This window comes from Hemiscyllium ocellatum, chromosome 42 (assembly GCF_020745735.1).
Source record: "Hemiscyllium ocellatum isolate sHemOce1 chromosome 42, sHemOce1.pat.X.cur, whole genome shotgun sequence".
In the NCBI taxonomy this organism is placed as follows: Eukaryota; Metazoa; Chordata; class Chondrichthyes; order Orectolobiformes; family Hemiscylliidae; genus Hemiscyllium; species Hemiscyllium ocellatum.
The window spans coordinates 16,062,343-16,206,521 of NC_083442.1; the positions used below are offsets into that span (position 1 = coordinate 16,062,343).

Below are 144,179 nucleotides of genomic sequence, written 5' to 3' on the forward strand. Positions count from 1 at the left end.
AGTGTGGACTCGATGGGCCAAATGGCCTGCTTCCACACTGTATAGATCCTATGATTCTCTAACTGAATAATTTAGGCATAAAGCAGACGAACAGAAGGTGAGGGAGATGGGGTGGGGCCAGAGACCAGCATTTAAATGTGTGCTTCATGACTGTTACCTGCACTGTATTTAGACAGGACATTGCCCAGTGGTATTATAAGTGGATCCAGGATAATATTCCAGAAACCATGCTACATGGTGGAATTTGGATTCAATAAAAATCTGGAGTTTGGAAAAACCCATCTGATGCCATGTAGGAAAGGAAATCTGCCATCCTTACCTGGTCTGGTCTATCTGTGACTCCAAACCCACAGCAATGGGGTTGAATCTTAATTGCCCTCTGGGGTGGGGCAATAAATGTTAGCGACTCCCTCATCCCGTGATTGAATAAAACAAAAGTCCCTTGAGCAAGTCCTCTGTGGAAAAGCATTTGCAATGTTGCTGAAGGGCAGTGGTAGTGTCCCTACCTCTGAGCCACCTGCTCCAGACACATGTCATAGAATCTCTGAACAGGGTGCTGAGGGAGATATACAATGTTGTCCAGCAGCAGATGATCTCTGGGTTTGGGGCCTTAGTTACTGAATAACACCTTGGATGGGAAACCTTTCCCATTTCCCATCTCCTTGAGCCATTTGGAACTGATACTGCCAAATCGCAGGCCCAACTGAAACCGAGTGGAGACTGGCCAATCATATATCAGCCCGAACCCCGTGAGCTATCAGAATGGGGAATCCGGTCAGTCTAAACTCTTTCTGAATGAAGTGAAGAGAGAGGATGAGAGTTTGTGCTGCACTGTTATTTCTCAGTTCCAGTATTCCTGCTGATCATCAACTGGATGAAAACTCTCTCCACTCAATTCCTCAAAACACAACTTTAACCCTTTATTAACATGTAAGGCTGACTAGAACGATTTATGACTTCAGATATTACTGAACAAACCAATATAATCTAGTGAAAGCAGAAGTACTTGTGGTGTGGACCAAGAAATATTAAAGCAGGGATCAAATATACCACGTAGAAGATTCAATAGGAATTTATTTTTGGGGACATATATTGAAAAAATTAAGTATGAGTAAATAATAGAGGAAAAAGTTACTATATGATGGAAATATGTTTTACAACTATTCTGCAATTTAAATAATTAGTTAGTCCACCCAGAATACTTTTAAACATTCTTTCCTGATACGTGGGTGTCACTGTCAAGGTGATTATTTGTTCCCCGTCCCTAATTGCTCTTGATCTGAGTGGCTTGTGTGACCATTTCAGGGGACAGTTAAGAGTTCACAACATTGTTGTGGGTCTAGAGTCACGTGTAGTTCACACCAGGTAGGAACACAAGATTGCTATCACTGCTTCCTCACAGCACCAGGGTCCCAGGTTGGATTCCTGCCTTGGGTGACTGTCTGTGTGGAGTTTGCTCATTCTCCCCGTGTCTGCGTGGGTTCCCTTCAGGTGCTCCAGTTTCCTCCCACGATCCAAAGATGTGCAGGTTAGGTGAATGGCCATGCTAAATTGGTCGTAGTGTTCAGGGATGTGTGGGTTAGGGGGCATTAGTCAGAGGTAAATGTGGAGTAGTAGGTTAGGGGAAGGGATTTGGGTGCAGTGGTAGTGATTCTCTTCGGAGGGTTGGTGCGGACTTAAATTAGATTACTTACAGTGTGGAAACAGGCCCAACAAGTTCACACCGACCTGCAACCCACCCAAACCCATTCCCCTACATTTACTCCTTCACCTAACACTACGGGCAATTTCGCATGGCCAGTTCACCTAACCTGCACATTTTTGGACTGTGGGAGGAAACCGGAGCACCCGGAGGAAACCCACACAGACAGTCGTCTGAGGTGGGAATTGAACCCAGGCCTCTGGTGCTGTGAGGCAGCAGTGCTAACCACTGAGCCACCATGCTGCCAATGTTGGGCCTAATGGCCTGTGTCCACACTGTAAGGATTCTCATCCATTTATCAGCTGCAGTTAACTATTTTCACAGATAAGGCCTGTTTGGGTTTGGAAACCATTTTGTTCCACAGCAGAGGGATTGTGACCTTTTCTTTATTAAAATTAAACTAGTTTTTTTTCCTTCATGAAACATCTTTGTGATATTACTTACTGTTGCCAAAGGAGTCTGCTTAAATAAGTGCAAAGCTTTGGTTCAGTATTTGAATTTTGATATAATTCTGTCATCATTTCCTTCCTTCCTGCTCTTTGTCCCTGAGTTCTCGGCCAGCGTTAACCGGTCTGGCCTACATGTGACTCCAAACCCTCACCAATGAGGCTGACTCTTAACTGCCCCATGGGCTGGCCAATAAATGTCAGTAACTCTTAAGTCAAACAAATACCGAGTAATACAATCTTCTTAATGTAGCGAGGTACACCCAGGTACTTAGAAGAAGGAAAGCAGACCAAAGATGATACAGTGCCAAAGAGTACATTTCAGGGCAAATAAATCAAAGTTGACCAATGAGGCAGGCTGTCAGCAGCTTCTAAATGGAGGACAGAAAGGTGATGTTGCTGAGGTATTTGAGAAGAAGCCACAGGGCTGGAGGAACATAGAACATTCCAGCGCAGTACAGGCCCTGTGGCCCTCGATATTGCGCTGACCTGTGGAACCAATCTGAAGCCCATCCATCCTATGCTATTCCATTTTCGTCCCCATGTCTTGTCCGGACTTGCCCAACCTGCCTATCTCCTTTTCCATCTATCCACCTCCACCCTCTCCCCCCTGACCTATCACCTTCATCCCCTCCCCCACTCACTCATTGTACTCTATGCTACTTTCTTCCCATCCCCCACCCTCCTCTAGCTTATCTCTCCACGCTTCAGGCTCACTGCCTTTATTCCTGATGAAGGGCTTTTGCCCGAAACGTCAATTTCACTGCACTTTGGATGCTGCCTGAACTGCTGTGCTCTTCCAGCACCACTAATCCAGAATTTTCATCCATATGTCTATCCAATGACCATTTGAACGCCCTTAAAGTTGGCGAGTCTACTACTGTTTCAGGCAGTGTGTTCCACACTCCTACTACTCACTGAGTAAAGAAACTACCTCGCACATCTGTCCTATATCTATCAGCCCTCAATTTAAAGCTATGTCCCCTCGTGCTAGCCATTACCATCTGAGGAAAAAGGCTCTCACTGTCCACCCTCTCTAACCCTCTGATTATCTTATATGTATCAATTAAGTCACCTCTCAACCTTCTCCTGTAATGAAAACAGCCTCAAGTCCCTCAGCCTTTCCTCATTAGGCCTTCCCTCCATACCAAGCAACATCCTGGTAAATTTCCTCTGAACCCTTTCAGGACTGTTAAGGTGTCCCTACGATGGAGAAAGGCAGTGTTGCAGAGGGTTGTGGGCTTGGGAGAGGTCTTGGTAGAATATGAATAGGTGAATGAGGAGTTTGAATCAAGTGTTTGGGGAGCTAGGAATCAGTGTGTCTATCTATAGATATTTGATGTTGCCAGTGTTGGACTGAAGTGTACAAAGTTAAAAATCACACAACACCAGGTTATAGTCCAGCAGGTTTAATTGGAAGCACTAGCTTTCGGAGCGACGCTGCTTCATCAGGTGGTTGTGGAGTATAGGACCATAGAACACAGATTTTATAGCAAAAGGGTTACGGTGTCATGCAGCTCTAATGATGTATTAAGCAACTTTAGATTAAGCCTTTCACCTTTTAGAATGGGGTTTGCTAGTTTCAGTTATTTAATATGTAAATCCCAGAACGTCTTTTAAGTTACATTCTCAGGATAGCTTCAGCTTTTCTAACAATAGGCGCCATCTCAGCTCAGACAATGCATTCAAGGTGTGAGGTTAAGACAGACAGACGTGGTCTGTCATGGTTATTCTAAGTTAAAAATCACACAACACCAGGTTATAGTCCAACAGGTTTAATTGGAAGCACTAGCTTTCGGAGCGACGCTCCTTCATCAGGTGGTAGTTCCTTCTGATGAAGGAGCAGAGCTTCCAGTTAAACCTGTTGGACTATAACCTGGTGTTGTGTGATTTTTAACTTTGTACATCCCAGTCCAACACCGGTATCTCCAAATCTTGGTTATTCTAAAAATTGTCATTCTAAAAGATGAAAGACTTAACAAACAATCCAGGTCATTTTCAGTTTCATCAAACTGTAAACTTTTGCTATAAATTCTGTGTTTTACGATCTTATACTCCACAACCACCTGATGAAGGAGGAGTGCTCTGAAAGCTAGTGCTTCCAAATAAACCCGTTGGACTATAACCTGGTGTTGTGTGATTTTTCCATACACAGAGAACTTTGATTTACGAGGAGCAACCTTCAGTACTCGCTAAGTAAACAACCTACTGAACAGACAGTAATTACTTATATTGCTTTTCCTATCCAAGTTACCTCACCTCATTTTAGGTAAAGTTCAAAGTTCATGATTTCCATTATTTCAGCCTGTTTTGTAAAGATAGATTCCTGATAATGTTAAACCACCACCTCGTTGCTACCTATCTCTCAGTGTTGACAGCCAGTGTGCTTTGCTCTGACTGCGAATGGCTCATCTCAAAGAATTCCGGAATTTCTCAGTGAATTGTCTGCAGGACATTCACACTCATGTATTAGTGACGATTAATTGAATTGAATTGAGTTCAATTAGCTTTATTGTCCCGTGTACTCAAATGAGTTCAGTGAAAAGTTTGTAAGTGGTCGTTTACAGTTGCTTGCAAAAATGGCATTCACACCAGTAAACAAAAAGGGGGCAGAGGTCACGGGGATCAATTCAGAGCTGTAATTGATTTAATCACCTTTTTGGGGCAAATTCACTGTTTATATGAGCCATGATTACTGTTCCTTGTTACTCCTCCAACAAAAGTGACAGCTAAAGGACTTGTGGCACAGTGGTGGTGTCCCTACCTCTGGGTCAGGAGAGCTGGGTTTGGATCCCATCTCCTCTGTATGAACAAGCTCTGAACAGGCTGATTGGAAATGGGAAAGCTTTGTGGGAACTACAAGTGCTGGATCTCTCAGAGAGAGCCAGTCCTCTGGCATTATCCAATGTGTTAGAAACTGTACCTCAGTGCTCTGTTCACCAATCATATTGACTGGAAGGGTATTTGGGTCTCGTTAATTGATTGCCCTGTTATTACTGACTTCCAGCTGACCCTGTCTTCACCGGAGTGAATCAGCTGAAAATGTGTTGCTGGTTAAAGCACAGCAGATTAGGCAGCATCCAAGGAACAGGAAATTCGACGTTTCGGGCATAAGCCCTTCATCAGGAATGAAGGAAATCAGGAATTTTTCACCGGAGTGAATGGCAGGTTTCGATCCTGTTGATTTATGATGGTGTCATTGTTTTGTGACTCTCGCTTTCCTGAGTGCAAGTGGATCAATGGGCTGAGGAGTGGCAGATGAAGTTTACTTTGGATAAATGCCAGGGCAGGACCTATTCAATTAAAAGTAGGGTAGTGCTGTAGAACAAAGAGACCTAGGTGGTCCATCTTTGAAGTTTGCGTTGCATGTAGACAGGATGGGTAAGAAGGCGTTTAGCCTCCTTGCCTGGACCTTTTTGAGCATGGGAGTTGGGATGTCATGTTGAGGTTGTACAGGATGTTGGTAAGACTACTTCTGGAGTATCATAGAATCTTTACGGAATGGAAACAGCCCTTTTGGCCCAACAAGTCCACACCGACCCTCCAAAGAGTAGCCCACTCAGACCTATTCCCCTACATTTGCCCCGACTAAGGCACCTAACCTACACATCCATGAACAATAAGGGCAATTTAGCATGGACAATTCACCCTAACCTGCACATCTTTGGACTGTGGGAGGAAACTGTAACACCTGGAGGAAACCCACACAGACACAGGGAGAACGTACAAACTGCACACAGACAGTTGCCTGAAGCTGGAATCGAACCTGGATCCCTGGCGCTGTGAAACAGCACTGCTAATCACTGAGCCACCCAACACTGAGCCACTATGCTGTCCAGTACTGTGTCCAATTATAGGAAGGACATTATTAAACTGGAGACGGTTCAGAAAAGGTTCACCAGGATGTTGCCAGGGCTGGAGGGTTAGAGTAATAAGGAGAGACTGGATAGACTGGGGTAGATTACACTAGAGCACAGGAGGTTGAAGGGGTGACCTTATTGAGGATTATAGAATCACAAGGGCTATGGATCAGGTGAATGGCGGGTGTCTTTTCCCGAGAGTTGGAGATTTCAAGACTCAGTGCATATTTTTAAGGTGAGAGGACAAAGATTTTGAAAAGACATGAGAGGCAACTTTTTTATAGGTAGTGGTTTGTATGTGGACGATGTGGGTACACTTACAATGTTTAAAAGACATTTGGGTTAGTTCATGAACAACAAATGTTTGGAAGGATATGGGCCAAGTGCATGCAGGTGGGACTAGTTTAGTTTGGGATTATGTTCGGCGTGGACTGGTTAGACCAAGGCATCTGTTTCTGTGCTGTATGACTCAATGACTATGCCTCTACGAGTGACACAAAGGTGTACAGTCACCTGTAGAGTGTGTCCATTGAGGTATGACACCTGATCCAAGACAGGCTAGTGTCTTTCTCACATACCCAGAGGATCAGTTGTCCTCCTCAGCTTTCCTGTTTATTCATGGGAAGTGGGTGTCACTGGCTAGTCCAGTATTTGACACCCATTCCCTCATTTCATTGGACAAGTTGATTGTGAGCTGCCATTTTGAACCATGACTGTCCTTGGGGTCTAAGGACATCCTGAACACTGTTTGGAAGAGAATTCCAGGATTTTGACCCAGTGACAGTGAAGGGACAATGATATATTTCCAAGTCAGGATGGTGTGGGGATTTGGAGGGGAGCTTGTAGTTGGGTGGTGTCCCTGAGCTGAAAATATGTTGCTGGTTAAAGCACAGCAGGTTAGGCAGCGTCCAAGGAACAGGAAATTCGACGTTTCGGGCCAGAGCCCTTCATCAGATGCACCTGAGTCTCCTTCAAGGTGTTGGAGCCCATACATTAGAATCAGAATTAGCTTCATTGTCACATGAGTCCAGGCACACAATCCTTTATCTGAAATCCGAAAAGCTCTGAACTCCGAATATGTATCGTGGAGTGTCATTTTAACGTGCGAACAGGTGACTCGACTCCACACCCACGTCACTCAGATGTGACGTGGCAGTGTGGCTCAGCACTAGCAGGCATCAATTCTGCCTCAGCGTGTGTACTATTCCCACATAGGTCTGCTGTTAGGTTATGTTTTAAATTTCACTGTGAAAATATCATTTGATTCCAAAATCTGAAAAATTCCAAATTACAAAAAAAAAACTGGCCCCCAAGGATTTCGGATAAGGATTGTGTACCTATACAGCGAAAAGTTAACAGGTTTCCACCTTATGGTGCCATCTTAGGTACCAAGGTAACCAGGTACGGATTCTTAAATACAATTTCTTCGGGGGAAAGAAATTAGAAAAATGTAGAGATAAAAAGCTCAGGAATAAATTAGAAAAATAGAAATAGCAGCCCTTCCAACCCAGACCACGCTGGGTTTCACCTCAAGGTCAGGTATACCAGGAGTCTGAGACCACGCTGAGGCCTGGTGTACATGTTGTGTCCTGGGTGTCTGCCCTGTCTTTTGATTAGATTACTTACAGTGTGGAAACAGGCCCTTCGGCCTAACAAGTCCACACCGACCCGCCGAAGCGCAACCCACCCAGACCCATTCCCCTACATTTACCCCTTATCTAACACTACGGGCAATTCACCTGACCTGCACATCTTTGGACTGTGGGAGGAAACCGGAGCACCCGGAGGAAACCCACGCAGACCCGGGGAGAATGTGCAAACTCCACGCAGTCAGTCGCCTGAGTCGGGAATTGAACCCGGGTCTCTGGCGCAGTGCTAACCACTATGCCACTGTGCCGCCCCAAATTGTGGGTCCATCTCTCTTCTGCGTTTCGCTTCTCCACTCTGTCTGTTCCTCTGTCTCTCTTTTCTCAGTAACCCGCCTCAGTCTACTTACAGTTCCCCTTGTGTTTTGTTTCAATGGACGCGGTGGTATGGCAGAGAATGTGCCATTTTTTTTTCACATTGTATAAAACCAGCTGCTGCCCGTAAGACTGTGAAATGGGAATGTGAAATGGGGTTTCTGAAGGCTGAGATCAAACATCTTCGGGGAAGGAGGGAGAAAGTTAAGATTGGAATTAATCGAAGCTCAGCATGGAAGCTGGGAGGGGAAGACTGACAACTGGAGAATGAGAAGATTCAGAAGAAGAGTCATGTTAAACTCGAAACATTAACTCTGTTTCTCTCTTCACAGACGCTGACGGACCTACTGAGTTTCTCCAGCACTCTCTGTTTCTGTTTTATGGAGGAGGGGACACAGCTTTAGAGCAGCAGATCAGTGCTTGTATTTTGTGCTCAGAAACAGCAAAGGTGATGGTCTAGTGGCATTATCATTGGACTATTAATTCATAGACCCAGGTAACGTTCTGGGGACCCGGGTTCAAATGCCGCCATGGCAGATGGTGAACTCTGAATTCAATACAGAAGTCTGGAATTAAGGGTACATTGATGACCGTGAACCCGTTGTCGGGACAAAAACCCATCTGGTTCACTAATGCCTTTATAGAGAGAGAAGCTGCCATCCTCAGCTGGTGCTGGCCTATGTGACTCCAGACCCACAGCAATGTGGATGATTCTTAACTACTCTCTGGGCATTTAACAGCAGGTCACAAATGATGATCTCACTAGTGCTGCCCTCATCCTGTGAGTGAATAAAAAAATCTCATTCATAATTACTGAGAGTACAAGCCAGTGAGAGGCTTATCTGGAGGTCGGACATTTTGGAAGGGACAAGGTGGGTAACGGGGGCTGCTGGGATGAGTTGAGTCAGATCGCACTCCTATGAGACTTAGAGTCATAGAGACATACAGCACGGAAACAGACCCTTCGGTCCAACTTGTCCATGCTGACCGGATATCCCAACATCTGCCAGCACTTGACCTATATCTCTCTAAACCCTTCCTATTCATATACCCACCCAGATGCCTCCACCACATCCTCTGGCAGCTCATTCCATACATGCACCACCCTCTGTGTGAAAAAGTTGCCCCTTAGGTCCCTTTTATATCTTTCCCCTCTCCCCATAAACCTATACCCTCTAGTTCTGGACTCCCCCACCCCAGGGAGAAGACCCTGTCTATTTATCTTATCCATGCCTCTCAGGATTTTATAAAACTTCTATAAAGGTCATCCCTCAGCCTCCGATGCTCCAGGGAAAACAGCCCCAGCCTATTCCGTCTCTCCCCATAGCTCAAACCCTCCAAACTTGGCAAAATCCTTGTAAATCTTTTCTGAAACCTTTCAGGTTTCATAACATCCTTCTGGGGGGTGGGGGAGGGGGGGGGAGGAGTGGGGGTGAGGGAAACAGGAAAGATGTCGCCAGGCGAAAGGCTGAGTGATGGGAGGGAGAGAGGGGAGAGTGAGACCACGTCGTTGTATTCTCAGTCACAGACCTAGGGGGCACCACACTGTTACCTTTTGTTCTAATTCAAAAGAGGAATCTCTGGTGGACAGGACACATCAGGCATTGCCTTCCCAACCCCCAGCTGCCTCCCAAAATCTACCCCAGCCTTGCTCCTCACTCCCCATCACCTCATCCCCCTTCCACCTCCCCTTCCATGTTGGAGGAACCCAGACACAAAATCACATTACATGCAGCTTTTCCTCCATCTTGTGGGAAATGGTTCACTCCAGTATAAGTACGCTCAGAAAACCCTGCTTTCGGTCCCACCATGAACTCATGGACACTTTCGGCCCGATTTTCCTCGAACTTTCATTGCAGAGGGGGTCATGGGGAGACCCAATGGAGTTACTCGTAACCACAAAATAGCCAGAGCAGGAATGTCTTCACACAGAGGATCACTAAAACTTGGAAAATGCGACCTGGAAGGTCGTTGGGTTCAGATTCCATTGGAATTCCCTCAAGGAGTGAGTTTGAGAGAACAAATTTGCCAGGTTAGGGGCTAAAAGTCAGGCTAACTTGGACATCTCTTGCAAAACAGCTGGCACAGCCGTGATGGGCTGAATGGCCTCCTCCTGTAAAATCCTGTGTTTCCCGTCACTCTGAAATTGTTTGAGAACGTTTAAAAATCAGGAACTAGAGAAAACAGTTCATATTAGGCTGATTACAGGTAGACTGCTGTCTGAATAAGACAACTGGATGGTGCATTAATGCTGTTTCAACACTTCCTGCTCAACTGCAAGTATAATATACCCGGAACTCCCTTTATATATCGCAATTACTGTAACACTGACTTATTAGAAGCACTTTCTCATGAAATTAATGAAATGACTAATCCATTTCACTGGGACTTCTGAAATATTTCTCTCTTTGGGAGCTTAATTATCTGATGCTACAAATGAAATTTTATTCTAACGAGAGTTTTACTGTAAAGTTCTAAAGAAAGATTCATTATAAAGGGTGTTTCGCTGTAACCATTTCATTCTGACAAGTTTGATTTTCATTGCATTGACTGTGTTAATAATTATGGTACTGAGTTTAATGTGCCCATCCCTGAAACTCAAGTCTTTAAATTCACATCACTTGTATTAAACTGTAAGAGCAAAGAAATAAAATATTGTCCAACTGAATTTGCAATCGACTGGATTTTTCCTTTACAATCAGTGTTGGTCCAAATTGCTGTTCTCTAATGTACTGGGAGTAGGAAGATGTTTGCTAGCACTGTGCTTTACAACAAACCAGACCAGATCCCCCTCTTAAATTACTTTAAGAACACCCAACAATGTGGAAGCAGGCCATTCAGCCCATTGAGTCCACAGCAACCCTCCAAAGAGCACATCCCGGGATGCTCGGGCCAATTCCACAAGGCTAAGCCACCCTAACCTGCACATCTTTGGACTAGAGGGTGGCGTGGTTAGCACTGCTGCCTCACAGCATCAGGGACTCGGGTTCAATTCCACCCTCGGGCGACCATGTGGCATTTGCACATTCTCCCCGTGTCTGCATGAGTTTCCTCCCTCAGTCCGAAGATGTGCGGGTTGGGTGGACTAGCCATGCCTTGGTAAATGTGGGGTTAGGGTGAGACGCTCTCCAGAGAGTTGGAGCAGACTCAAAATGTGACAGGCAACTTCTATGGGTGCTCTAGCAGTGGGAACTGCTCATGTTGATAGAGAGACCAGAACACTGGGGAGAACCCTGCTCTTCAAAATGAGGTGGCATGGTGGCTCAGTGGTTAGCACTGTTGCCTCAAAGCGTGGGGGGCCTGGGTTCGATTCCTATCTGTATGGAGTTTGTGCATTCTCCCTGTGTCTGTGTGGGTTTCCTCCCACAATCCAAAGATGTGCAGGTTAGGGTGAATTAGCCATGCTTAAGTGTCCAGGGGAATGGAACTGGGTGGATTACTCTTCGGAGGGTTGTTTTGGGCTGAAGGGCCTGTTTCAATACTCTAGGGAATCTAATCTAAAAACAGTGCTGTGGGATTTTATTTTCCTCTCCACCTGCGAGAGTAAGGAGGTTGGTGTCTCCAACAGAGCAGCTCTCCTTCCAGTACCCACACTGGAAGGTCAGCCTCGGACTTTGTGCTCAGGAGTGGGCTGTAAATTGGAAATTGTGGCTCAGGTGAGATCCGCCATGATTGTATTCAACCAGCAGGGCAGGTTCGAAGGGCTGAGTGGCCTACTGTTGTTCCAGGTTGTGAAACAGAATATCCACACTCAGTCGCGAGAGTGCCACCAACTGTGTAATAATTACTGTATTAATGTTCAGCTATTCTAATTGAGATGTTCGCAATTTTCTCATGAATGGAGTCTCAGGATTTTTCTGACTCAGAGCCCTAAGGTTCGGGATTTGTGTGGGTTCTGTCTGGTTTGATAGGTCACTTTGAACTTTAGACTGAGGTAAATCATGTCAAGCAGCCAGCGCTGGGGACATGTATCCTGAGTCAGTCAGACACAAACCTGACCACACAGCAGTGGTGAGTCATGTGATCCCAGTGAGATGGAGGGATGTTTGGACGGTGGCTGTGGTTGACAGACCAAGGGTGGGTAGGGGAGGGACAACTGGCTAAAGCACAGCCAAGTGACCACCTCAAAGCTTTCACAAACAACTTGGCGCCATAGGATTGCACACACCTTACTGACCACACTGACCCAGTTGCTAATTTCCCCATTGACCATCAGGTGTAGAAACAGAATGATGCCATTCAGCCCATCGAGTCTGCCCTGTCATTTGATCATGGCCAATGTGTTTCTCAACCCCATTCTCTTACCTTCTCCCCGTAACCCTTGATCCCCTCTCCAACCAAGAACCTATTTATCACTCTCAATGACACTCAATGATGTGGCCTCCATAGCCCTCTGTGGCAATGATCCACAGGGTAACCACTGTCTGAAAAAATTCATTATCATCTCAGTTCATTGCTGACATGTCTTTAATAAAGAAAAGCAAAATATGACGGGCGCTGAAGGTCTGAAAGAACATGGGTTCTGAAGGAGGGTAACACCTGAAATATCGACTTCTCCATCTCCTGATGCTACCTGTGTTCTTCCAGCCTCCTGCCTGTCTACTCAAGGTGAGTCATACCAGACTGGAGACATCTCTACAGAGACTGCCAGACGTACTCAGTCTCTCCGGCACTCTCTGTTTGAATGTCTGTCTCATTTTTCTGGCTGGTTGCTCACCATTGATAGATCACTTTGAACTTTAGACTGCTTAATGGCTGCTGAGATTTTTTCCAAGAATTGTCTACCCAGATAAGAAAAAGTAAAATGGGATATTGTTCCTGCACCAGCCAATATCAAATCTGCAGCGATTAGCTGGAGGGGACAGATCAGCAGAGATGTTCCGTTTATAATGGGGCTACTGTTTCCAATTACCTGTGTGTCAGGCTTTCAGAAGTCCAGAATATCCTCTTATCTCACTTCTGAAGCAGTCAGGTTCTTTGTTAGCTGACTGAGGGCGACCTCTCCTCTGCGCTCTTGTCCCTCCTCCAATATTTTCCACCATTTTCATCAAGGGAAGAATATGACAAGTTAGGCGTCTTTTCAATGCAGTTCTGCACCGGGACATTGCACTGTCAGAGCAGTTGGCTCTCACCATCTCTAGAGAGTCAGAGACCGCTAACTGTAGGCCTTGGTCAGGGTAAAATTTGACCTTTACTCTCAGGAATCCCTAATGTTCCCACCCACACAGCAAGTGTTTATGACACGTATGTTTTAAATCAGAAAACATCTGGACCTAAATTTATGATAATCTTGAAAGTCACAAACTATGAATGATTCAATTGGAATAGCTAAGAATCAATTACTGTCTCAATATAATTAACATGCCTGTATTAATTAATTAACATACAGTTCCCTCTTTGCTCAATAGCATACAACTTCAGCACCTCTGAAAATAAAGGAGGCATCCTTTTCATCTTGTGCTCATCAGGACACAATTGTGAGAATACCAAATCCCAAAGGGAACAATCATTTATACTGCATGAGAAATGCAAGTGGTAGCTGCAGCTGTAGTTACAACATTTAAGACATTTGGATAAGTCCATGAATAGGAACAGTTTGGAGGGATATGGACCAAGTGCAGGCAGGTGGGACTAGTTTAATTCAGGATCATGGTCAGTATGGACTGGTTGGACCAAAGGGTCTGTTTCAGTGCTATGTTACTCTATAAGAAGATGCTGATTGATTGACAATCGGTCTCTGATTGGTGGAAGTGTTGCCATGGAGAATACAGCAGAGTCAAGGTTAGAGTGGTGCTGGAAAAGCACAGCGGGTCAGGCAGCATCCGAGGAGCAGGAAAATCGACATTTCAGGCAAAAGCCCTTCAACAGGAATGAGGCTGGGAGCCTTGGAGGTGGAGAGATAAATGGGAGGGGGTGGGGCTGGGGTGGGGGAAGGTAGCTGAGAGTGCAATAGGTGGATGGAGGTAGGGGTAAAGGTGATAGGTTGGAGAGGAGGGTGGAGCGGATGGGTGGGAAGGAATATTGACAGGTGGGACATGGAGGATAGTGCTGAGCTGAAAGGTTGGAACTGAGGTAAGATGGGCTGGAAGGTTAGAAGCAGAGTACAGCCAGGGTTTTGTTTAAATTTGAAGCAGGGACGTCACCTCTGATTGGTCAAGGAATGGCCATGAGGAATGCACCTGGAAGTACCAGCTTGCGGTTTCAAATAGACCAGCTGGACTCTAACCTAGTGTTGTGTGATTTTTGACTCGATAGTGTGGGCCTTTTTCAGCAAAATACTGTTAATCTATCAATCCAGGAATGCGCATCATTGCTAATGACTGAGGTGGGTTTTTTGTGTACTGTGTAACTATCCCACACTTGCTGGGGATTTAATTCGTTTTTATTGGTGGAATTTGCACTGCTTTCACCCAGGAGTCGTGTTTGCTGCAGCCACTCCTCACACAGACTTTGTAAACTGTTTGCTGTAGCTCACTGTTTAAACAGGTCACATTTTTCAGAGCGAGGGGGGAGGTGCTGAGCAGTAGGCCTCACCTGCAGCCTGTCGTGATGCTGGTCTCCCCTCTGGCGCAGTCACTATGGAAGCTGCCTCATTCTTTGTTAGATAGCTCTGGACCACAGTCACCCTCGGTAAATGAAGGCAGGTTTGATGCACGCACTGAAGCATTTTTTATTGAATATTATTTTATTGAATTAACAAAGCCAACATGTAGTGACAGTTTCAGAACTGCTTCAGTGACTATGCTTATAAATAAAGGTTTTTATGAATAAAGTTAAAAATCATACAACACCAGGTTATAGTCCAACAGGTTTATTTGGAAACACTAGCCTTTGGAGCACTGCTCCTTCATCGGGTGGTTGTGGAAAGCTAGTGTGCTTCCAATTAAACCTGTTGGACTGTAACCTGGTGTTGTATGATTTTTAACTCTGTACACCCCAGTCCAACACTGGCATCTCCAAATCATGAATAAAGTATTTATTTTAAATAAGAACAAAGACAATGTTTTAGTCTGTCCATCGTGAAGCAGGTTAGAACCTAAATAGCTGCTTTGACATGGGTTGGAGTGGTAGTGGATGGGGGGGTAAAGTGGGGGAGGGGAAGGTGTGGAGTTAGATTTATTGTTGGATTGGTTTGAACGATAGGGGCTCCCAGCTCAGTGTGTCTGCACGTCGTGTACCAACGCTGCCCTCGCGGGCACAGTGAAGCGTGGCTGAGTGGGACGAACCCCTGCCTCCTCAGACTCACTCCTGACCCTCACGTAATGCAGTCTGCCCAGGGCAGGTGCTGAAGGAGTGCTGCAATGTCAGAGGTGCTCTCTTTGGGGTGAGATGCTAAGCAGAGGCTCCCTCTGCCTTCCCGCAGCGCTTGAAGATTGAAAGCGCTCCTCAGGGACCTGGGCCAATCGTTATTGTGGATCCAGAAATTCCCGCGGAACGCCGGCCCAGATCCCAAACTCTTGTCCTGGGCCTTGTGAGGATACAGCAGGCAATGCCAGATTGTCACGCTGCTCAGACATTTCATCAGCTCAGTGTCTGCTGGGCCCTTTCCTTGTCTGGCTTTACCAGGAATATAGAGCGCAGTGTCCCTCAGACAGCTACATCATAGCACTGCAACCCCAGCGCCCCCTCCCCCGTGACAGCATTGAATCCTAGTGAGGGGGAGGTGAACTGGCAAGTTCCATGGGCAGCATGGAAGGTGGGTAGAGTGGCAGAGACAGCGAGGTAGTCATAGATGAGTTGGACTGAAGGGTCTGTTTCCATGCTGTGTGACCCTCTGGTCTGAGAGGTAGTCCGTGTGTGTGTGTGTTGGGGGGATGGGGTATGGGGGGATCAGCAGGGATTCAGATGGGGCAGCAGCAGGGAATTTAATCATTGGATGCTGAAACTTCTGGAAGCTTTCATTGCCCCAGTCACTCCATAGGATCCCAACGCGTATCTGAGTCATAAATCCAACTCTTGGAACACCTGGCGTTTTGGGGCTGTCACCCGATCATAAAATCGCAGCTGCTTGTGGGATCTTGCTGTGTCTTGTAGCCTATGTTACCATAGCATGTGGACTTCAATTGGCAGTCCAGTTGCTCCTGGGGACATCCTGAGATTGTGAACGGCGCCATGTAAATGCAAGTCTCCCTTCAGGTAAAAGAGAGAATCATTCTGGCCCTGAATGTGGACCAAGAGGTTTTGAGGCTGTTGGCCGCTTCCAATCGTTTTTGGGATGCGAGTGACAGAAGAATCTGCTCCATCAACTGGACTGAGAGCTCCTAGTGAGACTGTGCCTGAAGGACTGGGCCTTGTTCTTCACTGACAAAACTTCTTGTTCTTCACTCTTGTAGGCCTTGTTCTTCACTGACAAAACAGGAGGGGCTTGACCTGGCTAGTCTAACGTGTAAGGCACATGAACATCAACTGTCTCTGCCCATCTTTGCAATGGTTCCAGGTCCAGCTCCTGCCTGGGAAGACAGCTGGGTTTTGGTGCTGGGGGTGAGAAAGAATGTGTTGCTAGGTGTGTGGTGGATGGGAGGAGTGTGGGATAGCTCCTGTTTGTTGTGGGCCTTGCATAAGCCCCGACAATGCAGCCCAGCTTCAGTAGAGCCCTGAGAGAGTCGTGCCCAAGATCACTGCATTCGGCTTAATCCAATAGGAAATGGGGGGAAGACGACTTTAGTACAGAAAGCACCAGAGAAGAATATCCCAGCAGGCAACTCTGTGGTCTACCATACCCTGCACAGGACCTCGTAGGAGCAGAGTGACATCGGCAGTTACCCTTCCTACTGCCCACAATCCCTTCCTCCACCACACACACAAATAACGGCTGTGACCATCTCCACTTCAGAGTGTGAATGAGAGGACAGCAGAGACCTGTCACTGTTTCAGCGGTTCCTGACCCAGTCATATCATCTCTAACTAACCTGTTCAGCAAAGCTAATGATGGGCCTCTGGAGCAGGTGACAATTTGGCTCAGGTCTCCTGGCATAGAGGTAGGGTCACTATCACTCTGCAGCTAGAACATTCTAGAGGGCAGTGTGTGTGTGCGTGTGTGTCTGTGTGCGGATGCGTGTGCATGCGTGTGTGTAAGTGTGCATGTATGTGTGTGTGTGTGTGTGCACGTGTGCATGGGTGTGGGTGTGTATGTGTGTGCACGCGCACACATATGTGTGAGAGGGTGTGTGTGATAGGTATATGTGTGTGCATGTGGGTGTGTGTATGCATGTGTGTGTGTATGTGAGTGTGTGTGTCTGTGTGTATGTGAGTGTGTATGCATGTGTGTGTGTAATGTGAGTGTGTGTGCATGTGTGTCTGTATGTGTGTGTATGTGAGTGTGTGTGTGTCTGTGCAGGTGTCTGTGTGTGTATGTGAGTGTGTGTGTGCCTCTGCGTGTGTGTGTTCTGTATGTGAGTGTGTGTGTGTATGTGAGTGTGTGTGTGCATGTGTGTGTGTGCGTATGTGAGTAGGTCTGTGCATGTGTGTGTGTGCATGTGAGTGTGTGTGTGTGTCTGTATGTGCATGTGTGTGTGTGTATGTGAGTGTGTGTGCATGTGAGTGCGTGTCTATATGTGAGTGTATGTGTGCATGTGTGTGTGTATGTGAGTGTGTGCGTGTGTCTGTGTGTGTGTATGTGAGTGTGTGTGTGTGTGTGTGTGTGTGTTAGCTCCTCCTGCATTTCTCCAGCACACAGTGAAGCATGGGGCCTCAATAGCGGTGAGAGACAGGAGGGTTCCTTTTTAGATAGGGACACTGCCTATGGCGCAGGGTGTGATTTATACATTTACTGAAGAGTTTTGATTCAGAGTCAGTGGGAGTCTTGAGCTGCACTATCCAGTGCTCAAAGAGACACCCGTTGTAGTGAGTGTAACAGGGTCAGCCAGCTGGACCTCATAGAATAGGAGCTCCCTGACTGGGTCTACTAATCTGGCCCAATTAGGGAGCTCAGGCTGACAGAAACAGCTTCACTCTGAGAGCTGGCTCTGAGGGAGCTGGGTCAGTGTGAGGGACTCTCCACGTGTAAATACAGGGTGAGTTGGTGACGGGAAACTGCTCAATGGAGTTATTTCGAGCCTCCCTGAGTATTCATTGCCAATCTGCCAGCGTTGCCAGGACTGTATAAATGACGGTGAAACGTCCAATTATGAGTATCTCCCACTTTTCAAATGCTCGCTTTACATCATTTTGCTTTTCCGAAAGACCTACATTGGTACTATTTTCTCTAATCAAAAAAAAATCCGAACAGGCTTTTAACTTTTACAAAGAAAGATGAGATTTTTCCCATTTAAATTAATGCTTCTTCACTTTACGCCATTTCGGCTTATGAAAGGTTTCATGGGAATGCTCTACTCTCGGATGGCGGGAAAAGTCTGTATTTGACCTTCTGATCCCTCTCTCCTCTCGCTTCTGAGGAGAAGCTGCATAAAGTCCTCACAACAGGTAAGGAAATGATATTTTAGTACTGTGACTCATTCCTCTTCACAGAGAGGCCGTAAGGTGCCTTATGGAAAGTGCTGAAAAATGGAACGATTGGTCTTGAGTTACATACACATTTTCAGCAGCTTCAAATAACACATAAGTTGCCAAGAGAGCGTTGACAAGAACGTAGATGATGCTTCACTTCATGAGTAAGTCTACAACTGGGGGGGGTGGATGCTCTCAAACTAACGGGTTTTCCCTGTTTGAACCTGAGATGTCGTTCGCCCAGAGCTTTGTCCATCGTTGCCAAGTAGTTCAGGCTGGGTCCCCGAATGTATTCAAGGCTGGGCTTTTGACAAGATGGGCTGAGGTTCAGGGAAATGGGGGTTGGGGAGCAGACAGAACAGTGTGGGTAAGGCCACAGTCAGATTAGCCATGATCTCGCTAAATGCAGGAGCAGGCTCAAGGGGCTGAATGGCCTGGGCCTGCTACTATTTCTTCCCTTCTTATGACAAGGGGAACCCTAGTCATGGTGACAAGAAGGAGGAATACGATTGAAGCGATTCAAGAAGGCAGCTGGATCTCTGAAGGCAAAATTTGTGGAGCCCTGGAGGAATGGGGTTCATCCAGAATCAGGTAAATAGATGGGTAGAAATGTAGGGACCAGGATTGGAGAAGGGGAAGAGCATAACAAGAACATAAATTCTGACATTGTGAAGTCACAGATATGATCAGACCTGGAGTGGGGTGGGTCCTTCATTCCATAGTCCAACCCTACTTGCTCACCAGTGGACATAGTGAATGTCATCGGCAATTGGTAATCTCACTGAACTAGTAACCAGTTAATGAGCTGGAGATGTAGATTTGAATCCCACCACAGCAAATGGTGGAACTTGAATCCAATAAAATCTGAACGAAAAGCTAGTCTAATGGTAACCATTGTCAATCATAGAGTCATACAGCACGGAAACAGACCCCTTGGTCCAACCAATCCATGCCAAACATAATCCCAAACTAAACTAATCCCACTTGCCTGCTCCTAGCCCATATCCCTCCAAATCTTTTCCTACTCATGAACTTTTTTAAATTATGTAACTGTCCGCACATTCACCACTTCCTTTGGCAGTTCATTCCACACACGAACCACTCACTGTGCAAAATGGTTAAACCTCATGTCTTATTTAAATCTTTCTCCTCTCACCTTGAAAATACGCTCCCTAGTTTTGAATGCCCCAGTCTTAGGGCAAAGACATCTGCCTTTCACCTTATCTATTCCCCTCATGATTTTATAAATCTTTGTAAGGTCACCCCATCCACCTCCTAGACCTTCCAGTAAAAAGAAGTCCCAGTCTCTCCTTATAGCCTCATTCCCAGCAACATCCTGGTAAATCCTTTCTGAACCCTCTCCAGTTTAATAATATCCTTCCTATAGCAGAGTGACCAAATTTGGACACAGTACTCTAGAAGAGGCTTCACCAATGGCCTGAACAACCTCAACATGACGTCCCAACCCCTATACTCAAAGGTCTGAGCAATGAAGGCAAGTGTGCTAAACACCTTCTTAACCAAGGTTAAAGTGGTGCTGGAAAAGCACAGCAGGTCAGGCAGCATCCAAGGAGCAGGAAAATCAATGTTTCAGGCAAAAGCCTTTCATCAGGCCCTTCTTAACCACGTTATCGACCTCTGATACAAATTTCAAAGACTTATGAAACTAAACACCTAGGATTCTCCGTTGTACAACACAAAATCCATCTGGTTCACTAATGTCCTTGCCTGGTCTGGCTGTCATGTGACTCCAGACCCACACCAATGTGGGTTACTCTGAACCTGCTCTCTGGGCAATTGAGGATGGGCAAAAAATGCTGGCCTAGCCAGAGATACCCACATCCTGTGAGTGCATTTTGAAAAGTAACAGAGGATTATTCCACTGTCCGCTCAATGGAAATTGGATAAAAACTAGGAAAGGGGGAAACGATAGCTGGAAAACAGGGAATTTCACTGTGTGTCATGCTTTCTCTTCCCCCTTCCATGACCCGGATCAATCCAGCCACATCGCCGTCTCTCTTACCCTTCCCCCTATAAGTGCTGCTGAGTGCAGTAGAAATGGAGGCAATCAATAGTTTTAAAAGGAAATTGGAGGCACTTAAAGGAAGTAGACATGCAGCAAGGAAACCCCCCAACCCAGCCCTCAAGGAGTGGGCAGCTTTACCACTTCCATGGTTCCCTCAAGCCAGAGTGTGCCATATTGATTTGTGCTGTGAGTTGGCAAGGGGATAGAGTGAAGGGATAGGACAGACCGGATTGCTCTACATACAGAAAGCCAACATGGACGTCGAGGGCTGAATGGCCTCCTCTGCTGTATGAGGTCAGATGATGACATCATAGAGGGTGTGTGTATATGTGTGTGTATGTGTGGGTGGGGTGAGGTGTGTGTCTGTGTGTGTGTATGTGTGAGTGTATGTGTGAGTGTGTGTATATGTGTGTATGTGTGTGTGTGTCTGTGTGAGCGTGTGTATATGTGTGTGTGAGTGTGTATGTGTGTGTGTCTGGGTGAGTGTGTGTACGTGTGTGTGTGTATGTGTGTGTGTGTGAGTGTCAGTGTGAGTGTGTGTATATGTATGTGTGTCTATGTGAGTGTGTGTATATGGGTGTATGTGTGTGTGTCTGTGTGAGTGTGTGTATGTGTGTATGTGTGTGTGTGTGTGAGAGAGTGTGTGTATGTGTGTGTGTCTGGGTGAGTGTGTGTATATGTGTGTGTGTCTGTGTGTGTGTGTATGTGTGTGTGTGTCTGTGTGAGTGTGTATATGTGTGTATGTGTGTGTGTCAGTGTGAGTGTGCGTATATGTATGTGTGTCTATGTGAATGTGTGTATATGGGTGTATGTGTGTGTCTGTGTGAGTGTGTGTATATGTGCGTGTGTGTGTCTGTGTGAGTGTGTATATGTGTGTATGTGTGTGTGTCAGTGTGAGTGTGCGTATATGTATGTGTGTCTATGTGAATGTGTGTATATGGGTGTATGTGTGTGTCTGTGTGAGTGTGTGTATATGTGCGTGTGTGTGTCTGTGTGAGTGTGTGTATATGTGTGTATGTTTGTGTGTGTGTGTGTGTGAGACACACACTCCATCTTCCCTCAGTCCCTCAGCCCAATATCAGAGGCATACTTCACGAACCAGCAACCTGCAGAGCTATTAAATCACAACGGAAAGGGGAATATCGATCAATCGGTTCTGGATGAATGGTCATTGCTGCGCCTATATGTAAATGTGACAGCCCTCACATCTCCAGTCCTTGGTCTTCGGAGAATTAATTGGCATCATTTCCACACTTCTGGACAGTATGATTTGTTACATGGATAAGCGTAGGTTTGTTCTGCATGTAGATTGGGAAAAGGTATCATTCACACTGTACAGACACTGCTGTTATACAAACCACAACAGTTATGTAAAAATGTTAGACTCTGGTTGACACTTGACCATTCTCCAGTAAATGTAATCGTTCCAGTCACATTGGGTACCACGCTGTGGAAACAAAGGGAGGGGTTAGTCTGACGGACAATGACATAGCAACAACATTAACAACTCAGGACAAAGTCCAAGCTCTTTACACAACAGGCAAGATCTTATCCTTCAGGCAGTGATCAGGCTCAGGGGGATAGAGTGATACTATTGATTGCCCCCATTTCTACTGCACTCAGGGCTACTTTCTGTTGTACGATGCTTTGAGGTTTACACCAGCTTCCTCTGGCACAGTTTGTCAGCATTACAGGAAAGCTGCTGTGAAACTTGTAAAAGGTTCAGAAAAGGTTTTGCAAAGATGTTGCCAGGGTTGCAGGGCTTGAACTGCAGGGAGAGACTGATTAGGCTGGGGCCATTTTCCCTGGAGCGTCGGAAGCTGAGGGGTGACCCTCACATAGAATCATGAGGGGCTCGGATGGGGTGATCAGCCATGTTGGGGGAGTCCAGAACTAGAGGGGCATAGGTTTAGGGTGAGAGGGGAAAGATATAAGAGAGACCTAAGGGGCAACCTTTTCACGCAGAGGGTGGTATGGGTATGGAATGAGCTGCCAGAGAAAGTGGTGGAGTCTGGTACAATTGAACACTTAAAAGGCATCTGAGTAGGAATGGTTTAGAGGGATATGGGCCAAGTGCTGGCACATGGTCAGATTGGGATGTCTGGTTAACATGAATGAGTGGGACCAAAGAGTCTGTTTCTGTCCAACACAGAACATCATGACTCCGTTCCTTGAGGCAGAGATCCACCAGATTTGCTGTATTTTAAAACTGGTCTCCCAGGGGCTGTGACAAGCTGTGGATCCTTGCAATCGTCTGTGATGATTGCAGAGCAGATGGGAGCATGGGAAAGGCAAGGGAGGTTGCCAGGTCCCACAGACAGGCAAAAGCGAGGATTGCAGATGCTGGAAATCAGAGTCTCGATTAGAATGGTGCTGGAAAAGCATAGCAGGCCAGGCAGCATCTGAGGAGCAGGACAATTGACTTTTCGGGCAAAAGCCCTTCATCAGGAATGAAGGCTGGGAGCCTCCAGGGTGGAGAGATAAATGGGAGGGGGGTGGGGGGAGGGAGAAGGTAGCAAAGAGTACAATAGGTGAATGGGGGTGGGAATGACAGTGATAGGTCAGAGAGGAGGGTGGAGTGGATAGGTGGGAAGGAAGATTGGCAGGACAGGAGTTGCAAAACCTGCGCCCACACCTCCTCCCTCACCTCTATCCAAGGCCCTAAAGAAGCCTTCCACGTCCAAAGTTTCACCTGCACATCCACCAATGTCATTTATTGTATCCGTTGCTCCCGATGCGGTCTCCTCCACATTGGGGAGACAGGACGCCTTCTCGCAGAGCACTTGAGGGAACATCTCCGGGACACCCGCACCAATCAACCACACCGCCCCGTGGCTCAACATTTCAACTCCCCCTTCCACTCTGCCGAGGACATGCAGGTCCTGGGCCTCCTTCACCGCCGCTCCCTCACCACCCGACGCCTGGAGGAAGAACGCCTCATCTTCCGCCTTGGAACACTTCAACCCCAGGGCATCAATGTGGACTTCACCAGTTTCCTCATTTCCCCTCCCCCCACCTTACCCCAGTTCCAACCTTCCAGCTCAGCACTGTCCTCATGACCTGTCCTACCTGCCAATCTCCCTTCCCACCTATCCACTCCACCCTCCTCTCTGACCTACCATCTTCATCCCCACCCCCATCCGCCCATTGTACTCTTTGCTACCTTCCCCCACCCTCCTCTCTGACCTATCTCCTTCATCCCCACCCCCATTCACCTGTTGTACTCTTGGCTACCTTCTCCCCAGCCCCGTCCCCTCCCATTTATCTCTCCACCCTGGAGGCTCCCTGCCTTCATTCCTGATGAAGGGCTTTTGCCCGAAACGTCGATTTTCCTGCTCCTCGGGTGCTGCCTGACCTGCTGTGCTTTTTCAGCACTACCTAATCTAGACCCCACACAGACAGAGCCCACTCTGCAAATCACCGGGTGGTGTTGGGCAGTCACTCCCCAGTTGAGGCTGTTGTCGTGTCATGAACTGGCAGAGATGGATGCCAGGTGAAAGTGAGGACTGCAGATGCTGGAGATCAGAGTCGAGAGTGTGGTGCTGGAAAAGCACAGCAGGTCAGGCAGCATCTGAGGAGCAGGAGAATCGACATTCCAGGCAAAAGCCCTTCATTAGGAATAAGGTTGGGAGCTCGGGGGTGGAGAGATAGATGCTCCCCGGTTGCTTGGATGAGTGCAGATCCAACAAGAAGCCCAACATTAGCCAGCATCCCACCCATTAACATCCACTCCCTCCACCATCGACGCTCAGTCACAACGGTGTGTCCCATCTACACAAGCACTGACTCACCAACCCCTTCCAAATTTGTGACCCATCTTGAAGGACAAGGGACAGCAGATACACGGGAAAATCCACCACCCCCCCCCCCCCCCCCCCCCGCAAGTTCCCCTCCAAGCCACTCACCACCCTGAATTGGAAATATATCGCTGTACCTTCACTGTTGCTGGGTCAAAGCCCTCACTAATGGCATTGTGGGTCAACCCACAGCAGATGGACCGCAGTGGTTCAAGGAGGCTGCTCACTCCCACCTTCTCTAGGGACGGGCGTGAAATGCTGGTGATGCCTCCCCCCCACACACCCCCCCCACCCCAGGGATAACTAAAAAACCATAATTGCACTGACAAAGCAATCAGTCAGGTGGCAAAAAGTCAATTTGCAACCTGCAAGTTTGAGGGAGTTGGGTCAGAAAGGGGGCGAACTTGGATTCTTCCCCTGGTGTGAGAAAGCTGGGTGGACTGGACAGTGGAACGCGTGTGTGTCAGTAACGGGCTGTATTTGCTGCAGCACCAGGCTCCAGGTTGGATGCTGATCTCAGGATGAACTCACCTGCTGTAGAGGTCTCTGCAACAGGTGAATAGATTCTCACTGCTGACATTGAAAGTGCTGGTGTTGAGGTAGCTCACACAATGTATGGATTCCATGGGCACAATGAGGATTCCTAATGCACAGAAAGTAATTCACACAATCACATAAGGAGGCGATTCGGTCCATAAAACGTACTTTGGTTCTATCCCCTCCTGCCTTCCCCCCATATTCCATTTCTATCCAGATAACCATCCTCTTGATGCTTCAGTTGAACCTGCCTCCTCCACGTCTCCAGGCAGTGCATTCTGCACCCTAACTATTCGCTGTGTGTGCATCATAAACTCCCAATGGTGTGGAAGCAGGCCATTCGGCCCATTGAGTGCACACCCACCCTCCGAAGGGCATCCCACCCAGACCCAACCCATTGCTGTAACCATGCATTTGGTACGGCTGATGCACCTGACCTGCACATCTTTGGGCTGTGGGAGGAAACTGGAGCACCCGGAGGAAACCCACGCAGACACGGGGAGAATGTGCAAACTCCACACAGACAGTTGCCCGAGGCAGGAATTGAACCTGGATTCCTGGCACTGGGAGGCAGCAGTGCTAACCACTGAGCCACTGTGTCACTGTGTTTTCTCATGTTTTCTTGCTTTGTTTTGCAGATCACTTTAAATCTATGCACCTCTCTTCCTTTTCTCTTTTATGAGCGGGAACAACTTCTCCCTGTCTCGACTATGCAGCCCTCTCATGATTTTGAATACATCTGTCAAATCCTTCTTTCTCTGGGAAGAACAGCCCAAACTTTCTCAAGTTCTGAAGAAGGGTCACTGGACCCGAAATGTTAGCTCTGCTTTTCTCTCCACAGATGCTGCCGGACCTGCTGAGTTTCTCCAGCGATTTCTGATTTTGTTTCTGTTCCCAACTTCTCTTCAATCTATCCTCATCCTCATCGCTGAGGTTCCTCATCTGTGCTCTCCCTCCAAGGCACCCGTGTGCTTTGTGTGATGTAGTACCCACCCAATCACTGGGAGAGGCCCAACAGGGGGAAAGGGACCTTCAGGGATCAATCTTTTTTTAACTGTGGGCGTAAGACATGACCTCCCATCCACTGACTCCACTTACACCTCTCATCGCTGGGAAAAAGCTGCCAACATCATCATAGACCCCTCCCAGCCCGGGAATGCTCTCCTACAACCTCTTCTGTTAGGCAGAAGATTCCAGAACAGCTCCTTCCCTGCTGTTGTTAAATTGCTGAATTCTCTCTAATTTCAAATAATTTTGATCTTGCTTTGTGTGTCTCCTTTGCAGTTGTAACCTTATATTTCTCGCTCTGTCTAAGCAATCTATGATCTGTATGTCCTTGTTTGAGTCATAAAATCCCTATGATATAGGAATAGGACATTCGGCCCATCCAGTCCATGCCGACCCTCCGAACAGTGTCCCATCCAGACCCATTCCCCTACATTTACCCCTCTCTAATGTACCTAACCTACACATCCCTGGACAATTTAGCATGGCCAATTCACCTGACCTGCACATCTTTGGATTGTGGGAGGAAACTGGAGCACCCAGAGGAAACCCACGCAGACACGGGGAGAATGTGCAAATTCCACACAGACAGTCACCCAAGGCTGGGATCAAACCCGGGTCCCTGGCGCTGTGAGGCAGCGGTGCTAACCACTGAGCCACTGGGGTCTAGATTACAGTGGTGCTGGAAAAGCACAGCAGTTCAGGCAGCATCCGAGGAGCAGGAAAATCGACGTTTCGTCCTGAACTGCTGTGCTTTTCCAGCACCACTCTAATCTAGACTCTGGTTTCCAGCATCTGTAGTCATTGTTTTTACTGAGGCACTGGGCTTTTTGGTATAATCTGCCTGTACTGCTTGCAAAATAAAGCTTTTCACTGTACCTAGGTACACGTGACTATAATAAATCAAATCAATATTGAAGCCAGGTTAAGTGGGGGGCACTGGAGGGCAAGGGATGTGTTCCAGAGAGAATAGATCCCCATCGCTCACCTGCGACACACGCATTCACCAGCGACGTAACAAATCCCGTAAACAGGGCGTGCATGACAATGGACGCTATCTCGCTCTTACGCATTGGAGCCATGGAAGCTGCAGAGAGAAAGAGGGAGGCAGAAGGGAGCTGACTCTCAGTGGTAAACAGGTTTGCATTTATATATCGCCTTTCAAAGCAGCCACCTTTCCTTTCTCATGTGTCGTGACCAATAATGATGTTGACTGAAGGATACGCATTGGTCAAGACCCCTGGCAGAAGTGCCCAGCTGCTGTCAGGAGGCAGTGGTGCCATGCTAACATTACCAGGCTAGTAATATGAGAGTCTACATGACTACATCATAGCTGATGTGAAGTGTGAAGGGCGCAGCACACAGACAGATAGACTCAGTGTACAAACACACTGAAATAGATCCAGTGTACAAACACACTGAGATAGACCCAGTGTACGAACACACTGAGATAGACCCAGTGAACAAACACACTGAGAGATAGTCCCAGTATTCAAACACACTGAGATAGACCCAGTGTACAAACACACTGTGATAGACCCAACATACAAACTCACAGAGATAGACCTAGTGTACAAACACACTGAGATAGACCCAGTGTACAAACACACTGAGATAGACCCAACTTACAAACTCACAGAGATAGACCCAGTGTACAAACACACTGTGATAGACCCAACTTACAAACTCACAGAGATAGACCCAGTGTACAAACACACTGTGATAGACCCAGTGTACAAACATACACTGAGATAGACCCAGTGTACAAACACACTGAGATAGACCCAGTGTACAAACACACTGTGATAGACCCAACGTACAAACTCACAGAGACAGACCCAGTGTACAAACACACTGTGATAGACCCAACTTACAAACTCACAGAGATAGACCCAGTGTACAAACACACAGAGATAGACCCAGTGTACAAACACACCGTGATAAACCCAGCGTACAAACACACAGAGATAGACCCAGTGTACAAACACACCGTGATAGACCCAGCGTACAAACACACACTAAGATAGACCCAGTGTACAAACACACAGAGATAGACCCAGTGTACAAACACAGACGCAGATAGACCGAGTGTACAAACACAGACAGAGATGGACCCAGTGTACAAACCGCTACAGAAAAGACCCAGAGGTGACAATCTCCCACCCCCCACACCCCCCCAACAGACGGGACCCACATAAAAACCAAGTGGGACAGAACAACAGTGCCTGATGGAATTTGCCCTGATGGTGACCCACATAAACACGGTTGATTCATTTTTGTTTAGTCATTAGAAATATTTATCAGTTATTTAAAGTGGGATCCTGATGTGGATCTCTTAAACCAGGAGGTCTGGGATCATTTAAAAACATCGAGGGTATTTGGAAAAAAAGCAGGAACATTGCCATAATGATAGGGGATCAGCCATGATCCATACTGAATGGTCAAGCAGACTTGAAGGGCCAAATGGCCTGCTCCTATTCGACAGGACCAAGGCATGACCGAGAGAGAAGTCAGGGTCTCAGATCAACATCTTCCCTGAACAGCAGCATCACTGGGAGTGTAGCACTTTAGATTACTTACAGTGTGGAAACAGGTCCTTTGGTTCAACAAGTCTACACCGACCCTCTGAAGCATAACCCACACAGACCCATTACGCTAGATTTACCCTTTCACCGAACACAACTGGCAATTTAGCATGGCCAATTCACCTAACCTGCATGTTTTTGGCCTATGGGAGGGAACCGGAGCACCTGGAGGAAACCCACGCAAACACAGGGAGAATGTGCAAACTCTACACAGACAGTTGCCCGAGGTGGGAATTGAACCCTGGTCTCTGGCGCTGGGAGGCAGCAGTGCTAACCATTGTGCCACCATGCCGCCCACTCCTGAGTCTCCTGTTTATGAAGTGGGGCTTGAACCTTCTGAATTAGAGGGAGGAGACCTCCAGCACATACGGATGGTTGGGGCTAAGGTAGGGTGGTTTTTGTTCAGCTTTAAGGTGATAGAGTCAGAGGAGGCACGTGATGTAGTCTGCTCAGAGCACCGCCCGCGATGTTCAGTATTGAGCATGTCGGCCTCACCTCTATGCGTGTCAGGAGATCTCAACTCAAACCCAACTCTAGGGGGCAAGAGTGTGTGGCCTCAGCTGATGCCTTCCATGCAGTGCTGAGGCTCTTCTACCCTGCCATAGATACTGTCCTTTGATTGGGATGTTCAACTGAGATTCCTTTGGCCTAAGGGAGTCCAATGACATTGCACATAGAGGAGCAGAGAGCCCCCCCAGCCGCACCACACCACTCCCCCAATGCCTCATGTTTTGGCCAGCCCTTATCATTCAATCCATCTCCCCAACAGCCAATCCCAATTTGGGATCTTGCCGTACGCAAACTGACCATTGCAATCGTCCACAGGATGTCAGTGGGTACACTCAAAAGAAGTGCTTCGTCAATTGTGATGCATTTCATGGATGTGAAAGAGACTATATAAATGCACGTTGTTTATGTTCAGTGCTGGTGCGACTTGCATTTTATGATATAAGTTCATCAGGTGTGATGAACATCGACATTAAACAGCTGCATGTTCTTATACCCCAAATGGCTTGACAAATAGTGACTGATGTCACTTCACCGTTATGAAGGAAGTTTCACCATGACACCTGAAACCACTACACCTCCCCCCCCCCCCAATGCTCCCCACACAGAGAGGGTGCCCAATGTCCTGGGTTGGGCCTGGCTTGGTGTGTAGGACTCTCCCAGCTAAAGGAGCAAACGCGACCTGAGAAAAGGGCCCTCTCTCACAGGGAGTGGTTCAGGTCTGGGACATACTGCACGAGAGCGTGTCCGAGATACATTCAGCGGGGCCTTCGGGAGACACATTATCGGAAAGACATGAACGTGCAGGGCAACGGGGAGAAAGCAGGAGAACGGCACTGAGTCCACTCCTCCTTTGGAGAGCTAGCACAGAAGGATGGGTCAAATGGCCTCTCTCTGCACTCCAACAACTGTGTGACTTTGAAGGAAGGTGCTCTCAGCTGGCACAGTGCTCTGAAGCTGTCCCCAAGGGAGGACCGTGTGGACAGATCCAGCAGAGTCCCCTCTGAACCTTATGCAGTGAAACCGAGCAGGGATTGTCTCTGTGCGATGTGGATCGCGAGATGAACAAAGGTCTAACTCTATCCTCGCAAATACACAGCAAGACAGAAGGTTAGGAGACTGAACTTATAAGGATTGTTCACAACCTGCACACATCCCAAACTGTGTTACTCTGATCAAGTGCGTTCACCTTCATTGGGTTAATGCAATCTGCAGACAGTCTCAAAGAAGATGGCATTGGGTGAAAAGTGGAGACGAATAGACCCCACAATGGCCAATAGAAACCCAAACACAGCGGGTAACTGATATGGTTTGAAAAGACTTGAAGACTGTAGGAGATTAAAAGGCCTCACTGAAAGGCTTCTTCGACATTGACTGTAAATGTCTGATGCTGTTTGTGTTACTCACAGAGTCCTCCCAACATTATCCCGATTGATGAAAAGTTTGCAAATCCACAAAGTGCGTACGTAGATAACGTCTCTGCTCTGACCTGCAGGGACAAAACCAAAAACGTAAACCTTTTCCACACTCTTCTCGTGAAGACTCTAATTTACAAACAGATGAAGTTTAATTTAGATAAATGTGAGGTGTTGCATTTTGGAAAGACAAATCAGGGCAGGATTTATACAGTTAATGGTAAAGGTCCTGGGGAGTGTTGCTGGACAAAGAGACCTTGGAGTGTAGGTTCATAGCTTGGAAGTGGAGTTGCAGGTAGATAGGACGGTTAGATGGTATTTGCTACTGTTGCCTTTTTTGGTTGGTGCATTGGGTATAGGAATTGGGAGGTTATGTTGTGGCTGTACAAGGCATTGGTTTGGCCTCTTTAGATGGTTAGTCATGATTTGGAGATGCCGGTGTTGGACTGGAGTGTACAAAGTTAAAAATCACACAACACCAGGTTATAGTCCAACAGGTTTAATTGGAAGCACAATTTCAGAGCGGCGCTCCTTCAGGTGATGAAGGTCCAACCATCTGGTGAAGGAGCGCCATTCCGAAAGCTAGTGTGCTTCCAATAAACCTGTTGGACTATAACCTGGTGTTGTGTGATTTTTAACTTAGATAGTTAGGCCACTTTAGAATTTTTGATGAAGGGCTTTTGCCTGAAACGTCGATTTTCCTGCTCCTCGGATGCTGCCTGACCTGCAGTGCTTTCCAGCACCGCACTAATCTTGAATCTAATCTCCAGCATCTGCAGTACCCACTTCTGCCCACTTTAGAATACTGTGTACAATTGTGATCTCCCTTCTGTGAAACTTGAGAGGGTTTAGAAAAGATTTACAAGGATGTTGCCAGGGCTGGAAGATTTGAGTAAGAGGGAGAGGCTGAATAGGCTGGGGCTGTTTTTCCCTGGAGCATCAGAGGCTGAGGGGTGACCTTATGGGAGTTTATAAAATCATGAGGGGCATGGATAGGCTGAGTAGACAAAGTCTTTTCCCTGGGGTGGGGGAGTCCAAAAGTAGAAGGCGTAGGTTTAGGGTGAGAGGGGAAAGATATAAAAGGGACCCAAGGAGCAATTTGTTCAAGCAGAGGGTGGTGCGTGTATGGAATGAGCTGCCAGAGGAAGTGGTGGAGGCTGGTACAATTGCAACATTTAAAAAGCATCTGGATGGGTATAGAATAGGAAGGGTTTAGAAGGATATGGACCAAATGCTGGCAAATGGGAATAGGTCAAATTGGGATGTCTGGTCGGCATGGATGAGTTGGATGAAAGGGTCTGTTCCGTGCTGTATAAATCTAAATAAAGCTGGAACTAAACCATTCGACCCCTCAAGCCTGCTCCACCATTCAATATGATCGTGGCTGAGCTGATTGTGTTTGGAATTGTGCATTGACAGTTATTTGCTGAAAAGATTCCCTACAGTGTGGAAACAGGCCCTTCGGCCCGACTAGTCCACGCCGACCCTCCGAAGAGTAACCCACCCACACCCATTCCCCCTAACTAATGCACCTAACTCTACGGGCAATTTAGCATGGCCAATTCACCTGACCTGCACATCTTTGGGCTGTGGGAGGAAATCAGAGCACCCGCAGGAAACCCACACAGACACGGGGAGAACGTGCAAACTCCACACAGTGAGTTGCCCAAGGCTGGAATCGAACCCGGGTCCCTGGTGCTGTGAGGCAGCAGTGCCAACCACTGAGCCACCCAATAGGAATCTATTCACATCCTTCTTAAAAATATTTCATCACCAGACTCCAATGCTGTCTGAGGCAGAGCATCAAAATTGCAAAGCCCTCTGAGAGAACGAAACTCTCCTCCCAGATTCAGAAGGACGAGCCGAACTTTAATCCTTTGGTTTTGGAGATACTGGACTCATCCACAGGGGGAAACATCCTTTTCTTTGTCAAGACCATTTCGGATCATCTGTCCTTTAATCAGGTCACCCCTCACACGTGTAAACTCCAATGGAAACAAGGCCAATCCATCAATTTGTGACCTGTGAGATTGTTTCTTGGCCTGACTGGATGTGAAATCAGCAGAGCCTGAGGCTGGCTGATGTTAGGGAGATAGGCCACAGTATCCCAGGCAGCCATGTACAAATCCCCCATGTATAATTCCCCATGTACAAATCCCCCATGTACAAATCCCCCATGTATAATTCCCCATGTACAAATCCCCCATGTACAAATCCCCCATGTATAATTCCCCATGTACAAATCCCCCATGTACAAGTCCCCCATGTACAAGTCCCCCATGTATAATTCCCCCATGTATAAATCCCCCATGTACAAGTCCCCCATGTACAAATCCCCCATGTACAAATCCCCCATGTATAATTCCCCATGTACAAGTCCCCCATGTACAAATCCCCCATGTACAAATCCCCCATGTACAAGTCCCCCATGTACAAATCCCCCATGTACAAATCCCCCATGTACAAGTCCCCCATGTACAAGTACCCCATGTACAAGTCCCCCATGTATAAATCCCCCATGTACAAATCCCCCATGTACAAGTCCCCCATGTACAAGTCCCCCATGTACAAATCCCCCATGTATAAATTCCCCACGTACAAGTCCCCCATGTACAAATCCCCCATGTACAAATCCCCCATGTACAAGTCCCCCATGTATAAATCCCCCATGTACAAATCCGCCATGTATAAATCCCCCATGTACAAATCCCCCATGTACAAATCCCCCATGTATAAATCCCCCATGTACAAATCCAGCCAAACTTATTGATTTGCTCTGAGCTGATTCACCAGATGGATTGAACTTAGCTGTGAACTGGGCTGAATTATCCCATTGGTTTTGGGGGGGTGGGGTGGGAAGGGGCAACTTTGCTAATACACTGGGGGAGGGGTGACAGGGGGTGGTCTCACCAGAGAGGACCTAGCTCTGTGCTTACTGAGAGATGACAGGCAGCAGACAATGGAGAGAGGTCAGGGGGCTTCACTGAGGGAGGCACGCAGGAGAATATGAGGAAGTGAAAGGGATGGAAACTGAAATGAGGCCGTGCCCCTCCTGCCAAAAGGCTCTGGGCCAGAGTTGTGTACCTTCCAGACAGCGGGCCCCTCGTTCGGACACTCTGGGATCCAACAGCACGCCTAATCCAATCCACCCATCCTTCTGGCCCCACACCCATACTGTACCTGGCCAGCTCTATGCACAGGACACCAGATCCACGTTGAGCTTGTCCTGCTGTTGGAATGCACTGGGGAGTTATTCCTGTGCAGTTAATCCCTTTCTGCCATTCCACCTAGGATCCAGAAACTCAGATCCTCCTCAAACCTGTCGTGGTGAGCTGCTAGTCGGTTTCTAAACCAAGACAAATTGGAATTGGATGGAACATTGAATTGGCACCACCTTTGGATTTGAACCAATGAGGGGAAGGGTGAGCTTTTTGGGGCTGCCCCAGTCATAGAGTCATACAGCACAGAAACAGACCCTTCGATCCAACACGTCTGTGCTGACCAGGTTCTCAAAATAAACTAGTCCCATTTGCCAGCACTCAGCCCATATCCCTCTAAACCCTTCCTATTCATATACCCACCCAGGTGCCTTTTAAATGCTGTAATGGTATCAGCCTCTACCACTTCCTCTGGCAGCTAATTCCATACACGCACTACCCTCTGTGTGAAAACATTGCCCCTTAGGTCTCTTTTACATCTTTCTCCTCTCATCTTAAACCAATGCCCTCTAATTCTAAACTCTCCCACCCCAGGCAAGAGACTTGTCTATTTATTCTAAACCTTTATAAAGTCACCCCTCAGCATCCGACAATCCAGGGAAAGAAAGCTCCAGCCTATCGAGTCTCTCCTTTGAGATTAAACCTTTAGCTCTTGCTGATCCTGCACATACTCACGGAAATCCACTGCTTCTTGCCGTTGATGAACTCTTCGACACCATTCAAGCGGTTTTTCTGGTACTCAGAAAGTTTCTGGTAGGCCACAAACTCGTTGAGGAACAGCTTGATCCCAATCAGTTCAGCAACGAGGAAGGAATCGTTCCAGTCCACTCCCATCATGAAGGCGATGGGCATGAAGACAAAGGAACAGATAACCTGTAAATACAACATCGATCAGAGCATTTGCCAATGGCAGTCAGCTTTCAACAGTACCACAGTCTCTGCAGGGTACAATGAGGTCATCACCCTCCACAGTGTTGGAATCCAAATTGTCTGCTATGGACTAGACCAAGTCCACTCATAACATATATATCAACGTTTATATAACTCTATATCAAGGAGATAGCCCAGACCCAACCTTTTATCTTATCAAGGCAAGCGCCAAAGTGCTGTGTTCCTGTTAGATTAGATTCCCTACAGTATGGAAACAGGCCCTTCGGCCCAACTAGTCCACGCTGACCATCTCCCACCCAGACCCATTTCCCTCGGACTAATGCTTCGAACACGATGGATAATTTAGCATGGCTACTTCACCTAACCTATGCACCTTTGGACTTTAGGAGGAACCCCACGCAGACACGGGGAGAATGTACAAACTCCACACAGACAGTCGCCCAAGATTGGGATTGAACCTGAGGCCCTGGTGCTGTGAGGCAGCAATGCTAACCACTGAGCCACCTGTTGGTCAAGCAACTTGGCTTTAAACAAAACACACTTTATTCTAACACTACAGTTAATAAACAAGCAACAAAAAAAGAAAAATTGGCATAATTTTAACTCTATCAAAATACTTAACAAAATAATATATTATTTAACTCTTACTCATCAACTGTTTCATTAAAGCAGCACCCCATAAACACAGCTGAAAATGTGTTGCTGGTTAAAGCACAGCAGGTCAGGCAGCATCCAAGGAACAGGAGATTCGACGTTTCGGGCCAGAGCCCTTCATCCTGATATTTGGGCTCTGGCCCGAAACGTCGAATCTCCTGTTCCTTGGATGCTGCCTAACTTGCTGCGCTTTAACCAGCCACACATTTTCAGCTCTGATCTCCAGCATCTGCAGTCCTCACTTTTTACCCCATAAACACACCCTCAGCAAAGGCAAATTCAGCAAAACACATCTCCCTCACTTCTTATCTCCAGGAGTAGGAACATGGACAGAATGAATCAAGCAGCAGAGAGAAAGAGAGGGAGAGAGAGCTGTATCTAGCAGCTTCAACTTCAATAACCCAATTTCAACAACTGAAAGCAAAATGAAACTAAAACCCTGTTCTGTGGGAGCCTGACTCCACCCACTCAGGCTTCATTTGTTTAACTTTTTTTTTAAAAACTCACAGCTATTTACTCTGCTTTCCATGGAGCAGGCACCTTGGCACCAGGTTTACAACACCAATCTATTAGTAATGAAATAGATTTTAACAAGGCTTTTGATAAGCTTCCTCCTAGTAGGCTCATTCAGAAAGTAAGGAGGCATGGGATACAGGGAAACCTGGTTGTCTCGATACAGAATTGGCTGAACGATAGAAGACAGAGGGTGATGGTAGATGGAAAGTATTCAGCCTGGAGCTCGGTGACTAGTGGTATTCCGCAGGGATCTGTTCTGGAACCTCTGCTCTTTGACTAGGACTAGGAAGTGGAAGAGTGCGTTAGTAAGTTTGTTGATGACATAAGGTTGGTGGAGTTGTGGATAGTGTGGAGGGCTGTTGCAGGTTGCAGCGGGACATTGACAGGATGCAGAGCTGGGCTGAGAAGTGGCAGGTGGTGTGTTGGCTTTCATTAGCAGGGGAATTGAGTTTCAGAGCTGCGAGGTTAGGCTGCAGCTTTACTAAGCCATGGTTAGGCCACACTTGGAATATTGTGTCCAGATCTGGTTGCCTCATTATACAAAAGATGTGGAAGCTTTCGGGAGGGTGCAGAGGAGATTTACCAGGGTACTGCCTGGAATGGAGCCATGTTTTATGAAGATAGGCTGAGGGAACTCGGACTTTTCGGATTGGAGCGAAGAGGATGAGAGGTTATTTGATGGAGGTGTACAAGATGATGAGGGGCAGAGATAGAGTGGATAACCAGAGACTTTTTCTCAGGTGGAAATGGTTATCACATGGGGGCATAATTTTAAGGTGATTGGAGGAGGGTTTTGGGGAGATGTCAGAGGTCGGTTCTTAACACAGAGAGTGGTTGGTGTGTGGAATGCACTGCCAGCAGTGGCAGTAGAGTCAGAGACATTAGGGACATGTGAGTGACTTTTGGATAGGCACATGGAGAATAGTACAATGAAGGGTATGTAGGTTAGTTTGACCTTAGAGTAAGATCAAAGGTCAGCACAGCATCAAAGGCCGAAGGGCCTGTACTGTGCTATACCGTCCTCTGTTCTAAATAAGAAAACTTTTGGAACATCTTAAGGGACTGAAGGGTTTAAGTTATAAGGAGAGGCTGGGACTGTTTTCACTGGAGCGTAGGAGGTTGAGGGGTGATCTTATAGAGGTTTATGAAATCATGAGGGACATTAATAGGGTGAATAGTCAAGGTCATTTCCCCAGGGTAGGGGAATCCAAAACTAGAGGGCACAGGTTAAGGTGAGAAGGGAGAAATTCAAAAGAGACCTAAGGGCTAACTTCCACCCAGAGGGTGGTTTGTATATGGAATGAGTTGCTAGAGAAAGCAGCAGATACAAGTACAGTTACAACACTTAAAAGACATTTGGACAGGTACATGAATAGAAAGGTTTAGAGGGAAATAGGCCGAATGCAGGCAAATGGGACTAATTTATTTTGGGAGACCTGGTCAGCATAGACTGGTTGGACTGAAGGGTCTGTTGCCATGCTGTATGACTCTATGAACTCTCTTCAACAGAAACAGGGCAGGAAAATCCCTCTTAAAAGTACATTTTGCCACATAAGTTCTCATTAACTCTGTTCCCCTCTCATCTCCCAGACCAGCTCATCTTTGCGTGATTACTTCTGATCTCCAGCATCTGCAGAACTTTAAAGAAGGAATGATGAGCCAGGTGAAACAGGTCCAATCTCCACCACAATGGGTGAATCCAGCCCTATGATCAAACCTCACCCTTCCCAGCAACAACCCAGCTCTCCTTCCAATCAACCCCATAGGTTGCTATGGCAACGTACACTTGTATGCGCATGTTGTAGCCTAAAGCTATTGATAGTGAGAACTGCCCTTGACGTGTTAACCTGATTGGCAGAGAAACCTGAAGTGGGCATTGTACCTGGAGGCATTCTGAAGAAGGGTCACTAAGATCCAAAACGTTAACTCTGATTTCTCTCCAGAGATGCTGCCAGACCTGCTGAGCCTTTCCAGCAACTTCTGATCTTGGTTTTGAACATGGAGGGTCAGGCTCAGAGACAAGGACATAACCCGCTGAGTCATGAGACCTCCTGAGGAGTCACTGCTCTCTTGGAAAGCATTCATTTCTCAAGAGAAGAGAAACCTGAAGAGGTGTTGAAGATCATGAAAGACTTTCATTCAATGTTCGTTCATGGGACATGGGCATCGCTGGCTTAGCCAGTATTTATTGCCCGTCTCTAGTTGCCATTGAGGAGGGGATGAGCTGTCTTCTTGTACCGCTGGAGTCTATGTGCTGTAGACCCACAATGATGTTAGCTAGGGAATTCCAGGATTTTGACCCAGCAGCAGTTAAGGAATGACAATATTTTCCCAAATCAGGATGGCAAGTGGCATTGAGGTGGTGGTATTTGATAAGATTGGCATTGAGGTGGTCTCACTGTGAGGGAGATAAATCTGGGAACCATAATGCCAAGAGTCAACAATAAGTCGGATTGGGAAGTCAGGAGAGATCTCTCCATCCTGAGAGTGACTAGAGTGTGGAAATTGGAACCAAAGGGAGTAAAATTATTAGTAGAGGTTGCTGGAGAAGCTCAGCAGGTCTGGCAGCATCTGTGGAGAGAAATCGAGTTAACGTTTTAAGTCAAATGATCCTTCCTCATAACAAAAGGAGGAGTTGAGTTGAATAACATTGAAGACAGATCAACATGTGAGGATGAAAAGAGTAGTTTGTTGATACAGTTGAATGAAGTGAGTGGGCAAGAAGGTGGGAAAATGTGAAGCTGTTTGCTTTGACAGGAAAACTAATAAAAAAAAGCAGACTGTTATTCAAATGAAGAATTCTGAGGTGAGTCCATAAGACTTGGAAGCAGAATTAAGCCAGTTGGCCCACTGCATCTGCTCCATCATTCAATGAGATCATGGCTGATCTAGTAATCCTCAGCTCAACTTTCCTGCCTTTTCCCTACAGCCCTTGATGCCCTAATTGATTAAAACACTGATTATCTCAGCCTTGAATATACTTAATGACCAATCCTTTACTGCCCTCTGGGTAAAGTGATTCATTATGGTCTGGGAGAGGAAATTGCTCCTCACTCCAATCTTCAATGGGTAGCCCCTTGTTCTGCGATTATGCACTCTGGTCTTCGGCACTCCCCCCAGGACTTTCCACAAGAACCTTGACAAACACCCTAAAAATCCTTTATGTTTCAGTAACATTTTCTCTGATCCTTCTGGACTTCAACAATTAGAGGTACAACATACTCACTCTCTCCTCAAAAGGCAGTCCACCAGTATCTGCCTAATGAACCTTCTCTGGACTGCCTCCAATGACAGTCTAACTTTCCTTAGATAAGAGGACCAAAACTCTTCACAGTATTCTCGGTGTTGTCTAACTAGTGCCTTGTATAGTCTTAGCAAAACCTCCATATTTTAATATTCTATTCCTTTCGAAGTAAAAGTCAACATTTTGTTTGCCTTCCCTGAACTTGGATGATTTTTCTGATTCATGCTTATTCTTTCTCTAAATAATATTTGGCTCTTCTGCTCTTGCTGATAAAATGCAAATACCTCACATTTTCCCACATTATATTCCATCTGTAAGTTTTAGCCCGCACACTTAACCTGCATTGTCCTCAACACCAGCCCTCCCATCTATTTTTGTGTCAACTGCAAATTCAACTATAGCACATTCCCTTTGCTCATCCATGTCATTAATACAGATTGTAAATAATCGTGGACCCAGCACTGATCCCCATGGCATTCCACTAGATACAAGGTGCTATTCAGAAAATGCCCCTTTAACTCACACTCTTGACTCTCCTTGAGTCAGCCAATCATTGCGACTACACTTGCCTCAACACCATAAGTTCTTATTAAGAAGCCTTATGTGCAATACTTGACCAACATCTTTTCCAAATATTTCACACCTGTTGGTTCCCCTTTCCCTTTCCTGCTTGTCACCTCCTTAAAGAGCTGGAATTAATTTGTCAGGCAGAATGCACCCCCCTTTGAGAAACTATGCCAACTCTGCTTTCTTACTGTACGAGTTTCTAAATGCTCTGCTATCACAGCCTTTATTAAAACTCTAACACCTTCCCAAAGACAGACGTACATGAGGATCCTCCTACGCTCCAGAGGGAAAAACCTATCCAGCCTCTCCTTAAAACTCAAACCCTCCATACCTGGCAACATCCTGGTCGGTCTCTCCTGAACCCTCTCCAGTTTAATAATCTCCTTCCTCTAACAGTTACAGGAAATGTATTTGCCAAGTTATTAACAGCAAGTTCTCACAACTGGCAATGACTGAGTAATCTATTTCGTGCAACGTTGGTTGAGGGATAAAGGGTTGAACAGCACACCGATGGAGATCTCCTTCATGATGGTGGGGTAGCATAGTTCACCCCCCACTTGACACAGCACTTAATGTCTCATGGGTAACACACAGATATTATTCCAGTTTTTAGACTGGATTATTCAAGCAATGATCTCAACCACAAACCCCATCATCATGAGGCAGTGAGCACTATTGGAAGAACTTGGCCTGAACTTGACACAGCCCTCAAAGTTAGCGCTGATCAGAGTTACCACAATCTGAGTGAAATCTCAGTGACACCGCGATTCCCGGTCGACACGGTCAAAGATTACACTGTTACAATCAGGAAGATGATGACAGAGCTTTGCTGAACAAATCGCTGAGGGGGTAATGAGGTCACTATCTCCGATTGAGGTTAGCACAGAGTGGTGAGGGTGTGGAACCCACTGTCACAGGAAGTGGTGGAAGCCGGGGTGAGGATAGAAATTCCAGCCTCCAACACCCCCCGCTACTCCCAGCCTGACCCACACACAGCGAGGGAACTGTGGATGCTGGAAATCAGTAACACAAGCAGAGATTGCTGGAGAAACTCAGCGGGTCTGGCAGCATCTGTGAAGAGAGAAACAGAATTAAGGTTTCAAGTCCAGTGTCTCCTATGTGGAGGTTTATAAATAATGAGGGGCATGGATAAGGTGATTGGGAGATATCTTTTCCCAAGGGTGGGGGATTTCCAGATGAGGGGGCACATTTCTCAGAGAGAGTGGTACGTGTCTGGAATGAGCTGCCAGAGGATGTGGTGGAGGCTGGTACAATTGCAACATTTAAGGGGCATTTGGATGGGTATATGAATAGGAAGGGTTTGGAGGGATATGGGCCGGGTGCTGGCAGGTGGGACTAGATTGGGTTGGGATATCTGGTCGAGTTGGACGAGTTGGACCAAAGGATCTGTTTCCATGCTGTACATCTCTATTACGCTATGACATGAAGGGCAATTCTTTTTACATAGGGAGTGGTCTTTACATGGAATGAACTGCCAGAGGAAGTGGTGGATGTGGATACAGTTACAATATTTAAATGACATTTGGATAAGTACATGAATAGGAAAGGTTTGGAGGCCAGGAGCAGGCAGGTGGGACTAGTTTGGTTTGGGATTATGTTCCGGTTAGACTGAAGGGTTGGTTTCCGTGCTGTAGGATTTTGTGACTATAGTTCCATAATCCTTTTGGAATGTGATGAGAAGTCTATGTATGACCTCAGTAAGAGTGCAGTTGGCGTCGTGCGTGAACTTGCTGACTTGTTGGAGGAATGCTGAGGCAATTAACAGAGAAGGGTTTCAGGATACTGCCTGGTAAGATGGACAGGGGAGACTCTGCTGTTCGCTTCGTAGCAATTTTTCAATTATGATGGGATGGGACTTAGTGATCAGACAAAACTGTTTCCAACAGCTGAGAGGTCCAGGATGAAAAGTTACAGATATCGTATGGAAGATTGGTGACTGAGGACCAGGGCAGGAAAGCTTTTTCCCTGGGAGCACTGTGAAAAGCTCAAGCAGATGGACTGCCTGAAATAGAAAGCACATCATGAATAAAGTCCGACAGGTAACAAACACAGAAGGTGTTTGAGAAATGTGGCACGGTGTCTCAGTGGTTACCAGCAGTAAAGACCTAGTTCGGTCGCCATCAGGCGACTGTGTGGAGTTTGCACATTTTCCCCATGTCTGCGTGGGTTTCCTCCAGGTGCTCCAGTTTCCTCCCACAGTCCAAAGATGTGCAAGGCAGATGAATTGGCAGTGCTAAATTACCTGTAGTGTTCAGGGATGTGTAGGTTAGGTGTACAAGTCAGAGGTTAATATAGGGATAGGGGAATGGGTTTGGGTGGGTGATTCTTTGGAGGGTCGGTGTGGACTTGTTGGGCTGAAGGGCCTCTTTTCAAAACTGTAGGGATTCTATGCTTCTAAACTCAGCAACATCTGTACAGAGCTGAAAATGTGTTGCTGGAAAAGCGCAGCAGGTCAGACAGCATCCAAGGAGCAGGAGAGTCGACGTTTCGGGCATGAGCCCTTCTTCAGGAAACATCTGTACAGAGACAGACAAACCGAGTTAATGTTTTGCATCCAGAGTCTCTTCCGAACTCAAATCATTTGCCGGTTTCCAGCAGTTTCCAGTTACCATGGCAATCCGTAAGCTGAAATAAATGGGAAATCACCAAGGAATGTCTTGAAATGGAATCAATTGTGAAAGCAATGACTTACATCAGCCAAATGAATGAATATCCCTCCATTCCTTGCATGCGCTTATGTAAAAGCCCCTTAAACACCCCTATCATATCTGCCTCCACCTCCCACCTCCCACTCTCTGTGGAAAAAGACTTGTCTCTCACATCTCTTTAAAACTTTCCCCCTCTCATCTCATTCCAATTATGAGAAGAAAACTCTGACCATCAACCCCTCTCATAGTTAAAAAGTTAAAAATCACACAACACCAGGTTATAGAGTTGAAAAATGTGGTGCTGGAAAAACACAGCAGGCCAGGCAGCATCTGAAGAGCAGGAGAATCACCAGGTTATAGTCCAACAGGAGCACTAGCTTGGCGTATACCCCACAACCACCTGATGAAGGAGCAGCGCTCCAAAAGCTAGTGCTTCCAAACAAACCTGTTGGACTATAACCCGGTGTTGTGTGATTTTTAACTTTAGAGTCAAGATTAGAGTGGTGCTGGAAAAGCACAGCAGGTCAGGCAGCTTCCAAGGAGCAGGAAAATCTACCTTTCGGGCAAAAGCCCTTCATCAGGAATGGTTGATTTTTAACTTTGTCCACCCCAGTCCAACACTGGCTCCTCCACATCAGGAGTCTCATAATTTCTATCAGTTCTCCCCTCAGCCTCCACTGCTCCAGAGAAAACCACCCTAGCTTGCCCAGCCTCTCCTTATAGCTCATTCTTTTGTTTGAACAAAAGATTCCATTTTATTGCGTTCCTCGGGTGATTTCACACTTATTTCGGCTTACTGCATTGCCATGATCCCTCTCTCTGTAGCTGCAACCTGGTAAATGACCAGAGACTGTCTCTGTGAGAATAGTCTTGGTTAGGTGATGCGGTGTTCGGGCCTGTACATCAGGCAGAGGTTCTGATTGGTTCAGCTGCAGATGGTGAAATAGTTATACCGTACCTGGAAGCTAAGCTCTGGGTAGTCCACCATCCCTCCGAACCAGGACAGAGCCGCGTTTAAAAAGTCTAGAATTGCCAGAAATGCCAGGAGGTTCACAGCAATATTCGCAACCAGACCAATGGAGGCTGAGGCACCATTACTTGCAGCTTCTAGAATATTCTGTTCTCCTCTGGAAGTGGGGGTCAAAGGAAAGAGAAACATTACACTCACTCCAGTGTGGAACTGGAGTGACAGACAATCCACTTTTCTCCTGATTGAGGAATGCAACAGAGGGGATGCAGCGACCTTGTGGCATTAGCGCACGACTATTGATTCAGAGTTGAGAGTATGTTGCTGGAAAAGCACAGCAGGTCAGGCAGCATCCGAGGAGTAGGAGAATCGATGTTTTGGGCTGGAGCCCTTCATCAGGAATGAGACTGGGAGCCTCGGGGGATGGAGAGATAAATGGGAGGGGGTGGGGCTGGGGGGAAGGTAGCTGAGAGTACAATAGGTGGATGGAGGTGGCGGTAAAGGTGATAGGTCAGAGAGGAGGGTGGAACGGATAAGTGGGAAGGAAGATTGGCAGGAAGGACAGGTCATGAGGATGGTGCTGAGCTGGAAGCTTGGAATTAGGGTAAGGTGGGGGGAGGGGAAATGAGGAAAGTGGTAAAATCTACATTGATGCTCTGGGGTTGGAGGGTCGAGGCGGAAGATGAGGCATTCTTACTCCAGGTGTCAGGTGATGAGGGAGCGGCGGTGGGGAGGCCCAGGACCTCCATGTCCTTGGCAGAGTGGGAGGGGGGAGTTGAAATGTTGGGCCACGGGGCGGTGTGGTTGATTGGTGCGGGTGTCCCAGAGATGTTCCCTGAAGCGCTCTGCTCGGAGGCATCCAGTCTCCCCAATGTAGAGGAGACCGCATCGGGAGCAACGGATACAATAAATGATATTGGTGGATGTGCAGGTGAAACGGCGATGGATGTGAAAAGCTCCTTTGGGGCCTTGGATGGAGGTGAGGGAGGAGGTGTGGACGCAGGTTTTGCAATTTCTGTGGTGGCAGGGGAAGGTGCCAGGCGGGGAGGGTGGGTTGTTGGGGGTGGGGGGACACATGGGTAATATACTGCGAACTCAGTGGAATATGAATTCAATTTTAAAAAACGTCTGAAATTAAGACCTTAATGATGACCATGAAACTATTGTCAGTTGTTGGAAAAACCCATCTGGTTCACTAATGTACTTCAAGGGGACAAGATAGGAGGAAGGCACCAGGTGAATTGTTCATTTGGGGAGCTGGTATAGACACAGTGGGCTGAAGGGTATCCTACCATGCTGTAAGGGGTCTGTTTAAGTTACTGATTCCCCAGTCCCAGTCCATTAAAGCACTTTCCCTGTGGCAAGGATAGTTACAGGAGTAAAATCTGTGTACGTATGTGATCAATCCCGGCTACTGATGGCAATGAGGTCTCCAGGAGTGGCTGACTGGGAGATTAACTTTAGGTTTAGGGTTACAGTTAGGGTTACAGTTAGGGTTAGGGTTACAGTTAGGGCTAGGGTTAAGTTTAAGGTTAGGGTTAGGGTTACAGTTAGGGCTAGGGTTAGGGTTGCAGTTAGGGTTAGGGTTAAGGTTAGGGTTACGGTTAGGATAGGATTAGAGTTACAGTTAGGGTTAGGGTTAGAGTTTGGGTTATGGTTAGGATTAGGGTTTGTGTTATAGTTAGGTTTAGGGTTAGGATTAGGATTAGGTTTACAGTTAGGATTAGGGTGAGGATTATAGTTAGCATTTGGGTTAGGTTTAGGGTTAGGATTAGGATTAGGTTTACAGTTAGAGTTAGGGTGAGGGTTACAGTTAGGATTAGGGTTAGGAATAGAATTAGAGTTGGTGTTAGGCTTAGAGTTAGAGTTAGGTTTAGGGTTAGGGTTAGGATTTAGGTTTGGGTTAGGTTTATGGTTAGGTTTACAGTTAGGGTTAGGGTTAGGGTTAGGTTTAGGGTTATCTTGATTTCACGTGGGACTTGCAGTGTCACAATATAATTGCTTCCCTCTGTTGGTTTTTGATGTTGTGAATTGAAGGAGACCAATCTGCCTTTTGAACTTAATCCAGCATTCAATTACATCACCAATGACCAGATGACTCTACATTCCCATGATAACCGTTCACCACACCTCACATCCCCAAACACCCCCTTACACACACACACACACACACACACACACACACACACACACACACACACACACACACACACACACACACACACACACACACCAAGATTCTGTCCAACACTTGTGAGAAATGCTCTAACGTCTTGACTTGAACCACCTTTTGAGGTTGAAACTACTAAAGTCTCTCAGCCCTTTGCCTGATAGAAATTTTCATCTCAACTTTAAGTGGCAAGTTTCTTTTTAGAAAAAAGATTCCAGTTTCATTGATGGCATCTATATCAATGGAAATAGGCTATTATGCCCAACAAGTCTACACCGACCCTCTGAAGAGTATCCCACCCAGACCCGCTCCCCTTCCCTATTATTCTACATTTACCAGTGAATAGTGCACCTCACCTACACAACCCTGAACAATATAACCTGCATCTTTGGATTGTGGGATGACCTGGAGGAAACCCACACAGACACAGGGAGAGAGTGCAAACTCCACACAGACAGTCGCCTGAGGCTGGAATTGAACCCGGGTCTCTTACATTGTGAGGCAGCCGTGCTAACCACTGTGCCACTGTAGAATCTTCACATGAAGAACACATCCTCTCCACATGCACTGTGCCATAATCCCTCAGATTCCTGTATGTTATAATCAAGTTGTCTCTTAATCTTCTAAACTCCAACATATACAAGTGTAACCTGCCCAGTCTTTCCTCATCGGATAACTCCACACAGTCAATTGCCTGAGGCTGGAATTGAACGCGGGCCCCTGATGCTGTGAGGCATCAGTGCTAACCACAGTGCCACCCTAAATGGGTAGGACAGAGAGCAGGAGATACACCCAAGGAAATTGGACTCTGAGATCCTCTTGGCTGGCAAATTATCAAATTTTCACTCCAATCGGTCTGAGTTGAAATCTTTGTGCCATTTCTTTGAAATCAGAGCCTTGAGCTGACATAATGAAGACAGCCTAAAGTCTTTTACCCAATAACATAATGTGGTGATCACTATTAAATTGGAGTCTAATGTCACACACCCACAGTCTAGCTTCACTCCTTCTTGACTCATGAACTTGGATTCTTCGAGTTCTGGGTAGCTGAGCTTTGACAGAGCCAGTGCACAAGGGGCTGCCATCACTGATGCTGCAATCAGACTGGAGGCACTAATCTGTAAAAGGAGATCAGAACATGACCAGATTGAAACAATGGATTGAAAAGTATTTGAATAACCTGTCGCTTTTCTGATAACCCAGGGATTATTTCAAAAAATAAGATTGGAGTCGTATTCTGCATTTGGAAGTGGAGCTACATTAACCCAGGAGAAGGTGAGGACTGCAGATACTGGAGATCAGAGTCAAAACGTGTGGTGCTGGAAAAGCACAGCCGGTCAGGCAGCATCTGAGCAGCAGGAGAATCAACGTTTCGAGCATTTGTCCTTCATTCCTGATGAAGAGCTTATGCTCAAAATGTTGACTCTCCTGCCGCTCGGATGCTGCCTGACCGGCTGTGCTTTTCCAGCACCACACTTTTTGACGCTACATAAACCCAGCCGATTAAACTACCAGGCCTCTATTTTGAAGAGCATTCAATATTTGCAAATGCTTTACACTGAGGTTAGTGGCAGTATCCTACTCTGTTGGATGCCAGTCACATCCTGAGTGGTGTCAGGGTAAAGAGCAGTATTATACAAGTCCAGTATGCCATTATATAGATTCCAGATCGGATAGGCCTGTAACTATAATACAGTTCCATGATCTCACAATGTCCAATGTTTTAGCAAAAAGGGACCTGCCTCACTCTCTCTGTGTAATGGAGTCAGTTGGTTATCTGTGCATAATGTACAGTAACATTAACAAGTCCAGAACACAGACTGAGTGTCATCCTGTGGTCTTGCAGCCTTATATAAATATCAAGTGCTGCAAATAAACTTCAAGATATCTGATTCAACAGAGCCCAACTTTAAATGGTATATGTAACCTGGGCTGACATATAGAAAACCAGAAATGGCATCACTCAGCTCGGTAACTCTTCTGAAAGGGAGTGGGGTGAAACAGGATTTCTCCCTACTCCACAAAAAAATGTATGCAAATTGAGAAACATTTTGGGCTTCTTTAGAGGGGCCAGGGCAAGTACACATGTTTGGCTTTGTTCAAGAATTTAACTATGACTGAATTGGGATGGCAAAAATATACATATTGCTCAAGAACAATATATCATAGATTCTCAAAGTCACTTGGATTGTGTACAAATATACTTTGAATAAAGTGCTTTAAAACCTTGAGTGACTTTTTCAGCTTTGCTTGCTTTGTAAATAATCACCAAGTTTTAAAAATTCTGCTGTCTTTAGCTTCAGTGTAATTCTAATTCATACAAATAAATCTGACTTGTGCCTTTAGCCTGTTTGGCATGCTGTTTAGTGTTTGGTTTGACATTACAGAATGTGAGGCAATCCACATGGTGCACATCTGATTGGTAAAAAGGTCATTGATAGCTCAATTCACAGGAGTAGGCCATTCGGCCTCTGGAGCCTGTTCTGTCATTCTGGTGAATCATGAATGATTCTGATCTTCATTCGAATATGCTATGTAAGCCTGTAATACACTTGCATATTGAAAAGGATCCGCCTGAGATCTGACATTTCTTTAGTAATTACTAAGTACACAGCTTTTTGGGAGATAAAGTCCCAGCTTCCTATTACCCTTTGTGCGGAGGGTACAGGTGGAGGGGGTGTTGTGAGCGATAAACAGGGCACGAGTAACATGTGGAGGAAGATCCTGAGCAGCGAGAGCACACTTACCCCAAAGGAGATGTAAGCCCCAAGGACACTGCCAGCAATTGTGGCGAACCCTCCAGTCATTACAGCGTGCATCTCAGACTTGGTCATCTCAGGCAAGTATGGCCGGATGAGGAGTGGCGACTCTGTCTGAAATAAAACCAATGACCCTTCACGGTTGTGTTACAAGCGCCTCATCTGGAAGAAGACCCAATCCGTCACAACCACAACAAGTGCAGAAGGTAAAGCTCGAACTTTTAACACCGTCCCACATCATCGAACAGTTCTCAGAATTGTTACAGTGCAGAGATTCAGGCTATTCAGCCCATCCTGTCTGCACTAGCTCTCCAAACAAGCAATTGCCATTCTCCCCGCACCCTGCGTTGTCTTTTTTTCTCAAAATTCTCTTTTGAAGTGCCCTTACTTTTCTCCCTGGAGGGTAGGAGACTGAGAGGTGACCTTATATAGGTTTATGAATCATGACAGGCATAGATAAGTTAGATAGGCAACAATCTTTCCACAGGGTAGGGGTGTCTAAAACTAGAGGGTGTGGGTTTAAGCTGAGAAAGGAGAGATACGGAGATACGAAAGAGTCCAGAGGGGCAATGTTTTCACACAGAGGGTGGTGAGTGTCTTAACAGGCTGCCAGAGGTAGTGGCGGAGGCAAGTACAATCTTTTTCATTTAAGAATTTTTTAGAGGTTTTTTAAAATTCATTCATGGGATGTGGGTGTCACTGCCTAGGTCAGCATTTATTGCCCATCCCTAATTGCCCAGGGGCAGTTAAGAGTCAACCTCATCGCTGTGGGTTTGGAGTCACATGTAGGCCAAACCTGTTAAGGATGGCAGAGTTCCTTCCCTAAAGGCACTTAGTGAACAAGAATTGACAATGGATTCATGGTCATGATTAGACTCTTATTCCAGATTTTTATTGAAATCAAATTCCACTATAGGCCATGGCAGGATTTGGACCTGGCTTCCAGAACATTACCTGGGTCTCTGGATTAATAGTCCAGGAAATCACCTCTCCTGCGGTACCTGGATGGAATAGGTATGGAGGGATATGGACCAAATGCAGGCAAATGGGATTAGATTAAAATTGGGCAGCATTGGCAAGTTGGGCCGAAAGGCCTGTTTCCGTGCTGTAGACCTCCCTGACTCTATGAAAGCTCTGACTGAACTTGCCTCAACTATAGTCTCAGGCAGTGCATTCCATATCCTAACCAATCGCTGTCTGAGGCAAGTCATTACTTCTGAAATATCCGTTTTGTTCACCAATAATGTCAAAATGGTTAGGGTTAGATTTAGAGTTAGGGTTGGGTTGGGGTTGGGGTTAGGCTTGGGGTTAAAGTTAGGGTTGGGGTTAGAGTTAGGGTTGGGGTTAGGGTCAGGGTTAGGGTTGGGGTTAGGGTTAAGGATGGGTTAGAGTTACAGCTGGCATTAGGGTTAGGGATGGATTTAGAATGGGTTAGGGTTACAATTGGGGTTAGGGGTTAAGGTTTGGGTTAGGATGGGTTAGGGTTAAAGTTGGGGTTAATATTAGGTTTGGGATTAGGATAGGTTAGGGTTACAGTTTGGCTTAGAATTAGGGTTGAGTTAGGGTTAGGGTTAGAATAGGTTAGGGTTACAGTTGGGGTTAGGTTTAGGGTTGGGGTTAGGATGGATTAGGGTTAGGTTTAGGGTTGGGGTTCGAATTTCCTGTTCCTTGGATGCTGCCTGACCTGCTGTGCTTTAACCAGCAACACATTTTCAGTTAGGATGGGTTAGGGTTAGGATTAGTGTTGGGGTTGGGGTGGGAGTTCAGATTGTGGTTCAGATTGTGTTTAGGGTTAGGGATAAGGTTATAGTTAGATTAAGGGTTAGGTTTAGCGTTGGGGTGTGAAGTATGTGTTTTACATGTGGGAATGGTCCCTCCCTATCTACACTGACCACACCCTCTTGATTTTGACTTTAACCTCAATAAGCACATCGACGTGGACCCAATATATCGACCACTGCAGCGGACAGCTGGAACTGACAACTGGAAGCGGCAGATTCAAACCACTACAAGTGCCAGAGGAAAGATCACAGAAGCGCTTCACAGGAGGCTCCCAAGCACTGAGGATGTCACCTAGACAGGGGACGAAACGTCTGCAACACAAATTCCCAGCTCGGCGAACAGAACCACAACAATGAGCACCCGAGCTACAAATCTTCTCACAAACATTAAACCTCAAATTCTCTCTCAGGCCTTGGTCACTGTGATGACAAACAAGGGGCAGGCCTAGTGACAATGGAAAAGCCTGTCCCATAACCAGAAAAGAATTTTCACCTTTGCTCATACCTGCCCCACAAAGATATTGCCAGCGACGCTCAGAGTCTCTGTAGCTGATGTTCCCATGGTAACCTGCATCAACCACGCAATCTGACTCGAGAAAAAAATAAAAACAGAAATACAATTAAAGGTATCGCACAAGTGGAATGGAATTGTATACAGCAGTGACTTGTTGTTTAATACATTGGAAGGTCAAAGGTTCAGGGTCGAGTGGCAGGTTAGTGTGCAGGGAGGGACAGCGGCCTCTGTCCACTGGGTAGTGCACTTTACTTCATTTCGCTATCAGCTGCTGACTCCTCATTCACACCCGCCCTGTCATAACGAAACGTCAAGCAACAACCTTTGTACTCCCAGATTGGGAATGCCCTTATCAACCGATCATCGTGCCACGGAGCCTGGGTGTGGGCAACCATGTTCCACACTCAGCAATGGTGGTGCAGTTCAGCCACAACTTGGCCAGTGGGACAGTATCAGCGCCATGTGCAAATGGCCTTCACTGTACCCTGTCAGGCCCTGGCTTCTCTCAGCTCACTGGTACTGTCCCAAGGTTGATGTAGGTAGCCTCTTGGGAATCGGTTTAGCTCAGTTGGCTGGATTACAAAGCAGCATGTTGCCAACGGCATGGGTTCAATTCCTATCACTGGTTTGAGGCTATCATGAAGGACTCTCCTTCTCAACCTCTCCCCTCGCCTGAGGTCTGGTGGTCCTCAGGTTAAATCACCAGCAGTTGCTTCCCTCTCTAATGAGAGAGCAGCCCCTATGGTCTAGTAAGACAATGGCGACACAACAACAACAGGTAGGTTCTTGCTTGACGAGAGAGTGAAAGGTCACAGGGACAGATGGGAATGCGAGGGTCGCTAACTGCATTAGCCATGTCCTTCTTCCAAAATAGGACTCAAGGGCCTGGTGTTGCTCCAAGTCCTGTTTGACTCAAGTATGATGAAAGCATAAACAAACAGAGAGTTACAACGAGCTGGAGACACTCAGCAGGTCTGGCAGCTCCTGTGGAGAGAGAAACAAAGTTAACGCCTCGGGTCCAGTCTGACTCTCCTTAGACAGCATGGCGGCTCAGCGATTAGCCCTGCTGCCTCACAGCACGAGGGACCCAGATCCAATTCTCACCTCGGGCAATAGTCTGTGTGGAGTTTGCACCTTCTCCCTGTGTTGGCGAGGGTTTGCTCCGGTTTCTTCCCACAATCCAAAGGTGTGCAGGTGAGGTGAACTGACCAAGCTAAATTGCCCGTAGTGTTCAGGGATGTGCAGGCTAGGTGCATTAGTCAGGGATAACAGGGTGGGGGGAATGGGTCTGGGTGGGAGACTCTTCGGAGGGTCGGTGTGGACTTGTTTGGCCGAATGGCCTATTCCCACACAGTAGGGAGTCTAAGATCTCTGGCTGAGCTCAGCCTGCCATTCCTATTTGGGGGGAGGAGTGAGCCCACAGTTAGGAAGGACTCCCGATGACAGTCACCAGTGCAGTCTCACTGCCCACCCGCATGGATTCAGGACGCGAATCTGAAGAAGCATCATAGTGAACTCAAAGCATTAACTCTGCTTCTCTCTGCACGGACGATGCCAGACCTACTGAGTTTCTCCAGCAATTTCTGTGTTTGTTTCACATTTTCAGCATCCTCACTCCATTACCCCATCACAATGAAAGTATTTTTTCAGCCTTAGGAAAAATTGAGGGATATCATTATCGAGGTCTTCAAAGTGATCAATGGATTTGATGCAAGGTAGACTTGATGAGGATGACGTCACTTGTAGTCCAAAAGTTATAAATATTAGACAAATCTAAGAGTAGACAACTTTCCAGCCAGGGACAGGCTAGAATATGGAACTAGCTACCACAAGGAGTAGCTGAAGAGAATGTTTGATGGAAGGCCCGATAAAGAATTCATGGGTTATGTTAGCATGAGGTGGGAGGAAATCCTGTGCAGCGTAAAGGTTAGTATTGGATCGTTTGGCTGAATGGCCTGCTCCTGGACTATACCTTTATAATCAGCCACTGCATTGCACCCAGGTAGTAGAGAATGGACATCACACAGCTGAAGAAGACCACAATCGGTAGGGCCTGTGGACCGAGAGAGAAAGAGTTGGAGCATCAGAATGAGAGAGAACGAGGTAACACAGTAAACCTGTATAGAGGTGGGGGAACGCTTTGAGGGTTTGAGGGTGTGACCCACAGTGACACTGCAGTACTGTGGGAGCACTACACTGCCAGAGCTTCCTACATCCACGTTTTTAAAATTCATTCACTGGATAAGAGTGTCACGATTAATTGCCCATCCCTAATAACCCAGGGGTCAGTTAAGAGTCAATGACATTACTGTGGGTCTGGAGCCACATGTTGGCCAGACCAGGTAAGGATGGCAGTTTCCTTACTTAAAGGACATCAGTGAACCAGATGGGTTTTTCTAATGATTGGCAATAGATTGATTGCCAACATTAAACTCTTAATTCCAGATTTTCATTGAATTCAAATTCCGCTATCTCCTAATGGCATGATTCGAACTTGGGTTCTCAGAACATTACCTGGGTTTCTGGCTTAACAGTCGGTCAATCATACTGCTAGGCCATCGCCTCCCCATCAGAGAGAGCTGAAGAACTGTCCGAGTGACATTCAGGTGCCATTGGCAAAAAGGGCAACTCAGTTCTCCCACTGTTCAGCAATGGCTGCCTAGACTCACATCTTTGGTCACAAACTCCTGCCTAACTCTGCCTTTTCATTCCCCAAGTTGGGAATCCAGCTCCAGCTCAGGAATCATAGGCCAACCGGGGTCCTCGAGGTAGCCATGGTAATGGCAGAGGAGAGCCTTCCTTGGGCCCTGCGTGGGTTGTGTGGTACCGTTAACTACCATGTCCTCCTCATGAGCCTGTCTTTCACAGCTACATGCTGCACCTTGGTGACACCATTCAAACAGGGTGAAAGTGAGGCCTGCAGATGCTGGAGATCAGATTCTTAACTGCCCTCTGAAATATCAGAGTAAACCACCCAGTTTAAGGGCAATTAGGGAGCATACCAAACTCTGGCCTTGCCTCCTTCCCACCTATCCACTCCTCCCTCCACTCTGACCTATCACCTTCACCCCCACCTTCATCTACCTATCACATTCCCAGTTACCTTCCCCCGCCCCCAGCCCCACCCCCTCCCACTTTATCCCTCAGCCCCCTTGGGCCCCAAGCCTCATTCCTGATGAAGTGCTTATGCCTGAAACATGGATTCTCCTGCTCCTCAGATGCTGCCTGACCGGCAGCGCTTTTCCAGCACCACCCTCTCAACTCGGATCTCCAGCATCTGCAGTCCTCATTTTCTCCCTGCTAATGACACTCACACCTCAGGGAAGAAACACAATTAACTGGAATTATTGCTGGATTAAATCATAAACATGTATCAGCACATCAGAAAACATTGCTTTCTGCCAACATCTGTAACTGTCTGTGCACAACATGTCCTCAGCCTCTGATGGCTAGTCGTTTGAACACAGAGCCCTGCTCAATCCCACATGTCTGCCTCAGTATGTTGCAGTGTTCCAGTGAATCCCAGCACTAACTGGAGGAACAACATCTCATCTCCACACTAGGCACTTTGCAACTTTCTGAATGTTGACTCAGCCAACGTTGTCTATCTTATACGTTGCAGACAAGGATGCCCAGAGGCATGGTACATTGGGGAAACCGAGAAAAGGCTACGACAACGGATGAACGGGCACCACACAGCAATCAACAGACAGGAGTGTTCCCTCCCAGTTGGGGAACACTTCAGTGGTCCAGGACATTCAACCTCGGACCTTCAGGTGACCATCCTCCAAGGCGGACTTTGGGACAGGCAGCAGTGAAATGTGGCCGAGCAGAGGCTGATAGCCAAGTTCCATACCCATAGGGAGGGCCTCAACCAGGACCTTGGGTTCATGTCACACTACAGGTGACTCCATTGCACTATACACACACACACACACAGATACTCCTACACACACACACACACACACACACACACACACACACACACACTCCTGTACGCACATACATTTATTTGCACATCCACCAATCTCGTTTATTGTATCCGTTGCTCCTAATATGGTCTCCTCTACATTGGGGAAACTGGACACCTCCTAGCAGAGCACTTTAGGGAACATCTCTGGGACACCCGCACCAATCAACCACACCGCCCCGTGGCCCAACATTTCAACTCCCCCTCCCACTCTGCCGAGGACATGGGGGTTCTGGGCCTCCTTCACCGCCGCTCCCCCACCACCAGACGCCTGGAGGAAGAACGCCTCATCTTCCGCCTCGGAACACTTCAACTCCAGGGCATCACTGTGGACTTCAACAGTTTCCTCATTTCCCCGTCCCCCACCTCACCCTAGTTCCAAACTTCCAGCTCAGCACTGTCCCCATGACTTGTCCTACCTGCCTATATCCTTTTTCCACCTATCCACTCCGCCCTCTCCTCCCTGACCTATCACCTTCATCCCCTCCCCCACTCACCTACTGTACTCTATGCTACTTTCTCCCCACCCCCAGCTTATCTCTCCACGCTTCAGGCTCTCTGCCTTTATTCCTGATGAAGGGCTTTTGCCCGAAACGTCGATTTTACTGCTCCTTGGATGTTGCCTGAACTGCTGTGCTCTTCCAGCACCACTAATCCAGAATCTGGTTTCCAGCATCTGCAGTCATTGTTTTACCTATATACAGACATACATACGGACACAGACACGCACACAGACACGCACACAGACACCCACACATACCCTTACAGACACACACACTCCCACACTCACACATGCACCCCCTCACAGACTTAAGACACTCTGCACTCACTACGCACACACACACACACATTTTTTCTCACACTCCCAACCCCCACCCCAGACAGACAGACACACACACACACACAAACAGACAAAGACCCACATGCACACATATATTTTGTGGGGTGAATTTGTACTTGCAGAGTTACATTGTACTTTGCTCAAAAACTGCATGCATCCATGTAGAACTCTGAGCTCAAAAACTGCATGAATTTATGTAAAACTCCGTTATCTCACTTTTTAGATTAGAATCAATCTAAACATCATGGCATAGACAGAGAACACAGGGGGCATATTGTCTGGCTATCACCATTGTTAACAGCTAACCCGAGAATGCAACTTTTTAAAAAAAGGTTTTGTGATTTACACATGAAAGAAGTGAAACTATCACTGTATTCTAACAGATGTAAGGCTTAACAGACAATCAATTTTTCAATGTCTAATTTCAGTTACCTCACACTGTAAATTTTTCCGATTACTGAATCTGAACTCTCAACATCCTTTCTCCTCCACCCCCTCACCCTCACAATTTCATAAATGCCATTCCCCCTAATGTCAGTTCTAATAAAGAGTCATCTAGACTCGAAACAGTAGCTTGCTCTCTCTCCCTGGATACTGCCCGACCTACTGTGATCTCCAACATTTGTTGCTTTCCATTCAGATTCCAGCGTCTGCAGTACTTTGCTCCTATCACCAATATTAGCATTTTCACTGTGACTAATGTTTGAACTGGCCCCAAAAAAATATATGAATTGATAAAGAAGGGAAAGGCTGACCTGAAATGCAAAGAGACCATTGATGAGATCATCTCCGAACAGAAAGCTGGACCCTGCTTTTGTGTAGTTCAAAAACACCTGCAAGAGGAAAGAGACAAGGTTCGGGACATCACACACGACTGCAACATTACTGTGATGCTGTTTGAGTTTTTTTTCAATCAGTGATTGAGTGGAATGGACTAACGTCATTCGGGTGAGAATTAAATCCAAGACAATTCAGTCTCTGCACTCAGTCTCCTCATTGCCTCTGAAACCACCCGACTAATTGATACATTGGCAGCAACTCCCACCACCTTCTTTAGTCAGTTGAAGAGTGCAAGTCTAGGATTTAGATTGGGGCTGAAAGGGGTCAAGATGCAGTGCATACCCGAGAAACTAGTGTGTGTACACAAGAAACTAGTGGACACTCCAAAAACTAGTGTGTACCCCAAAAACTAGACCAGAGTGCACCCCAGAGATCAGTGTGTCCCAGTCCTGTGTGTGTACCCGGGGACCAGTGTGTACTCAGGCCAGTGTTTGTCCCAGACCTGTGTATATCCAGGGACCAGTGTGTACTCAGACCAGTGTGTGTCCCCACTCCTGTGTGTACCCGGGGACCAGTGTGTACTCAGGCCAGTGTGTGTCCCAGACCTGTGTGTACCCAGGGACCAGTGTGTACTCAGACCAATGTGTGTCCCAGACCAGTGTGTATACCCGGGGACCAGTGTGTACTCAGGCCAGTGTGTGTCCCAGACCAGTGTGTATACCCGGGGATGAGTGTGTACTCAGGCCAGTGTGTGTCCCAGACCTGTGTATATCCAGGGCCCAGTCTGTACTCAGACCAATGTGTGTCCCAGACCTGTGTATGCACAGAGCTCAATGTGTACTCAGACCAGTGTGTGCCCCAGACCTGTGTATACCCAGGGACTAGTGTGTACTCAGGCCAGTGTGTGCCCCAGAACTGTGCATACCCAGGGACCATTGTGTACTCAGACCAGTGTGTACCCAGGGGCCAGTGTGTACTCAGCCCTGTGTATACCCAGGGACCAGTGTGTACTCAGACCAATGTGTACTCAGCCCTGTGTATACCCAGGGACAAGTGTGTACTCAGACCAATGTGTACTCAGCCCTGTGTATACCCAGGGACCAGTGTGTACTCAGACCAGTGTGTACTCAGCCCTGTATATACCCAGGGACCAGTTTATACTCAGCCCTGTGTATACCCAGGGACCAGTGTGTACTCAGACCAGTGTGTACTCAGCCCTGTGTATACCCAGGGACCAGTGTGTACTCAGACCAGTGTGTACTCAGCCCTGTGTATACCCAAGGACCAGTGTGTACTCAGACCAGTGTGTACTCAGCCCTGTGCATACCCAGGGACAAGTGTGTACTCAGACCAGTGTGTACTCAGCCCTGTGTATACCCAGGGACCAGTGTGTACTCAGACCAGTGTGTACTCAGCCCTGTGTATACCCAGGGACCAGATGCGTATTCCTGTATTGAATGTGCATTGACAATGCCGAATCATGGCAGTGTGCTGGTGAAATGCTCTGGTTTGAGGAGGAGACCAGCTCTGGGCCATGTCCGATCTGTTGCTCTTACCTGGACTTGATCACCCAGCCATTTGAAAGCCTGAAAGCCGGGTTCCGTTCTGATGATCAAGATTCCCAGAACGAATTGCAGGCCCAGTCCCACAAACAGAGCTCGACAAGATACCTGAGCAGCAGGAAGTGAGAATTAGTGACAATGAGACTGGAGTTCCGAACATTCCTCAATATAACACACACACACAGCGCATCAGAGGGATCTCACTGCGGCTTAGCCTTCTTTGTCTTTTAGCCAACTGCTCAGTATTCATAACCTGTGGGATATGTCGGTGGTATTCCTTACCGGCCTGATCATATAATCAGAGAATATCACAGCACAGAAAACCATTCAGCCTATCATTTCAGTGCTAGCACATTGAAGAGCTTTGCAAATCAATCTAATCTTTTCTTAGAGCCTTGCAAGATGTCCTGTACATTTATTAACCAATTCCCTCTTCAAAGCGATTAGTGAATTTGAATCATAGAACCCATACAGTGTTGAAAGAGGTCATTTGAGTCTACACTGACCCTCCAAAGGACATCCTACCCAGATCCACCTGCCTACCCTATCCCTGCATTTCCCATGGCCAATCCACTCAAACCTGCACATCTTTGGACTGTGGAAAGACCCCAGAGGAAACTCACGCAGACATGGGGAGAATGTGCAAACTCCCCATGGCCTGATGGTGGAATCGAACCCGGGTCCTTGGTGCTGTGAGGCAGCAGTGCTAACCACTGAGCCACCGTGCCGCCTGAATTTGTTTCCATCACCTTTTCTGGAGGTGATTTCCCGACCTTTATAAACTCCAATTTAACTATATTTCACTCACCCTCTCCCCCAGCCCACTTCCAGGTCACCTTTATCAATGAACTTCAATCTTTTCTGGCTTTACCCACCCTCCTGCCAGTGAGAACAGATTTTCCTTATTCTCCCCATCAAATAGAGTCATAGAGTCCTCCAGCACAGAAACAGGCCCAAACGAGTCCATGCTGAGCAAAATGTCCAACCACGCTAACCCTTGCACATGGCCCATATCCTACTAAACCTTTCCTATTCATATATTTGCCCAAATGCCTTTTAAATGTTGTTAATGTACCCACCTCAACCACTTCTGCAGGCAGCTCATTCCATATGCGTACCACCTTTGTGTAAAAAAGTTGCCCCTCATGTTCCCTTTTATTCTTTCCCCTCGAACCTTAAACTGATGCCCTCTAGTCCTCGACTCCCCAACTCTGGGAAAAAGATTGAGTGCATTCACCCTACCCATTGCCTCTCATGATCTTATTCACTTCTATAAGGTCCCCCCTCAGTCTCCTATGCTGTAAAGGGAAATGTCCTAGCATGTCCAACCCCTCCCTATAACTCAGACCCTTGAATCCAGGCAACAGACTTGAAGAGTGCGTTGCAGGAAAAGCACAGCAGGTCAGGCAGCATCCGAGGAGCAGGAAAATCAATGTTTTGGGCATAAGTCCTTTAGCAGGAATGCCCAGGCAACATCCTTGTAAATTTCTTCTGCACTCTTTCCAGTTTAATAATGTCATTCCTATCAACTCCCTACCTCCATCTTCCCTCCCCCATCTCCCATCTCCTCCCATCTCCCACGAGAGGCTCTTGTTGATTGGGGCAGGGTTTGGTGGGACACCGTAGGGATAAGTTGACTCACCGCCTGATGTTTTCTGGAGAAGATGAAGAGTATGATGATGAGCATGCACATCCCTCCAAAGGAGATTAACTGCTCGGGCCTCTTCGCAGTGTCAACAGCCAACCAGGTGATCAAACCCACCAAAGCCAACACGCTGATTATCCTGATGGAAACCAACAAGAGGAAACAATTGCCTCATTTCTTTATTTACATTATTTTGTTTAACCACTGTTAAGATTGAGGTGAAATATTGTAAGAATATTAAAATATTATAGATAGCACGGGAGTTCATGGTGAGGTCATTTGGTGCACACAAGATTATTGTGGAAATATTCAAACAGAGACCCTACTTGACTCCTCCCCTGGATGGTGAACACCTCAAGCCTCCATAGAAAGAATGGACAGGGATATTGTGAACCAATAGTCTTGCATGTGTTAGTGTTAGGTCAACGACATCATTAAGGGTAAATGAGTGTCATTAAAGTTCTTTCAGGAAGGACATCTGCCATTCTTACCTGATCTGGCAGACATGTGACTCCCTGCCCACAATAAGGTGGCTGACTCTGATGGGCTTAGGCAGCCCCATAGTGTATCGGACAGCTCCAAAATTCAATAAACACACTCACTCACGTGTGCGCACATACACGCACACACACGCGCGCGCACACACACACACACACAAACAGAGACACATGCACGCAGACACACACACACACACACACAGAAATAGAGACACACGTATGCAGACAAAAACACACACTCACACACACATAGAAACAGGGACACATGCACGCAGACACACACACACACAGAAACAGAGACACACGTACGCAGACAAAAACACATACTCACACACACACACACACCCCTGTCAACCCTACAAAATCCTCCTTACTAACATCTGGGGTCAACAACTGTCTCCCAAGCAAGACGAGAAACAGCCAATTGACATGGTCATTGTCACTGGAGGCAAGTAAAAATAAAAGGGTAAGTTTTAATTAAGGGTTTAGCTTTGAGCTTATATCAAAAGGGGACCTCTACAATTTGAGCAGTCTTGTAGGGACCCCCCTCGGAGGGTATTCCTGAGCAGTTTGTTCCTGCACTTCCTTCATCCTGTTCGATAGTTCGGACATGCCTTGACATTCCAATGGTCATCGAGAAGGTGCAGAAACGTCTCGTGGAGACCGGACTCTAACGGAGTCTTCCCATTTACCGTCCAGGATTTGGAGTGAAGGAACAGAGTGTGCAGCAGTCCTGAGCAATGGGAGATTCAGGTCAGAGTTTCAGGTTGCCTGTATTTTCTGAGGGTTGAGGAGTCTGTGTTTCTTCATTATTTAAAGAGATGGGATGGGGGTGTGTGGCTTCTAATTAAGCTTTGATTATACTTCAGGCCCATGCTCCTGATGTTTGGCTACCCCATGGGTGGGCAATTTGGGGGATGTCTTTGGGGCTTTGGCAAAGACGGTCAGTGGGAGATGGGGAGAACATTAGACCTGCCCTCCTATCTCTCTTCCACATCGGGGGTGGGTGGGGGGTGACCACAGACAGTGGGCTGCCCCCTGTCGTTCTTTATGACAGGTGGCTACTGCGGGGGATGGGCAAATCAAATTGTCACCCCCCGATTCACGCCTCAACTTAATTTGTTATGTTTCTGTTGGTAATTCATTTTCCTGATGATGGTCCCCTTTAAAGGGTGTGTTGATGTTTTTTGTTTAGTTAGTTAATTTGGTTCCTCTCAACAGTATTAAAGGAAGGGGTGGTGTAGTCAGGAGGTCCGTCAGATTGCCGAGATGTGAATTAACATCTCCGTCCAGGAGAATCCCTGTGCCTTTGCTTCCATTTCACCAACTGGCTTGGGACCAATTATCAGCCAGCACTGCACCCAACATCTTCCTGGAGAAACAGATTGATTCATTAGCAATGAAATCCACCCGGACATCTCCAGGGAACACAGACATTGGGAGCAGGAGGAGGCCATTTAGCCCCTCTAGCCTGCTCCACCATTCAATGTGATCATGGCTGATCCTCGACCTCAGTGCCATATTCCCCAAACACCTTGGTGGCCTTAACCATCTACACACTCTTCAGGAATAAGTGTTTAATGCGACTGTGTTTCTTTCTGTAAAGCATCATCATGGGACTCAAGAGTTAAAAATCACACAACACCAGGTTATAGTCCAACGGGTTTAATTCATCAAGTGCTCCGAAAGCTAGTGTTAAACCTGTTGGACTATAGCCTGGTGTTGTGTGATTTTTAACTTTGTCCACCCCAGTCCAACACCGGCATCTCCAAATTGGGGCTCAAGAGCATTCAGTCAAGATCACGGGGGCTCAGTGGTTAGCACTGTTGCCTCACAGCACCGGGGACCCGGGTTCGATCCCAGCCTTGGGCGACTGTCTGCGTGGAGTTTGCACATTCTCCCCGTGTCTGCGTGGGTTTCCTCCGGGTGCTCCGGTTTCCTCCCACAGTCCAAGGATGTGCAGGTCAGGGTGGCCATGGGACATTGTCCCATAGTGTCCAGGGACGTGCAGGCTAGTTGGATTAGCCAGGGGAAATGAGGGGTTGTGGGGCGATGCTCTTTGGAGGATCAATGCAGACTTGATAGGCCGAATGGCCTCTTTCTGCTGTGTAGGGATTCTCTGAAGTTAAGAAACACAAAGCTTCCAGGCGTCTGAAAGGAAACAGCTTACCATTTAAACCATCTAGAGTGTTGCTTGAGCCACGAACTCACAGGTGAGAAGAAATGGATGATTCTTTTTCCCAGAAATCTCTTGATGAGGTCATACACCACAAAGAACGCAACGACACAGGTCATGACCAAGAGGGCGATGGCCCGATGAAAGTTGAGTATGCAGGCAGTGATGAGGAATGCTAGAAACCCTGGGTTGGGGGAGTAACAGAGCAAAGCATTCATTGATTTTCTTTTAATTAATTGATTAAATTAATTAATGTTTCTTCTAGTTTTGTGGATCATTAAGGTCTGCGCTTTGTCAGATATTGGAGCCCATTTGAAACCTGGATTGGCATGAAGTTCCAGAGCTCTGACTGAGCCAAATTGCCTCCAAACCTTTTGATTGGATTTGATTTATTATTGTTGCATGTACCGAGATACAGTGAAAATTATTGTTTTGCACACTAACCAGACAATTCATTCCTTACATAACTACGGCAGGGTAATGGAACAGGACGCAGAATATAGTGTTACAGCTACAGAGAAGGTGCAGAGAAAGATCAACTCTCAGAAAGAGAGGTCTGTTCATTAATCTGATAACAGCGGGGAATCAGCTGTTCTTGAATCTGTTGGTACGTGTTTTCAAACTTTGTATCGGCTGCCCGATGGAAGAGGGTGGAAGAGAGTATAACCGGGGTGGGAGGGGTCTTTAATGATGTTGGCTGCCTTCCTGAGGCAGTGGGAAGTGTAGATGGAGTCAATGGGTGGAAGGTTGGTTTGGGTGATGGACTGGGCTGTGTTCATAACTCTCTGTAGTTTCTTATGATCCTGGGCAGAGCAGTCACCATACCTCTCCACGTAACTGAGATCTCTCAGCTCTGACTCTATCTCTAAGGCCTCACCATCCTACTGCTGCCCAGAGTTGAACACGATACTCAAACTGAGGCCCTTTTTGGTGTTTGAGGCTGGTGGACAGAGCTCAGACAGAGAGTTCGATTCCAGCCTCAGGCGACTGTCTGTGTGGAGTTTGCACATTCTCCCTGTGTCTGCGTGGGTTTCCTCTGGGTGCTCCGGTTTCCTCCCACAGTCTGAAGATTAGAGTGGATTGGTCATGAGAAATTGCCCCATGGTGTCCAGGGATGTTCAGGCTAGATGGACGAGCCATAGGAAATACAAGGTTAGGGGGATTTGGTGGGTCTGGGTGGGGTGCTGTTCAGAGGAAGGTGTGGACTCAATGGGCCAAATGGCCTGCTTGCACACTGTCGGGATTCTATGAATTTCGATGGTGAAGGCACTTCTCAGCACAAGGAGGGTGAAAGGGGAGATTCAAGCTGCTCCTGCAGGCTTTCGAGATGGAGACAGAGCGAGTGAATCTTTCCAGGGCCGGGAAGAGTGATCCACAGACAATATGGATTGTGGACCTTTGGCCTAAGAACCAGAGGGTCGGTGAGGAAGGAACCAAAGTATGCAGTGAGGGATTACAGCCTGGAATGCACTATCTGGAAAGATGTTGAATCCGATCCAGCTGTTCCCTTCAAAAGGCAAAAGGGTAAAATGTTAAAGAGGGAAAGAAATAAAAGCAGGATGTTGCTAAAGGAGGAAAGATTTTGCTCAAAAAGATGGTTCTTTCCATGTCCAGCAATGGCACAATGTGCGGAATGGCCTTTAGTTGTGCCATCCCATTTTAGGATTCCATTGACCTGCCGTCTCAGGCTTTCTGATGGGGGGGGGGGTGGTGCTGAGGGGATGAAAGTAAAAACCACCCGAGTTTAAAGTGCTCAATCCGCCTCACACTGACCCCCCAGCCGTGAGGAGGTATTAGGGAAGATGAGCTAACGTTTGATCAGAGTGGTGGGAGTGCGGAGTCGAGAGGTGCAGGGAGGGAATTCCAGACCTCAGCTAGGCCTCAGTTTTTTCAGAGTTCCCATCCTTGTTTTCAAATCCCTCCGTGGACTCGATTCCCCCCACGAAACTTGGAATCTCCTCTCGCAGAGAGATCCAAACTCCTCGTGAGAACCTGGCCCCATTACAATCCCCGACATGATTCGTTCCACTGTTGGTAGCCAGGTCCTCAGCTGCACGGGGCCTGGGCTTTGGGACTCCCTCTCTATGCCTCGCTACCTCGTTCTCCTCCTTGATGCCACTCCAACCTCTTTGACCAATTGAAGTCATAGAACATAGAACAGTACAGCACAGAACAGGCCCTTCAGCCCACGATGTTGTGCTGACCACTGATCCTCAGGTATGCACCCTCAAATTTCTGTGACCATTTGCATATCCAGCAGTCTCTTAAATGTCCCCAATGACCCTGCCTCCACAACTGCTGCTGGCAACGCATTCCATGCTCTCTCAACTCTCTGTGTAAAGAACCCGCCTCTGACATCCCCTCTATACTTTCCGCCAAACAGCTTAAAACTATGACCCCTCATGTTAACAATTTCTGCCCTGGGAAAACGTTTCTGGCTATCAACTCTATCCATGCCTCTCATTATCTTGTATACCTCAATTAGGTCCCCTCTCTTCCTCCTTTTCTCCAATGAAAAAAGTCCGAGCTCAGTCAACCTCTCTTCGTAAGGTAAGCCCTCCAGTCCAGGCAGCATCCTGGTAAATCTCCTCAGAACCCTCTCCAAAGCATCCACATTTTTCCTATAATAGGGCGACCAGAACTGGACACAGTATTCCAAGTGCGGTCTAACCAACGTTTTATAGAGCTGCAACAAGATCTCACGGCTCTTAAACCCAATCCCCCTGTCACCATATGCTTTCTTAACAGGTCTAACTTGTATAATCTCTCCTCACAATGTAACCCCTGAAACCACGTATCATTCTCGTAAACCTATTCCCTCCAAGACCAATCTATCCCTCCTAAGGTGTAGTGCCCAGTTCTGCTCACCGTCCTCCCAGTGGGAGCTAACTAGGGTTTTGTATAGCTGCTGTATAACATCTGTGTCCTGATACAATTCACTAGGATGATCCCTGGGATGGAGGAGTTGTATAATGAGCAAAGGTTAAAAAAGGTTGGAACTCAACTCTGGAGTTTTAAAAAATGAGGGGTGATCTCACTGGAACATATTGGATTTCTGAAGGGCTTGACAGGCTAAATGCTGAGAGGATGTTTCCCCTCATTGGAGAGCCGAGGGCAAGGAGATCAGAATAAAGCGGAACCAGTTTAAGACTGAGATGAGGAGTAATTTTTTTTCCTTTTTTTTTAAGGGGTGGCACAGTGGTTAGCACTGCTGCCTCACAGCACTAGGGATCCAGGTTCGATTCCTGTCTTGGGTGACTGTCAGTGTCAAGTTTGCACATTCTCCCCGTGTCTGCGTGGGTTTCCTCTGGGTGCTCCGGTTTCCTCCCACGGTCCAAAGATGTGCAGGTCAGGGTGGATTGGTCGTGCTAAATTTTCCATAATCGGGGGTGAATATGGGGAATGGGTCTGGGTGGGTTATCTTCGGAGGGTCAGTATGGACTTTTTGGGCTGAAGGGCCTGTAAATCTAATCTAATTTATTCTCTCAGAGGGTTGTGAGTCATTGGAACTCCTTGCCACAGAGCGCGGAGGGGGTAGAGTCCGTGCGTATATTTGTGACTGAGACAAATAAACTCTTGATCAGTTGGAGAATCAAGATTTATGGGGAAAAGGCAAGAAAGTGAACATGAGGAATATTAGATCAGCCACTGAATGGCAGGGCAGGCTTGAGAGACCGAATGGCCCACTCCCATTCCTAGGTCTACTGGTCTTAAGAAGATGATTTCACCTTCTTCATGGATTTCACTGGCACCTTGTGACATTGTGGATTTTGCTAACTGGGTGTCTCGGTTGTGTCCTGTATAGCAGAGGTTACTCTATTATACTAGACTGTTCCTACCCTGAGCCCACTGCACCCCTCTCTTATCTCATAGTGACTATTAGCATACTATCAGGATTCCCAACAAGTTCTTATTCAGGGCAAAAGTGAGGACTGCAGATGCTGGAAACCAGAGTTTAGATCGGAGTGGTGCTGGAAAAGCACAGCGGGTCAGGCAGCATCGGAGGAGCAGGAAAATCGATGTTTCGGGCAAAAGCTCTTCATCAGGAAAAGGCCACCAGTGCAGAAAATACTGATCACTGTCATACAGCTCCCCACTACAGACCTCCCAATCCTTACTTCTCAGAGTCTCACTGTTAATTCAGAGCTCAATCATTTCATTCACATAAGCTCTCCCATAGTTCTACAGAGGACAGTGTTTAAACCCAGAAAATATTAGGAATTAGTTACCATGAGATTCAGTGCCTTCAAGCGTTAACTTTTACCTGCAAGGAGTATGGCCAAGATGATGGACTTGATTACAGTCAAGTGGGCTTTGTAGGCCGACTTTGCTCTCGAGGCAGACTCAGATACTTTCCTGGAAAAGACGAACATCCATTTATTAACTCATTGTTCAGACATGATACGCTGTCATGAGCCAAACTCTCATTCTCTCGATTGAGATTCTTAAATGGAGTGTTGTGTGTCTTGGAATTGATTGAGGCACCAACAACTACCGGGCAATTTGTCACTTGTGTTAGATTGGTAGGGGTCAACTAGTTATCAGAACTCTGAGTCCAGACAGTGACCTTGTTCCATCATGACAATTCCCACGTCACACTGTGACTGGGATACAATACTCATTACAAACTGCAGAAATATTCTTCGTGTCGGGATCGGTTTGTGAAAGACTGGAGAGGAAGGGAGAGAACAATGGGTGAATGAAAATGAAAATTGGGTAACTTTGCAATGATTGGGGTGAGAGTTGTTAATTTCAAAGTGTGTAAACACTACGGTCAAAGTTGTCTGGAGCTGAAATGTGAAGTGGGAAGTTTCCAATCAGCTACCTGTTATACACGGTGGCTCAGTGGTTAGCACCGCTGCCTCACGGCACCAGGGTTCGATTCCAGCCTCGGGCGGCTGTCTGTGTGGAGTTTGCACATTCTCCCCATGTCTGCGTGGGTTTGCTCTGGTTGTCTCTACTGACCCTTTGTTAAAGTGACATCCTGTTCCAATCCCCTGCCTTGGCTCTATAACCTGCATAGCCTTCTGGAAGGCAAAAGTGAGGACTGGACATCAGAGTCGAGAGTGTGGCACTGGAAAAGCACAGCAGGTCAGGCAGCATCCGAGGAGCAGGAGAGTCGATGTTTTGGGCGTAAGCCCTTCATCAGGAATGGAGCTTATTCTTCTGGAAGGGCTGAATTGAACTGGCCGGCCCCACACTGCATTCCAAAACCTAACCTCTCGCTGGGGGAGAAAATGTCCTTATATAGGCATTGCTTCTCTTCATGCCCTCTTGTTCTTGACCCTCCCATCAAAGGAAACATCCTCCCTACTCCGTATACATTCCATGCGGATTCAAACATCTCCCCTCTCGACCTTCTCCAAGGGGAACTGTCCCAACTTCTCCAAGCTGTCCATGTGACTGAAACCTCACACTTCTGGTTTCATTCATCTCAATCTTTTCTGCACCCTGGCTAATGCCTTGCTCATTCAGCCCTTTAAGCCTGCCCCACCATTCAATATAATCATGGCTGCTCCTCTATAGCAACACGATATTCCCCCTTTCACCCAATGTCTCTTGATACCTTTAAAATCTAAAAATGTCAATTATTGGAAAAACCCATCAGGCTCGCTACTGCGCTTTAGCGAAGGGAATGTCATCCTTGCCTGGTCTGGCCTACATGTGACTCCAGACCCACAGCAACGTGGTTGACTCTTAAACTGCCCCTTGGGCAATTAGGGATGGGCAATAAATGCTGGGCCTAGCCATCAATTCCCTCAGTACATGAATGAATTTTTTATAAGTATCAATCTCTTTCTTGAATATTTTTAGAGACTTGACCTCCACAGAGGGGAGAGAATTCCACAGGTTCATTACCCACTGAATGAAGAAATGTTTCCTCATCTCAGTCCTCAATGGTCTACCCCTTTATCCTGAGTCTGTGTCCCCGGTTCGAAACTCGCCAACAAGAGAAACACCCTCCTTTTGTCTAGTGTGTTCAGCCCTGTTAGAATTTTATATGTTTCAATTCGATATACATCACTGTCTCCCCTCCTTTCTATAACATACCACGCAGTTGCCACACAGTTCTACAACATACCAAGTACCGACATGGTGGTTCAGTGGTTAGCACTGCTGCCTCACAGAGCCAGGGACCTGGATTGGATTCCAGCCTCTGTGTGGAGTTTGCACGTTCTCCCTGTGTCTGCGTGGTTTTCCTCCGGGTGCTCCGGTTTCCTCCCACAGTCCAGATTAGGTGAATTGGCCATGCTTAATTGACCGTAGTGTTCAGGGATGTGTAGGTTAGGTGCACTAATCTGGTGTAAATGTAAAGTATAGGGGGATGGGTCTGGGTGGGTTACTCTTCGGCTGTATTCCTGATGAAGGACTTTTGCCCGAAACGTCGATTTTACTGCTCCTCGGATGCTGCCTGAACTGCTGTGCTTTTCCAGAACCACTAATCCAGAATCTGGTTTCCAGCATCTGCATGCATTGTTTTTACCTACTCTCCAGAGGGTCAGTATGGATTTGTTGGGCTGAAGGGCATCTTTCCCCACTGTAGGAATTCTATCCCTTCTGTACAGAGGGGAATTCAAACATTACAGTGGGTATCCCTATAATTCCACTCAGCCACCTGCATCATCTCATAAATACAGGCAGAATCCCTAAAATGCCTTCATCAACTCTTCCAGTTGTGTGAACCACCTCCTCATTCACAATGACTTGGGTAGCATTTTCTCTTTGGTGAAGACAGATGAAAGCACAAATTTAAACCTTCAGTTGAGCTCCCTACTTCCATCTGTAAGTTCCTGTTTTGATCCCTGATTAGGCCCACTGCCCCATTCCCTTCTTCCTATTTGATTGCCAATGAAAGACTTTTGGATTCCCTTTGATGTCAGCTGTCAGTGACTGCTCATCCTCTGTAGCACAGCCAATTGTAGGGCAAAGATTCATCTACTCTATTCCTTCACAGTGCCTTAAGACTATGAGACACAGGAGCAGAAGTTAGGCTATTCGGCCCATCGAGTTTGCTCCATCATTCAGTCATGGCGGATAGGTTTTTCAACCCCATTTTCCCACTTTCTTTCCATAACCTTCGGCCCCCTTGGCAATCAAGAACATATCTTTCACTGTTTTAAATCTACTCAATGGTCACTATCACAGGAATGCCTCCTAATGTTCATGAGCAAATTCGTCACCTCCAGTATAAGACCATAAGACCATACAACATAGGAGTGGAAGTAAGGCCATTTTGCCCATCGAGTCCACTCCGCCATTCAATCATGGCTGATGGGCATTTCAACTCCACTTACCAGCATTCTCCCCGTAGCCCTTAATTCCTTGTGACATCAAGAATCTATCAATCTCTGCCTTGAAGACATTTAGCGTCCCGGCCTCCACTGCACTCTGCGGCAATGAATTCCACAGGCCCACCACTCTCTGGCTGAAGAAATGTCTCCGCATTTCTATTCTGAATTTACCCCCTCTAATTCTAAGGCTGTGTCCACGGGTCCTAGTCTCCTCGCCTAACGGAAAAAATTTCCTAGCGTCCACCCTTTCCAAGCCATGTATTATCTTGTAAGTTTCTATTAAGTCTCCCCTTAATCTTCTAAACTCCAATGAATATCACCGAACCTCTCCATAAGCTTGCTGATTAAATTGGAAGCATGAGGTGACAGGGTTAGGATGACTGTCTGTGGAATGAAGCATTACTGGCTCTCTGTCAAGGTGGCACAGTGGTTAGCACTGCTGCCTCACAGCGCCTGAGACCCAGGTTCAATTCCCGACTCAGGCGACTGACTGTGTGGAGTTTGCATGTTCTCCCCGTGTCTCCGTGGATTTCCTCCGGGTGCTCCGGTTTCTTCCCACAGTCCAAAGATGTGCGGGTCAGGTGAATTGGCCATGCTAAATTGCCTGTAGTGTTAGGTAGGGGTAAATGTAGGGGTATGGGTGGGTTGCGCTTCGGCGGGTCGGTGTGGACTTGTTGGGCCGAAGGGCCTGTTTCCACACTGTAAGTCTAATCTAATCTAATCTAATGTTCACGTTCTATGAAAGGGTAGTGATTGGCTTGGCAATTTGACTTTGATTGGCTGAGGTGTTGTCATGGCAGAATCATCAGGAACTGTATGTTCCCCACCCTCCCAAATAATTCAAAAAAGGTGCAATTCTTGAGCAAATATCGTTTGATTCCTGTGTACAATGAAGAGCTGCTTCCAGCAAATTTAATTGAGCCACGTTTTGAGCTTGACTGGTGATCTTACATGGGCCTTTAGCAATGCAAAGGATTGTTCATCCAACGCTGTCTGTGAGAGAAATCACATCTGGCCTTGGACATTTTACATTGGGGTTTGCAAACAGGATCTTCTAAAAGAACAAAGAATGAAATGGTGCAGATTCATCTGAATGACACCAAAGCAGAAGGCATTAAATTATGCAGCATAAGCCTGACCTGTATGCTTGGGGACTTACAAGGTTGGAGCGATGATCTGTCATTTCAAATAATTAATCGATTTGTCAGGCTAGACATAAAAGAACTGTCCCTTCGGGGTGGGGAGGGGTGTGGTTTGGGGCCTGGACTATAGAGTGAGATAATGCAATCTTAAGATTGGATCTGGGCAGTTGAGACTGAAATGAAAAGTTGGGTCTGAGCACCTGAAAGCCCATGGGTAACAGGACACAGACTGGTGAGGCTGTGCAGAGATATGGAGCAAGGGCAGCAACTGGGGTCAAAGGGCAGATCAACCATAGTCTTGTTGAATAGATTCAGTTCGAGGGACAGAATGGCCTCCTGTTGCTATTAATCAGAACCCCTCCCCCCCTCCCCCACCGGCATCAAACAGGTAAACTACTTACCTCAGGAATTTGGATTTGGAATTCCTCTTGCCTGCATGTGTTTCAGGCTTTGGGTCACCTGGATGTTTGGAAGATACATCTTCCTACAGAAGGAAGGGACATGTTTAATAAAATCTGAAGGTTTTAACAATCTGACTGAAGTGGATGGAGGAATACATGAAGGGTCAGAAGAGTACTCGCCTCCAGTTCAAATGCTGCATTTTCTCTGGCGTAATCCTGTTTCTTTTCAGAATGATCATTTTCGTCGTTCATTTTTAAGATTCTGCGCCGGGCACAAGTAAAGAAAAGAAATAATAAAGTTAAACAACTTCCACGTCAAAAGTGAGAGACAGAAGCATTTAAGCAAGTGGAAAACTGATCAAACTTGTACTTCTAATCCAACAAATCGACCACGGTAGGCCAAAAGTTGCAAAATCTTTTGTTTAATTCCGCCATCAATGACTGAATTAAATCAAAGGTGCGCAGAAACATGATGAGGCATACAGTATCTGAGGTTTTATTTATAGGGGGATAGAATATTTGAGTCAGAAGGTAAGGCTGTTGGAGTATTATATAATTTTTTCCAATGCAAATCAATACAGCACAGGAACAGGCCTGTCGGGCCCTCTAAGCCTGTGTTGATTCTAATCCTTACTCAGACCTGCCACTTATTGCACAGATATGGTTTCTATTCCTTTGTCCGTCCACCGCTCATGTGTCTATCAAGATAAACCTTAAACATTGCTAATGTGCCTGATTCCACTGCCTGGCATTCCAGGTACCCACCACCCTCTGGATAAAAGAAAATGGTGGTGGATTGTGGTGACAGAACACTCTTCACTGAACCCCCCTCCCCAGATATATGAGACAATACGTGACATTCATGATTTAAAGCAAACAAGGTCAGAAGTCAGATGACACCAGGTTAGAGTCCAACAAGTTTATTTGAAATCACAAGCTTTTGGGGCACTTCACTGGGTGAAATGAGAGTGAAGCACACGGGGTATGGAATTTATAAGCAGAGAGATCAAAAGATCATACAAATGGTCTGAGTGAGATGTTATAAGTCTCTGCAGGCGATCAAAAATGTCAGATGGTGTGAGTAAAGTGTCACTAGCTGAATAGTGAGTGAAAGTATGAACTATGATCTGATTAATGAAGGCAGAGGGATAGTTACAAAAGATTTAAAATCTACCTGATTTTTAATCTATTGTAATTATCTGTCTGCATCAATTAATCAGATCATAGATCATTCTTTCACTTGTTATTCCGCTGTTGACATTTCATTCATACCTGGGTGGCACGGTGACACAGTGGTTAGCACTGCTGCCTCACAGTGTCAGGGATCCGTGTTCAATTCCCGCCTCAGGCAACTGTCTGTATGGAGTTTGCACATTCTCCCCGTGGGTTTCCTCTAGGTGCTCTGGTTTCTTCCCACAGTCCAAAAAATGTGCAGGTTAGGTGAATTGGCCATGTTAGATTGCCTGTAGTGTTAGGTGAAGGGGTAAATGTAGGGCAATGGGTCTGGGTGGGTGGCTTTTCGGAGGGTCGGTGTGGACATGTTGGGCCGAAGGGCCTGTTTCCACACTGTAAGTAATCTAATCTTAAAAAAAATTGTATGATCTTTTGATCTCTCCACCTATAAACTCCGTGCCTGTGTGTTTCTCCTTGCTTCACCTGATGAAGGAGCATCGCTCTAAAAGCTTGTGATTTTAAATAAACCTGGCAGACTATAACCTGGTATCGTGTGACTTCTGACCTTGCTCACTCCAGTCCAACACTGGCACCTCCAGATCATTTCAGCAATTATGCATTCCTTGAAGGTCTCTTAGTCCTTTCTCGTTACACAATATTATATCTAATACAGCATATCCTCTAGTTGGCTGTTCAACATACAGTCCCAGAAAACCAACCCAAATACACCCCAGAAACTCACCCTTCAAACTTGCAGTGTTCGACTGGTTTACCCAGTCTATATGCAGATTGAAGTCACCCATGATAACTGTGTTGCCCAGGCAACATGATTCTCTTATCTCCTGATTATTACCATACCCCACATTGCTACTACAGGTTGGGGGCTTATAAGTAACTCCAGCCAATGTCTGCTGCCCCGTGCTGATTTTTATCTCTGCCCAAAACAACTCCACACATTCACACAAAAATAACAATGGACTGCAGATGCTGGAAATCAGAAAGCAAAATTGCTGGGAAAATTCATCAGGTCTGGCAGCATCTGTGGAGAGAAATCAGAGCTAATGGTTCTGGCCCAGTGACCCTTCTTCAGAACCTGAAGAAGATGTAGGACCCGAAACGTTAACGCTGATTTCTCTTCACAGCTGCGGCCAGACCTGATGAGTTTTTCCAGCAACTTCTGTTTTTGTTTCAGATTCCACATATTGCTCGACCAATCGGAAAGGCTCCTTACTAATATACTGATTATCAGCACAAATCCACCTTCTTTACTTTCTGAGCTGTCCTTCCTAAACATCAAATTTTCCTTTCAGTTCCCAGTCCTAGTCACCCTGCAACCATGTTTCCATAATGGCAATTAGATTATACCCATGTTCCTCCATCTGCGCCTTTAGGTTATTTACCTTATTGTGAATGCTGAGTGCATTCAGAAAGAGTGCTCTTAATTTTTGGACATTATTCCACTGTACAATTGCTGCTTTATTTTGTTTCTCCCATCTCATAATCTCCCCTGTCGCTATTCTGCTTCCTGTGACCAGCTTACCTCACTTCCTGTTGGGTCATCCCTCAGGTTCCCAGTTCCCCATTGAACTGGTTTAAAACCACCCCCAATGGCACTTACCACTTTCCCTGCCAGGCTATCAGCCTCAGAGCTGAAAATGTGTTGCTGGAAAAGCGCAGCAGGTCAGGCAGCATCCAAGGAACAGGAGAATCGACGTTTCGGGCATAAGCCCTTCTTCAGGAATGAAGGGCTTATGCCCGAAACATCGATTCTCCTGCTCTTTGGCTGCTGCCTGACCTGCTGCGCTTTTCCAGCAACACATTTTCAGCTTTGATCTCTAGCATCTGCAGTTCTCACTTTCTCCTCGAAGACTATCAGCCTCAGCATGGTAACCCTTTAAGAACAGCTGATTGGGCAAATGGATACCTGGCAACCAATGGTGAACTCTTCCCATTCATTCTCAAACATTTCAAAGTGGCTTTTAAAAGTGTTGTGGGAATCTCAATCGCATTTCGAACCAGCCTCCTCCCTGAATCAAGTGGGTGTACTGTTTGGTGATATGATGGAAAATTACTTCGATTCATGACTTGACAACTTTGCCTTTAGGGGGATGACGAAGCCCCCTTTGCAATGTTCAACCATCTCAGCATCTTTACCTCTATCAGATTAAAGAATGTTTCCTCCTGCACTGCACTATCCCCTCTCACTATGGCAGTATTTAGGTGATGATTAGCTCAATTGGCTGGCTGTAACATTAACAGCGTAGGTTCAGTTCCCATCAGCAGCTGGGGTTACCAGAAGGACTCTTCTTCACAACCTTTCCCTTTGCCTCAGGTGTGGGTGACCCTCAGGTTAAACCACCACCTGTCGTCTCTCTGTCCAGTGAGAGGGCAGTGCTCTGGTTTGGTAAGACAATGACTTTGCTACAGCAGTGTACTCAGGCTGGTGTTGTGTGGGTTAACATTGTTTTATGATGTTGTCTGCCAGAATGGGAGCACATCTTGCATTTCCTGTTTTGGGATATGGCCTCGCTATGTGGGATAAAGTTGGTGGTGAGAAAGTCTATAGCCTTAAAACTTATCTTTAAACGTTTTGATTAAAATGTAATGTTGAATTATAGGACACATCTGCTGCACACTAGAAAATAGACAGGCAGGGAGGCTCAGAAAAAAAGAGGGGTAATCCAAATTATGCAGACAATAAAAACATTTGTTCTCACCAATTAATATAGGATGCTTTAAGGCAATTAAAAACATTTGTCTTAGCATCAGTGAACCTGTGAAAACAGGACACCAAGTGATAGCATTCACAACTGTTCCTTTATGGAATTAATGACAGTGTTTGATTCCACCATCATTAAGCGTGGGGACACCCCCCACCATGCACGTGGCAGGGACTCATGTGACACGGCCAACGTTGTCTATCTCATACACTGCAGGCTAGGATGCCCTGAGGCATGGTACATTGGCAAGACCAAGCAGGGGCTATGGCAATGGATGAATGGGCACTGCACAACAATCAACAGACAGGAGTGTTCCCTCCCAGTCGGGCAACACTTCAGCAGTCAAGGACATTCAACCTCGGACCTATGGGTGACCGTCCTCCAAGGCAGACTTCGGGACAGGCAGCAACGAGAAATGGCCGAGCAGAGACTGATAACCAAATTCGGTACGGATGGGCATGGCCTCAACTGGGACCTTGAGTTCATGTCACACTACAGGTGACTCCATTGCACTAAACACTCACACAGACCGACACATATACACAAACAGACATAGACACACAAACACTCCTACACACACACAGACACTCCTATACACATATAGACACTCTTACACACACACACACACACACACTCACACCTACAGGTACACACATTGTCCGGCAGACCCATACACTCACGCAGACCTTCTCTCATACGCTCACATGAATACTCCCACACTCACACATGTACCTTCTCGCACACTTATAGCCCTTTACACTCACGCTCACACACATACACACACTCTCATGCACGCATACATATATAAGTTTGTGGGGTGAATTTGTACTTGCAGAACTACCTTTTATTTTGCTCAAAAACTGCATGAAGCCATGTAAGATTCTGTAAATCCGTTATTTAGATAAGAATCAGTCTGACCATTGTGGCACAGACAGCCTCACACAGGGTAGCTCACACCTTTAATACATTATCTGGGCCGACATGACATCAATTGTTAAAGTTCATTTAAGGATGCAACTTTTAAAAAAGTTCTGCGGTTTACATATGAAAGAACTGAAACCAACATGTTCGTTCTGAAAGAGACTTAACAAACAATCCAGGTCTTTTTCAATATATAATTTTGGTTACATCGCTCTGTAAACCTTTGCTATAAATTCTGTTTCTTACGATCTTATACTCCACAATCACTTGATGAAGGAGCGTCGCTCCGAAAGCTAGTGCTTCCAATTAAACCTGTTGGACTATAACCAGGTTGTTGTGTGATTTTTAACTTTGTGCACGCCAGTCTAACACCGGCATCTCGAAATCGTGTTTGATTCTGACCTTGAAACAAAGCTTGGTACGATCAAAAGCCTTGTAATTAATGGTTAGGTCCTATCAATTATAATGGACTCTTATTACCCCTTGCGAGCTCAGCAGGCACTTAAGCAAAAACATGTTTTCTGTTACAAGTCCCTGCCTTAATAGTTCAAAAGAATACTAGAGAGAGAGAGAGAGAATTTCAGTGCTGAGACAGACAAAGCCAGTAGAAAATTAACTCTTTGTGCTTACTTGCTATGGATTGGATTTAATTGCATTTTTGAGACTTTATGATGATTTTGAGTAGCCATTACTGGTTATGAAATGCAAACTCTGTAAAAGGGAATATTGATGAAGCTTTAACTTACTGTTCTTACAGACCACTCTACAGACCTGACAGACTGTTCCACTGTCAATTCTAACTAACCAGATCTTAGGTCTTACTTGAATTTGAATCACAACCCTGAAAAGAAAGCATGTTTTATCCAAACACTAATGAATCAGTTTAAATGCAACCTTACAGTAACATCTCAACCTCGGGTACAGAATGATTCTGTGCTTAACATGAAAAGCAGGAGTCTGCTCCTAGCTTAAAAATTATTCTAAACCTAACATTGAAGAGATTCTGACACAATCTGTTAGGAAGCCAGTTTATGGCCAAAAGTTCGCTCTCCTCACTAAGAAGTCATTTTGGAAAACAATTGTAGCAGACATGAGAGTTGTGCAAGGTTACCTGATAACATCTCCCACTTAATTTAGACCAGTACTTCTCTATGTAGGAACCTATCTGGCCAGAGACGCCTAACTCAGCTGGATAGGAGTGATCAGTCAAGTGCACATAGATCTGTCAATTAACTTCTCTCCCTTTCGAATTCTTGTCTTTCACTGTTATCTGTTTAATTAAGAACATGCAGTTTTTTTTATGTAAGGGAAGCCTGTTTGTGACAGGAGGACAGAGTAGCCTGTGAGGGCTCTTAAAGAATGAGGGATATCTGCTCTCCTGGGCTATTAGAACCTAGTTAGTTTGGCTTATGGTATCAGTATTACGTTATAATAGTGATGCTATTGGTAAATAAAAGAGATGACTAAAATTAAACTAAACTGTCTATAAGAGGTTTTTTATGCCAGACTACCAAAGAGTACGATCTCTAAGATGAACCAAGAGAGGCTTACAGGTTGAGTCCACAAGGGGTTCCCTGGGCCGTTTCAAATCTGTACTTTAACAGTGGTGAGCTGCTGGAGTTCAAGGCACGTTCATTCTGTCGTTGAGCAGGGAGCTCTGGGATTTTAACCCAGTGATAGATTTCTGAGTTGGGATGGTGAGTAACCTGGAGGGTATTTGGTGGTAGAGGTCACAGGTTTGGAAGGCACTGTCTGTTGTATGAATGGTTGATACCACAATTGCCAAAATGTCATTGGTTAGATAGCTGTGACCATTCCTTTTCCTGACAAGGCGACCTGAGTCAAAAGTGGGTGAGAAAAGCCACAAGGTAATCTGGTCTGAAAGAAGCTGTTGTTTACTTGGTGATAATAATCAGGCACAACTTATGTGTTGAGATTGAGATGGTAGGTTATTCTTCATTGAGATCCACAGCTGTTCTTCCTGTCTGCTCAGAGGTCCCCTCGACACCAGAGATTCGACAGAACTCAGTGCAGTCTTCACCCTTAACCCTTTCGGAAGACTGACCTGTGCAAATATTGTCAACACAGGCGCAGTGAGTTGCTGCAATGTGTCTGAGCTGAGACACACAGCGTGTCAGAGATGGAGGGACTGACTGCTGAAGGTGCTGTGAAATAATGATCAAGCCGGCTGCTTAGTCCTGAATGGTGTCAAGCCTTTTGAGAGTAGTTGGAGCTGCCCGAAACCCGTTGATCTTCCAGCTGAAGGAGTTGACCCCGACTGAGTGTTGCAGACTGGCACATTCCAAGGTCCAGGACTACGTGTTGAGGGGCGTGCTGAAGCTTGGGGCAGCTGCCGCCAAGGCGCGGTGGGGAAAGACCACCGTGTAATGTCTGCCTGCCTAAAGAAGAACAGGGGGCCCATGCAGTCATGAGGCCTCTGCTGACACCTCAGCTAAAAATGTAATCGTACAGACCTGTAAATAGGAATGACTACTCTGTTTCGGTGCGCAAAGAAATGGAATGTTTACATACGTATGGCATGTCCAACTGCACAGACCATCAAAATACTTTATGAATAAAGTATATTTTTGAAATAAAAATAAAGTTGGAGCTGCCTCCATCTAGGCAGGTGGGAATATTCCATCACACTCCTGATGGTGGACAGGCTTTGGGGGAGTCACAAGGTGAGTTATTCGCTGCTGTAATCCTACCCTCAGATCTGCTTACAGCAGATTACAGCACAGCGTCCAGAAACAGCAGACACGTGCTTCACCTATTTCTCACATTGTCTTGTAAATTACATCATGCTCTTACACACGTAGAAACCTCAAAGGGATGTCACTGGGGTTTGTTCATCAATCACTTGGTTCACATTGTGTACAAGGATTGCCCAAGCACAGAGTACATAATGTGACAGGGCCATACCAATATGTCCCCAGTTACTACAACAGAAATTGCCAGGATAAATATAGGAGGTGCAGGAGGAGATTTGACCTACAAAAGTCAGCTACATTTGTTTATCAGAGCAGAACAGAGACAAGATGTTTGGTTTCATAGGAATGTAGAAGAGAGGAGCCATTCAGCCCCTTAGGCTTGCTCTGCCATTCGATATGATCATCAAACTCAAAACTCTAATCCCGTCCTCCCCCCCTCTGATCCCTTTAACCAGAAGAGAAATAGCTGCCTCCTCTTTGAAAACACAATGTTTTCTCCTTGCCACTTTCTACGGCAGAGAATCCCACAGGCAAACAATCAATTTATGCTTTCCTTTTCTAAAATTCATTCACAGGAAAGTGGGCAGCATCGGCTAGGCCAGGATTCATTGCCCATTCCTAATGAATCAACCATGTTGCTGTGGGTCTGCAGTCACCTGCAGCCAGACCAGGCAAGGACAGCTGATTCCTTCCCTAAAGGACATGAATGAACCAGATTAGTCTTTTTCTGACAATTGAGAATTGTTTCATTGTCATCATTAGACCCTTTAATTCCAAACATTTTTTTTTATTGGATTCAAACTCCACCATCTCACCTCAGAATATTACCTGGTTTCTGGATTACTGGTCTAGTAATGATACCACAAGGCATTCACCTCCCTAATTGACCATGAGATTAGATTAGATTACTTACAATGTGGAAACAGGCCCTTCGGCCCAATAAGTCCACACCGAACTGTCACCCACCCATACCCCTAACTTAACACTACAGTGCAATTTAAATTCACCTGAATTTAAATTCACCTGAATTTAAATTCACCTGACCTGCACATCTTTGTGACTGTGGGAGGAAACCGGAGGACCCGGAGGAAACCCACGCAGACACGGGGAGAACGTGCAAACTCCACACAGTCAGTCGCCTGAGGCGGGAATTGAACCTGGGTCTCAGGTGCTGCAAGGCAGCAGTGCTAACCACTGTGCCACCGTGCCGCCCTCACCATGAGGTTAGATTTTGATTCCAGGTGCATTAACTGAGCTTAAATCCCACCAGTGGTCATGGCTGGGATTTGAAACTGTGCCCCAAAGTGTGGTCTGCGCCCTTGATTTACAGGCCCAGTGATATTTCCAGTGTGCCACTGTTGCCCAACACCCAAATATCACCTCTCCCCACCATATTAGCTTTCTCCTACCCCATCCAAGAACCAGGTAATTTATTGAGCAGGTTGAGGAGCCTATTAAGGCAGATTACTGAGCAACCTGCCTGCAGGCTCCTCAAGTCTGAGGTAGGCCTGTAGTCTGCAAGTCTCCCGATGGCCCGCCTGGGTGGACAGGGGTGATAAGTACTCCAGGCAGGCTTTGAGGCCTTGACTGCCTATCTGGCTTCATTTGACTCAACCCACAAGCTGCTATATGGGGCAGGCTCCTCCTCCACAATGGTGGTCCCACTGCTGAGGGTCACTTTACAGTTTGAACAATGTGAGGTTGGAAGCAGTGGTGCCTCTCTAGCTGTCTCACCTGAGCTACAGGCTTCATCTCCTCTGGTGCTTTATTGTTGCTTCACAGGATGAGGTGGTTGCTGGGTGGGTCAGCAATTATTGCCCATTCCTGATGAAGAGCTCCGGCCTGAAATGTGATCTTCCCGCTCCTCGGATGCTGTCTGACCTGCTGTGCTTTTCCAGCAACACACTCTCAACATTCATCGGCCATCCTAGAGGGCAGTTAAGAGTTCACCACGTTGCTGTGGATCTGGAGTCACATGTTGGCCAGACCAGGTAAGGATGGCAGTTTCCTTCCCTTAAGGACATTAATGAGCAAGATGGGTTTTCCCCGACAATCAACACTGTTTTCATGGTTATCATCAGATTCTTAATTCCAGAGCCCAGCTGGGGATCTCCTATTAGCCCTTGAGCAGCATGTGCCTGCCCCCCCCCTTTAATAATGGTCCCGTGGTTAATAATTGGCTAATTTGGTGAATTTGGGGTTCTTATTCCCATCTGATCCTGAAGTCAGGGAATTGTCTCTATTCCAAAACCTCAACTCCTATCCAGGATAGCTCAAAAATTTCCAGTGAATTTTCTGCCATGATTGGTTAGATGTGACTGGGAAGACCATTGTAGCTTCCTGAACTATCAGGCCATCATTTTCCATTGTGTTTCTGTTCCTGTTTTGTACTGAACACGGCTGCTTTCCTGACTGATCTCCCACCATGTCCTCTTAGAAACCCTGAGCTCACCAAAGCTCTTGCTTCCTAGATCCTAACCTATCACCAAATCCCATTGTGTATCATTCCTGCTATCACTGTCCTACATTAGCACACCATTCGGAACAGGCTCCCACAAAATGAAAAGGTTAGTATTACACTAGGGGAACAGCAAGTTCTGGGGCACAGATCTTCGGTACTATTGCCGAAATATTGTCAGGGTCCGCAGCCTTTGTGGTAAACAGTGTCTCCAACTGCTTCTCAATAACACATGAATTGATGGAAGACTGGTATCTGTGAGGCTGGGGACCACTGGAGAAGCCGAAGGAGGCCATTCAGCCCATTCTCTAGTGCCAAGCTCCTGCCTTTTTCCCATACCCCTGCATGCCATTTCCAACTAAATAATTATCCAATTCCTTCTTGAATGTCCCAACTGAACATGCCTCCACGACACTTCCAGATGCTGCATTCCATTTTCAATGAGTGAAAAAATGTGTTTCCTCACCTTTGCTTCTTTTCCAAAGCATTTTAAATCATGAACAGGAATAATTTCTCCCTATCTACTCTATTGAGCTTGTTCTATCAAAACTTCTCTGAGATTTCATCTTTCCAAGGAGAATAGTCCCAACTTCTTTCATCTATCCTCACCACCAATGCTCCCCATCCTGGAACTATTCTAGTAACCCACTTCTGTCCTCTCCCCAATATACTTATTACTCCTCCTATAATGTGGTGCCCATAGCTATACATAATACTCCAGCTGAGGTCTAACAAGTGTCATGTGCACACCTCTCTGCTCTTGTATTCTCTGTCCCTAGTAATAAAGCCGAGAACACTACAGTAATTGCTTTCGATACTGCTGTCTCCACCTATTCTGCCCTTTTCAATAATTCAATGGGCAGCATGGTGGTTCAGTGGCTAGCACAGCTGCCTCATAGCACCAGGAGCCTGGGTTCGACTCCAGCCTTGGGCGACTGTCTGTGTTGAGTTGCACATTCTCCCTGTGTCTGTGTGGGTTTCCTCTGGGTGCTCGGGTTTCCCCTCAGTCCAAAGATGTGCGGGTTAGGTGGATTGGTCATGCTAAATTGTCCCATAGTGTCGAGGGATGTGAAGGCTAGGTGGGTTAGCCATGGGAAATGCAGGGTTACAAGAATAGAGTAGACAGGTGTGCCTTGGTGGGATGCCCTTTGGAGGGTTGTTGTGGATTTAATGGGCTGAATGGCCTGCTTCTACATGCTAAGAATTCTGTGATCTGTGCACATATGCTCCCAAATCCCCCTGCTTCTGCATCCACTTTAGAATTGTTCAAGATGACGTTTTTCAGAAGAAAAATTGAATTCAGATCCTTTGCAGGTGGTTTTTCAATGATAGGTTGGAGCCCTGAAATACTATAAGTATTTTCAGCTGTTAATTACAAACTGTGTTTTGTTAACTCCTCAGCGGGGTGCCAGTTTACCAGTTTACCAGAGCTCACGTGAAGGTATGAGTTCAAGAACTATCCTGTGTTACCCCTGCGCTGCAGGTAAAGTCTCTCGCTCTGAGCTCTAACAGTCAGGCAAAGGGGAATGGGATTGTGAAGCTGATTATTCAATGACAATGCTACCAGTAACTTTCATTGCAATAGCTGCAACACTCAAATATCTTCTCTGTGCGAATAAACCAGAGACTGAACCGTATACCTGTTTATCTTAATGTCTGTCTCTGTGGACTCACCTCTCACTTACAATCAGTGTCGTGTTAGTGTTCATTCTGTTGTGTAGAAATTAATGAACTCACTGTCTGTGTGAATTCTGGTTAAATTTCCTTTGAAACATACATTCAGATGAGTGTGGCTTCATGACGACAGATCTCCTGGCAGTATTAGCTAGAAGTAACAGCTGCAGAAAACAAAAGGTGCTGGAAATACTCAGCAGATCCCAGCAGCATGTATGAAGAGAGAATGTGAGTAAATGCCGAACATTCATCTGATCAACGTATCAAGGAATCATAGAGATGTACAGTACAGAAACAGACCCTTCAGTCCAATTTGTTCGCGCTGACCAGATATCTAAATATAATCTAGTCCAATTTGCCAGCATTTGGCCCAAATCCCTCTAAACCCTTCCTATTCACATACCCATCCAGATGCCATTGTAGTAGCCTCCACCACTTCCTCTGGCAGCTCATTCCATACACGTACCACTCTCTGTGTGAAAATGTAGCCTCTTCGCTCTCTTTTAAATCTTTCCCCTCTCACCTTAAACCTACGCCCTCTAGTTTTGGATTCCCATAAGCCTGCGGAAAAGACCTTGGCTATTCACCTTATCCATGTGTCCCTTCGTCATTTTATGAATTTCTATCAGATCTATGTCTCTCCGTGGATGCCCTCCATTCTGTAAGAGACCTAAAAACCTCAGAGGAATAAGGAAATGAAAAGAACAATAGAGCCATGAATCAGCTCTGCATTTTATCAAAAATTGTTGCTGTGGCAAATTTACACTGACTGATTCACATGTAATAGTAACATTGAGTACGTATGTTGACAAAGTGGACTTTGTCTTAATACAATGTTGCGAAGGCAAATTCACAGTAACTGGGTTTGTGTTGCAAATTCCTCGGATATTTTGTAAGTGAGCTTGATTGTCTTGCTTCAAAATGTACAAAGAATTTGACACATTGATCACTTCCCTGAGGAATTACACGAATTACTGTTTTGTGGTGATTTAACTTTGGTCTCAACGCACATCAGCCATCCTACGGCTGAATTCTCGGAGTTCAGATGTCCTAGAATTTCTTGTGCTGAATGGTTTCATAAAGGGGAACCTTACTCGTTTTAGGTGCTGCGTTTACATAGAGTTGGGTGATTATCATTCTTGGGATAAAACGGTAAAATTTGATCTCCTCCAAATTTCAAATCAATTCAAACTTAATTTTAAACTATTGATAATTTAAATTCAATGACTTGCCAAGAACCTTCACAACCATCAGAGCACAGCAGCTTATTTGTTTGACACCATGTCCATCACTGTCAACATCCAGTCCTTCCACCAGCCGCGCTCAGGAGCAGCAGTGTGTACCAGCTGCAGCAATCCACCAAAGATCCTTAAGGTACCACCTTCCAAACCCATGACCATTACAAACTAGGAGATACATGGGAACACAGCCACTCAGGTTGTAAATAGAATGGGAGCGACTACACAGTCCTGCTGATCTGTTGGGGAGCTTCCACTTAACACAATTGTCATCAAATCATCTTGAAGCAGACCCAGGATTGTGAGGATGCTTATCGGACATCCAACCCTCGAAGCACAGTCCACCAAGCCTTGAGAGTTCTTGAAGCAAACACATTGATCTATTCAGTGAACCCAATAAAGAGTTCTTGGTGGTGTTTCAGACATTTTTCTGACCACAAAGAACACGGCAGAGGTTCCTTGGAAAGGTCTAAAGCTAGCTTGCATTGAATAATCTTCAATGTGTGTATTTGAATGATGTGGGATTCCTCCAAATAGAATCCACCTTCATAAAAGGCAGTGTCTTAAATGGGGCAGCATGGTGGCTCAGTGGTTAGCCCTGCTGCCTCACAGCGCCAGGGACCCAGGTTTGAATCCAGCCTCAGGCAACTGCCTGTGTAAGGTTTGCTCATTCTCCCCGTGTCTGCGTGAGTTCCCTCCGGGTGCTCCGGTTTCATCCCACAGGCTTTCCTGAAGAAGGGCTCATGCTCGAAACGTCGATTCTCCTGCTCTTTGGATGCTGCCTGCCCTGCTGCGCTTTTCCAGCAACACATTTTCAGCTCTGATCTCCAGCATCTGCAGTCCTCACTTTCTCCTTTCATCCCACAGTCCAAAAATGTGTAGGTTAGGGTGGATTGGCCATGCTAAATTGACCATAGTGTTCAGGGATGCATAGGTTAGTTGCATTAGTCAGGGGAAATGCAAAGTAACTGGGTTGGGGAATGGGTCTGGGTGGGATACTCTCCTGAAGGTTGGTGTGGACTTGTTGGGTCAAATGGCCTGTTTTCGCTCTGTGGGGATTTGATGGAATGACGTGTTTCAGCGTTCCCAAGAATAGGAGATAGCTGGAGGACTGCATCTGGGAAATCCAGGACTGGGTGTTCATAAAGAAGAATTTTATCGCTTCAACCATTGTCCAGGGACAGCTCCGATCCTGATCATGGCTCCAGAATAGTGTGATCAACAACACATGACGAGGCCATGCAACTGGAAATAACTCCACAGAGGCTGGGATCCTGTCACCAAGTCACATATACACGTGCATAGTACTCGGACATTGGTCTGACTTCCTCAGAGCCAGCTCTCAGAGTCAGCCAGGGCTCCCTGATTGGACCAAGTTAACAGCCCCAATCAGGGAACTCATATTCTATGAGGTCCACCTATCAGAACTCATTACAAGCACTACTGAGGTTCAAGACTGTTCTACCATTGAGTTAGATCATGGATAATCCGTCTCTTAACTCCATTTACCTGTCCTTCACGCCTCTTGACCAACAAAAGTCTATCACTCTCAGGTTTAGCATTTCCGATAAACTGCTGATCTCAGTCACTTTTTCAGGAAAAGATTCCCTATTTCAATTCAGCTTTACGAAGAGGAGCTTCCTGATATTACTTCCGACAGCCTTCTGACAAATTTTTAGCCCTACCATTCAAAACTCACCCAATTGTAATTCTACCCAGTCAAGTCCTTTAATCACCTTAGGCGCAGTAAAAAAAATCCCTCGCCTTAAAAGAATTCCTGAAAGGCTAGCAAATGCATTCTCTGTAGTCTGCCCACCCGATTTAAAGCCATTGAAGGAAAACTTACATGAGCTCAGAGGGTACAGGGTATGTGTGTGAAACAGTGAAATCTTCAGGCCCAGTGCTTCAGGTTCAGTTTGTAAAATTTGAAAAAAAATGGAAGATTCCCCAAATCAAAGTATACCTCCGCACCGGGCCCTCAAGTGGTTTCAGTACAGCAGCAGCAGGTACAGAGGAGAGATCTCCTCTGCTCTGAGGTGAGCAAGCTGGGTTGGACCTTGTGGATCAGAGCGGCTGAGCCCAGGGGAGACCTAACTGCAGAGGGCAAGCCCAGTAACACTGGGAAACACATATCCTGGACCTCCACTTTGCAGTATAAGAAACCAGTTACACCAGCGTAGGAGCACATTTCTACAGATGCTGGAATGGCACGGTGGCTTGGTGGTTAGCACTGGCAGCTTCACGGTCCCAGGTTCAATTCCAGCCTTGGGTGACTGTCTGTGTGGAGTTTGCACGTTCTCCCCCGTGTCTGCGTGGGGTTTCCTCCCACAGTTGCAAAGATGTGCAGGTCAGTTGAATTAGCATTCCTAAAATGCCAGTAGTGTTAATCAGAGGGAAATGGTCAGTGTGGACTGGTTGGGCCGAAGGGCCTGTTCCCACATTGTAGGGAATCTAATCTAAAACAAAAAAGATGCTGGAAATTACAGTGGGTCATCCATGGATGCTGTCCAACCAGTTGTGCTTTCCAGCGTTTTTTGCCTTCAGTTTATGCCAGTAAGTTTCATTCACCAGTTTTATTGATTTGTCTTTCTATAAATGAGCTCTGCACTCTGAAAATGCAAATCCTACTGGCACCAACATCGTGCCTGAACTTGCTATTAGATCGACATATTCCATTCTCTGTATGCTTTTGTAGATGAGGGCATTTAACTCATCTCAATCTCTGGCATGGCAATTTGACACAATCCTAATCTCACAAATGTTGTTTTCATACAAAATCTCTGAATTCGCAGAGGGTCAGTGTAGACGTATTGGGTCGAATGGCCTGTTTCCACACTGTTGGGATTCTATGACTGGAAAAGCACTACTGTAATCCCCCTTTTTAAGAGGGGTGTAAGGAAAAAGATGGGAATTTATAGGTCAATTAGCCTGACCACCCCCATCCCCACCACCACCACTACCACAACCCCCCCCTCCCCCCAGCTATTGGTAAGATTTTGGAGTCTGCTGTGAAGGATAAGATTTCAGAATAGTTGGAAGTGTATGGTAAAACAGGGCCAAGTCAGCATGATTTCATCATGGGGAGGTCATGCCTTACAAAACTGCTAGAATTCTTTGAGGACATAACGAGCAGGTTAGACCAAGGAGAACCAATGGATGTTACTTGCATGGACTCTCAGAAGGTCTTTGATAAGGTACCTCACAGGAGGCTGCTGAGTAAGATAATGGTGCTATAGAGTTATAGAATCAGTCATAGAGATGTGGACATTGGGAAGATGTTTCCATTGGTCGGAGAGACTAGGACCCGAGGGCACATCGTTAGAAGAGAAGACCCTTAGAACAGAGAAAAGAAGAAATGTCTTCAGCTGGAGAGTGGTCAACCTGGAACTCACTGTCACAGAAGGATGTGGAGGCCAGGACATTGAGTATATTTAAAACCGAGACGGATAAGTTCTTGATTGCCGAGGGGATCAAAAGTTACGGGGAGAAAGTGGCAAAATGGGGTTGAAAAACCTATTAGCCATGATTGAAAGGCAGAACAGACTCGATAGGCTGAATGGCCTAATTTCTGCTCCTACATCTCATGGTCTTATGAATGCTCCCTTCCACTCTCCTCTCCCCCACCCCCACCTAACCCCAGCCATCAACAACTGATCTCTGTCTGAGAGGGAGATAATGGAACCAAATTGATATAATCACACTCTCTCCCTCTCTCCGCTCCCCACACAAATGCACACAATCTCTCTCTCTTCCACACGCACACTCTCCATCTCTCTCTCCTTCACATGCATGCACACGCACGTACAAGTCCATGGGGTGAATTAGTATTGGCAGAATTGTAGTTGCAGATAGAGACTATTTTGTTCAAAAAGCACACAATCTGTTGGCAGGCAATATTCTTCATAATCCATATGACATTTTATAAATTTCTACTTTGGATTAGAACCAGTCTGACTCAAGGTTGGGATACAGACAGACTCTAACCTCACATGTTTAATACATTGAGCTGAGATATCACTTTTTTTTTATAAAACCTTAAGTTGTCTCGGGAATACGACTTGAAAGAAGTTCTGGGATATACATATTATTGACTTGAAACCTGCAACCCATTCTAAAAGATGAAAGACTTAACAGCAATCTAGGTTTGTTTAATATATCATTTCAGTTGGATGACACTTTGATCTATCACTATAAATTCTGTGTCCTAATATCCTGTTCCACCAGCTACCTGATGAAAGAGCAGCGCTCCGATAGCTAGTGCTTCTAAATAAACCGGGTGGACTATAACCTGGTATTGTGTGATTTTTAACTTAATCCTAAAGAGACAGGCAAGAGGGAGTGAACCTGAATGGGAAAAAAAATCTGCATACCTGCTCCTGACATGCTGTCACACTCCCCTCTGTGGGATAGCTGAGTAATTCTGCATACCTGCCCTTTGACATGCTGTTACACTCCCCTCTGTGCGATAACTGAAGTGTTCAGAACGAATCTCCAACTTCACCTATCTTCTTGTGAGAACAGAATTGGAATAACACCTGGCTAGTGGATCATTGTCTATGCCTGTTGTATTGAATTCCTGAATGTTTCCATTCTGGAATGCAGCAGGATCAGTAAAACTCTGCGCTGCACCAACATTCTGACGTGAACCCGCTGCACCTCTATTTTAAAATAAAAAAAACAATCAATCATTTGCAAGGAAACAAGATTTGCATACAGTACTCACGTTGTGACTTGACTGCGACTCTTGGGAATATAACTTGAGATACAAAGCCCTTGGCCTCTCGTCTATCCTGATCTCAGCTCAACAACTAGTTTTAGTGTCTCTCAGGGAGCCACTCCTTCTCGTGCAACTCTAGAACTCCAATGAGTTACACATCCAAGTTCGGAAGTACGTGTTCGAGTTGTCAGTATCCCCTTTGATCCTTCTGCCAAGTTTCATCGAGTATCAGCCAACTGCTGTGCAGAGAGATTTACATATGAATCCACTCAGTGCCCAAGTGCTGCCTAGGGAGAGTAGGAAACCGCGTGTTAAGGTTTTAACAACAGGGGGCAAAACAGTGTGGAAGTGGTTTCCACCTTATCAAAGCGCTGTTCGCCAGGACAGGATGTTCCTTAGTGCTGTAGCATTGACATGGGCGAAACAATGTCACAGCCTGACAGCAAGTGTCCAGGAACAGCAGTGTGACAATGTGTCTCTTTGGGATGTTGGGTGAGGGTTGCGTCCTGGGGACAGGCGTTGTGAAATTCTCCCCCTGCTCTTCGAATTGTTGGAGTATTTCATTTCCTTCAGAATTTGGCAGCAGGATTTGGTTAAATGCCCATTTACAATATTCTTTTTTTTGTATGATTCATATATCAGGTGGCCCTTATCCCTCTGCATTTTGCAATCTCTCTGTGATGTTCAGTTTTTCCAGTCTCTCTCCATTTCGGTGTTAGCTGGGTGAGGTGAGGCAGTTTTGGTTCTGAACCAGCTCAGAATATCTTTTTGTTTTCTCTTATTCCTAAACTGTCAAAATAGCATCAGACTATGGCGACAAATTAAATGTTTTTTAACTGCATTTTGTTGCCTTTGGTTGTGTGGGGTGAATGGTGGCTCAGTGGTAGGCACTGCTACCTCACAATGCCAAGAACCCAGGTTCGATTCCAGCCTTGGATGATCCACTGTGTGGAGTTTGGACATTTTCCCTGTGTTTCCTCCCCCAGTCCAAAGGTGTGCAGTTTAGGTGGTTTGGCCAGGTTAAATTGCCCATAGCGTCAAGGGATGTGCAGGCTAGGTGGGTTAGCCATAGGAAATGCAGGGTTACAGGGATGGGGTGGGTCAGTGTGGACTCAATGGGCCAAATGGCCTTTTTCCACACTGTAGGGATTTAATGATACAATAAATCATTATTCATTCAAAATGTACATTTACCCACATTATCTTCCATCTGCTGATTATGTTCCCTCTTACCTCTGTTGACAATATCCCTGTGAAGGCTCTCTACTTCCTCTTGACAAATTCTTTCAAAAACGAAATCAGAAATCACTGGGAAAATTCAGTCCGTCTGGTAGCACCTGTGGAGAGAAAGCAGAGTTACTCTTAACTGAAGCCCCAGTCCGAAAGAAGGGTCACTGGACGAAATGGTAACTTTGCTTTCATTATCGAATCATAGAATCCCTACAATGTGGAAACAGGCCATTCGGCCCAACAAGTCCACACTGACTCTCCGAAAAGTATCCCACCCAGACCCATTCCCCTCCCGTATTATTCTACATTTCCCCTGACTAATGCACCTAGCCTACACATCCCTGAACACTATGGGGCAATTTAGCACGGCCAATTCACTCTAACCTGCACATCTTTGGATTGTGGGAGGAAACCCACGCAGACATGGGGAGAATGTGCAAACTCAACACAGACAGTCACCCGAAGCTGGAATCGAACCTGGGTCCCTGGCACTCTGAGTATCTCTCCACAGATACTGCCAGACCTGCTGTTTCTGTTTTCCGAAAGAAATTTCTGTTTTGCTTTTTTTTCTGTATTTTGGTGTTTCTTTTTACTTTCTTACCAATTTTGGAACATCATTGAAGGCGGCAGGACATGTAGAGGAAACAGTTTGTACAGAATACAGTATCCTGGGTTTTATTATCGGGACATAAGTGTTTAAGAGTAAGGAGATGATGCTGAGTCTCAGCCCTAAATCTTGCTGTCTATAAAACCATAAGATATAGGAGCAGAATGAGGCCATTTGGCCCATCAAATCTGCTCTGCCATTCAATCATGGCTGATTGCTTTCTCAACCCCATTCTCCTGTCTTCTCCCCGTAACCATTGACTCCCTTACCAATCAAGAGCCTCTGTCTCTATCTTAAAAGCGCTCAATGACTTGGCTTCCACAACTCCCTGCAGCAATGAGTTCCCGCACCCTCTGATTGAAGAAATTCCTTCTCCTCTCAGCTCGAAAGGGTCATCCCTTCATTCTGAGGCTGCAACTCTCAAGTTCGAGTCTCTCCTGCTTGTGGAACCACCTTCTCCAAGTCCTCTCTAATGGGGCCTCTCAGTATCACTGTAAATTTCATCCAAATCGCTCCACATCCTTCTAAACTCCATCGTGAGCAGACCCAGACTCCTCAACTGCTCCTCATATGAACAAGCCAGGATCATTCTTGTGAGCCTCCTCTGTAGCCCCTCCAAGGCCAGCACATCCTTCCTTAGATATCGGGGTCAAGACAACTCACAATATTCCAAATGCAGTTGGAACCAGAGCCTGAAACAGCTTCAGCATGTCCATTCCTGCCCTGTATTCCAGCCCACTTGAAACAAATGCTAACATTGCATTTACCTTTCTAATAGCAAACTGAACCGGTATATTAGCCTTAAGACTATCCTGAACTAGGACTCCCAAGACTCTTTGCGCTTTCGATTTCCAAAGCCTTTCCCCATTTTGAAATACTTTCTCGCAAGAATCCTGGATCCTTTCTGAAGGAGTTCAGTCTTCCCCTCCCAACCCACTCAGCCATCACTTGAGAAGTGAGTCTAGATTAGAGTGGTGCTGGAAAGGCACAACAGGTCAGGCAGCATCCGAGGAGCAGGAAAATCGATGTTTGGGGCAAAAGCCCTTTATCCGGAACGTCGATTTTCCTGCTCCTCAGATGCTGCCTGACCTGCTGTGCCTTTCCAGCACCACTCTAGTCCAGACTCTGATCTCCAGTATCTGCAGTACCCACGTTAGCCATCATTTGAGAATTGGCTGGTAAAACATGCCACAAGAGGTTTTTTTTCCCTAAAAGAAGTGGTTTATAAGAACTGGTTTTGTGGTTCCATGACTGAGAGTCATACAGACAAGATTCTCCCTCAATCCCATCAGAAAGGTCAACTAAGATCCAATCTGAAGATCGAACAAACTCTCCTTTCTGGGGACTTCCTTTTTCCACGTGAAGCATTTCTCCTCAGCGTTTGAATATTTTGATTGAGGGAAGACATCGTTTAGACAGTTAGTTGTCGTTTTTTCTCTCAGATGGTCTTTGGAATTCCCTTCCTCGAAACATAGTGGAATCAGCATCTTTAAATAGTTGTGAGGCAGAGGGCAATAGATTCTTGATGACCAAGAGGATGAAAGTTTGTCGGAAGGATGTTTCAAAAAGAGGTTACAATCAGATCAGCCAGAATCTTATTGAATGGGGTAGCAGGCTGTCAGAGCTGAGTGTTCCTTTATGTGTAGAACGGGTGAGCAGTTGCTGTTGCAATGGTTGTAATTTTATTCAACTCTCCACAACTCTTTGTTCATGGTTTCTTTTCACTCCCTGCTATCGGAAAGATGTTGTGAAACTCGAAAGGGTTCAGAAAAGATTTACAAGGATGTTGCCAGGGTTGGAGTGTTTGAGCTATAGGGAGAGATTGAACAGGCTGGGGCTGTTTTCCCTGGAGCATCGGAGGTTGAGGGGTGACCTTATAGAGGTTTATAAAATCATGACGGGGATGGATAGGGTGAATAGACATCGTTTTACAGACCCAGCTCCCATCCCTTTACAGACCCAGCTCCCACCCCTTTACAGATCCAGATCCCATCCCTTTACAGACCCAACTCCCATCCCTTTACAGACCCAGCTCCCATCCCTTTACAGACCCAGACCCCATCCCTTTACAGACCCAGCTCCCATCCCTTTACAGACCCAGCTCCCATCCCTTTACAGACCCAGCTCCCACCCCTTTACAGATCCAAATCCCATCCCTTTACAGACCCAACTCCCATCCCTTTACAGATCCAACTCCCACCCCTTTACAGACCCAGCTCCCATCCCTTTACAGACCCAGCTCCCATCCCTTTACAGACCCAGCTCCCATCTCGTTACAGACCCAGCTCCCACCCCTTTACAGACCCAGCTCCCATCCCTTTACAGACCCAGCTCCCATCACTTTACAGACCAACTCCCATCCCTTTACAGACCCAACTCCCATCCTTTTACAGACCCAGCTCCCATCCCTTTACAGACCCAGCTCCCATCACTTTACAGACCCAGCTCCCATCCCTTTACAGACCCAGCTCCCATCCCTTTACAGACCCAGCTCCCATCCCTTTACAGACCCAGCTCCCATCCCTTTACAGACCCAGCTCCATTCCCTTCACAGACCCAGCTCCTATCCCTTTACAGACCCAGCTCCCATCCCTTTACAGACCCAGCTCCCACCCCTTTACAGACCCAGCTCCCATCCCTTTACAGACCAAACTCCCATCTCGTTACAGACCCAGCTCCCATCCCTTTACAGACCCAGCTCCCATCCCTTTACAGACCCAGCTCCCATCCCTTTACAGACCAAACTACCATCTCGTTACAGACCCAGCTCCCATCCCTTTACAGACCCAGCTCCCATCGCTTTACAGACTCAGCTCCCATCCCTTTACAGACCCAGCTCTCATCCCTTTACAGACCCAGCTCCCATCCCTTTACAGACCCAGCTCCCATCCCTTCACAGACCCAGCTCCCATCCCTTTACAGACTCAGCTCCCATCGCTTTACAGACTCAGCTCCCATCTCTTTACAGACCCAGCTCCCACCCCATTACAGACCCAGCTCCCATCCCTTTACAGACCCCGCTCCCATCCCTTTACAGACCCAGCTCCCATCGCTTTACAGACTCAGCTCCCATCCCTTTACAGACCCAGCTCCCATCCCTTTACAGACCCAGCTCCCATCCCTTTACAGACCCAGCTCGCATCCCTTTACAGACCCAACTCCCATCCCTTTACAGACCCAGCTCGCATCCCTTTACAGACCCAACTCCCATCCCATTACAGACCCAGCTCCCATCCCTTTACAGACCCAGCTCCCATCCCTTTACAGACCCAGCTCCCACCCCTTTACAGGGTCAGATGCCATCGCCTTACAGGGCTGGAACAAAGAAGCAGCTTAACCTGTAAATCACGCATGCTGATCCAACTGGTCTTGGATACGTCAACATGACGTACCAAAATAATCAACAAACACATTTCCTGTTACCAACGGTATGTTAAATGTTTTTTTCCTGGCCACTGCAGACTGCTTGTCCTGTTATAGCACGAGGTAAATTCCATCTTGTCAATGTCAACGGGCTGAGTGCAGGACCCAGGAAGTTTCAATCTCATGTAAACATGCTCCCTTCCAGCAGAAGGTTCAGAACGTCCTTACCATCCAATACAAAGAAACTATTTGCCTCATTCCCTCTACAAACCTAGAGTCGTAGACTCATCGAGTCATAGAAATGAACAGCATGGAAACAGACCTTTCAGTTCAAATTGTCCATGTGAACTGAATAGACAACACAAATCTAGTTCCATTTGCCAGCAGTTAGCCCATATCTCTCTAAATCCTTACTCTTCATATACCCATCCAGATACCTTTTAAATGCTGTGATTGTACCAGCCTCCACCACTTTCTTGGGCAGCTCCTTCCATACACATACCACCCTCTGCATGAACATGTTGCTAGTTCTGGACTCCCCCAACCCAGGGAAAAGAGATGGGAGTTGGTCTGTAAAGGGATGGGAGCTGGGTCTGTAAAGGGATGCGAGCTGGGTCTGTAAAGGGATGCGAGCTGGGTCTGTAAAGGGATGGGAGCTGGGTCTGTAAAGGTATGCGAGCTGGGTCTGTAAAGGGATGCGAGCTGGGTCTGTAAAGGGATGGGAGCTGGGTCTGTAAAGGGATGGGAGCTGGGTCTGTGAAGGGGTGGGAGCTGAGTCTGTAAAGAGATGGGAGCTGGGTCTGTAAAGGGATGGGAGCTGGGTCTGTAAAGGGATGGGAGCTGGGTCTGTAAAGGGATGGGAGCTGGGTCTGTAAAGGGATGGGAGCTGGGTCTGTAAAGGGATGCGAGCTGGGTCTGTAAAGGGATGGGAGCTGGGTCTGTAAGGGGATGGGAGCTGGGTCTGTAAGGGGATGGGAGCTGGGTCTGTAAAGGGATGGGAGCTGGGTCTGTGAACGGATTGTGTCTGGTGTGTAAAGGGATGGTCTGACTCTGTAAAGCGATGAGATGCTGAACTGATGATAATTTCTCCATAGAATGTGTAACCTCTCCAAATGTTGCCACCATCAGGTACCTTTCATCACCAATGTCTGATCATCTTCCCCATTTCCTCATGTTTCTGACAGTGCCTGGGGGTCATTGTGCCTATTTTGAGGGGGCTATAAATTCACCTTATATCAATTCTGAAGGTTGGGTCACAGGTCAAAGGGCAGAGCGGTGCAACTGGACGAGAATCCCAAGCCCACTCTGTCCAAGAGAGACCAATTAAGGGGTCACAAAGCTACTGAGGTGGGGAGCAGGCCATTTGTTCATCAATTCCACACCAACCTTCCAAAGAGCATCCCACCCAGACCCAACCTCCTACTTTGTCCTTGCATTTCCTGTGGCTCATCCATCTAGCCTGCACGTCCCTAGACACTATGGGATGTTTAGCACAGCCGATCCACCCTAACCTGCACATCTTTAGAGTGCGGGAGGAAACTGGAGCACCCGGAGGCAACCCAGACAGACAGAATGTGCAATCTCCGTACCACCTATGATCAGGGATCCCTGGCACAGTGAGGCAGCAATGCTAATCACTGAGCAACTGTGTCAGCCCCTAATTCCTGAATCAATGTTGTTGGCGTTGTGGGATCCAATTTGAAGAGAAACCCCCCCCCCCCCCCGTCCCCCCACCCCGCTAACTGTATTTGGGGCCAATCCTCTGGTCAATATGCACCAGTTTGGGGAAAATTCCCCCTGGGGTGACCCCCTCTCAGACAGTGCATGATGCAGATTCCTGGTTGACCCCGACATCCGGATTCAACGCGCCCACGGTCTTGAAGGTGGCGCAGCTGACAGAATAGCTCACTGTATGCCACCTGATGGGATAGAGTTTGGATCCACAGTCTGTCCCTCGAAGTGACTCACAGGCCCACTGAATGTTCTCTCAGTCTGTTTATGAGCAAGTTTAATCACCATGAAGGGACTTAGGACGAATTATCAAGAAAATCTAAGTGTGTCACGACAGAGTAAGATCCTATCCATGTTCTTCAGTAATAGCAACATGAGGAAACTACCATGCATTGGAGTGAGCAATTAGGGAGGTTAGTCATAAAGAATAAATTAGTCAACTGATTTAAAATGGTGTCCTCCTCTGTTTATTATTTTAAGGGGATATATTATGTGTTCTATACAGCTCTAGAAATTATTATATTACATACAATAAAGAATGTTGATATGTTCTGTCTCCACAGCCTGTCAAGAGGAACTCTGAAATGGATTTAAAACTATACCCTAATATTCAGCTTCAATTGCTCATCATAAAACACTTTGTTTTATGGTTGATGGACTGAGTCCCACAGTTGGATTAAATGTTGCTCTTTCTAAAAGTCAAATTGATACAGCAGCGATGTATCATTGCTCTTTAAGGCTGAAGTGATAAAGGTCATTATTGTCTCTCAATCAGCAAAAAAACAGTCTTGCGTGCATAAATCAGATCCCGGAGGAATATTCCTCCCTCTGTAGTGTACGCAGGGCTCATTTACACAGGGACTCAGCAGCTTTCTAGGGACCACTGGAAGGTGCTGACTTAACCAAGTGGGAGATAGTGGGGGTTGAATTGGACAGTGCACTATTGGCTTGCGAGGCACAATTATCCTCTCCCCATTCAATGAAATGTAGAAAGAGAGAGAGAGAGAGAGTTAATATCAGTTCTGAAGGAGAGTTGCACTGGACTTGAAATGTCAACTCGGTTTCTCTCTCCACAGATGCTGCCAGACCTGCTGAGTTTCTCCAGCACTTTCTGGTTTTGTTTCAGATCCCCAGCCCCCGTAGTTAATGGTTTTGTTTTATTATGCTGGATTCGTGTGTTCGGTTACGAGGTTAAAGCCAGCCAAGGCTTCTTAAACAGGAATATACACTGATACTGCTGGAGAAACTCAGCAGGTCTGGCAGCATCCGTGGAGAGAGAACAACAGAGTCTGGGTCTGATGCTGCTGAGCTTTTCCAGCAACTTCTGTTTTTGTTTCTGATTTACAGCATTCGCCGTTCTTTCGATTTTTTTTTAGATATGATTTGAGTCTGGTATGACCTGCCTTTGGAATGGAAGTCATCTGAGACTTGACATATTAGTGGTTTTTCTCTCTCCAAGGATGCTGCTGGACCTGCTGAATTTCTCCAGGGCTTTCTGCCCTTATTTCACTTTATAGCACTTCAAGTTTTTTTTAACCTTATGGAGATAGGATAGGGGAATGGCTGTGTTTGGGAGGTTATCGGGTTAAAATTGAAAAACAGAACCTCATAGGTAATAATATCGAGATTATTATCTGAGTCAAGAACGAGTGAAGCAGCATAAATAGGATTACAAAGTTCACGATCGGCTGAGTGGTGTGGGAGAAATCACTCTCAATTCAAACTGCAATGGTAGCAATACAGGGGAAGGTGGGAACTGTACTGTTGGAACAGATTTCACCTGAACTAAACTAAGGCCAGTGTTTTGGTGAGTCATATACTAATGACTTATACACTTAATGCTAAGTCCCAGGGTTGTATTGCCAAACAAAGAGGCCTTGAAATGCAGATTCATAGTTCCTTGAAATGGAATTGCAGGTAGATAGGATAGTGAATAAAGCATTTGGTATGCTTGCCTTTATATGTCAGTGCATTGGGTACAGAAGTTAGGAGGTTATGTTGTGGCTGTACAGGACATTGGTTAAGCCACTTTTGAAATACTGCGTTCAATTTTGGTCTTCCTGCTATAGAAAGGATGTTGTGAAATTTGAGAGGGTTCAGAAAAGATTTACAAGAATGTTAAAAAGCACACAACACCAGGTTATAGTCCAACAGGTTTAATTGGAAGCACTAGCTTTCAGAGCACTGCTCCTTCATCAGGTGGTTGTTTATTAAGTCTATCATCTCTCAACAGACAATCAAGGTATTTTTCAATGTATAATTTCAGTTACATCACACTGTAAACTTTTGCTATAAATTCTGTGTCTTACAACCATGTACTCCACAACCACCTGATGAAGGAGCTTCCAATTAAACCTGTTGGACTATAACCTGGTGTTGTGTGATTTTTAGCTTTGTACACCCCAGTCCAACACCGGCATCTCCAAATACAAGGATGTTGCCAGGGTTGGAGGATTTGAGTTATAGAGAGAGGCTGATTAGGCTGGGGGTGTTTTCCCTGGAGCGTCAGAGGTTGAGGGTGACCTTATAGAGGTTTGTAAAATCATGAGGGGCATGGATAGAGTAAATAGACAAAGCCATTTCCCTGAGGTGGGGGAATCCAGGACTAGAGGGCATAGGTTTAGGGTGAGAGGGGAAAGATTTAAAAGAGACTTAAGGGGCAATATTTTCACGCAGACGGTGGTGTGTGTATGGAATGAACTGCCAGGGGAAGTGGTGGAGGCTGGTACAATGACAATATTTAAAAGGCGACTGGATGGGTATATGAATAGGAAGGATTTAGAGGGATATGGGCCGAGTGCTGGCAAATGGAACTAGATTTATTTAGAATATCTGGTCAGCATGAATGAGTTGGATCGGAGGGTCTGTTTCCATGCTGTACATTTCTATGACTCTGTGACAGTTGAGAGACTTTTAATTTGAGGGTAGGAATTGTGTGTGAAGAGCCATTGGGGTAATAGATGAGGTAGTGACATGTGTAATTATACCAGAGTTTGCCAAGAAAGGATGGAGCATGCAAACACAAGAATATGTCATCAGTTAAGTCCAGAGAGTATAAGATGATAAACTGACAGAGTTAAAGACTCTGTACCTGAATAAGTGTATCATTTGCAGCAAAGTGGATCAACTTTCAGTACAGAGCAAAATAAATATATGGCTGATAGCGATCACCAAGTGATAGTAGGAGGGTGACCAATGCTAGTGTGTGAGTAATGTAGGTTATTTCACTTTTTATGACTTTGGTAAATTTAGGAAAACTGGTGGGTAGCTCTGTTTATTAAGGATGCCATCAGTACAGTAGTGACAGAAGATCTTAGTTTGAAAGAGCAAGATGTAGAATCAATTTGGATAGAGATAAGAAATAAGTTTGATGTTGGCTGTGGAAGGTCTTTATAGTTCCTTTCTCAAACAGTTGTTAAACTATAGCACAGAGCATACAGGAAGATTATGGTCAGAATATACATTTCATATTAATTACTGATTTGGTGAGTCATATTGGTAAAGATAACTTGAAAATGAACTTATAGAGCAATAAAAATACAGCTGTGATTATGGGTGACTATAATTTGCAGTTAGTTTGGGCAAATCGAATCAATGTCACGGAAGAGGAAATCCCAGAGTGTGTAAAAGATGATTTTCTGGATCAGTACATCGCAGAACCAACTAGTGAAGAGACCATCATTGAGCGGGTATCGTGGGATAAGAACCCTTGACAATCCAGCTGGGTGCGAATCCCTATGGGGAGGAGTGACCATATTATGGCAGACTTCTTCATTAAAATGGAGCTGATTCTGAGACTAGGGCCCTGAATCTAAATAAAGTACAGTCGATTCTGATATGGTGCGTTAGTTCCATTCTCGTACAATCTCACATTATCAGAAATCATGCAATAGCCAAGTCGGTTAAACTAATGGGGCCAGAATCACGCTATAGCCAATACAGGTAAGGAATGTTTGCATTCTTCAAATAACGGTCTAAATTCTTCAATCGCGTTAAGGCTGATTCGCATTGAAGAAACACACGCTATAGCAGAGACGTCTGTATGAGGCATGAGCTGGTTTGGTAGATTGGGGAATGGTGATGGCAGATAGACAATGGCAATTGAAAGAGTAAATGGATGAACTGCAACTATTGTTTCAACACACTACTATGTTCTCATGTCAACATTTCTGGCCTTCTGCAGTGCTCCAGTCAGGCTCAACACGAACAGGAGCACTTCATCTTACACTCTGGGATCCTACAGCCTTCAGGGCCCAACATCGAGTTTAACAATTTTATGACATGGATACCTCCTTCCTTATCTATTAACCCCCACCTCCCAAACCCCAGGTCACTTTATAAAATAGGTTGTTTTCACCAGAGGCAACCCTTCCATAACTCCTCATAGCCCGAGTCTCACCATCCAGCTTCTCTTTTTCCCTGGCTTATTATCAACCATCAATTTGTCTTCCTGCCCTTTCCTTTCTCTGGACTTCCTCTCCACCTATCATTCACTCCTTCAGCCAAAGCACAACCACCACCCTGCCATCAGCATAAATGCTATTTGTTCTGAGATGCTGTCGGTTCTGATGGCGATGACCAACCAGACGCATTTCCCTCTGACTAATGCACCGAACACTATCGGCAATTTAGCATGGCCAATTCACCTGGCCTGCACATCTTTGGACTATAGGAGATGCTGCCAGACCTGCTGTGTCTGGGGTTTTTTTTTGGTTTCCATTTTCCAGCATCCCAGAATTCTTTGTTGTAAATTATTTCTTCAGTCTTGCCTGGTCCAAAAATAAAAAGAGGAAAGGAGGCCCAACCATTGGCTAACAAGGGAAATAAAGGGTCATATTGGATTTGAGAAAGAGGAATACAAACAGGCCAAAAAAAGCAGCAGACCTGAGGATTGGGAACAGTTTAAATTTCAACAAAAGAGGGCAACAGGATTGCTTATGAGGGAGGAAACAGAATAGAAGAGAAAGCTTGTGAGGAATATAGAAACTGACTGTAAAAGCTTCTCGTGAAGAGATAAAGATTACTGTAAACAAATATAGGTCCCTTACAATTGGAAACAGGGACAGTTATAATGGGAATAAAGAGATGACAAACTAATTAATATTTGCAACAAAGGTAAAGCAGACTGATTCCTGCGATGTAAGAAGAGAAACTGATTCAGTTAGAGTTAGAGACGAAAGTGAGGACTGCAGATGTTGGAGATCAGAGTCAAGATTAGAATGGTGCTGGAAAAGCACAGCAGGTCAGGCAGCATCCGAGGAGCAGGAGAATCGATGTTTCGGGCAGGATCCCTTCAGTCCTGATGCTGCTTGGATGCTGCCTGACCTGCTGTGCTTTTCCAGCACCACTCTAATCTTGATTGTATTCACTGGAGTTTAGAAGAGTGAGTGATAAAGAAACCCATAAAAAAGATCTGACAGGATTAAAGAGGGTCAATGCAGGAAGGATGTTCCTGATGCTTGGGGAGCCCAGAACCTAGGGATCACAGTCTAAGGATATGAGGACTGAGGTAAGACTGGCCTTCACCCAGAGAGTGGGGAGCCTGTGGAATTCTCTGCCACTGAAAGCGGTTGAGGCAAAAACATTGAATATTTTCAAGGAGTTGGATTTAGTTCTTCGGGCTAAAGGGGTCAAAAGGTATGGGGAGAAAACAGGGACTAGGTGCTGAGTTGGATGATCAGTCATGATGGTCTGGAATAATGGAATGAACTTGAAGGGCTGAATGGCCCCCTCTAGCTCCTATTTCCTATGTCTCTCTGTCGGCAGGACAATTTCTAAGAGCAGCATCATCTGCTAGGGAGTAGGTTATTTTGGATCTGGTAATGAGCAGAGAGGCAGGATTAATCAACAAGCTCATGGCAAATTAGGTGACAGTGATCATAACATGATAGAATTTCTCAGTCACCTTGCTGGGAAGAGGTGCGGGGCTGACACTGGTTTTTAAAAATTGAGTAAAGGTACTTCTTAGGGTATGAAGGTTAAGCTAGCTAAAACAAGCAGGAAAACCAGGTTCAAAGTTGGAACAGTGGAGAAGCAATAGCTAAGTTTTAAGGATATATTTAATAATTCTGAACAAAGATTTGTAGCAGTCTGAAGGGAAGACACTTTGAGAAGCAAGCATCATGCAGAACCAAATAAAGAAGTTAAGAAGAATACCAGGTTGAAAGAGATATTGTGCAGTGATAGATTAGAAGATTGATCAGATTAAAAACAAACAGCAAAGATAAACTAAAAACAAAGTAGGGTCTCCAGTAGAACATGATAGAAGGCTAGATAATCATATGAATTCTGATTGCAAGAGTTTCTACAAGTAATGATAGAGGGAAAGGGTAACTAAACCTGATGGAGTGTCCCTGGACCCAAAATGTTCTCTCTTCATAGATGCTGCCAGACCTGCTGAATTTCTGTTTTTGTAACTAATTCTAATATTGATCCTCTTGAGAATGAAACTGGTAAATTCTTGAAGGGAAATGAGGACTTGGCAAAGGTGTTGGATAGATATTTTGTGTCTGTGTTTACTATTGGAAAACTTTCAAAAGATACTTGATAATCAAGAGGTGAAAAGGACAGAGGCATTGAACAAATTACCATCACCATCGTCAGCAATCTATGAGACCTAAAGGCTGCATCTTGGGGTCTGACAAGAAATGGCTGCAGTGATAGAAGAGGAAATGGTCATTATTAGATTAGATTCCCTACAGTGTGGAAACAGGTCCTTCGGCCCACACCGACCCTCCGAAGAGTAACCCAACCAGACCCATTTCCCTCTGACTAATGCACCGAACACTATCGGCAATTTAGCATGGCCAATTCACCTGGCCTGCACATCTTTGGACTATAGGAGGAAACTGGAGCACCCAGAGGGGACCCGCGTAGACACAGGGAGAATGCGTAAAATCCACACAGTGGCCCGAGGCAGGAATCGAACCCGGGTCCCTGGTGCTGTGAGGCAGCTGAGCTAACCACTGAGCCACAGTGCCTGTCTGTGTTGAGTTTACACTTTCTCCCCGTGTCTGCGTGGGTTTCCACCCACAGTCCAAAGATGCTTCAATAAGAAAAGGGATTTAGATGATTCAGTAAGAACAAAGAAGATGGTAAAAGAGGGGCAAGTGTGGAATTGTTCATCAACAATAGTACTACAGCAGCTGAGTTAACGTTTGAGGACTCATCCACTGAGGTAGTTTGGGCTGAGGTTAGAAACGGGAAAGGAGAGGTCACCCTGTTGTGAGTTTACTATCGGCCTCCGAATAGTTCCAGGGATGCAGAGGAAAAGATAGTAAAGATGATTCTCGATGGGAGCGAGAGTAACAGGGTAGTTGTAATGGGGGACTTTAACTTCCCCAATATTGACTGAGAATACTATAGTTCAAGTAGTTTAGATGGGTCAGTTTTTGTTCAATGTGTGCAGGAGGGTTTTCTGACACAGTATGTAGACAGGCCAACAAGGGGCGACGCCATATTGGATCTGGTACTGGGGAATGAACCTGGCCAGGTATTAGATTTAAAAGTAGGTGAGCACTTTGGTTATGTTTACAATAGCAATGGGCAGGGATAGATATATACTGCAGGGAAAGAGATATAACTCGGGGAAAGGCAATTATGATGCGATAAGGCAAGATTTAGGATGCATATGATGGGGAAGGAAACTGCAGGGGATGGACACTCTTGAAATGTAGAGCTTATTCAAGAAACAGCTACTGTGGGTCCTTGATAAGTATATACCTATCAGGCAGGGAGGTAGTTGTTGAGAAAGGGAGTGATGGTTTACTAAAGAAGTTGAAGCTCTTGTCAAGAGGAAGAAGAAGGCTTCTGTGAGGGTGAGGCATGAAGGTTCAGTTAGGGGACTTGAGAGTTACAAGTTAGCCAGAAAAGATTGAAAGAGAAGGCTAGGAAGAGCCAGGAAGGGACAATGGGAAGTCGTTGACGGATAGGATCAAGGAAACCCCTAAGGCTTTCTGTAGGCACATCAGGAAGAAAATAATGACTAGAATAAGATTACGGCCAATCAAAGATCGTAGTGGAAAGTTGTGTGTGGAATCTGAGGACATAAGGGAAGCGCTTAATGAATAATTTTCGTCAATATTCACATTGGAAAAGGGCAACGTTAGTGAGAATACGGTGATACAGGCTCCAAGATTAGATAGAATTGTGGTTGACAAGTGGAGGTTTTGATGAAGGGCTTTTGCCTGAACGTCGATTTCACTGCTCCTTGGATGCTACCTGAACTGTTGTGCTCTTCCAGCACCACTGATCCAGAAAGTGGATGATCTGAAAATAGATAAGACCTCTGGGCCGGATAGGAGATCTCCTCAGATTCTCTGGGAAGCCAGGGAGGCAATTGGAGAGCCTTTGGCTTTGATCTTTATATAATTGTTGTTGACAGGAATAGTGCCAGAAGACTGATGATAGTCAGGGCAATCTTGGTAATTACAGGCCAGTGAGCCTTATTTCGGATGGGAGTAAGGTTTAGGCAAAGGTTATAAGAGATAGGGTTTATAATCATCTGGAAAAGAATAATTTGATAGTCGACACAGTTTTGTGAAGGGTAGGTCGTGCCTCACAAGCCTTATTGAGTTCTTCAAGGAGGTTACAAAATAGGTGGATGAAGGTAAAGCAGTTGATGTGGTGTATATGGACTTCAGTAAGGTGTTGGATAAGCTTCCACATGGGAGGCTATTACACAAAATATGGAGTTTTGGGATTGAAGGTGATTTAGCAATTTGGATCAGAAATTGGCTAGCTGAAAGAAGACAGAGGGTGGTAGCTGATGGGAAATGTTCATCCTGGAGCTCAGTTACGAGTGGTGTACCACAAGGATCTGTTTTGGGGCCACTGCTGTTTGTCATTTTTATAAATGATCTGGAGGTGGGCATGGAAGGATGGGTTAGTAAATTTGCTTTAGACAGTAAAATCAGCAGAGTTGTGGATAGTGCCAAAGGATGTTGTGGGTTACAGAGGAGCGTAGATAAGATGCAGAGCTGGACTGAGAAGTGGCAAATGGAGTTTAATGCGGAAAAGTGTGAGGTAGTTCACTTCAGAAGAAATAACAGAATGCAGAATACTATGCAAAATTCTTGACAGTGTAGATGAACAGAGAGATCTTGGTGTCCAGGTGCATAAATCCCTGAAAGTTGCCAACCAAGCTGATAGGGTTGTTAAGAAGGCATATGGTGTGTTGGCGTTCATTGGTTAGGGGGATTGAGTTTTGGAGCCATGAGGTCATGCTTCACCTGTACAAGACACTTGTGCGGCCGCACTTGGAGTATTGCATGCAGTTCTGTCAGCGCATTATAGGAAGGATGTGGAAGCATTGGAAAGGGTTCAGAGGAGAGTTACGCGGATGATGCCTGCTATGGAAGGAAAATCTTATGAGGAAAGGCTGGGGGAACTGAGGCTGTTTTCATTGGAGGGAAGAAGGTTGAGAGGTGACTTAATCAGGACATATAAGATAATCAGATGTTGAAGGCTAACATGAAGGGACACAGCTTTAAATTGAGGGGTGATAAATTTTAGGACAGATATCAGAGGTAGTTTCTTTACTCAGAGAGTAGTAGAGGCATGGAACTGCTTGCCACAACAGTAGTAGACTCACCAACATTAAGGGCATTTAAATGGTCATTGGACAATCATATGGATAATAATGGAATGATGTAGGTTAGATGGGCATCAGATTAACTTCACAGGGTGGTGCAACATTGAGGCTGTACTGCGCTGTAACGTTCTATGTTCTATGTTCTATGTTCTATGTGCAGGTCAGGGTGAATTGGCCATGCGAAATTGCCCAGAGTATTCAGGGATATGCAGGCTAGATGAATTAGCCATGGCAAATATAGAGTTACAGGGATGGGGAGAATGCTGTTTGAGGGGTCAGTATGAACTCGATGGGCAAATGGCCTGCTTCCAGACCAGACGAATTTGGTGATTTGCACGGAGAGGCTCGGTGACCTGGTGCAGATAGCAGACTGTAAGATGTTTCACTATCCCCTCAGCATCAAGCCAGATGTGACAGGGTTTACCACCACAGCCACCTTCACAACCACTGGCAATGCCATCCCTGACTACAGCTACCCCCAGAATCGGGGAGGAGGTTGGTCCCTTGCCACCTTCACTATGATGGTCCCTGTGAGAGCTCATCCCCCTCTTATGGCCTCACTCCTGGTCTTGTTGTGTCTGATAGGAGAAAGTGAGGACTGCAGATGCTGGAGATCAGAGCTGAAAACATGTTGCTGGAAAAGCGCAGCAGGTCAGGCAGCATCCAAGGAGCAGGAGAATCAACGTTTCGGGCATGAGCCCTTCCTGAAGAAGGGCTCATGCCCGAAACGTCGATTCTCCTGCTCCTTGGATGCTGCCTGACCTGCTGTGCTTTTCCAGCAACACATTTTCAGCTCAGTTGTTGTGTCTGATGCCTGGGGGTCAGGAGAACTATCCTTCAGCCCCTGTAACACAGTCCTGTGTTGACTGCACAGAACTGTAGCACACACCAAATGCTTCACCAGTGATAGCATCAGCTGCTCAAAATCAATCAACTCAAAACCAACAGCCCCTTTAACCCTCACAGTGATCTGTCTAACTGGTAAGTGGGTGTTAGCTGGTGCATTCATCTCCAGGACCGAGGCCATGAATGAGTGACAAGCTCCCACAGGGACTGTCATAGTTAAGATGTTCACCCAGGGACACAGCGATTGACACCATCATTTGGCTGTTCACTATGATTCCATCAGTCGGTCACTGTATGTATACCGAACATTTTAATGGCTTTGGTGTCTGTCATAACATGCACTACAACTATCCACATCCACAGCTATCCATATTCAGAGCTATCTGCATTCACAACTATCCACATTCACAGATCTCTGTATGCAAAGTTATCCACATTCGGTTATCCATATTCAGAGTTACCTGCATTCACAACTACTTGCATTCTCAGCTATCTGTATTCACAGCTATCTTCATCACAGGAACCTCCATTTTCTGTGGAATTAGGAGCAGAGTTATCCCATTTGGCCCGTTGAGCATAATGCACTTTTCAATAATATCTTGGCTTTCCTGAGGGTTTTCATAATTCCATTGCCTGCCTGTACCCCATAAGCCTTTGATTCCTTTGTTAATCAGAGCTCTGATCTAATTCTGCCTTCCATATACTTAATTAGTCTCTGGGAAACAGAATTCCAAAATCCTATGACCCTCTCATGGAGAAATTCCTCCTCAGCTCCATCACAAATAGTCGACTCCACATTTTAACAATGGCCCTATTTTTGTCTGGCCTCAGATCCTCTCAGCATCCATCTTGTTAAAGCCCTACCGAATCTTATCTGTATCAATAAGATCACTGAAATAATTGCACCAGTCTCCAGTCACTAAGTCATCTTTTATTTACATGTGCACATTACCCTGGCTGTGACCAGCCAACTCAGAGTCAGTCCCTACATTCAGGAGACGTTCTGAATCTCCTGTTGAACCCTGTCAGCCAGGACTCTTGGATTGGCTCAGGTTAAGGATTTCAAAGGCAATAAGATCCCCTTTGTGTCACAAAGTTGGTCTTTTCTTTTCCAACAAACTATTTCCTGCTCAAGGTTACTCCGTCCTTGATTTTTTTCAGAGGGGTAATAAACCAGGCCGGGCTCCGATCAGACTGGTTTGGTACAGAAATGAAAAGGATTTTGAGAGGCCTTTTGCACATCTGTAAACAGGTGAGACTTCAAGCCAAAGTGGTCATGTTTTAGAAGTGATCTGTATAATCAAAGGGGAGTGGTCAGCTCTTGAGCTGAGCTGAGCAGTTTAGTTCAGTCTGGAACTGGTTGGGAGTTCAATAGTGAACTATATGGAAACTCTCTCTCTCTCTCTCCTAACTTCATCCTGTAAGCATGTGTTCTATTTGTACTGGTTTTTAAAGTGATTTGCTTATTGGGACTATTGTGTATATTCGGAACAGCATAATTAAGTCTAGTTTGGTCAGGCTGTGTTCTTGGGTGATTCATTGTGTAGTTTTGGGAATAAATCCTTTGACTGTTTTAAACCTGATAGTCAACCTTGCTAACTTAATCTGGGTAATTTTCACCGCACACTTAATGAAGCAAGTTGCAAAGTTGTGGTCTGGGCTCCCTGCTTAAGAATGTTTTGAGTGGTCTGGCCCAGTCCATAACAGATTGGGGGCTGTTTGCGGGATTTTAAACAGTGAACGGTAGGTGCTTGTGTCTTTATTTCGGGTGTTGGTTTGGGTGGGTAGACAAAGCTTGGAATAGTAATGGCTCTTTCAGTCGCCAAAAGTTTTCTGGATGTGGATGCAGTAACTTTAGATGTTTTACAACAAGTGAATAAGACCAAGCTGCAGGAATTAGCAGAGAAGCTGGAATTGGTCCTGCCTGCTTCTGTGAGGAAAGGAGAGATAATTACAGCAGTAGCTCGGCATTTAAACTTGCTGGGGAAACCATCAGAATCTGTAGAGATGGCAAGAGGGCAATTGCAAATGAAGCAGTTTGAGTTAGAGGTGAGAGATAAGAGAGAGCAGCAGAAAGAAAAAAGCGAGAGCTTTTAGAACTTCGCAAACTGACACTTGAAAGGGAAGGTCAGCTTAAAAGGCTGGAGATAAAGGCTGAGGGAAAGCTCAGTGAGAAGTAATGCGTACTCACGTAGAAGAGCAGAGGGTTAAAACTGCAAGGTTAGCAGCTGACGTGACTGATGATTATGAGCTGGTCCATAAAACTTGGTTTGGCTTCCAAAATCAATTTCAATCCAAGAAGGATAGAAATTGGGGGAAAGAGAAATCCTCACGTGGAAAGGGAAAGGTAGATCTCAGTGAAGATCATAAGGATAACCTACCAGAGGGTAAAAAAGAAACCCTTGAGGGGACAAAGAATTAAAAAGCTCAGGTGTTTTCATTGTAATAAAGTGGGCCACACAAAATCACAGTATTGGTGGGCTTAGGAGAAAGCCAGATGGAGGAAAGCCAGACAAGCCTGGAAGTTTTGTTGGACTAGTAATAAAAAGCACAAGGGAAGTTAGACAACTCCCTCAGAGTGTACAAGATGATCGGAGGTTGATTAAGGAGGTAATGCCAGATCTGCTTAAAAAATATACATGCAAGAGTAAAGTTTATTCACATAGGCCAGGAGTAGCAGGTAAGGAGGTTACAATATTAAGGGACTCAGGATCTTCTCAGTCTGTAGTGCTGAAGGATGAGGAGATATGCACTCCTGAGCGACTATTGCCAAAAAAGGTGCTGGTAACAGGAATTCATGGTGAGACAAAAAGTGCTCAATTATGTAAAGTGAGACTAGATAGTCCAGAAAAGAGTGGAGAATTTGTGGTAGGAGTACTGGACAAACTCTCAGCTCTAGGAATACAGTTTGTCCTTGCAAATGATATAGCTGATTCACTGGGAGGCTGCTGCCTACTCTAGTTGAAAAGCCCAGTGGAGACGCAGGTAAGCGAAGACCTGGAGAATGTTTATCCAGGAATCTTTCCTCATTGTGTGACCGCAAGATTACTGAGGCACAAGCTGAAGGAGGAGATAGGGAGGCTAACATAGCGTTATCCAAGACCTTTTTTGATTAGGTAAGTAGAACAGAGAAGGAGCAAATGGGTAAACATGCAAATATCTTTAGCTCTGCTAAACTGATCGAGTTACAGCAGAAAGGTGAGGAGTTAAAATAGTTATAACAACATGTATTTACAGAGAAGGAGAGTGAATGCATTATTGTGTGTTATTACTTAGCGAATAATGTCTTAATGAGGAAATGGAAACCATCACACATTCAAGCAGATGAGAAATTGGCAGAGATTCATCAAATTGTTTTGCCAGTAGGGTATAGAAAGGAGTTGCTGTGAGTGGCACATGAGCTACCACTTGGAGGTCATTTAGGGGTGAGGAAAGTATCAGTTTTTGAATTTCAAAAACTCTTGCTAAAATACAAAGACATTTTTACTGGCCTGAACTACACAAAGACTTGTCATACATGTCAGCTAATCAGAAAACCACAGGCAGTAATAAAGCCTGCACCTTTAATACCTATTCCAGCATTTGAGGAAGCTTTCACAAGAGTCTTGATTGATTGCATAGGTCCCCCACCCCAACAAAAAGTGGGAATAAATATTTATTAACAATAATGGATGTGTCGATTAGATTTCCAGAGGCAATCCCATTACACCAAAGGGGTTGTAGAAGATTTACTTAAATCTTTTACTAGATATGGAATGCCAATAGAGATCCAGTCAAATCAAGGATCAAACTTCACATCCAACTATTCAAAGAGGTTCTGGATAACTTGGGAATAAAGCAATTCAAATCTACTGCATGCCATCCAGAATCACAGGGAGCACTAGGGAGATAGCATCAAATACTAAAGACCATGTTTAGGGCTTATGGCCAGGATTATCCAGATGATTGGGATAAGGGAATTCCATTTGTACTTTTTGCGATCAGAGATGCACCAAATGAATCGACCAAATTCAGTCCATCTGAATTAGTGTTTGGACATGAAGTAAAAGGACCATTCACATTGATTGAGAAGAAGTTAATAAGTCAGAATCCAGAGACCACTTGTCTGGGCTATGTGTCAAATTTTGGAGATTGATTAAATCGAGCTGGAGAGTTGGCTAGACAGCATTTAAATGTATCACAACATACAACGAAACAGGAAGCAGATAAGAAATCACAAGTTTGCAATTTTGCAATAGGGCATAAGGTATTGGTGTTACTTCCAGTAATAGGAGAACCTTTAAAGGCCAGGTTTAATGGACCGTAACAAATTGAGAGGAAATTGAGTGAGGTGAACTGCTTGATAAGGGATCAGACAGGAAGGAATCTCACAGAGTGTGTCATGTGAATATGCTCAAAAGGTATTTTGACAGGGAAGGAAAGCAAGAGAAGAAGGGGTTAATGATTACAGCGCAGAGTGAAGAACCAAGGTCAGAGGATTCTGAATTGGACATTCCTCAAATCAAATTGGACAATGAGGAAGTTGTTAAAAATTGGGATAAATTATTGAGTTACCTTCCAGAAGAAAATCGAAATGACCTGAAAGAGTTATTACTACCACATGGGGAGATATGCGGAAATAAATTGGAAGTACCAATTGTGCATGATGTAGATATGGGAGATTCTGTTCCAATTAAGCAACATCCTTAAACCTGGTAGTCAACCTTGCTAAATTAATCGGATAATTTTTACTGTACACTTAATGAAACAAATTGCAAAGTTATGGTCTGGGCTGCCTGTTTAAGAATGTCTTGAGTGGTCTGGCCTAGTCCATAACTTTCAAGTTTCACAACATCCTTCCAATAGGAGGGAGACCAGAACTGCACACAATATTCCAAAAGTGGCCTAACCAATGTCCTGTACAGCCGCAACATGACCTCCCAACTCCTGCACTCAATACTCTGACCAATAAAGGAAAGCATACAAAATGCTTTCTTCACTATCCTACCTACCTATGACTCCACTTTCAAGGAGCTATGAACTCCAAGGTCTCTTTGTTCAGCAACACTCCCCAGGATCTTACTATTAACTGTATAATTTATGCTCTGATTTGCCTTACCACAATGTAGCACCTCACAATTATCTGTATTCAACTCCATCTGCCACTCCTTGGCCCATCTGATCAAGATCCCATGGTAATCAGAGGTAACCTTCTTCACTGTCCACTACACTTCCAATTTTGGTGTCATATGCAAACTTAGTAACTATACCTCCTATGTTCACATCCAAATTATTTATATAAATGACAAAAAATAGTGGACCCAGCACTGACCCTTGTGACACACTATTGGTCACAGGTCCTTCCACCTTCCACCAGCACCTTCCACCAGCACCTTCCGTCTTCTACCTTCGAGCCAGTTCTGTATCCAAATGGCTAGTTCTCCGTGTTTTAATTTAACCTTGCTAACCAGTCGACCATGCAGAAACTTGTCAAACGCCTTACTGAAGTTCATATAGAGCACATCCACTGCTCTGCCCTCATCAATCTCTTCATGACTTCTCCAAAACAACCCAATCAAGTTAGTGAGATATGATTTCCCACACACAAAGGCAAATACATTTACATGTATTTGTCTTTCCAAATTCATGTAAATTCCGTCCCACAGGATTCCTTCCAACAACTTGCCCACCAGGCTTACTGGTCTCTAGTTCCCTGGCTTTTCATACCATCTTTCTTAAATATTGGCACCAAGTTAGCCAATCTCCAGTCTCTTGGAATGGCATATTTTATTTTGATTAGATTAGATTACCCACAGCGTGGAAACAGGCCCTCTGGCCCAACAGGTCCACACTGACCCGCCAAAGCGCACCCACCCAGACCCATTCCCCTACATTTACCTCTGCCCCTAACACTACGGGCAATTTAGCTTGGCCAATTCACCTAACCTGCACATTTTTGGACTGTGGGAGGAAATCGGAGCACCCGGAGGAACCCACGCAGACACGGGGAGAATGTGCAAACTCCACACAGAGAGTCGCCTGAGGCGGGAATTGAATCCGGGTCTCTGGCGCTGTGAGGCAACAGTGCTAACCACTGTGCCACCGTGCCGCCTACATGCCACCGTGCCGCCCACATTCAGGGACGGGCATATCCCAAAAATTAATTTAAAAATTTGGACAGTTGCCCTTTGAATCTGCTCCAAAGTTTAACACGATGATAGCTTCTCTTCAAACTCAACTTTCACAATCAATACCCATATCTCTTTACTTGACTGGTGGCCAGAAACCTGCCATAGAGTCATTGAAATGCATCAGTGCAAAATTAGGCCATTGAGCCCATCAGATCTACTCTGACAGTCAATGAGATTATAATTGATTGGATAATCCTCAAATTGAACTCATTTCCTATGGCTATGATCCTTTTGTCTAGACTCTCCAGTCAGAGGCAAATGGCCCTTTAACATCCACCCTGACCCAACTTCTAATAAGGTATTTTTCTATCAATGACAACACTTTCAATCCTCTAAACTCCAGAGACTACAGTACCACTTGACTCACTCTGGGCAACTCTCTCATCCCAGGATCCAATCTAGTCTCCATATTGTGAACCCTACCTCAGTAGAGTTTCTGTTAATACAGTAAGAAGACACCAAAAATATTAGAGATGGCCAATAAATGGTGGCCCAGTCAGGGACGTGCATATCCCAAAAATTAATTTAAAAATTGACCCCCAAAGACTGTAAATACAATAGTCAAATGTTGAAGCTGAGGAGATTCTAAGTGCATGTGGAGTCATACTATATTTGACAAACTGGGATTAGCCAGGTTTATTAAAGACTGGAAAGAGCCTGCTACTTTTGAGCTGTATTACTCCGGGACACTACAAGATTATGTTTTACAATGATCCTAAAATAGCGCCAAAGAGGCTAGTATCCCATCACCAAGTCATCCTTTATTTACAGATGGAGAGTCCATGATAGTGACCCATCTCCCTCAGAGCCAGCTCTCAGAGTGAACAAAACCCTGAACTCTTCTCTTTCTATCTGTCAGCCAGGGTTCCCTGATGGGGCCAGGTTAACAGCCCCAGTCAGGAAACTCATATTGTATGATGTCCACCTGGCTGACCTTGTTACAATCACCATAGACTTAAAACTTGGATGTTCGAGTTGACTCTTCATTGTGGCCTCACTCTTCTGCGGAGTACCTGATAATTATCTGGTTTGCTCAATAACAGGCAGAACAGCACCTTTTTGATGAGTAGGGGGACTAGATAGTGACAGATGTTCTTTGAAAAGAATCTTTGTGACAACATTTCTGTTAATTCCACAATCATTTATACTGCCCTTTTGTTCCTTTCTGTGGGCTGGGGAGTGTATATGAAAGCCTTCAGAGTGGGGTTCAAGTCCCAGGTTGAACAATCATGGAATTTTACAGCCATTCAGCCCATCAGGCCTGAGCTAGCTGTTTGAAAGAGGTCTCCAATTTATCCCAATCTCCCTGCGGCTTCCCCATGTAAAGAGTAGACCATTCAGCCCCGAAGTGAAATGAAAGGCTGCTTCCTCAGTCGGGGTATAAATCTGGTCATCGGCTGTGAGGTGCTGTCAGTGTTGGTGTACACTGTGCAGGTTTGGCCTAATCCCTGAACCTGCACCACTCCAGTCACCCGAGCCACCTTTTAATTCATTTCGAGATTGATTGTGGGCTTTGTCTCTACCATGTATAAAGCACTGGACAAAGTGGGGAAGAACAAACCCAATGCTGCCCTCATCCTGATGGCTACCTTTGTGTGCTACTGCATCAAGCTGTGTGCAGACCCTCAGTGCGCAAACACCAAGTCTCACTACGTAGTGAGGTTCTATTTGTCCCCTTTGTTACAAAGGATGGGACTGGTCTCATAGTTAGACCATCCTTTTTTACCGGTCCTTCATGGAGAAATTTGTGAAGAAAAAGACCTTTGACCACCAGGCCATCAGGAAGTCACCAGCACGTAGAATTCCTGAGACCCTTCGGGAAAAGGTAGGTCCTGTTGGATGGTTTCCCCAAGTAGAATGCCTCATCACCAGAACTTTCCAACAAGCACCAAGACATCGCTTGGCTGGAGGTGAGAAGGGCACTACATGTGAGATCCTTCATGTTTGCCCGGACCTGCTACCGCACACTGCCCTCAGAGCAGCGGTGGGGGGCCTGAGCCTGTCACACATTTCTTGCTGGAATGTGCCTTTGTAAAGTAAACCTGAAGAGAGAGGCAGTGGTTTTTGTCAAAGTTCGTCCTGAGAGCAGCTCCGTGACGTAGGACCCAGCTGTGTTACTCCTGGACACTACAAGATTGTCTTTTACAATGATCTTGAAATAACCCCACAGGGGCTGGGTATGCCATTACCAAGTCACCCTTTATTTACAGCTGGAGAGTCCATGACGGTGACCCACCTCCCTCAGAGCCAGCTCTCAGAGTGAACAGAACACTTAACTGTTCTCTTTCTATCTATCTGTTCCCCAGGACGCACACTGAGACAGATGACAACTGCGCCTCGAGGACCATCAACTCTGTGAAAAACGCTCTTCAGCCGCCCGAAACTGGTTCGATGGCTGGTTCAATTCCTGCACCAACTGAGGTTACCTCGGAGATCCTGCCTTTTCAACCTCTCCCCTCACCCTGAGGTGTGAAAATTGTCCGATTAAAACACCAGCTGTCATCTCTCTCTCTAATGAGAGAGCAGCTGTCCGGTCCTTATCAGGACTGAGGTGGTCATCACTTTGCCTGGCAAACCAGCCGTTCAGCCAACTGAGCTAACCAAACCCTAATCTACAGCCATTACCCTGTGTCGCACCTCGGCAGATGCTATGAGGTGCCAACAGGATATGTACCACCTATTCCACTAAATCCTAACTCTAATCCTAACCCCATTTGGAAATGTTCAGTCAGTACAATAAGACAATGCAAGAAAAGGGACCAGAATACTCAAGGTTAGTGGGCCCTTGATATGTCACAGCTGAAAATGTGTTGCTGGTTAAAGCACAGCAGGTCAGGCAGCATCCAAGGAACAGGAAATTCGACGTTTCGGGCCAGAGACCTTCATCAGGAAAGATTCCTGATGAAGGGCTCTGGCCCAAAACATCAAATTTCCTGTTCCTTGGATGCTTCCTGACGTGCTGTGCTTTAACCAGCAACACATTTTCAGCTCTGATCTCCAGCATTTGCAGACCTCACTTTTTACTACTTGATATGTCACAATCAGGTGCATAAAATTGAAAGAGAAAGCAACTTTGCATTTTCATAGCACTAATTACAATTGCCAGATGTCATAAATCCTTTATACCCAATGAAGGGAATTGTCGTTGTGAGGGGCGGCATGGTGGCTCAGTGGTTAGCACTGCTGCCTCATAGCACCAGGGTCCCTGGTTCGATCCCAGCCTGGGACGACTGTCTGTGCGGAGTTTGTACATTCTCCCTGTGTCTGCGTGGGTTTCCCTGTGTTTCCTCCCACAGTCCAAAGGTGTGCAGGTCAGGGTGAATTGGCTGTGCTAAATTGCCCCATAGGGATAGGTGCATTAGTCAGAAGGGGACTGGGTTACTCTTCGCAGGGTCTGTGTTGGGCCGAAGGGCCTGTTTCCACACTGTAGGGAATCTAATCTAATGTAAATCGAGCATAAAAGCAAGGAGGGATGACAGATCTGCACAGAAGGATGGTTCAGCTTCAGATTACATTCAGTCTCTTGGAGACATTCACTTTAGGAAGGATGCAACAGCATCAGAGATGGCACGAGAATGGGTCCAGGTCTGAGGAATCTTCAGCTATTCGAATGGGTAGAGAATTTGCGATTGATCTCCATGGTGAGGAGAACGTTGAGTGGAGGTTTGATTGAGGTGTTTAAAATCAAGAGGGATCTTGCAGAGTAGATATATAGGGAGAAACCATTCCTGATCGAGAGTAAGACAGCACAGACATAAAGAAACCAGTGAAAAAAACAAACAAAAGAGATGAAAGAAAATTAATCGACCGTTCTGGTCAGGAATGCTCTGCCTGAGAGGAGGGTAGCAAGAAATAAAATTGAGACTCCAAAAGAGATCATTATTTGAAAGTAAGAAAGAAAGGAAATGACAGGCCAAAGGGATGAAAAGCAGGCATTAGGATCAGGTGAGACGCGGTGAGAGAGGGCTAGCACAGATCTGATGGGCAAAATGGTCTCCTGTGCTGTAAGCTTTGCCTGATTCCATGAAGCCACAATGTGGGAACGACATTAGAATCTACGCATTCTAGATTCAGCACTTGCTGTTCGGAAGAGCACACAACTGCAGAAATTACTGCCACAGGCTTCATTTACTGTTTAATTATTAAACTGAGTTCACTTAGTTTAAACAGAAGCACTTACCAGAGTTTACAAATTTCTCTCAGTTTGCAAATGGTAGTGGGTTCCAGAAACAGAACAGCTATTAGAACCTGGACTTCAGTGATGAAGCGTTGCTTATGTTAAATGAACAATGCTCAGTCATTGCACACGCTTATAAAGAGAATCAGAGCGCGTTACTAATCAACAGGAGGTTCAAAGTATTTCATGGATAATTAACTTCCTTAATTCCAAGTTGTTTCTTTGGATAGATATCTGTAGATTCCTGGCAAAACTGTAGCTTGTAAAGGACACGCCTTTCAGATCAATGTTAGACCCACAGCACACATTAATTACAAGATGGTTTCTAAATGTCACGATTGTTGACATAGAGTTCTCTAATGTTGCCACCTTTCCTCTGCGGCTTGTAGTGATATTGGTGATGCTGTTGGGGAGGTGGGGTGTATCTGGGTTCACGTCTGGGACAGTTACAGGCTGAGGATTGAATCCAATGTGACAAAAGATTTCTGAATCCAATATGGCAGGTGCGAGGATTTGATAGAATAGAGTAGAATTCCTACAGTGTGGAAACAGGCTATTTGGCACTACAAATCCACACTGACCCTCCAAAGAGCAACCCACCCAGACCCCAACCCCTACTCCATTATTCCACATTTACCCCTGACTAATGCACCTAACCTATACATCCCTGAACCACTATAGGGCAATTTAGCATGGCCAATTCACCTAACCTGCACATCTTTGGACTGTGGGAGGAAACCGAACACCTCCCCATGTCTGTGTACCACCTTCCCAGAGGGAAAAGCCATTAACAATGCCAGCCATGCACCAAGACCCATTTCCCTCAATACTACGGCCAATTTAGCATGGCCGACTCACCTAACCTGCACATCTTTGGACTATCGAAGGAAATCGGAGCACCTGGAGGAAACCCACGCAGACACGAGGAGAACGTGCAAACTCCACACAGTCAGTCTCCTGAGGTGTGAAATCAAACCTAGGTCCCTGGTACTGTGAGGCAGCAGTGCTAACCACTGAGTCGCCGTGAGGGATATATCCTAGCCCTGCTGACATACGCCATAGGTCTCTCTTTTTTCTTCTCTTTTGTGTTTGTTTCTCTCTCCTCTTTCTTCTCTCAGCCTCAGACTCTGTGCAGACCTGATAAGGCGACCTCCTGGTGAAGCATGATCGCCTCTTGATCTGGTGTGGTGGCCTTTCTGTTCAGTGTGGTGGTCTTTCTGCTCAGTGAGGTGTTCTTTCAGCTCAGTGTGGTGGTTCTTCCAGCTCAGAGTGGTGGTCTTTCAGCTCAGAGTGGTGGTCTTTCAGCTCAGGGTGGTGGTCTTTCAGCTCAGGGTGGTGGTCTTTCAGCTCAGTGTGGTATCCTTTCAGCTGAGGTTGGTGGTCTTTCAGCTCAGAGTGGTGGTCTTTCAGCTCAGAGTGGTAGTCTTTCAGCTCAGTGTGGTGGTCTTTCAGCTCAGGGTGGTGGTCTTTCAGCTCAGTGTGGTGTCCTTTCAGCTGAGGTTGGTGGTCTTTCAGCTCAGAGTGGTGGTCTTTCAGCTCAGAGTGATGGTCTTTCAGCTCAGAGTGGTAGTCTTTCAGCTCAGTGTGGTGGTCTTTCAGCTCAGAGTGGTAGTCTTTCAGCTCAAAGTGGTAGTCTTTCAGCTCAGTGTGGTGGTCTTTCAGCTCGGTGTGGTGGTCTTTCAGCTCAGTGTGGTGGTCTTTCTGTTTAGATTACTTACAGTGTGGAAACAGGCCCTTCGGCCCAACAAGTCCACACCAACCCAACAAGTCAACACCAACCAAGCGCAACCCACCCAGACCCATTACCCTACATTTACCCCTTCACCTAACACTATGGGTAATTTAGCACGGCCAATTCACCTAACCTGCACATCTTTGGACTGTGGGAGGAAACCGGAGCACCAGGAGGAAACCCACGCAGACACGGAGAGAACGTGCAAACTCCACGCAGTCAGTCGCCTGAGGCGGGAATTGAACCCAGGTCTCTGGCGCTATGAGGCAACAACGCTAACCACTGTGCCACTGTGCCGCCCACAAGCTCAGAGTGGCGGACTTTCTGCTCAAGGTGGTGGTCTTCAACTCAGTGTGGTGGTCTTTCAGCTCAGGGTGGTGGTCTTTCAGCTCAGTGTGGTGGTCTCTCAGCTCAGGGTGGTGGTATTTCAGCTCAGTGTGGTGGTCTTTCAACTCAGAGTGGCGGTCTTTCAGCTCAGCGTGGTGGTCTTTCAGCTCTGTGTGGTGGTCTTTCAACTCAGAGTGGTGGTCTTTCAGCTCAGTGTGGTGGTATTTCAGCTCAGTGTGGTGGTCTTTCAACTCAGAGTGGCGGTCTTTCATCTCAGAGTGGTGGTCGTTCTGCTCAGAATGGTGGTCGTTCTGCTCAGAATGGTGGTCTTTCTGCTCAGAGTGGTGGTCTTTCAGCTCAGTGTGGTGGCCTTTCAGCTCAGGGTGGTGGTCTTTCAACTCAGAGTGGCGGTCTTTCAGCTCAGTGTGGTTGTCTTTCTGCTCAGTGTGGTGGTCGTTCTGCTCAGAATGGTGGTCTTTCTGCTCAGAGTGGTGGTCTTTCATCTCAGGGTGGTGGTCTTTCAGCTCAGTGTGGTGGTCTTTCTGCTCAGTGTGGTGGTCTTTCATCTCAGGGTGGTGGTCTTTCAGCTCATTGTGGTGGTCTTTCTGCTCAGAGTGGTGGTCTTTCTGCTCAGAGTGGTGGTCTTTCTGCTCAGTGTGGTGATCTTTCATCTCAGTGTGGTGATCTTTCAGCTCAGTGTGGTGGTCTTTCTGCTCAGTGTGGTAGTCTTTCTGCTCAGAGTGGCGGTCTTTCAGCTCAGAGTGGTGGTCTTTCAGCTCAGTGTGGTGGTATTTCTGCTCAGTGTGGTGGTCTTTCATCTCAGAGTGGTGGTCTTTCAGCTCAGTGTGGTGGTCTTTTTGCTCAGTGTGGTTGCCTTTCTGCTCATTGTGATGGTCTTTCAGCTCAGTGTGGTGGTCTTTCAGCTCAGTGTGGTGGTCTTTCTGCTCAGAGTGGTGGTCTTTCAGCTCAGTGTGGTGGTCTTTCAGCTCAGTGAGGTGGTCTTTCTGCTCAGTGTGGTGGACTTTCAGCTCTGTGTGGTGGTCTTTCTGCTCAGTGTGGTGGTCTTTCTGCTCGGTGTGATGGTGTTTTGGTTCAGCACCGTGGTCTCTCAGTGGCCTGGTGTTTCGGTCTCTCGGCCTGGTATGACCTCAGCATGGACTTCCGCTCTTAAGATGATTCCTTAAATTGCAGTCCCACTGTGGCTGAGCACTTAGTGAAGTCTGTACTGTTTGAACTTTCAACTTTATTTCTTTATTTTCTACTTAAAACCAAGGCTGCCTGGAATGTTTAACATTAAACTTTGTTTTTTTTTCTACCTTGTTCTTAAGATTGTGTACCTGGGTAACTTGTACCTGAAATAGTGTTGTGTCTGGTGACGTTATACACGTTTCACTGTACCCCTGTAAACTTGTACTTGTGTACATCTGGCAATGACAACAAAACCAAAATCAAATCAAATCAAATCAACACCAGGCCTGAGGCGCATTGGCAGAGCACTTAACAGGAAGAACAGGGAAGTTTTATTATTTTTTTTCTTCATTTTCCTGCCTTTATAATTGCGCAGAGGCTGGTATACCATCACCAAGTCCCCCGTTCTTTATACGTGCGTAGTACGTGGGCTCTGATCAGCTAGCTCGGAGCTAGTACCGAGGGTGAGGAGACTCTCTGAATCTCCTGGTTATTTCTGTCAGCCAGAGCTCCCTGATTGGCTCCGGTTAACAGCCCCAGCCAGGGATCCCTGATCAGTTAGATCCACCTGGCCCTCCTACCAATCTCTACAATATTCTACACTTCGGTTTATTTCTCTGTGCTTTAAGATGGCACCAGAGAGTGGCGACACTGTACAACTGTATTTTGTCATAAGATACACGTGACAATAAATAAATCAAACAGCAGTCCTCATTGAGCAGTCCTCACCAGATACAGGAGGAGGAGTACCAGGGGTAAGTTCCCTAATATCTTGGCTTGACAGCAGGATACCACTCCCAGCACTTTAATGAGACCGACACATTCCACACCAGCATCCTGTTTGTCCTTCATATACTTCCTTTATCTCATTAATTAACATGTGAACTGTAGCTTCTTAACAAACTCAATCAACCATCAGAAAATGGTCGACTGCCCTTATTAGGTAACTGTACTGGTGAACTCAGATGGCACAATGGCTCAGTGGTTAGCACTGTTCCCTCAGAGCACTAGGGTTCCAGGTTTGATTCCAGCCTCAGGCCGTGTGGAATGTGCACATCCTCTCCATGTCTGCGTGGGTTTCCTCCCACAGTCACTAAGATGGGCTGGTCATGTGAATTGGCCGTGCTAAATTGCCCGTAGTGTTAGGTGCATTAGTCAGAGGAAAATGGGTCTGGGTGGGTTACTCTTCGGAGGGTCAGTGTGGACTGGTTGGGCAAAAGGGCCTGTTTCCACACTGTAGGGAATCCAATCTAAACTCTTTGAAGCCAGCACAAAGCCGTGGACCAATCAGTGGAATGAGTGGATAAGTGGCAGATGCAGTTTGGTGCAGGAAATTGCGAAGTGATACATTTTGGTAGTTTGAAAGTTCAAAGACAATAAAAATATTGAGTACATCAAAGTGGATGTAGGAGCAGAGAAATCTGGGGGTTGATTCACATGAAAACGTAGCAGGTAGGAGCAGGAGTAGGCCATTTAACCCATTGAGCCTGCTATGTCATTCAATATAATCATGGCTGATCATTCAACTCAATACCCTAATTCCACCTTCCCCCTATATCCATTGATCCCTTTGTCCAGAAGAGCTATATCTACCTCTTTCGTGAAAATACACAATGGTTTGGCCTCAAATAATGTTTTGTGGCAGTGAATTCCACAGATTCACCACTCTCTGGGTGAAGGCATTTCTCCCCATCACAGTCCTAATAGATTTACCGCTTATCCTTAACCTATGATGTTTGGACGTGGACTCCCTCACCGCTGGGAACGTCTTTCATGCATCTCACCTGTCTGGCCCTGTTTGAACTTTATAGGTTTCTATGAGATCCCCCCTCCCCCACCCCATCCCACCATCCCCACCCTGCCCACCCCCATTCTTCTAAACTCCAGTGAGGTGGTGGTTAGAGTCATACTTGGCAGATAGGAAGGTGGTGCTGGAAAAGCACAACAGGTCAGGCAGCATCTGAGGAGCAAAAAAGCCAACATTTCGGGCATAAGCCCTTCATCAGGAAGATGATCATGGTTGTTGGAGGCTTGGCACCTCAGCTCCAGGAGATCTCTGCAGGAGTTCCTAGGCCCAACCACCTTCAGCTGCCTCATCAATGACGTTCCCTCCATCATAAGGTCAGAAGTGGAAATGTTCACCGGTGACTGGACAATGTTCAGCACCATTCCCAACTCCTCAGATACTCAAACAGTCCATATTCAAATGCAACAAGATCTGGACAATATCCAGGCTTGGGCTGACACGTAGCAAGTTACATTCATGCCACACCAATACTAGGCTATGACCATCACTAACAAGAGATAATCTAACCACTGACAGCTGACACTCAATGGTGTTACCATCACTGAATCCCCCACTCTCAATATCCTGAGCATTAACATTGACCAGAAATCAACTAGACTTGCCACATAAACACAATGGCTACAAGATCAGGTCAGAGGCTGGGAATATTACAGAGTAAATCACCTCCTGACTCCTCAGAGCCTGTCCATTATCTACAAGGCACAAGGCAGGAGTGTGATGGAATACTCCCCCCTTGCCTGGTTGGGTGCAACTCCAACAACACTCAAGAAGCTTGACACCATCCAGGACAATGCAGCCCAAATGATTGACATCACATCCACAAACATTTGCTCCCTCCATCAGTAGCAAGATACACTTCAGGAATTCACCAAAGATCCTCTGACAGCATCTTCCAAACCCACAGCCATTTCCACCTAGAAAGATAAGGGCAGCAGATACATGGGAACCAACCACCTTCAAGTTCTCCTCCAAGCCACTCATCATCCTGATTTGGAAATTTATCAGCATTCCTTCACTGTCACTGGGTCAGAATCCTGGAATTCCCTCCCTCAGGGCATTGTGGGTCAATCCACAACATAAGAACTGCAGCGGTTCAAGAAGGCAGCTCAACCCCACCTTCTCAAGGGGGACAACTAGGGGTGGACAACAAACCCTGGCACAGTCAGCAATGCCCACCTCCTACAAATGAATATAAAAAACAATACAATCCTATCTGACCCAAAAACTAAAACAGAAATTGCTGGAAAAGCTTAGCAGGTCAAGGCAGCGTCCATGGAGAGAAAGCAGAGTTTACATTTTGGATGCAGTGACCCTTCTTCAGGACTGATTGCAGCCGGCAAAAGATTGGTCTATATGCTGACGATAGGGTGGGTGGGAGGGGGAGAAATAAGTGGTAGGTGGAGATGTTGTTCAGGGGTAAATACTAGGGTAGGGGAATGGATCTGGGTAGGATAGTCTTTGGAAGATCTGTATGGACTTGTTGGGCCGAAGGGCCCGTTTCCACACTGTAGGGATTCTATGTGCCTATGCATGTATTTCAGGGAGAGAACAGTTGGGCAGACAATTGACTGGGTAAAGGAAAATCTGAAGGAATCAATAACTCCTAATGGGGATCATTAGTGGCTGACAATGGATTGTTCTGTGGTGGCAGCTCACATGGCAATAAGGCCTGGAGTGTGAGGGCGGGGAAAAGAGATGGCAGGAGGGGCTCAAAAATGATTGTTCGTGACGCTGAGTCCAGCAGGTACCTGGGGTTCCTCAGCGGAAAGTGAGATACTGATCTTCCAGCTTGCACTGAGCTTGGCTGGAGCACCGCAACACGCCTGAGAAGGGGATGTTGGTCAGGGAACATAGCATTGTGTGGAAGTGGCAGGTAACTGAAGCTCAGGGTCATTTTTTATGGACAGAATATGCATTCTGGAAAGGAGTCACCCAGACTCCTGCATCCACAGGTTTTCCTAACCGACTCAACCTCTCCTCATGTGTCAGTGCTGCCATCTCAGGAACCCATTTGATAAATCTCCACTGTACTCCCTCTACAGCAAGAACATCCCTCCTTAGTTAAGGAGACCAAAACTGCACACAATACTCCAGGTGTGGCCGCACGAATGTCCTGTATAACAGCAGCAAAACATCCTTGTTCCAGTATTCAAATATTCTCGCTCAAATTGTACAAATTGACAATTGATTGTACCTTGACATTTCCTTTCAGTGACTGGTATACAAGGGCACCCAGGTCTTGTTGAACATTCCCCTCTCTCAACTTCTAGCCACTCAAATAATAATCTGCCTTCCTCTTTCTGCTATCAAAGTGGACAACCTCACATTTTTCCACGTTATATAGTACTTGACATGCATTTGCCCACTCACTCACTCTGTCCGAGTCACACTACAACACCTCAAAGGTGCAGGACAGGCACAGGCAAAGACAGTGATTATTCTGCCATTGAGAGGTGACCTACTCTTGGGAAATAAGGCAGGGCAGGTGACTGAGGTGTCGGTGAGGGAGCACTTTGGGGCCAGCGACTATAATTCAATTCGTTTTAAAATCGTGATGGAAAAGGATAGACCAGATCTAAAAATTGAAGTTCTAAGTTGGAGAAAGGCCAATTTTGACGGTATTAGGCAAGAACTTTCGAAAGCTGATTGGAGGCAGATGTTTGCAGGTAAAGGGACGGCTGGAAAATGGGAAGCCTTCAGAAATGAGATAATGAGAATCCAAAGAAAGTATATTCCTGACAGGGTGAAAGGGAAGGCTGGTAGGTATAGGGAATGCTGGATGACGAAAGAAATTGAGGATGTCGAAAGAAATTTGGTTAAGAAAAAGAAGGAAGCATATGTCAGGTATAGACAGCACAGATTGAGTGAATCCTTAGAAGAGGATAAAGGAAGTAGGAGTATACTTAAGAAGGAAATCAGGAGGGCAAAAAGGGGGCATGAGATAACTTTGGCAAATAGAATTAAGGAGAATCCAAAGGGTTTTTACAAAAATGTTAAGGACAAAAGGGTAACTAGGGAGAGAATAGGGCCCCTCAAAGATCAGAAAGGTGGCCTTTGTGTGGAGCAACAGAAAATGGGGGAAATATTAAATGAATATTTTGCATCAATATTTACTGTGGAAAAGGATATGGAAGATATAGATTGTAGGGAAATAGATGGTGACATCTTGCAAAATGTCCAGATTACAGAGGATGAAGTGCTGGATGTCTTGAAATGGGTTAAAGTGGATAAAACCTCAGGACCTGATCAGGTGTACCCGAGAACTCTGTGGGAAGCTATAGAAGTGATTGCTAGGCCCCTTGCTGAGATATTTGTATCATCGATAGTCACAGGTGAGGTGCTGGAAGACTGGAGGTTGGCAAATGTGGTGCCACTGTTCAAGAAGGGTGGTAAGGACAAGCCAGGGAACTATAGACCAGTGAGCCTGACCTCGGGCAAGTTGTTGGAGGGAATCCTGAGGGACAGAATGTACATGTATTTGGAAAGGCAAGGACTGATTCGGGATAGTCAACATGGCTTTGTGCGTGGGAAATCATTTCTCACAAACCTGATTTAATTTTTTGAAGAAATAACAAAGAGGATTGATGAGGGCTGAGCAGTAGATGTGATCTATATGGACTTCAGTAAGGCGTTCGACAAGGTTCCCCATGGGAGACTGATTAGCAAGGTTAGATCTCATGGAATACAGGGAGAATGAGCCATTTGGATACAGAACTGGCTCAATGGTAGAAGACAGAGGGTGGTGGTGGAAGGTTGTTTTTCAGACTGGAGACCTGTGACCAGTGGAGTGCCACAAGGATCGGTGCTGGGTCCTCTACCTTTTGTCATTTACAGAAATGATTTGGATGTGAGCATAAGAGGTACAGTTATTAAGTTTGCAGATGACACCAAAATTGGAGGTGTAGTGGACAACGAAGAGGGTTACCTCAGATTAAAACAGGATCTTGACCAGATGGGCCAATGGACTGAGAAGTGGCAGATGGAGTTTAATTCAGATAAATGCAAGGTGCGGCATTTTGGGAAAGCAAGTCTTAGCAGGACTTATATACTTAATGATAAGGTCCTAGGGAGTGTTGCTGAACAAAGAGACCTTGGAGTGCAGATTCATAGCTCCTTGAAAGTGGAGTCACAGGTAGATAGGATAGTGAAGAAGGCGTTTGGTATGCTTTCCTTTATTGGTCAGAATATTGAGTACAGGAGTTGGGAACTCATGTTTCGCCTGTTGTTGGGGAGAATAACCACTAGATTGCCTAAGAGTGGGGCTAGGGAGGGTAGCACTATTGCTACACCAGACATTACCAGCTCCAGTCCCTAAACAGTTAGTCGCAGCCATGGGGGAGAACCTGGCAACTGCAGGGCTACCTGTCTGAAGTAACATTCCTCGCTGATTAGATCATGTCAGCCAGTATCAGACTGCCCCATTGAGAACTCATGACTAATAAAGGAACCGGTAACTGTCGAACGGTGTGAATTGTGCTGTCGGAGTACATGATTACTAAAGCATCTGTTAATGTACCTATCAGAATAGATTCCCATCAAAACCCATGATAAATGATAATGTTTGTTAATTCGCTTGCGGAAGACCATTGACTCTGTCAGACGCATAGTAATGAGATCGATACTCGGAACAATGGACCATTGATTACAGGGTCGGAACTGCCGACCCCAGGATGGCTGCACCATTGTCCGGCACAGCAGGAGCTGGACAGGCACCTCGATACGGCCAATGGAGGCGCAGACCCCCTCGCTCTCAGGTGTACCAACCAATGAGGGGGACGAACGAGGGAGAACTGACCGGGAACTCCTGGCGGCGCGAAGTATAATTGAGCCAGGTCCGAGGGGGAAGTCAGAACGCCTTCTCCAACGAATTGCATGCTGTAGAATTCGTTGTATAGTTTGCCAGTCGTGATTCTGTAAAATAAACGGTGCTCTGCTCCTAACTAAAGAAGCTGGTGCGGTCTCTCCTTCCAAAGAACTCGCGAAGACCGGAATCCCGAGATTCCGGCCTAACATCTGGTGAGCCTGACGCGGGAAGGGAAGGAGACCACGGCAAGTTGGCCACGTTGGCGGATCAGGGGGCAGACAACTTTCGGCCGAAACCTTCTAAGGTGAGGAAGCGCCTGTTAAACCTAAGGTGTCCAGTAGTTAAATTTCTTTAGTTAGTTTCTTGTCTGCTCTCTGACCCTCACCAACCCAAAAAAAAACTGATCAGTTTGGCAGCAGCATCGCAGAATCTTGACTGGTAAGCTACTACTAACCTTTTAACTAGTACCGGTCTAATTTCGCGTTGCTTTCGGAGCTGAGCACGCCCCTTGTAGCCAGTTTAATTCGCGTTGCTTTCGGAGCTGAGCGCGCCCCTAGTTGCCTTTTACTCGCGTGGCTTTCGGAGCCGAGCGCGTCCCTGAGATTACCTATTGCAGCGCTGACCGTACTTGACTGTTTGGATCCACGTTACAAAGCACTTAAGACCGACGAATCTTGCTATACACACTTGCTAACCCCAGGGTGACAGAGGTCGGATCTCATCTCCTGGACAGGGTTTGTCCGCACAGACGTCTGCCTTAGACCGGTTGTTAAGAGCAGAGATCTGCCACGCGAAGGTCAGGCTTTGAAAGACGCTCTCTTTTTACAGCGGCATCCACCAGGGGAGATCCGGCATGGGGGACTTGAATTTTGGACCACCTAAACTGACTCACCTCAGGACGGCACGTCCCGGAGTGCCCTGGTGGCACCTCAGGGTGGGTACAGACGTAACTCTGCATGGTCGATTACTGTTGGACAGTGTAGCCGTACAGAAAGTAAGCCTACACCAGGTGCTCAACCAAGCGCCAGGTCAAAAGGAACTTATACCAACAAGACTGAAGGAGACCTTCACAAATACCGCATTAATGGTCACAATACTAAACGGTCTCCATGGGTCACCACAATATTCGGTCCGTCAGACAATTGCGCTAGGGAAGCCCCCTATTGGCTGGGCGCCCCCGAACACCGACAACTCCCTAGGGTGGAAAACCAAACTGCTCGTGACCCTCACCCCGCACTGGCAAGACGGCCAGTTCGCCTCCCCCACTGGCACAGCCGTCTCGGATACCTCCACCCGAGACCTGCATAATCTAACTGCAACTATCACCATCCCGCCTGACGCATCTACCACCGAGTACACCCCAGTCCCAAAGGCACCAGAAGCACCACCACTTACTGGGAAGGTTGTAGAGGAGATTAGGGCTCAGTTTAGGGAGAATAACACTGCCAAAGAGGCTCAGAGAAAACTCCGCAACCTGGACAGCAGTCTCAGGCTGTGGCGGAGCAAGGACTGGTTCCCTCAGGATGACCAACCCTACTTTGCAGCCGGGGATTTCGAAAAATTCCGGACCAACATTCAGATCTGTTTAAAAGAAAGGAAGGACGCGGCAAAGAAAGGGGTTTTCATCAATCTGTCCAAGCTATCCACTAAAATAGAAGACGAAACCGTTTACCTACGGGAGCTCTTAGTAAGGTTCCAAACCCGTGTGCCAACCCCGCCTGCTGACACACCAGTTACAGGTCAACAGGATCCCCTCCCAGAATACGAACCCGAATGGGTGCTCAACCAGACTCTCCTCTACCCCCCTTCCCACTATACACCCCCTATTCCGGAGCCGATCCAAAACAACAGCCACAAGGGGAGCCCGCCGCCCCCCTACACCAGTCCACAGACAGGGACACCTGGTCCCGAAGTACCCCCCATGACCCTGCCTGCAGTGGGCACCGCACCTGCGGCTCTATTTTCGCCACGTCACGGGGGGCCGACTCTACAAGCCCCTGTCGTTAAGGTATTAGAAGGGAATTTCACATACGAGGACCCGGCCGCCGACCGCATGACGGAACGATTAGAAAGTGTACTCAACAGCCATGGACAGAAATTAAACGCCCTCACCAGAATGATTGCGGCCGGACCAGGGGTAGCACAGCCAGGTGCCGACCTGTGTGACCTTAGCCAGGCGGACACCGTGCCACGAAAGTGGGAGGTCCGGCCAGTGAAAGTCCAGGGGGATGGGTACACTCCTGCCCCAGGTCATGGCGGCCCCCCGGCGTCCCAATTTCCTTCTTTAGGAAGACATGACGAACTGACCATCATGAAAAATCACTCCATCAGGCCCGAAATGCCGCCCCATAGAGTCCACAAACACTGACGAGAGGACCCCCCCTCACTGCTGAACGCGACACTTTAATTGTCACAGGAGCCCACCTCCAGGGCAAACTTGTGAAGGGGGAAAGTAAGCTCGCCTCCCCACCCGACACTACCTCCTTGGAAGACGAAGGTGAGATCCTGGGGGATTTTGACGAAGGGTCCTACACCTCACTCCCACGCGCACACTGTAGCCCATTGCCAACAACCGCTGACACTGCCCCACTCCTCCAGGCGCCCCTCCTCGCCACTAGTGTGGGGGTAGAGAAGTACGTCCCTTGGTCACGAACAGACCTAGATGCCTTGGTCAGAAGGCTTCCCCCGATTACCAACGGAGCGTCTGCTTGGATAGCCACTTTCGAAAGAGAAACCTGTCACGAGAAACTGGCTCTAGCCGATTTCAGAACCATCATGGTACGCATCCGTGCCGAGGAGGCGCTGATAAGGGCAGAGGGATTAGCCAGGTGCTCTAGGTCAGACGAGACTGCCTCTTTTGACCTATTCCGAAACATAATATGGCGGTCCCTGCGGGACAGCTTCCCCACTACTTTCTCCCTCGATGCGCTCGGGACCCTCAGGCTAAAGGACGATGAGGACGTCCATGAATACCTAACAAGGGCCTGGGACCTGTGGGAGGCTGGGACGGGTGAAAGGCCAGACAGCTCTCCGTTGGCCACAGCGCACTTTCGGAAGGGTGTCACCGAGGGACTCCCTGCCCCAGTGCAAAGCAAATTGCGAGACCAGGTAGGGGTGGACTCAATGAAAGACGACTTATGGAGAAAACAAGTCCATCATTTCCAGACAAGACACCGTACATCTGAAAAAATGAAAGCCGAGGGGCCACCCTCAAAGACGACGGTACAGCTCATAGAACAGTTTGGAAAAATTTTAGAGCAGGTGGGGGCAAAGACCGCGGCGCGAGACCTCGTCTCGCCCGCCACCCAGATGTACAGCTCTCAGCGACCTAGTTCACAAAGGGCCCTGCCCCATACCACCCCTGACAAGGCAGATTTAGGGGCCTACGATTTGTTACCCCACGATAGGCAAGCGCAGCCACCTCCAGGTGCACTCAGGAGATCCCGGGGGGGCCAGCAGCCTGATCGTTGCTGGATATGTAAAGAAACTGACCATCACTCCAATGACTGCGATCATAGGGTGAGGTGCTGGTCCTGTAACGAACCTGGACATTTTGCCCGAGAGTGTTGTACGCACGGGGGAAACCACAGTATGACCCGATACCCGGCACGTCCCTCTGGAGAAAGAGACAGACGTGACCGTAATGACGGACTCAGGGAAACAGGTAGAAGGGGGGGCTGGGCTCAGACCGGAGACAGAAGAATGCAAGGGGTAGCACAGGGCGCATTGGCAAGACACGACGTGGGGTACGGCTACACCCAGTGGTACGGGGAAGACTACTGACGGTGCCCACGAGAATGTTGCAGTCCCCTGGCCTCCGAACCAACACCTCCCAATATGCCCCCTGTGATTCGAGTACTGGTGTGTAGGGAGACCTTCCAATTTCTAATTGACACAGGGGCATCTGCGTCCACGATTAATAAATTGCCGAAGGGCCTGATCCTGTCAGGCAGGGTGCAGGAGACTGTGGGATTCTTGGGGACGATTGAGCGACAGCCTTATACGGTGCCAGCCACAATAACCATAGGGGGACAGAAGATCACCCTGCCCCTACTCCTTGCCCCAAAATGCCCAGTGAACCTGCTGGCGCGAGATGCTCTCACTAAATTAGGAGTCTACATCCACTGTTCAACCGAGGGGTTGCGACTCCTCTGGCCTGGGGACCACTCCCAGGATCTGGGGAGAGTGGGACAATTTTTGCTCACCCCCACATCAGAGGACTCGCGTTCCACATCTGTAGACATATATTGGATTCGCCTGCTCTACGCTTCGCAGGGCAAAGGCATAATTGCAGAATTTGAGGACTGGCTCCCGTCCATCCCAGCCTCCCAGGCTTACCACCCCCCAAAAGACCCCTACCATGTTACATTCAATTATGTCACCCATTATGACCTTGAGTATGACGATCATTTCAATGCCCACCTGAATGATAGAAGGGACATAGTTAGCATCACACATCTCATTGCCGGCAATGAGGGGATTGCCGCTGCGGTCCGTTTGCATCCGGACCAGGCGGAATGGTATCAGCTAGGAGAGCGGGCCGCCCCGCATATCACACTCGCAGTAGCACCCACGTCCGAGGCCCGCAACCTGGTCCTTGCCTCACTACAATGTGAGTACCAAAAGATAGGGAAAGGCCCCGATGAAGTGTCCCTTGACGGACGCTTTCAGAGACGACCTGTTGATATGTCAGAGGAAGGCATTTATGAGAAGATCGCTGTAGACAGGTCCCTCCTGTTAGACAACACCGACCACTGGAAAGCGGCACAACTGCTGCAGGATATGGACCCCGCCCTCTGGACAGTGCACCCACAGGACACTGGTCGGTTGAAAGGGGCAGTTCATCTACAACTAAAGCCATTTGTGCAACACTGCATTTGGATAACACAATACCCCCTCACCGCTGAACAGAGAGAAGGGATTCGCCCAACAATCAAGGGGCTGCTAGAGGTGGGGGTTCTCAGGAAGATCAAGGGGGGAGGCTGGAACACCCCAATCCTCCCCGTCTCTAAGGGAATAGGCAAAGGCTGGCATATGGTCCATGACCTCCGCAAAATAAACGAGGCCACTGAAACTCAGAACTCCCAGACCCCTATGTTGCGCTACAGGCGCTCACACCCGCCTACCGTTTTTTCTCAGTTATAGACCTGGCCAACGCTTTCTTTTGCCTCCCGCTCCACCCAGACTGTCAGGAGTGGTTTGCCTTCACCTTCGACAGGGAGCGATATACATACAATCGCCTCCCTCAAGGCTACAAAGACTCCCCGGGCCTGTTCAGTGCAGCCCTAACCCCCATACTTCAACAAATATCGCTTCCTAACTGCACCACCATTATCCAGTACGTCGATGACTTGCTAGTAGCCAGCGAGACAGACACCCAAAATCTAGATGCAGTCCGCACCTTGCTGGATACCCTTGTTGTGGCGGGTTTTAAAGTCAAATGCGACAAATGCCAAATAGGCCGTAGGTCAGTATCCTTCATGGGGCGGTTAATAGGGACAGGGGGCACCACCCTTTCAACGGCGCACAGGGAGGCGATCCTCTCCTATGGCATCCCTACCACTGTACAGGACATGATGGCCTTCCTGGGCCTTTGTGGCTACTCCCAGACTTACGTCCCAGATTTCGTGACTATAACTTCTCCACTCAGGGAAATGATCACAGAGGTTGGAGCTAAAAGGCTCAAAAGTCAATTACGCTGGAATAGGGAGAGGGAGCAATCATTCAGAGAAGTGAAGCAAGCGTTGGCAGCTGCGGCCACTCTAGCGCACCTCGACTATCAAAAAGATTTCCACTTAGATATCGCTGAGACCAAGGCGATAGTGAATGCTGTCCTATACCAAAAGGACCGGGGCTGTAGAAGGGTGTTAGGGTATTACAGCTGCAGGTTAGAGCCAATTGAACAAGGACAGCCAGGCTGCGCCAGGTTTGTGGCAGCCGTAACGAAAGCAGTTACCAATACCGCCCACTTGGTACTCTGCCATCCATTGATCATTAACACTGACCACAGCATAGGTGCTTTCCTAGCCTCCAACTCGTTCAGCTTCTCGGCTGGCCGGCAGGCCAAGATTGAGGATGCCCTTTTAGCATCCCACATTACCTTTAAACCCGGAAGGGGCAGTACCAGAAACATGATGGTGGGAGTGAATGGGGGGTCCTTGGTATCCCACGACTGTGTAGCCAGAGTAGCCGAGGAGCGAAGGATACACACCGGTTTGCACACAGAGCCCCTAGCCAACGCAGACTGGGACCTCTACACCGATGGCAGTAGCCGTCGGGAAACAGATGGCGTACGAGCTTCATATGCCGTGGTCAGGGACACAGGGGGTGCCTACGACACTGTAGAATCTGGGGAAATCCCACAGCCTGCGTCTGCACAGTTAGCGGAGATCACAGCCCTAACTAGAGCATTAGAACTTAGTGAGGGACACCGCGTTAACATCTACACCGATTCCAACTATGCATGGGCCGCGGTCCACATAGAGGGCACAGCGTGGATCAGGCGCAATTTTAAAACAACCACTGGTCGGCCAGTAAAGCATGACCAGAGTCTGCGGAGGTTACTCCGCGCGGTCCATCGCCCAGCGGAGGTAGCAGTAGTGAAAGTGCAGGGACACTCTACCTTACGTACCAGGGAGGCGCTGGGAAACAATGCAGCTGATAGGGCAGCCAAGCTCGCAGTGCAGATGGTCACCCTCAGGTCAGGACGAAACACGCAACCGCAACCGGACACGGGTGAGTGGTCCAGTGACTCCCCCGGGGAGGTGGCTAGGGTCGATGCCCTGAGACACCTCTGTGAAATGCAGGAGCGGGCGACCAGCACCGAGGTTAGGGAATGGGAGAACAAAGGCGCAGTCCGACAGTATTTAGAGATAGACGGGTCTAAACGGCCCCTTTGGCGATCCCCGAGGGGAGAGGTAGTGGCCCCACGGGCACTCCTGCCCGTCCTTTTCGCAGAGACACATGGGCCAACACACGTGGGGGTGGCCCAAGTCGTTAAGACCATCCAAAGACACTGGTGGGCACCCCGACTCCGGGAGCACATAGAGAATCTAAGAGCTGAGTGCAGGGTGTGCAACGAGTACAACACCAGGAAAGTTCTCCCCCACCCGATGCTAAAATACCCGACCCCGACAGGGCCATGGCAGGAGATCTGCATGGACTTTACTGACATGGGGGTCAAATGGAGAACACCGGACAAATATAGGTACATGCTAGTGGTTGTGGACAGGTTCTCCCGATGGATAGAGGCGACCCTTACCAAGAGGGAAGACGCTGACGTGGTCGCAAAATGGCTCACAAGGGACCTAATCCCTCGTTACGGTGTACCCCTCAAGATTTGCACGGACAATGGCACGCACTTCAAAAACGAACATCTTTCTCGGGTGGAGTCCACTCTGGGGATAGTCCACCGCTATGGTAGTGTCTACCACCCTGAAAGCCAAGGGTTGGTGGAAAGGGCCAATCGCACTCTTAAAGAGAAAATCGCCAAGGTCATGGCTGGTACGGCTCTAACATGGGTGCAGGCACTCCCCTTAGCATTGCTCTCTATGAGACAGGAGAGGAGTGGTGACACTTTCCTATCCCCCCACGAAATCCTAACGGGCCGTTCTATGCCCGGCCCCCGGTCATCGCCACATTGGGAGACAAATTGGGATACTATGAATCAGGACATGACCCAATACATGCAGGTCTTGGGTGAAATGGTCCGGTTGATATCCAAGCAGATCGAGGCTGCCCGACAGCACACCCCCGAGGGCCCCCAACCCCTTAAGGAAGGAGACACGGTTTACCTCCGACAGATGGGTCGTACTACCTGGGACGAGAAGCGCTGGCATGGCCCCTATCCAGTCATGGGGATTGCCGCCAACACCCTCAGGGTGAGACGGGAGGGGGACAATAACTGGCACCATTTCTCTCATTGCTCCAGGTCTGACAAACCTAACGCTACACTGACTCCGATTGTAGAGGTCGCGCCCGACAAGGAGCACGACAATGACGGGGAATAACACACTCCTAAGGTGCCTGGGTTTCTGCATGGTGGTAAGACTGTCTGTGTAGGGTCCAAGGGATCCATGTGGGGCAACTGTGGTCATTGACACAGACCCCATGCGGGATATGACCTTCCAATTCGATCTTTGCGACGTAATAAACTGTGGGGGGACTGACTCAGAAGCGGGATGGGCCGCTTACAGTGTCTACATGTGCCCCTGCTCATGCTCTCCCCGCATCTTGCACAAGTGCTACGGATACCCTAAAGATATCCACACACGCTGCATGTGTGCCTCCTGGGATGATGTTTGGTGGGGCCAGTCTCACACCACCGCCCCCAAACGCCCAGAATACCTGGACTTCAGTAAAAAAACTCTCCCTGCGGAGGGGGCAAGTCTCTGTCCCACAAGCCCGTAAGAACCCTTTACTCCTCCGGATCAAGCCTGGCCTCTATAATCCTATGATCATGGCAGGTTGGTCAGCCGACACCTGTTGGGCACAGGGGCACCTTCCCGACCGACTGCCTGCCGGCCACACTACGGTCCTCTATCTAGCACTCGGGGTTGCGGTTACCGGCACAGATCCGGAGGGGGTGCTCAGGATAAATTTCGTGACACCTGACACCTCACAGAACCACATTCTACCGTCCTTCCATCGGGACACCCATCCCCCACAGCCTGTACCGGGCGCGGTTGCGGGGTTTGATTCACGTACCCTCAATAAGCTGATTGATCCCCGGCAGCAAATTGCTCTCACCACGGGATACATAGAGACAAACACCTGGCTAGACCGGGTCATCCAGTTTTCGCAGCAGGCAGGCCACGACCACTGCTGGGTATGCGCGGGGGGGAGGCCCGGATTGATAATGAGTAGGACCCCATTTGAGGACGGCCACATCGGCTGCGCGCTCAACCTCATGTCAAACACAATACCTGCGCCAGAGTGCAGGACGTGGGAACAGTACTTCCCAATGGCACCGCGAATGTTACCCCTCCTAACTTTGTTCTACATCCCCTACTGAACTACACTTGCTTCATCAACCCCCGACCGCTCGCCCAGGGATACCCAGTCGGCACAGTTGACCGTGCCGCCTGTAGCAGAACCTGGGTACTCACAGGGAACCAAGCGGCAGCATTGACGGTGAGCCGCGCGGATTTGTGGTGGTACTGCGGAGGGAAGATTCTGTACAATTGGTTGCCCCTAAATTGGGAAGGGCGTTGCGTTCTGATAACCCTTAATATTCCACTCTTAAACTTCCACGGGCCCCGGGGGACTATACCTTCCTTGACCCTCCGCCACAGCCCGCCTCTCCGGTGCGGCACAAACGCGCGACAGACCCACTGTTGGATCTGACAAATTCTGACGGGGTCTGGATTGATGCCATTGGTCAGGCAAGAAACATCCCCGATGAATTCAAATTGGTGAATGAGATCGCTGCGGGATTCGAAAGTTTTCCCCTCTTCTCTGCCATCTTTCCAATCACGGTTAATAAGAACGTTAACAGAATCAACCTCCTCCACTATAATATGCAGAGGCTCACAAATCTGACCCGGGACGCAGTCGATGCCATCCATGAACAGCTTGCACAGTCTTCCCTCATGACCTTGCAAAACAGAATGGCTTTAGACATGTTGCTTGCCGAAAAGGGAGGTGTTTGTGCTCTCTTTGGGGCCACATGCTGCACAGCTATAGCTAACAACACAGGCCCAGATGGCAAACTCACTACCACCCTCATCAAACTCCGGGCCCTAGCTGCACAATTGAAGCATCAGTCGGGAGTCTCAAATCCAGTTCTCAACTGGCTTAACGCCACGTTCAGCAGATGGGGCTCCCTCCTAGGGCAAGTGACCATGGCGTTGTGCATCTCTGTAGCCATTGTCGTCACTTGTGCCTGTTGCTGCATTCCGTGTCTCAAGGCGCTTGTGTCATGCACTATTGATCGCACCCTCTCGGGAACGAGCACTCCCACACCCGCCTACCAGGCGGTGGTGCTACACCGGCTGCTCGCTACGTCCCCCCAGGACCACATTCCCCTAGATCCCCGTACACCACTGGCCGCACCACCGCAGACGCTGCACAATACAGTCTACGATTTTCCACTGTGACCCTGCATGTTCCCCATTCTACCCCCTGGTGTGAGTCTGGCATCTGGTGGGGCCCCGATCGTAGCAGCCACCGCATTGCCCTGCAGCCACACCCCACTGACCCTTCCTACGCCCACCGTTTACGCCGCTGGGGGGGGGAAGAGGGAGGGGGGGTGGGGGGAGAAAACTACTTCACGACCTCGCGGTTGCTTCTGTGTACACTCCTCGGCTCGGCTTAACCTTGGCCTTTTCGACACTTTTCCGCATCCTGCTAACCTCTGCCGGTCAGTCGCTCTCTCTAACGCCAAGGGGGGACGATTGTTGTACTACCTCGGTGCTCTTGCCTTGACTACAGTACACACAGTTGCGACTATCTTTCATGCTCCTCTGTTCCGATCAGAATAGCAGGGTTCCATCTGTATGTGCCTACTCCTACTCCTCCTACCCCGTACTAACCCTGGGGTGGGTCGGTCTGCTGTCCAGGTACCCCTTCCATCATTGGCAACGTGCACACTAGCACTGTCCGCTACATGCCAGCATCAGGGAACACTGCGTGCCCCGGCAACTCGCCTAACCATCATAGCGCACGGCCTCTATCAACGGACTCGCCTAACAACCACAAGGAACAGCCACTGGCCACCACCCTTCGCTGTAAGGATTGATGACTGGTTAGCCAAGGACGGGTGGGCCTCCTCGGATGAGAGGCTACCTAAAGCAGGCACAGTCAAACCGTGGGGCCCTACGTTCGAGTCGTACTCAACGCTCGCATCGATGTCGGCGACTCATGATGGTTCTATGACATATTCTCTGCGGCACCATTCCCGCGCCACAGTACACCTGTTCGCTACATTTTGATTACTGCCGAGAACAAGACCGCTGCTAGTGTCCCATTTTGTTTCCCTCACAAATCTACACTTGGGTGCTCCATGGACTGCAGACCAAAGCCCCCAGCCGGTTTATTGCTCTTCTTTCTCCCCTCTAGAACTCTTCCGCCCATTATTATACTAATCCGTGATACCTTCATACCTTCACCATTTTCCCAACCTCTCTCTGTCGTTTTACCATAACTGATTACTTTGTCCATTTGTTCTCTCTGCAGAAGAACCCTCCCAGAGCAACACCTTAGTTCAGACTTGCATGCTTTTGTTTAAATTCTCTGTATGTGCCTTGTTACGCGGGCGTCGCAATGGGGGGTGTGTGGCCTCTACAAGAGGCCAAGGGAGGGAATGTTGGGGAGAATCACCACTAGATTGCCTAAGAGTGGGGCTAGGGAGGGTAGCACTATTGCTACACCAGACATTACCAGCTCCAGTCCCTAAACAGTTAATCGCAGCCATGGGGGAGAACCTGGCAACTGCAGGGCTACCTGTCTGAAGTAACATTCCTCGCTGATTAGATCATGTCAGCCAGTATCAGACTGCCCCATTGAGAACTCATGACTAATAAAGGAACCGGTAACTGTCGAACGGTGTGAATTGCGCTGTCGGAGTACATGATTACTAAAGCATCTGTTAATGTACCTATCAGAATAGATTCCCATCGAAACCCATGATAAATGATAATGTTTGTTAATTCGCTTGCGGAAGACCATTGACTCTGTCAGACGCATAGTAATGAGATCGATACTCGGAACGATGGACCATTGATTACAGGGTCGGAACTGCCGACCCCAGGATGGCTGCACCATTGTCCGGCACAGCAGGAGCTGGACAGGCACCTCGATACGGCCAATGGAGGCGCAGACCCCCTCGCTCTCAGGTGTACCAACCAATGAGGGGGACGAACGAGGGAGAACTGACCGGGAACTCCTGGCGGCGCGAAGCATAATTGAGCCAGGTCCGAGGGGGAAGTCAGAACGCCTTCTCCAATGAATTGCATGCTGTAGAATTCGTTGTATAGTTTGCCAGTCGTGATTCTGTAAAATAAACGGTGCTCTGCTCCTAACTAAAGAAGCTGGTGCGGTCTCTCCTTCCAAAGAACTCGCGAAGACCGGAATCCCGAGATTCCGGCCTAACACTGTACAGGACGTTGGTTAGGCTACTGTTGGAATATTGCATGCAATTCTGGTCTCCTTCCTATCGGAAAGATGTTGTGAAACTTGAAAGGGTTCAGAAAAGATTTACAAGGATGTTGCCAGGGTTGGAGGATTTGAGCTATAGGGAGAGGCTGAACAGGCTGAGGCTGTTTTCCCTGGAGAATTAGAGGCTGAGGGGTGACTTTATAGAGGTTTACAAATTATGAGGGGCATGGATAGGATAAATAGGCAAGGTCTTTTCCCTGGGGTCGGGGAGTCCAGAACTAGAGGGCATAGGTTTAGGGTGAGAGGGGAAAGATATAAAAGAGACCTCAGGGGTAACTTTTTCACGTGGAGGATGGTACGTGTATGGAATGAGCTGCCAGAGGAAGTGGTGGAGGCTGGTACAATTGCAACAGTTAAGAGGCATTTGGATGGGTATATGAATAGGAAGGGTTTGGAGGGATATGGGATGGGTGCTGGCAGGTGGGACTAGATTGGGTTGGGATATCTGATCAGCATGGAAGGGTTGGAACAATGGGTCTGTTTCCGTGCTGTACATCTCTATGACTCTATGAGAGCGATCTACCTTCCCTGCTGCAGCCTTGATTGTGGCCACCTACTAACGGTGGCGCTGCCGAGTTTGCTGGCTCTCTGGTAGCTCTGGGAGGTGGGATGTTATTTCAGTTGGATGGTGGTCCCTTTTTTTTTATTTGCTGCTGCCTGTAAACTTCCACTTCCAAGGTCTTGCCACCCATCAATGTCTAAATGCTTCTAACTTTCAGTCCATGTGGTGCAACTACACAACGTCTGAAGATAGTTGGCTCATGGTCTACACTGAGTCTCCAGACTACATCATCCTGAAAAAAGTACCCTTCAAAGAAAACTGCAGAAAATAGCGTCAGTTAAAAGGAAATAAAAGCTCTTCTTCAAATTCACACTAAAAGTAACCATTCCTGTATCCTCGGCCCGATCACTGCCTGTCATTCTCTCATTTACCCCTCCTCCCAACCAGAGCATTGTCTTCCTTAATCCCTAAGTATTGTTCATAAAATTGTCATCTTCTAATGTATTCCTTCGATCAACTCTGCTGCCAATGCTTTCTCAACGGGCGGCACGGTGGCACAGTGGTTAGCACTGCTGCCTCACAGTGCATGTAGACCAGGGTTCAATTCCCGACTCAGGCAACTGACTGTGTGGAGTTTGCACGTTCTCCCCGTATCTGCGTGGGTTTCCTCCGGGTGCTCCGGTTTCCTCCCACAGTCACAAAGACGTGCGGGTCAGGTGAATTGGCTATGCTAAATTGCCCGTAGTGTTAGGTAAGGGGTAAATGTAGGGGTATGGGTGGGTTGCGCTTCGGCGGGTCGGTGTGGGCTTGTTGGGCCGAAGGGCCTGTTTCCACACTGTAAGTCTAATCTAATCAACGGCTTTTCTCTCTCTCTGTACTCTCATCATATCCTTGTCTTTGCATGATAACATGGTGATAAAATTCCAGGGAGAATGAATCTCCTCCATGTACGATTCCAAGAATTCATTCTTTGTAACTTCGGTTTCAAAACTGGTTTCTTGTCAGTTAACTATTTTATTTCCCACTTACAAACTATGAAACAATTTTGCTTCTGTATATCTTTAACACTTGTAATAAACTTGCATTGCACCCTTAATCTGAACCATTGGTGTGGATTGATTAACTCAGGCTTTCTACTACTTTGATGCTGAATTTTGACACAAGATACTGAGGTAGTAACTAGGAGACAGCGGGGACTATAGATGCTGGAGAAATCCAAGCTGATAAAGCATGGCGCTGGAAAAGGCACAGCAGACCAGGCAGCTTCCGGGAAGCAAGAGAGTCAACGTTTCGGGCAGGACCCTTCTTCAGGACTGAGGTGGCCCATGTTGAGATCTCCCACCACACTGACACTCCCCAAGATATTTCATAGAATCCCTACAGTGTGGAAGCAGGCAGGTTAACCCAATGAGTCCACACTGACTCTCCAAAGATCATCCCACCAAGACCCACACTAGCCCTCCATTTCCCACGGCTAATCAACGTAACCTATACATCGCTGGCCACTATGGGCTGTTTCGCATGGCCAATTTACCTATACTACACACCTTTGGACAGTGGGAGGAAACCAGAGCACCTGGAGGAAACCCGCACAGAGACAGGGAGAATGCAACAACTCCATACAGACAGTTGCCCAAGGCAGGAATCGAACCTGGCTCTGTGAGACGGTAGTACTAACCACTGAGGCACCACACCACCCGTGGCCATTGGAGAGCTCAGGAAAATCTGCTGGCCATTTTGTTTGTATTCCTGTACATCATGATAACCATTTGATATACAATCTTGTCAGAGTGACTAGAAATTAAGAATATTGGCGAGGCATCTGAGCCATAATATTACTCCAGTTTTTTTTTCCTGTCTCACATTGGCAGTGCCATATTCTATTGGTCATGTCTATAGTAAGGGCAGTGCTGCTGGTTTTACTGATACTTCAATAAAGTCGTGAGGTGGTAGCATAGAGAAGCAGTACCACCACAAATCCCTAGTGCTCACCCTCCACCCTACCAACCTTCACATAAACCAAATCATCCGCCGACATCTCCACCACCTCCAAAAAGACCCCATCACCAGGGATATATTTCCCTCCCCACCCCTTTCCACCTTCCACAAAGACCGTTCCCTCCGTGACTACTTGGTCAGGTCCACGCCCCCCCCACAACCCACCCTCCCCTCTTGGCACCTTCCCCTGCCACCGCAGGAACTGATCATTAATAGGGTCCCTAAATCTTCCATTTCAAAGCTTTCCAAATTCTCTTGCTACTTTCCATTCATTGCCTCTTCCAGATCTGTGTCCAGTCGATTTTGAGGTGCTATGGTAGAATTGACCCCTCCTTTAGAACATTACCAATTAATGATAAGGAAATTAATCAGCTATTAATAATGACTGGAGAAATTGAGTCTATTAGTAATTTCACTGGAAATTATAAACATCAGATCTTGCCCCAACTGACCTTAGCTCAACAGTTCAACAGCTCGAAAACATTTATGGGATTGGTAATTGACTTATCATCCATGGCAGTCAATTAACCTTTGCTCCTGATTGGTGTGGCTGTTTCTAGAGTGTTATCTCACCCAAAATAGATCATGCTGCGTTGACTTCAATCCATCTGAACAGTGTGATTGTCAAATATGTTCTGAAGGAATGCCTGAGCCCTAATGAGGGAATGGATAATGGACACATGAATTGGATTTGAATTGGTTGTATAAATGTAGGGAGCCAGTATTCAGCTGGGGTGAATGTTATAGAGTTTGGCTAACTGAAATGAAGCTCTCACATAAAAGAGTGGACTTGGACTCTGTGGAAATATTTTCTTGTGTATAATAGGCTCCCTCGCATCCCGAACTCCTTTTCTCGGGTTTGCCCAAGTGGTGATATTGCTCTCTATCCCATCTTCTATATAAAATGCCAATATGTCCAACCTGGGTCAGGTTAAAGAAGGGTTGATGTTGTCCTTGAACTGAGTGAATATAGATCATAGGTTCCTTAAATGTGCAAACAGGCCCTTCATCCCAACAAGTCCACACTGGCCCTCTGAAGAGTAACCCACCCAAACCCATTCCCCTATATTTACCCCAGACTAATGCACCTAACCTACACATCCCTGAACACTATGAGCAATTTAGTATGGCCAGTTGACCTGACCTGCACATCTTTAGACTATAGGAGGGAACCAAAGCAAACCCACAGACACAGGGAGAATGTACAAACTTCACATGGACAGTCACCCGAGGCTGGAATCAAAACAGGTCCCTAGCTCTATGAGGCTGCAGTGTTAACCACTGAGCCACCATGCTGTATAGCTGGAGCATGATACTAGATGGAATTACTATGAATTTGATCTACTTAGATAAAGTTTGTTCGAGTTAGCTAGAACTGGATACTGACATAGTTGGTCACACAAAGTGTACAAAGTTAGCCAGAGCTAGATAGAGCCAGGTGGAGTTGGACAATGGTAAACTGTGTTAGACAGTGTTAGGCAGAATTGGGCAGTGATAGTGTTAGACAGAGTTAGGTAGAGCTAGATAGAGTTGGACAGAGTTAGATAGCATTAGACAGAGTTAGGGAGTGTGAGACAAAGTTAGGGCTCGTGCCAATGTTTATGAAGGAGGAAGATGTATGAGGTCATCTGCATGATCAAGCTAACACTACTCAACCTAAAGGTGAATATCAATTTATACAGGTGAATTTATACATATTCACTGACTTTGGATAATTCAGTATCTTGCGTCTGCGAGGTCTCTTTGCTGCAACATTACATTAGCTGCCAAGGCGTCCTGGGGGGGAGCATTGGAGTACAGAAGCTGGACTGTAAGTGGATCAGAGAAACATTGTGCGTTCTTTTGAGGTTTGCACATGTCAGTTGACTATATCCGTGGATGTTGAGTGTTGGTGAGCATGGTGTATGCCCTGAGATGCCTATGAATGGTAACCAACATTGAGGTTCTTCCCAGCTAGCAGACAGATGAAGATTCCAGCTACCCTTTCTAAGTTTCACGTCGATAATTCTCAAAATTAAGTTTGTCAGGGTTGAGTGGAGTGATAGAAAGCTGCATAATAATCAGATATCCAGTCAGTAAGATTGTTAACAGGGAATAAACCCCCTTAATGGGCAATTCACTACTTCCTTGGAAGAACCTCGCTTTGACGCCTGATCTTAGTTAAAACATAGGGTAAGTTTTTCCTGATGTTGAGGTAAGCCTCTGTCACATAGCTCACCATAGCCCATGCTGTTCACGTTGCTCTGAAATCCTGCCCATTGATGTTGATGCTTCTGGAACTTTAGTATGATGGAAAATGCTTGAGGGGCTGAATGGCCTCTTCCTGCTTCCATTTCTTATAACTGTTATCCTGTGTCCATGTTATTGACACTGACTTTTGGGCTTTATATAACAATGATCAATTATCGAACGTACAATCTAAGAAGATCACTTTATTTTTCAAATTTTATCCTGACAGAGCAGACAGAGAAAGATTTTTCCCTTTTGGGGGAAGGATTGGGAACTGGAAAGCACAGAGTGAAGGTGATCACTGAAAGAAGCATTGGCGAGGGAAGGGTGAGGGTGCAGAGTGTGCACCGAACGCAAAGTCAACCGAAGCTTTCAAAAGGCAATCAGATAGTTATCTGACAAGGAGGAATCTGCATGGTTATGGGTAGAAACCAGTGGAATTTCGCAAGATAAATCATTCCTTCAGACATCCAGCACTAAGACAAGAGCTGAATTGTCTCCACATGTGCAATAACCATTGTCTGTAAAGATATTAAAACATCATTTGTTCCAGTTATTGAAAATCAATGTCAAGTTACATTAACCGTGTTATCAGAATCTAAAAGGTTAATTATTGCCCCACGTTTCACTGTTCGATAGCCATTAAATTAATAGAATCCCTACAGTGGGGAAATAGGCCATTTGGCTCAACAAATACACACTGACCCTCTGAAGAATCACCAACCCAGACCCACTCCCCAATTACATGACATTTACCCCTGACTAATGCATCCAACCTCACACATCCCTGAACGTTTCGGACAATTTAGCACAGCTAATTCACCTGTCCTGCACATCTTTAAACTGTGGGAGGAAACCAGTGGAAACCCACATAGACACAAGGAGAATGTGCAAACCCCACACAGACAGTCGCCCGAGGAGGGAATTGAACCCGGATCCCTGACGCTGCGAGGCAGCAGTGCTAACCACTGAGCCACCCATGCTCTACTATATGTAAATGTTCCCTTTGTTACAGAAATAGTTTTATTTTAAGGGCTGTGAATGCCTCTGGGTGGTGCAGAAGGTACCAATGAGTAAAGGGGAGATCAGCAACGTTTGGAAGTGACAGACAAAAGCAGCCAGATTGAGGGTGTATTGATTTTGTTTTTTTATTAAGTTTGTGGGTCATAGGTGTTGCTGGCTGGGTCAGCATTTAAAGCCAGTCCTTTGTTGTGTTTGGAGAAGGTGGTGATGAGCTGCCTTCCATGGACTGCTGCAGTGTGGATTGTTGCTGGTGATTGGCTTGAAGGGGAACTTGCAGGGAGGGGTGCTCCCGAAGTATGAGCAGCCTCCTTTTTGGAGTTTGTGATCACAGTTATCTAATACAGGCAGTCGACCAATTGTAAGTAATTTTCAGATAATTTATTGAGTTTGTTAAGAAGCATCAGTTTAGATCCTAGAATCTCCACAGTGTGGAGGCAGGCCAATCGGCCCATCGGATCCACACCGACTCTCTGAAGAACATCCCACTCAGAAATATAACCTACTCTTTCCCTGTAACGCTGCATTGACCAAGGTTAATC

The 144,179-nt window shown here is 46.7% G+C and overlaps 1 protein-coding gene across 1 annotated transcript; it reads right to left on the bottom strand.

Moving 5' to 3' along the window:
* Positions 1-21,722: 21,722 nt before the first annotated feature.
* On the bottom strand, positions 21,723-70,795 carry slc28a1 (solute carrier family 28 member 1). The gene is made up of 17 exons (XM_060853664.1): positions 70,724-70,795; positions 70,544-70,626; positions 65,973-66,064; positions 61,703-61,892; positions 59,033-59,174; positions 57,385-57,498; positions 55,804-55,881; positions 52,210-52,290; positions 50,229-50,309; positions 47,931-48,056; positions 46,171-46,301; positions 43,005-43,173; positions 34,181-34,378; positions 30,280-30,361; positions 26,769-26,867; positions 24,770-24,881; positions 21,723-21,888 (listed from the first exon to the last, which is right to left on the bottom strand). Exons 1-17 carry the CDS (start codon positions 70,793-70,795, stop codon positions 21,768-21,770), a joined length of 1,971 nt encoding a protein of 656 aa, XP_060709647.1. The 3' UTR covers positions 21,723-21,767.
* Between the last annotated feature and the right edge of the window lie 73,384 nt (positions 70,796-144,179).

Bases quoted from the DNA above. Each gene is read 5' to 3' on its own strand.
- slc28a1 (XM_060853664.1), bottom strand. From the start codon at position 70,795: ATGAACGACGAAAATGATCATTCTGAAAAGAAACAGGATTACGCCAGA. The intron at 34,379-43,004 runs GTACGGTATAAC...TTGTATTTACAG, and splicing joins ACCCAGAGCTTAGCTTCCAG to GTTATCTGTTCCTTTGTCTT. The intron at 24,882-26,768 runs GTGAGCGATGGG...TCTGTGCATTAG, and splicing joins GGTGAATGCGTGTGTCGCAG to GAATCCTCATTGTGCCCATG.